Source organism: Scardinius erythrophthalmus, assembly GCF_964197995.2.
Source record: "Scardinius erythrophthalmus genome assembly, chromosome: 5".
In the NCBI taxonomy this organism is placed as follows: domain Eukaryota; kingdom Metazoa; phylum Chordata; class Actinopteri; order Cypriniformes; family Leuciscidae; genus Scardinius; species Scardinius erythrophthalmus.
Window position 1 is genome coordinate 45,220,904 of NC_138225.1, and position 144,179 is coordinate 45,365,082.

At 38.9% G+C, this 144,179-nt stretch overlaps 4 protein-coding genes across 4 annotated transcripts; 1 reads left to right on the forward strand and 3 right to left on the reverse strand.

Moving 5' to 3' along the window:
* Nucleotides 1-302: 302 nt before the first annotated feature.
* sik2a (salt-inducible kinase 2a) lies at nucleotides 303-37,849 on the reverse strand (the record flags this gene model as incomplete). The annotated part of the gene is made up of 15 exons (XM_081365788.1): nucleotides 303-732; nucleotides 910-1,004; nucleotides 5,554-5,673; nucleotides 5,860-5,987; nucleotides 7,251-7,499; nucleotides 9,757-9,973; nucleotides 13,195-13,353; nucleotides 13,707-13,859; nucleotides 14,697-14,923; nucleotides 15,162-15,285; nucleotides 16,475-16,599; nucleotides 28,769-28,930; nucleotides 34,417-34,480; nucleotides 35,940-36,056; nucleotides 37,712-37,849. 15 exons carry the CDS (start codon nucleotides 37,847-37,849, stop codon nucleotides 303-305), a joined length of 2,508 nt encoding a protein of 835 aa, XP_081221914.1.
* Nucleotides 37,850-50,933: 13,084 nt separating this feature from the next.
* Nucleotides 50,934-61,401, reverse strand: layna (layilin a; the record flags this gene model as incomplete). The annotated part of the gene is made up of 8 exons (XM_081365491.1): nucleotides 50,934-51,288; nucleotides 51,371-51,473; nucleotides 53,026-53,112; nucleotides 54,071-54,115; nucleotides 55,534-55,691; nucleotides 55,767-56,064; nucleotides 60,909-60,926; nucleotides 61,326-61,401. The coding sequence occupies 8 exons, from the start codon at nucleotides 61,399-61,401 to the stop codon at nucleotides 50,934-50,936; spliced, it is 1,140 nt and encodes a 379-aa protein (XP_081221617.1).
* A 451-nt stretch (nucleotides 61,402-61,852) lies between these two features.
* On the reverse strand, nucleotides 61,853-76,756 carry hoatz (HOATZ cilia and flagella associated protein; the record flags this gene model as incomplete). The annotated part of the gene is made up of 6 exons (XM_081365173.1): nucleotides 61,853-61,919; nucleotides 62,924-62,979; nucleotides 66,668-66,727; nucleotides 76,075-76,148; nucleotides 76,241-76,276; nucleotides 76,555-76,756. 6 exons carry the CDS (start codon nucleotides 76,754-76,756, stop codon nucleotides 61,853-61,855), a joined length of 495 nt encoding a protein of 164 aa, XP_081221299.1.
* A 3,561-nt stretch (nucleotides 76,757-80,317) lies between these two features.
* btg4 (B-cell translocation gene 4) lies at nucleotides 80,318-83,176 on the forward strand. The gene is made up of 4 exons (XM_081365756.1): nucleotides 80,318-80,747; nucleotides 80,830-80,967; nucleotides 81,073-81,343; nucleotides 81,449-83,176. Exons 1-4 carry the CDS (start codon nucleotides 80,575-80,577, stop codon nucleotides 81,650-81,652), a joined length of 786 nt encoding a protein of 261 aa, XP_081221882.1. The 5' UTR covers nucleotides 80,318-80,574; the 3' UTR covers nucleotides 81,653-83,176.
* Nucleotides 83,177-144,179: the final 61,003 nt, after the last annotated feature.

Sequence of the window (144,179 nt, forward strand, 5' to 3'; positions counted from 1 at the left end):
GAACTCTAGAGTATTATATAGGAAAAGGAATATTGCTTCAATACTGATTTTTAAACTCTATGGTAGCTGCACTACATTTCGTATGTGCTTACCGGAAAAAAAAAACATATCAGGACACTAGCGCATCTCACAAACATCTTTGAAAATGAAGGTCTGTAAGGGTCTACCAAAGGATCAAGTGCACATCTGTAGCATCTGTAAGATGTGACCCAAACCATGGCATTTTGTTCGTCCCTGAGGGAGCTTTTTTTTTTTACCACACTTGTGTCTGAGAGCCAGCCTCAGAGTGCTTTATTTCACATTTAGTTTACGAGTACACACCCTTGTGGGGCCTCTACGGTCTCCACCATCTCGCAGTCCAGGAAAGAAGCTTCAGGTGTGTGTTGTGCCGATGGGCTCTCTGCTTTGCCAGTGGAGAGAGGCGGCTGGGCAGGAATCCATGCGTACAGGGGCTCTGTAGGGAGGGACGGGGTGTAGTTTGTTTGATTGTCTGGTGGCGGAGGCCAGTCTGGAAAGCGGGCTGACTTGGGGCCGTAAGCCAGGGACGAGGCTCCAGGCTCCAGAAAAGGGGTCAGGGTTTGGGTCCATGTGAAGGGAGGGCTGGACAGGGGACTGTTCTGGGGGTCTCTGCAGTCCTGGGGAGGGGGGTAACCATCCTCTGCCAGCTGCATCTGGTGGAAGTAGGCCTGTACCTGAGACTGCTTCTGGAGATAGAGCCTCTTCTGCTGCAGTCTGCACATAGGATTACAATGGAAAAGGTGTCATAACTGAAAGTTATAGTGTCGCCCAGATCCGGCCCACATCTGGCACGCGTGGAATCCACACGTACCAGATGTGGCCCGGATCTGGAGCGACACTATGTTGCTGTCTGGGCAATTTCAGGACATTTTGAATGCAGTTGTTCCTCACCTGTGCTCTTGGAGTTGTTGCTCTAAAGTGCGTGGTGCAGCCTCTTTACAAAACATCTGCCCACTTCCAAGACCACTTGCCAACTGACTGGCCCTCTGAAATAACAAAAAACAAAACAAGCCATAATAAAAATCTTTTTCAAATAAATATATTTTTTATTCATGAAACTCTAGATGGCACAGGCTGATGGATCCTTTACATGCAATCACAAGATTTATTACAAGGCACAAGCGAATTGGCCTCCGCTGATTCTGCAGCCAGTGAGATTGCTTGCTCAACACTTAAAGGGGTCATGGACTGATAAATCAAATTTTCTTTGAGCTTTTGGCATATAAGAGGTCATCATACTATACAAATATCCAGTAAGTTTCAGAGCTGAAAACTTCCATGTTAGTCCAAAAAAAGCTTTTATTGTAACCAAACTGTGACGAGTTATTTCTGCTATGTAATGATTCATGTAGCTACAGTCAGATGTTCTTTGTCTATGTGTCAGTAAATCAAACCAGTGACTAAACGGTCAACTTCACATTGTTTCTCTTAGTAGGATGAAAATAATCAGTTAGAAATGAGGGAAATCTATTCTAGGGGCTCTATTTTTTAAGTCGACCATTATTTTAGAACATTATTTTAGAACGTATTACATCCTTGGCGCCTTGCCATGCAGCCACACATGACACATGTATCACGTTTATTTTTAAAATATTCACAAACGTGTTAACTACATTATGAATTATATGATATATTCCGATTATCAAATATGTGGAAGTGAATGTGTTGTGTCGTTTATAATGGTCATGTTAGTTGATATAACGCGCGATGAGTTTGCACTGAAATACAGAGGATCTGTCGGCTTTACATTAGTAAAATTCATCAATTTTTCCCAAAATACACAAAAGTGGCCGGTGAACTGGGAGAAGAATATAGTAAACTTTATTGTTTTATAAGCAATGTGTATCTGATATGAATATAGCACTTCGTCAAATTATAATTGAAATAATTATTGCAGCTTCCATACACTCTAAAAAATGCTGGGTTGTTTTAACCTAATTTTGGGTCAAATATGGACAAACCCAAACGTTTGACCCAAAGTTGGGTTGAAACAGCCCAGCATTTTTTAGAGTGTAGACATCAGTAAATGGAACTTGAATTTAGCAAACAATAAATGTATTTTTTTTTAACAAACTTGATTTAAATGTCCATTTAAATGTCGGAAACCTAAAATAAACATTATGTGGTTGAAAACATTGAATAGTTGTGATATATGAAAAGCACTGAGCGCGTCCGTCTCTGGCTCAGCACCAGCGAAAGCATATTAGAATTTAGCAGTGACGCACTGAACGTTTTAATCACACTGGTGTGTTTATACGCGTCAAAGGGTTAACATAAATCCCGTTTCGGGGGTGGAGGGGGGACAATTTGAAACTGAGGGGCACAAATCAGATCCCCCTGCGGCGCCGACCCTGGTGCAGAAATCGAGTTACAGTGACGAGATCTCTGCATTCATGCGCTCAACATGTCGGATTGGCTACAATGCTCATCACTGCAACCTTTCATACCATGATCTAAATATAATGCTATAATCAACACTTTTCACGATTAGTTAACAGCAGTAATAGTAAAAATGTGCTAAATTTTTTTTAGAGAGATCCACATGTAATACTTAGCTATTTCATATGCAAAGATGTTAGCCAATCAAGGTTAGGCAATTTTAACTATGACAATTTTAATTTGTAAAAATCATACTAACATTATAAGTTCACACCAGGAAACATTATAAAACAAAAAAAGCAATGCAGTTCATGACCAATTGAATCAGTGTTTTCTGTAATCTGGTCCTCTGAAACCCTCCACCTCCCCCAGCTCCACCTGTCTAGATCTGCTATGGGATTTATCTATGCCTATTAATGCAGCAGCAGCATATCTTACATGCTCACAGCAGCATGTCTGTAAAAACTGTAAACCGTAAAATACGATTAACTGGTTGACAGAAAGTTTCCGTACTATATACGTTGAATAGCCATAGTAGATCAAACCTGACATTTAATGTAATTTTACAGTAAAACAATTAAATTGACAGTTTTTGGAGCAAGTGCAAGTCATTGTATTATTTACAGTGAAAAACTGTAAATTGAAATTCCCAGAATTCCCTGCATGACACTTCACATTTGATGTATTTTTGTTGAAATAATGGTTTCTTCTTGGTTTTCTTAGTTTTTTTCTAATTAGTTATGTACATTAGGGTTTTATGTTACATCTGATGTTGTTCAATTAATGTTTATTACATTTTTATTTTTATGTCATGCGTGTTACCATGATGGTGGTTAGTATTTGTGTGAATGACACTGTGCACCTTCTATATATATTAGTATTTACCTTCTCAGCTTGTGGAAAAACTGCTTGTGATGAGCTTTGATTCATCATGTGACTTTTTCATCACCACCTGTTGGGTGGTTGTCAGTATATTACAAAGGTACAAAACAGATATTAGTACTTCAATAGGTTGGTTAATTAACATTATATCAGTTGTAATCAAATACTTTTTTCCCCCTGTAAATTTAAGTTAAATTTGAACAACCTAAAATGTTGCTACCGTATTTTTTACGGTAAATTTCTGGCAACCACAATTGCCATTTTTTACCGTAAATTTAATGATTTTTTTTTTTTTTTACAGTGTACCAAAAATCAAGTTTATATAAATAACCAGTTTTAACAGTTTACATGCCAACCAATAGGCCTGCAACATATTTACACATTCCACTTTATTAGCAGAAATACTGTTTTTGTACATTTGCACACTGTGATATCTGAATCAAAGATATGATGCTTACATTAGTCTGTATCTATTAGTTTATTCAATAAAGCATAAAAAAAGTTATTCATGCATACACCTCTTCTTTAATGAGCATTTTAATTTCTGAATTAAAATTCATAATTGAAAAAAAAAATCATAATAAAGAAAAAACCTCAAAAGAATTAAATTCTTGAAAAGAAAACCTCAAGTAATTTGACTATCTTATATTATCATTTCTCAGAAAAAAACTGCATCATTGCTTATTGATATTTGAAAAATGTTTGTCTGCATGGCCAAAGTCATGTGGTCTAACCAACACGTATAATCCAGCAAACGAAGCAGATCATTGGAGGTTTTTATGATTTAGGCAAGGTTAGTTCAGGTATTACAGTTTTTCTCAATCGATTTGACACATTTCTCCAAATTAATGCTGTTGCTTTCAAAACAGTTAAAACAGCAAACTAGCCACACTCTTATGCTGGTGAAACAGTTCAAAATTCACTGCATAATGAAGCACTGCATTTTATTCTAGTAATGCATTTATCAAAAATAAATACTAACATCAATACTACAAGTGGTGATTTGATAACATATTCAGCTATAGATACACAAATACAGGAATGAAGATATTTTTTTTTTGCGTTCTTTCATTGTGTTCTTCAAAGTTCTTAAATGACGAGTTTAGTTGCATAGCAATGAGTTTTAAAAATGAACAAATAAATGCACTGCAATCATTGAATCAGTGAACTTTATAGATCTTGCCTCTCATTTACATCTGGTCAAAGAATTATCAACATCACAGCATATATTTTCACGAGTCATGGATCGTGGGTAAAAAAAGCTGTGAATGCTGGATCCATCCTTGTGCCTTAACTTCTCCACAAGCCTCTTCCATCGTTTGAAGAAGACTTACTTGGTTGTGAGAAGCTCTTCTTGCTTCTCCTAAATCCTCCACTCTTCTTGCTCCATCTCCTCTTCCTGTACCATCTATTCCTTTCCCCTCTTCTCTTTCTACCTCTTTCAATGTTCTTCTCACTCTCAATATTACCCTTCCTCTCCAAAACCTCTCACTCTTACACCTCTTCCTTTCCCATTCTTCTTCCCATTCATAGTTTTTGTAATTGATAGCTGGGTAAACAATTAGGGAATTTGCATTTCCTGTGTTGTGTGTATTTCTAACTCAGCAGATATTTATTTGGGGCTAGTTGAGAACATTCCAAGAGCAACTGAGAATTTAACAAATAATGGAAAAATGGTGCACAAATGATTGTGATTTTTGTAAAACCAGTAAAAAGAGCTGCAATTGTTTTTTCCTGATATATTAAAGTTTTGGTTGGCTGTATGAACTACTGTGAAAACATTTGAGAATTTGATTCGGTTTTTAAAAAAATTATGCATGTGATTTGTAATTTGCATGAAATGAAGGAAAATGTACAACCTGTTTAGGACAACTACAAAGTGTTCAGGTTACTGTATTAACTGTTTTGAGAACAGTGACCTGAGTTTGGAGAAATGTGCCAAATCGATTGAGAAAAACTGGTGCAACTCCCCACAAACTTAATGAACACTTAAACAAACTCTTTATTTTGAAAAGTATTATATGATTTAGATATGAATGTTCACATAACTTCATAGTGCATGTAAAATAACCTATTATATTTTACTTGGTTACACCACATGACATTTTTAGAATAATTAAATTGAAACTTTTCTTGCAAATGATAAAAAAGTTTTTCAAAACCATAAGAAACCAACATTAACACAAAGATTACATTTCTAAAAGCTTGGCTCGTGTGATTTAAACCATTCCCCCCCCCCCCTTTTGTTTATTGTGGACACTCATATGCACCCACCTGCAGTCGCTGAGCAAGGTACTGCGTCTCCAAACTCTGTCTCCTGGATAGCAAATAAGGGTGCATTTTACCCGTGAATGTCAGCGTATCTTTTCCACTTAGACATTGGCGTCCTTCTCCCTGAAATGATTAAAGAATAGGTTTTTATATCAGCATAAATACCTTAGTCATCGGTCATCTTCCAAGAATCTTAGTCTTATCTATATTCTGCCACCTTTTTTATTTCAAGTTCAAAGGCACAAGACTTATGCTTAAAAATGTAAAAAATAGAAAACAAACTGAGACCAGCACAAATTGCTCTCTGACCTGGTGACTGAATGGATAGTCCTGTGGACTGACGGTGGGGAGTCCTAACACTATCTGGGCTTTGTTCAGCTCCAGGAAGCCCTTGGTCCTGGCCAGGTTCTGAAGGTGCTGTCTGAATGCCACTAAACCTGTTAAACCATAGGTTCAATAAAAAGAACAGATTTCGAGTCAGATGAACTGGTAGAGATATTCCTGTGACTGCTGCAGGGGTGGTCTGACTCATTGACTACTGCTATAATTAGTACAGAAGTGAATCACTGTGATTATATTCTGCTTTTAAAAGTAGCCATTATTCATAGAAGGTCAGATATCAGTCAGAATGAGGGTTATTTTATCCACTAACAATAAATATTCCAAAACACTGATTATGACATGCAAATACATGCCTGCAGACAGTAAAGTGGTGGGCATGCTAGATTTTGTGCTTCAATCACACACACAGAAGAACAGATGCAGTAGCAGATATTTTTGTCTTTTGCTGCAAACTATAGTTTAAGTTTGGTGAATTCTGACCTGTGCATTTCTATAGTGAAAAGACATTTAACCAATAAAGGATCTACATGTAACAGAATAACCTCTTGGCTTAACCTCTTGATCCCCAATCTATATACACTTGGAGTCATGATAGTGTGCTCTCTTTAAAGGGTTAGTTCACCCAAAAGTGAAAATTAGCCCATGATTTACTCACCCTCAAGTCATCCTAGGTGTAAATGACATTCTTCTTTCAGATGAATACAATCGTCTTGGTTTGTCCTGGTTCTTCCAAGCCTCATAATGGCAGAGAACAGTTGTTCATCTATCCATCATAAAAGTGCTCCACACATCTCCGAGGGGTTAATAAAGGCCTTCTGAAGTGAAGTGGTGCGTTTGTGTAAGAAAAATATCCATATTTAAAACTTTATAAAGTAAAAAAGCTAGATATTAAATTTAAATATTTACCAACGCTTCACTTCAGAAGGCCTTTATTAACCCCCCAGAGCCGCTTTTATGATGGATAGGTGCACTTGGAAAAAACAGAAACGGCCATAAAGCTTGGAAGAGCCAGGACATTTTTTAATATAACTCAGATTGTATTTGTCTGAAAGTAGATTGTCATATACACCTAGGATGACTTGAGGGCGAGTAAATCATGGGCTAATTTTCATTTTTGGGTGAACAACTATCCCTTTAAGAACACTGAATTGGCCCTTTATTTCATTAATATTATATAAGCTGTGAGTACAGTTATATACTATTAAGTTCACATCCTGTAGCCCATATATGTTGTTCAAAATAATTTCGCAAGCATAAATGTAGCATGTCCATTCCTTGCACAAAGTTTGAGAGAAAGGTGATGGATGAAAAAGCGAAATGAAAAATAATGTGCACAAGAGAACACAAATCATCCCGACCTTGAGTGAGAGAAGTGTCTGAAGCCCTTCGCCCCTCTCTGAAACTGACTAGTGAGTGATTATGAGCGTCCCGCCCCTCTGTGTTGAGCGGCTGCAGGGGTTCAGGAGGCTTCTTGCTGAGGAAGACTGGAGCTGTGGAGCTGGCAGGTGTAGTGCTTAGAGCTGGGTTCTCTTCAGGCAAGCTGAAGTCACTTTGTGTTGAACCCATGCTGTACTCTGAGTCCATGCTGCCGAGGGACGGGTTCAGACCTGTGGAGAGTAACTGAAGTTCACTCAAGTATATAGATGTAACAGTATTTATTCAGGGTCCAAAATGAATGGCAAGACTCAAATGCAAGTTAAAGCTGACTTTGGAGAGTACATAAACCTTACCAAGTTACAGTGAACTTTAAGAACTGCAACATAATGCATGGTTTACATTACAATGTAAAAACAATAATCCAAGCCTCACTGACCACATTCCAGTCCAGACATAAACATAAACACATCTGTTTATCTGTGAATTCTCTGAATATGCACTTCACCTTACTGACTAGACAGCATTTTTAGTTTGTCCTTTTGTTTATACTTTATCCTTTTTGTTTTAAGATTTAAATTAAGCTTTCATTTCATTTTCTCTAACTTTATTTTATTTATCTTATCTTATTTTTTCTCTTTATTATGTAAAGCACTTTGAATTCCCATTGTGTAGTAAATGTGCTTTATAAATAAACTAGTCTAACATTGATGTAAGTGACATGAGCAAAATCAAACTGTCAACTAAAAAAGGTTCACTGTGTGTTAATGTCAGTAGAAGTTTAGCTAGAATTCCAAGTTTCTCTCTAGTGGGCATAAATAAATGAATTTAAGTTTAATTCAACAATATAATATTAGAGATGCACCAATGTATCGGCCGATAAAAGCATTATTTTCACGAGCTGATGATCATGGCAGATTATATCCTGTCAATCAAAAGGGGACCGGAAAAACATGTCAGATTGAATCTCATACTGTGTGTGAAGAAAATCTCTGGTGTTGAATTTAGGGCAAGTTAACGCGCCAACAAATTAATAGTTAAAAAACAGCAACATTAAAGCAGGCTCTGTTTGACCCAATGAATCACCAGTAGTTCAAGCCAGGGTTGCCAGGTCCACGTTTTTTCCCAACACCAAACATTATTTGTAGTGCGCCTCCCTTCTAATAATCACAAAGAGGTTGTTACTTCTGATGAAAAACAAAGCCTATGCTTTCAAATTCTGGACATTTCATTATGAAACTCAAAACAATAAAACAATAAATAGATTAAATGTGACGTAACGGATCGATTTAGCGCCTCAGTTTAAGCGGCAGCATGGAGCGCGAGTCTTTTCTTCCACTTTAATACATAGCACAAAATAAACATGAATGAACATCAGAAGGTATATTGAAAGTACAGTACAAGTCGAGAAAAATGTCATGTAAGATCACATTTATCTCAGGAAAGTTATCCAGTGTTCACAGATCTTTAGTTGGCTATAAAAAATACTAGAGAGGAGCTTATTTACTGTTAATTATATATGTATATTTTGAATAAATTTGTCATGAAGAAGCGTTTATGAAAACTATCTTATGTGCAACTGAGTTGCATAAAATATTTCCTTTTTTCATTTGAGTGTGATTATTACATAATAAAATAAATACCAGTAGAAAATAATAGCTCTGTTGTTAATTCAAACCTCTAACACAGGGGTGCCCAACCCTTCTCCTGCCGATCGACTGTCCTGCACAGTTCATCTCCAACCCTAATCAAACACACCTGCCTTTAATTTTCATGTGATCCTAAAGACCTTAATTGGCTGCTTCAGGTGTGTTTGATTAGGGTTCGAGATAAACTCTGCAGGACAGTCGATCGGCAGGAGCAGGGTTGGGCACCCCTGCTCTAACATCATAGTAATGTACCAAATGAGAGAGTTCCCTGTATAGTTTGCAGCATTATTTGGGAGATGTTTGTCCTTTAGAAAATTAAAACTCTGTATCGGCAGATATCATTCTGAATAATCGACTATCGGTATAGGCAAAGACATTTAGTATCGGTGCATCTCTAGTATATATTATATGCATACTAATCTGCATGAAAGACTTTTACATTGTTACAAAAACGTATATTTCAAAAAAGAAAATTCTCTTTCTAATTGTCGTTGAATCCTAAAAAGAGATCCTAAGAGATGTTTCTTGAGCTCTAAATCAGCATATTTGAATGATTTCTGAAGGATCATGCGATTGCTGAAGACTGGAGTAAAGATGCTGAAAATTCATCTCTGTGTTCTCATGTATAATTACATTTTAATTTCACGATATTACTGTTTTTACTGTATTTTTTATCAAATAGTCTTGGTGAGCAGAAAATAAAAACATAAAAAAAATCTTAAAGACCGCAAACTTCTGATCGGTAATACAGTATGTATCTTTAAGACACGATATTTCAATATATATGTGTCTAGACTATAATTGTCTCGACTCAACATACAGTACAAAATGCAGAACTAACCTGTGATGGGCAGCACAGCAGGTTGGTTGGTGACCTCAGACAGAGTGTGCCGGCGCTGACTGAAGCGAGCTGTATGAAAGGCGGCTAGGGGCACAGTGTGCTCCTCCTCTGCCTCAATGCCCTCATCAATGGACGTCTCCATGACGTTGCTAGGCAGCGAGCCGCTGACCTTGCGGACAACGACCGGAGGGAGTGGGTCCAGTAAGCAGCCATCCACCTGAGATATAAATACACACACACACACACACACTGTTGGCAAAACTATTTTGGGCTGAAACAGCTCAGCACTCTTTGAACGTTTTCACTTTGCTGTTTTCAGATCTGACACCTGAAATCAACTGAAAAGCAATAGATGTGACTACTAGCTGTTCTCCAAGAGGCAAACAAGAACGCTTTGAAATTGATGTGAAGTGAAGATTATCAGGGAATAAAACATTTTATTCGACATGAAATGGAAATTCATCTATTTTCTTAATGTTACAGATCTTATTATTAACAATACATCCATTCATTGTTTTTTTTGACCTTGTAATTTTTTAGCCAAAATGTCAACTTAATCTTCTGGTGAAACGACAGACTTCTCTCTGATGTATGCAGGATTTCTCCAGTCATTTCGTCTGCATAAACCCCGTCCTTTTCTTACAATCGACTGCAAGCTAACAATCAGCATACACTTACGTCACTGGTAGTTGTTATTGTTGTGGGTTAGACCCTACTCTGAAGCAGGAGCTAGTTTAGTTTCCCCATAAGGCATTCCTATAGCTAAAATTAGTCCCAGTTCTTGCGGTGCGAACACGCCAAAAAGCAGTTACTTTCACCAATAATAATAGGAACTATGAAAAAACGTTCCTCCAGTGCGAAAGCCCCTAAAGTACTAGTAAAATGGACTACTTTTTGATACATTTGGTACTTTTTTGAGTTGGAAAACCATGGTCACTTTTATTCCATGAACTGTATAAGATTCAAAAGTCTACTTTCGTGTTCTATGGAATAAACAACAGAATATAGGTTTGGAACAACATTATTCATTTTCATCCAGTTTCAGTGAGTTAACAAACAACACATTTTTTTTTAAAACTTCTATCACTGGCCAGTATCGTTTAAAATCAGTATTTAATATTCATTTTCCTCTTTTCCTTAAATATCAACAATTATAATGTATTTGTAGAGCAGATAGATATCAGTTATTCTATCTCCTCTTTAGTGCGTAACATAAAAAAAAACTCTAATTCTAAAAATGAGTATAAAATATATGTCCTGTAAATAAAAAATGAATATTTGATCATTATAATAATTATTTTATTCTACACTGCAAGTTACAGTACTAATATTTATGTCTTATTCTTTGGCAGAATATTGGTGAAATCCAGTGAACAGAAATGTTGGGAATGCGTAAATAAAATGAACCTACTGCACAACGAATTACCAAAATGCATGATAAACCCCTTTTGTAAACTCTGCGTTAGACTATGTCTGCAACTCCATGTCCGTGTCATCGGTTTCATTTTTTCAGAGTTATGTAATGCTGCTCTGTCAAATGCCCACAGGCGACCAGCAGCTTTCCTGAATTACAATAAGCCAGTTGAAATAAGTTTGTGAGAGCGTGACCTCAACATGTTTGAAGAGATCCCCAGATTGCCATCTGTTCTGCTCCACAGGTGCTGAGGCTAAATGAATGACTTATCACGCTTCCCCTTCTTCATAAACAAACATTTACATTTTCATTTGGCATTCACTTTAAGTACCACTCACAGTCCATTCAATGGCTACTGTTAAAGTGTGTTTGTTCCCTGGAAATTAAACTCTTGACCTTGGCATTGCAAGCGTCGGTTGAGTTACAGGAGCAAACAGAAAAAGACCTTTTGGAGGCCAAATTGGTATGTATATGGCAGAGTCCCCACAGGATGAGTCAACGCTGCACGTCAATTAAAGGAACAGTAGCTGTGGAGATTGCCTTGCGAAAGCCAAGGTGACAAATGTTGTAGTCACGCTTCTCACGAGTGGACTGAGCACCCAGCACTGATCACATGGGTGGCCCATCACTGGCACATCAGGGGCATTTACAAAAACAGGGCCGTGGTGTTGTGTAACAGCAGGCAGCAAAACTGACAGGCTGGCGTTACTGTAACAACAGCCTGCAAATAAAGGGCTGAAATGCTGGCTTTGTGTTTCCCCATGATCATATTATATTGTTATATATTACAATGCTATCATATTTTGTGCAGGCAATTAACTTAGAAAAGCCTGACAATATCACTGCTAAACACCTTTAAGTATTGTGGTATTCCGCCATGTTTCTCACTGACACGCCTCCAATTCGTAAAAATCAGGGTTTAAAGAAAACCCACTCATATTAACGGCATTGTGGTGGCGTTAATGTGCATTCAACTCATAAATATGATCTTTCCGACATGATTTAAACGCACCATAAACTACAGTATGTAGGGCAGGATTTGAAGAACCCTAATCTACAGCAAGGAGACGCCGTTTTCGACACCTCTACCGGATTGTAATGTGCAACGTAGCACCTATGGCGTGAAAAAACAGGTATGCTTGAGCATTTTGTTCTTTTTAGTCACATCTTGTGACATCCCGTCCTGTTTTTGGTTCATTTAGATGTCTTTGGTGCATGTTGTGTTGTTTGTTTCTTGTTTGGTGCGCATCAGGGTTCGGATGGCAGCGTTCAGAGTGACTTATTCAATGAACCGCACTAACAGAGCAATCGCACCAAAGTTTGTTTTAATCAAACCAAACCTGTCAAGTGTGAACACAATCTAAAGTGTCAATAACTTTAAGTTGTACAATCTGTGCTACACAAATATATTTACATACCACAATATAAACGACATAGCAAAATCGCTGCCACAATGTACATCATCATATCGCCCAGCCCTGCAACCATGATATAAATGGTTCAGCAAAATCTCTGCCGGTTGACATATTCCAGGAGTCACGAAGCGCATACTGTCATATCGCCTCTTACCAGGTATCATATAAATACCCTTGCCTCTGTCTGAGTCATTCATATATGAATGATTAGCAATGAGTGCTTGAGATACCTACACTGACGCAAAGCCCCAGTGGTGACACCAGCCGCTGAAATCATAAAGAGCATTTTTTATTATTTAATATATATACGCAGTTGTTATTTTAAGAGGCTGAAATGCTGCGGAGATACTGCGGGTGAGTAATGAGGAAGAGATCAGGCTGACACGCAGGCAGAGGAACTTCACACGCTGCAGACAAAAGCTCTTATTGCCGTCATACAGCAGCGCCAATGAGTAACGCTGCTATTTAAAACATGCAGGCAGAGCTTACGAAATATAGCCTCAAGCCCGAAAGGAGGATGAGAGATTTCTCTCTGTGCAAAAAGAATCCATTTAATAACCTTTTTTCACTCTTTGTTTTGGTGCTCACTTCAGTTGAAACATAACTGACCTTGGGAGTTGCCACGTCTTCCTCTATGAGCGTCTGATCTGGGGAAGCAGGGGTTTGTGGGAAGGTAAATGTGTCTGTGGTGGACTGCAACAGAACAGGTGAACGCAGGTGACGTGCTGCCTGAGGAGGGACGCACGCTTGGGAGGGAACCGCCATGGTCTGTAAAATACCAATAAATATCATGATATTGTAACTATCATGGTTGTACCTTTGTTACATGGACAGGCACTTTTAAGTAGTCTTAGACTTTGTATATGTCAAAGTACCATCTGATACTGCATGAATGTGTAATGAATATGCTGATGAATCCATAAAAAGGATCCAAAAAGGTCTCAACTGTTACAAGCAACCCACCAAACCTTAAAAGCTTGTTTATGTGGTTTACGGTCACAGAGGTTAAACTGAAAGAAGGATGGCTGGAATACAGATTTTGTTTCTCATGATTCCAATATTTACATTTTTATACCAGCGCCATTTCAATATGTCTGGGAAGACTTCACAGATGGGGTTACCTTGACAACAGTCTGCTCAGCGACGGTGCTAGGGCGGCGCTGGCTGGCGTGCAAACGCTGTTCCACAGGGAAACTGCTGCGATGCGCTTTCAACCGCTCCACAAGCAGGTAGTAGATAGCAGCAAAGTGGTTATAGCTTTTGTTCTGGAGAGACTGTGACAGGAAAGGCAAGGAGAGCAAGACAGACAAGGAAAGAGAACAGTAGAAATGTCACATTTCTATCAGTACGGTTTGAAAAGATTCTGAAAGGCTATACTTTGGAGAAATCAGATTTGGAATTCAGAGGATAAATTATTTTTAGAAAGAAAAAAAAAACACTACTAGAGTTCAGAATTGAAGAATTGGCTCAGGATTGTCTATTGAATCAAACTGGGCTCACTCACAGGAATTTGAATTACAGAAATGTAGTAAAACACAAGTTTTGTGGAAAAACATAAATAATAATATCATTGTTTTTGACTAATTGTGGATGTTTATGTATAATTATTCCCCCCCCCAAAAATATGTAAATCCAGTAAAAATAATTTTTAAACAGATTTTAATTTTGACATGCAGCACAACAAAATGTCTTCATAAAATTAATAAAAATAAATACTGAAATTGAACTTATCAATACTTATCAAAGAATATATTGAGAATTTTGGTTCTCAATGAGTGATATTCCATAATAGTACATAAAAAGAGACATTTAGTTTATTAAATATAATGAAATGTATATAATTTAAATATAAATTCATATAGCTGGCTATGTCAAACATCATTTAAGGTTTTTCATAATAGTCCATATGTTTTGCGCATGAAAATCATTTCAGTTCAATTTGAAATTTATTTTAATTGAATTTTCAATTTCATTGTACTTTCTTAAAGTCAAATTTGAATTACAGTTCTACATCCTGTTTGCAACCTTAATTCAAATGCAGTTTGATCTCAGGAACTGCACTGGAATTAATCAATTCCAAACCCTGGCCAAGTAAAAGCTGATCAACTGACCTCAATAGTCTTCTGCTGGTCGATGCCCAGGCTGTGCATGAGTCGCAGCACCTGCTCACTGTGCTCACCCAAGCCTGATTTGCTCTCGCAGGGCAAACCCTGTCTGTAGAGCACAGGCCGCTGGGACGGGACCTCCTGCACCATCCAGCGATGTTCTTTGATCTGACTCAGGGACAAACGTCTGGCTGGATCTAGAACCAACATCTTCCTGATCAGGTGCTCACAGTCTGAAAAATTATACATTGAATACGATGAGCTCAAAAGAGATGCTGCCTCCTTCTGAAACTTTATCTTCTGGTGTAAGCAGCAATGTACTAATTATGTAGCATTTAACCCCCAACACTCTCTTTCAGTATTGATTCCAAATAATATAGATATTGAGGTGGTTGATAAATACCTACTGTATTCATGCCAACTCAAACATGCATGAACAGTCGTATAATTGTGTTATTGTGACTTCCTCACCCTCACTCATGAAGTAGGGGATGCGGAAACGACCCTCCAGGACCCTCTGTCTGAGAACAGGAAGGCTAGGGCCGTCAAATGGAAGAGCGCCACACACCAACACGTACAAAACCACCCCCATACTCTGCATGACACACACATTCACAGAAAATCAATAAATAAACATAAATCTCTGCCTAGGAACTAGCACAAAGGACCACCCACACACAATGCAGGAAATAATAATTATGTTTTCAATCAATTAAATTACCATTAGTTGTTGACGCAATTCTCCATACTGACTGAGATGACAAATCAACAACCGGGAAGAATTTCGTCAGCTGTCTAATACATACATATTAGTTTGATGCCCCCGAATATGGTATTACCATGCTTTTTTGAACATGGTACCAATACCATGGTTTTGTGGACATGATCATTCCATGCTATTTTTTGGAGAACTAGGTCAAGCCAAGTCAAATTTATTTATATACATGTAGCGTTTTTAACAATACACAATGTAAAGCAGCTTTACAGAAATTCATGATGTTGATGTTTATAATCGCATTTAGCAGATTAGAGCTGGGGATACATTTTGCGGCAATACAAGCAATAAAACAGTTGAGATTTGCTATATCAGCCCTAAACAAGTATACTGTATGTATGATAATAAAGTTGGACATACTTATATATACAACTTTATATAAAGAGCTGGGTGATAATATAGTTACATTTTATGACTAAATAAATAAGGTAGTTGAGATTTGCTACATAGTATATTTCGCTTTACATGATTGTACTGGATTTGTGTGGATAAATATATCCATCTTTATATAGAGCTGTGCGATAATAAAGTTTACCCTTTTATGACAATATAAACAATCACACAGCTGAGATTTGCTATAGAGCCAATATTGCTGCTAAAAAAAACAGCTAAAACCAGCCAAATCTGGTTGGCTGGTCTTCCAGCCTGGTCATAACTGGCTTAACAGGCTGGCTTTAGAGGGGTTTTGACCACTTTTTTAGATGATCAGGCTAGTCTCAGCTGGTCAGGCCAGCAGTTGACCAACCAGTTAAAACCAGCTGTACACCAGCTTGGCCGGGCTGGGAGACCAGCTTGACCAGCTTAAACCAGCTCCATTCATCTTCAACAGCTAAGACCAACCAACCAGATAAGGCTGATTTTTAGCTTTTTTTTCCACAGCAGGGGCTTTACGTGATTATGATGTAACCATGTAAATAACATGGTACATGAATATTGTACTCAGTTTTATATATATCAAATTACTATAGTATTTCCATCTGATATAGTCAGTGTACTGCCAAGCTCTTACCCAGATGTCCAGTTGCGGACCCTCATACTGTTGTCCTTCAAACACCTCTGGAGCTGCATATGGTGGGCTTCCACACCAAGTGGTCAGGGGTTCCCCGGGACGGAAGAAGTTTCCAAAGCCAAAATCTGTGGCAGATAAAAAGAAAAAGAAAAAGTCAATGTCAGCATTGACTTTCTATATAGTATACATTCATATATTCATTCTGCGTGGAAGACTTAAAGTACATACTGTAAGAAAAAAAATGTACAAGCATTTACAGGCAAAAAAGGTCCGTTGTCTATTGTCAATAGTGTAGCAATGTATGAAGCTCAGCTCACACAGAAGTCACTGAAACTGTTAGCCTGGGAAAGCCCAGACAACTTCCGGCAAATTTAGATTTGCTCGAGAAGTAGTCTGGCAAAGAGCTCATTCAAGCCCATTTCCATGGCCTAGAAATCGCAGCACCAATCAGAAACGTTGAGGCGGGCTTTACACGATGACGATCGCTCTGATTGGTTTTAAGTCTATCCAATTGCGCCCAGAGGCATTTGAGCAACGTCCGTTGGTGAAGCGCATCAACTTTTAAATGCATTATTATATTCAAATTGCAAACAAATGAGGACAGTCTCCATGAAAGACCCACTGGCAGATGAACGTGCTTCTACATTTCTCTCCGAAACGGTAGGAAATTAAATTAGATTTAATAGAGGATTTTAACTGTGACAAGATGATTGACAGGGCAGTTTACATGACAGGATGCACGCGACAGATCCATCCGATAAAGATGACGAAGTAGTATGTCCCAAAGCCTGCCTACTTTTTTTGCTACACATTCAAGAGTAAATACCTTTTCTTAACAAAAAGAGTACATACTTTTATGGCGTAGTGTAACTTAGGACGCAGCATATGGCTTTACACGATGACGATCGCTCTGATTGGTTTTAAAGTCTATGGTTTTAGGTCTATCCAATTGCGCCCAAAGGCATTTGAGCGATGTCCGTTGGTGACGCCCCTTTGGAAATGAGTTATTAATGCAGCTTTGCCAGACCATAACTCAGGTACTACTGAGAATGGTCTGGTTTTAACCAGGCTATGAAACTGTTGAAATTATTATGCAAGTCAATATTCTGCACATTTTACCAATTCCAAACCACATCAATCTAAATAACTATTGTTGATTTTGTATGCAATAATTTATAAGTGATATATAATAGATAACGGGGCTGGTAGTGAAAAACGTCTCGGATCACAACTGTAACCCTTGTTCCCCGAGAAGGGAATGAGACGATGTGTTGAAGATGACTCTTTGGGGAATGCCTCCAGCATGATAGTGTCTGAAGCACATGTGAAATTAGTCCAATCTCGAGTGGTGTTGCGTCATGACATAATGTGATGACATACACGGAAGCTACAAAGGGGAGCCGGCACACAACAGTAATAGCTTCTGATAGGTCGAAGCAAGTCATTCTCAGGCACTTCACATTCACAGGTTCTCTTCTCAGGGAACAAGGGTTAAAGTCGTACCTTTTAGAGGGAACTTGCGCTGCTTAGAAGACGACACAAAATACCCACTGTGCCACACTGACTAGTGCCTATCCTGGTGTGAAGCTTATCTAGGCACAGCTCAGGACGAGAGGACTTGAGAACCCGGCGTGGAGGGCAGATCCAAGCTATAATATCTAATGAAGGTGTGTGGGGAGGCCCAGCCAGCAACATCACAGACTTCTCGAAGGGAAGCCTTTGACAGCAAGGCTTTAGAGGATGCCATTCCTCTAGCTGAGTGGGCTCTTATCAGCAGAGGTGAGGGAAAACTGCGCGCCTCATATGCTGAGGAAATAGCCTGCTAATTGTCTGCTTTGAGACAGGAGAACCCTTCTTAAGTGACCCTAAACACACTAATAGCTGGTCCGACTTTTTCCAACTGGAGGACCTACATACATAGGCCTCCAGGGCATAATAAGTGTAGCCTTGATCAGCCGACACATGTGGTGAAGGATGAAAAGCCTGCACGATCACAGACGGTGCCACATTCCATTTCACCTTGGGCACATAGCCTGCACTAGGGTGGAGAAGGGCCTTTACCCTCCCAGGAGTGAACTCGAGGCAAGAGGGAGAAACAGAGAGAGCCTAAAGGTCCCCAACTCTTTTGAGGAACGTAATAGCTAGCAGGTAAGCCATTTTAAGAGTCATTAACTTCCCTTATACCTCGTCAATGGGTTTGAAGGGTACTAGGGATAATCCCTCTAGAATCATGGCCAGGTCCCAAACAAGAACCCTGGCCTGGATGACAGGCCTCAACCCCCCGAGCGCCACAAAGGAAACAAGCAATTAAATGGTGTTTCCCCAAAGGGCCAATACTTAAAGGTGGGTGGGAGGCAGCTATGGTAGCCATGTAAACCTTCAGTGTGAACAGCGAAATACCACCAGAGAAACATCCTTGGAGGAACTCCAGCACTGAAGCCACTGGGCAGTTAACTGGGTCCAACTGGCGTTCTCTGCACCATAAAACGAACACATTCCACTTTAAGGCATAAAGTTTCCTCGAATTATGTAGGAGAACACAGACATATTGTGTGTTCGCACTAGAACATGACGACCCCTGAGGTCCGGGAGGAAGCACAGCCATCATCCCCAGGCAATTTATGTGCCAAGAGAGATGATGCCCTCTCCACAGACCTCTGGTAAAGCGACCCTTCATAACTGCTCTCAAGCCTGTGAGGGATGCATCTGTAGTCACGATTTTTCACTGACAGAATGCTCCCAACACAGGACCCTGGGACAAGAACTGCAGTTTCTTCCACATAACCAGAGAACGAAGGCATCTACGCGTTACCCTGATCATGCGGAACGAGTTAACCCCTGGTCCTGAGCCATCACTGTAGGGGTCTCATGTACAGCAGGCCAAAAGGTATTATATTGGACGCTGCTGCCAAAAGCCCCAGCACTCTCTGAAAGTGTTTGAAAGTGATGGCTTGGCCTAGCTTGATGTTGGTGACTGTGGTCAAGATGGTCTCTATCCTAGCAGAAGACAGCTGTGCCTGCATCGTAGTAGAGTCCCACACTACCCCCAGGAACATAGTTCTCTGCTGGGGAGACAGTAAGCTTTTCTTGACATTAGCCGCTTTCCGACCAAGTAGTTCTAGGAACTTAGTTCTAGGAACTGTCCACTTCTAAACAGTTCTAAGAACTACTCTCCCCCAAACTCGGTTTTGCTGTTTGCGTTCGCACTGGCCAAGTGGCCATAGGAACTGGTAGGAGGGGTAAGGGAGTGACGCAAGCACGGTGACTTTTATTTTGACGGTGCGACGGACCTTTATTTTGGCGGCGCTGAGACACCAGAGCAAACAATGCTCACATTCTCTGTGTTCATTAGTTAGCGATCTGTCTAACAGTACTGTTTAACATGTTATTAGATAGAATTGTTATAGAAAGTACAGTATATGAAAAAAGGTTATTAGCCTACATAATCATGTTTGGCTTGGTCCCCTCAAAGTTGCGTTGGATTTTCTCTTCAGCATTTAAGGTTTAGAGACCCATCTATCACTGTTTTCCATGTTTGTATAGTTAGTTTATGGAGTAAATATATAGGCTATAATCTGTGTGTTTACATTCTAGCTGTTTTAAAAATGGCAGGTGCTGGTGTTCCGCGTGCGTTCGGTCAATCAGCGTACACTAACGTCAAGGGTAGTTCCTATAGTGCTGGTTTAGACCCTACTCTGAAGTAGGACCTAAATTAGTTCCTACAAATGGAGTTCCTAGAACTAAAATCGTTCCTAGTTCCTGCGGTGCGAACACGCCGACATCCGGGTACTATAGCCAATAGTTCTAGGAACTGTGAAAAGGTTCCTCCGGTCGGAAAGCGGCTATAGAGCCTCAACCCCAAGCACCTTATATGGCAAAGAACGACATCTCAATGCCGAACTGCCATCTCTTCCGATGGGGCTATGATGAGCCAGTTCTCTATATAATTTAGTATACTTATGCCCTGAAGTCTCAGCAGAGCCAGTGCTGCATCCATACATTTCGTGAAGGTGCGAGGGGATAACGCTAGGCGAACGGAAGAACCAGGTATTGGTATGCTTTTTTTCTCGAAAGCAAACCTCAGGAACTTCCAGCATTGAGGAAGGATGGAAATGTGGAAGTACTCGTCCTTGAGATCTATCGTGAGAAACCAGTCCTCTGACCTCATTTGACTCATGATAACAGGGATAGTTAACATTTTGAACCTGAATCTCCTCAGAGACCAATTCAACACCCTGAGATCTATAATGGGGTGCAACCCTCCATCCTTCTTGGGAACTATGAAGTACCGGCTGTAGATCTTGTAATCCCTTTTCACTGTACGCAGGACCCATTGACATATTTTGGGAAGATTCCTCCAAGCTTCCACATACTCTACTACAGGGGGATCAGTCTGTCGATTATGACTGCTTAAAGGGGTCATATAATGACATTTTTGTACAAGCTAATATGATTCTTTAGGGTCTAAATTAAAAGTTTGTAATATACTTAAAAAATTATCATTAGTATTGTAAGAAAACACTCATTTTACCTGGTCAAAAACAGCTCAGTTTTCAGCACGCCGTTTAAGTGCATGTGTCTTTAAATGATAATGAGCTTTGCTCACCCCGCCCCTCTGTTCTGTGCGTACACCGTTTGTAAGACAATAACACAATAACCATAACGCGTTGTTCATTATAATCGTGGGATTATGAATTATATTGAGAACGTCGTACATAGAAAACATGCCGTAATGTACCCTGAGTGTAAACCTTAGCCGCATTCATCGTGAAGCGTGCTAGAGATTTGCAAAAATTAATATAAATTATTAATATAAAGGTTAATAAAACGTTACACTCACTTCTTCTTCTGGAGGTTCAGCAGGAAGACAAATAGTTGGTACCGATCCTTTTTTCAGGAGCAGCTTCTTAGCAAAACCAGCATTATACTGACCCTCGTTTGTAAAGCAGTCTGATGTGTGAAATGATTCGCGCAAACATGAAAGCATTGACGTTGATCGTGGGAAATATTCCCTTCGAAAACAAAACTCTGCGCCACTGCGTCTTCAGCAGTTGAAAATGGGGTGCAAAATGACTGCTGTGTTCCTTATTGCACCCAAGAACAGAACACCACAATCGCTTAGACGCCATTCTGCTCATAGACAGTGCTCCAGCGTATCAACAATGACGCGCGGACTATGATGACAGACATCTCGCTCACGAGCAAGGGCGGGTCTGTGTTGAAGCACTGCTGTCAATCAACAATCGTGGGAGGGGCGTCCGATCTTGTGACGTCACAAAATCGAACGGCTTGATTTGAGAGAGGGGAAAACATATAAGAAGATTAAAAATGGATTTTTATCCTTTTATGATGGTTGTGTACAGGCACTGCCAACACACATTTCAGTACAATCAACTTGTAAAAGTGCATGTACCATTATATGACCTCTTTAATAATTATGCACAACTGAATATAAGACGTTTTTCACTTTCAGCCCTCGTTAACAATTATATATCACTTTTAAATGATTATTTACAAAATAATTTGTAGTTATTTAGATTGATGTGGTTTGGAATTGGTAAAATGTGCTTGGGAAAAAAATATGAACAGAATATCTACTTGCATAATAATTATTGGGGAAATGTTTCATCCTCATGTGAAATACCCAATTGCATGGATTTCTATTGAAATGACTGGATTTCACCAAGGAAAATTCACAGAACAGTAGTAAATGTGATCGCACCTTTACTTGCATATAAGTGAATGCATCCCTTTTTTTTAAATCATAGAAGCTGTCATTTAACTTGTTGAAAAGCACAAATAGTTTAAGAACCTAAGCCACAATGAAACTAAGTGTGTCTTTGTCAAGCTTCTTCAAATAATTTTTTACACTTGCTGTAGAATATCGGAGTGGTTCTTGCCCATTTTGGTATCATTAATGTGGGTGAATTAGCTCAAATCAATTGAAAGACCAAAGCTTAGGCAGCTGACTTGTTGCCTTGCTGCTGTATAAGCCATTGCCTTCTTAGGGAGCGTTTGCGTTCAAAGTTACCTCACAAAATTGATTTAGTTCAGGTTTCTGAGGCATAATATCGAGCTAATGATCTACAACAGAAAAGAGAGAGCTTTAGTGATAACCAAGCAAATATTTAATGATCAAAATACAAATTTAGTTTAGCCTGGTTGGTTTGGGATGAGCTATACAACAAAGTTTGACACTTGAGGTTAGTTTTTATTTTATTTTATTTTTTATCCCTAGTGCGAAGCAAACAGTTGTGTAATGTAGCCAATATGGAAACTAATTGCACTTTATTTGACAGATCTGGTCACTGGTGCAAACTAATATATAACACAAGTAATTGTAAATATAAACTGTCCAGATGGCTAAATAGATTCCTGGCTGTGTGTCAGCTCGGGGAGGGTCTGCGTCTACTAGACAACCAGTGGTGACGCATTTCCCCTGATCTTTACTCCCGGCATATAATGGACAGGTTCAATTGTGTAATGTAATCTATATAATTTAAAGATTAATTGATGCACGTCACCGCTGATTGACGTAGAGTAGCCTAATGATTGCATGGGGGCGGGAAGAAAAAACTCATATGCTGTAAGGGTGGACATAAAACAGGATATTGTGTTCTATGTCCACATAATACAGAAATCAAATTCTAAAAACACGTTAACATGTAATACAAAATACATAAGTAATGAAGATAAAAGCCTTGATTAGTCAGAGACTGATTTTTCTGAAAATAAGTTACACCTGACTGTCACCCCGGGTCAGAATTGCATTGCTGAGAGAAAATAAGCAACGCAATATACAAATAAACATGGGCTCACATATTACCTCTTTCATTCGGCACAAATCCAAATTAATCTGCTTTGTGCATTTTTTTGTGCTTAATGTTAAATGAAGTACCAAACGAAGGTTCGGGAGGAGCCTAAACATTCACATTTAATCATCATTACAAGTGTACTATATAAGCACCAGACACTGCGTCATGCCATTGACAAATTCTTCCGGCATCCCTCCTCCTCCCAGTCTCCTACTCTAATTCTCTCTTTCCTCCTATGCGCAGTACTGTTATAGGGGGTTTTAACTCTGAGCTCGAGCTGAGCCTCTGGATCAAGCCTCCTCCAAAGACAGCAAACCAAGTTAGTTTACCATTAACTTTTAAGGCTGAATGGGCAGGTGAACTTGTGAATTGCATTATATCACTTATATAATATTTATTTTATATATATAACTTATCACTTATTGAAATATGTCGCAGCACATTTGAGATGAAAAAAAATAAATAAAAAATTAGACTCATTTTCCAAAAAATACGATAGCAAAATTTCTGTCATGTTCATCCTGCCCATGTACCTTTATTTTGTAATGTGGACTTTAATTAAGTTCAACCCTATCTGCAAAATATTGAAATTTAAAAAAAAAAAACACTTAAGTACAGATATGACGCAATGAAGCCTCGTTTACTAAACTCACGTGACTTTATACATTTGATACATGGTTTGAACCACTGAATAAAACAAAATATTCACAAAGGTTTTAAAGCTTAAGTTTCGAAAGCAGCCACCACAAATTGTGAAATCTCCAAAACTATTTGTTGAGATTACATATCAATAACATTAGCACTAAAGTCAGATAATCATGGTAAAAATTGCATTTTATCTCAAATTGATCTAAAAACTGTATTTTCAAGCTGTCTCCATTGATTCACAGACGATTACTCTATAAGTAAGGTTTTAGAAGAGATACCAACAGTATCTAAAACTGTGCTCAGATTTGCCAAGATAATGTCTCCAATGAAAAGTTGAGTTTCAATATAATGAACTCAAACATTTCTTATTAACTTCTTCCCAGACCAAATGATCTGAGCTATGCTGTTCACATTCATTTTATATCTCTACTGTGTTAATGATTGTCTCAGTTTCTAAGGAGAGACATCAGAGAAAAAGTTGATACGCCAATGAAACATGACTGTGAACTCCAGCAACATCTAAAACAATAAAATTTCCCTTGAAAAAATAAATAAAAACCCTTTGAGAAATGACTCTGAAAGATGGAGGCATGTCTTAAAAAGCCTCTGCTGTGATGAGAAGCACTTCACTTCTGTTATTTAAGTGCATAGTGACACAATGGCAACGCCCTTTAATGCATTTTCTGTGTCTCTCTCTCAGCTTGGTATGACATAAATACAGACAAACGGTCTGGCACAAGGATCCATTCTCTGCAGTGACTGGTACTTATGGAGCACTGCATGTTAGACGCCTCTCTGTCATCCTCCACCCCACCAGCATCTAGTAACAGTCATTACTTTACATCTCAACACTACGACTGCATGCTTGAAAAGGACAAAACAAAAGTTGACTGTTTGCATTGCATACGTATGATGTCAGATTAGGCACAGGTATTTATTATTTTGTTGATTTGTTAATTGTTCTTAAAGGGGACATAACACACACAGTTTCTGCCAATCTCATGTTAGGCTAATCTTGAGTAGAGTAGTATTGCATCCTTCATATCTCTGAGGAGACTTTAGTTTGGTCAGATTTATAAAAGACAGATATGCTGTACTGAGTCTTTCCGAAAACAGCCGCACTCCTGGAGGCGTGTCGTGCAGTGCTGCCGACAGTTTCCGTAACCCAAACTTGCACGTTGATGGGCGAGCTCTTGGTCTCGCTCTGGTTAATGTGTGTGCAGGCTCTTCCGGGAGAAGTGCCCATACAAGGAATTCCGTCCTTTATGACGTCATACAGGGCCATACTCGAAAAAACTTTCCGAAACTTATACTAATCTTTATACAAATGTTTAGCATGAAAATCCAACTCTTTAAAAGTAGAAATAAGTCAGAATGCATGAAATAGCATTAGACATCCCCTTTACTGAATTTCATAATGTATGCATTTGTGGTGAACCAGTATGGGGTTTAACCAAGGGCGAACCAAACACAAATGAATCTTCCAGATGATTCGTTCAAAATTATTCTACGCAGAACTCAACACTCCAGACCCCAAATCAACAGTCTATTCTAGGGCCATAAATGGAGGGGGCTCCAGCCAGTCTGAGCTAACCAACTAAAAACCCCAGCTAAGAACTTTATGGCCATGCAAGCGTCAAAGAGATGTAAGATGTAAGTTTAGTCATGTGATGCATATTGTTGCAATAGATATTTGTTTATACTGGTATTGTGCCTGTTATGTGCTATTCACTTTCACACTTTTGCTAAAATGTGTTACTTTGCACACTCTTCATATCACAGTCCTGCAAAGATGATAGAAAATATACTCACATTTTCTGTCCTGCGGCAATACATGAGAGCAGTTGTGTTTTAGACCAAACATATGGTGACTGAGTGGAACCTGGACGCGTCAGTGAATGGTGAAGTATTTTGCTAAATAAAATTATCCTGTCATAAGAATTGCGCTATAACTTTGTTATTTATTTTTCCATCTGTATCATCTCATTGAGCTTTTATAAGGTTTTACGCATGCGCAGTAAGGTGAATTGAGCTTTTTCAGGCGTTTCAAAAGTTTCTCATCCACACTGAAACGTTGGGAAACACCTGAAAACGCTAGTGTGGATGGAGAGTGTTTTTAAATGAAAACTCATTTTTTTAAATGGATCTGGATTAAATGTAGACGTAGCCACAGTCAGCAGTGGTGAGAATTAACAGTGCTTTGAGGACGGACAAATCACAAACCACAGTGACAGGGTGTTGGGCACCCAAGGCTCATCGATGCACGAGGGATACAAAGGTTGTCTGGTCCAAGCCAAAAGAATTTCTACTGTGGCACAAGTCACACAAAATTTTCATGATGGTTATGGGAGAAATGTCACCCCACAGTGCTTCACACTCTGCTGCGTAGCTTCAGACCAGTCAGTGTGCCTATAATGACCCGTCAATTGTCGAAAATGCCTACAATATTGGGCACATGAGCATTGGAATTGGACAATGGAGAAGTAGAAGAAGGTCGCCTTGTCCTAGCCATTTAATCATCAGGTCAATATATCTCCCATTAGTACGAATCACACTTCCTCAGATACAAAACATCTAATAGTATTCAAAAAACTATTATATAACACAATAGATTTATTTCCCAAAGCAAGTTCACCATAGCTTTGCAGTATACAAACAGGGTTACGTGAAAAGTGTACTGGATGAAATGCATGAGTTGTGGTCATTCTAACTTAGGAGTACGTCTGTGTTTAAGGAATGAACTGTGCAACTAAATCCAGTTTGAACTGATGTCACTGAGTAAATATCCTCTCATAGACTTTGGCTGGCATTATGTGTGTGTGTGTGTGCCTGCGTACTGTGAGAAAAAGATCTGATTTGACTTGTGAAATGCATCAGAACCAGTGAGGATCGGGCAATTACACATTTTTATTCCAAGATAAAGCAGAAAATCTTCAGGAAGCTGTTTTCAGTTTCAAGAACAAATTAAATAAATAAAAAAGCATTAAAAAATGTAATGTCTAATTACTTACTTCTAAGTACTTAATGAATATGACAAAGGATTATTACATTTAACTAAAACCGTTCCTTAAAATAAACATTAACAGAAATAAAATAAAATATTGAAAAACCTTAAACTTATTTTATTTCAGCTAGCTGCCAAGGAAACATTTCTCATTTTCATTTAGTTTAACTTGATGCACTAAAATAATTATAACTGAAATAAAAAAAATAAAAACTATATTAAAAAGCAAAACAAAAATGGCACTTTACAATAAGGTCCCAGTTAACATTAGTTAATGCATTGACTAACTTTAACTGACAATGAGCAATGCATGTGTAACAGTATTTATTGATCTTTGTTAATGTTGATTAATACAAATACCAAATTGTTCATTTTTAGTTCATGCTAGCTAAGGTAAATTAAAAAATATTAACAGAAAACAGAACTTTTTGTTTTAATAATGTATTAATAAATGTTGAAATTAACACTAACAAAGACTAATAAATGCTTTAGAAGTATTTTGTAATGTGAGTTCATGTTAACTTATGCTAACAAATGAAACCTTGTAAAATGTAACCACAAAAAGTAATATAAATGAAAAAAAAAACACAACAATAATAGTAATACTAAAACTTAATATGAATACTGAAAGTATACAGATACATTTTTTTTCAAACTATTATGTTTCACTCATATAACAGGGTATAGTATATATGAACTCTTTGACATGAACAGTAGATTTAATTTTCATTCACATATCATTCTTTTTGCCCAATCTAACTTTCTCATCTTGCACTCCATGTGCTTAATCATTGCTAATGTTTGCCCTTGAAATTCAAGGTGAAACCTGAAAAGTGATATTTCTGCACCAGATTGCACTGAACGGATTTCCTATCCAAAACACTCCAACCGCCCCCACAGCCACTAAACAGCTTATTACAGATAGTCCCGCCCCAAACTCATGCTATTAGTTGAGCCAGAAGTTGACATTTCAGACTGCTCAAACAAGCAGAGCAATGTTTTGACAGAGACAGAGTTTACACTCTTCATAGAAGTCAACAAATGACTTGTAGTTGTTTCATCATATTAAACAGGGATAGAAGAAAACAATTTCGACATCAAGAAACGTTTAAAGGTGCAGTAAGCGATTTCTGAGAAACACTGTTAAAAGTGGATCGGACTGAGCACCACAACACACCTGTAGCCAATCAGCAGTAGGGGGCGTTTGCACTCAAAATATGGGAGGAGAGAGAGTGAGCAAGAGGGAGATTTGAAGAAAGACTGTAGAAAGAGAGATGTCTGAGAGACATTACAAAAGAGAAAAAGGTCAGAGGAATATCACTGGAAAGGAAGGAGTATGATCAGGCAAGAGCTTTAGGACCTGCATTAATATTAGAAAAGCTTTCCAGCGCTGGAGAGAGCCAAGCAGGAAACCCTGAAAACCGATGCCAAGGTTGTGTTGCTTCTGCTCCATAAGTGAGTAACACTGGTTTTGCTATGTTTCACAGAACCAAGATCTGCTGTTATTTGAATGTTAGCTATAGTAACAGGACAGTTTTCAGTGTCATTGTTTGTCTTGCTTGTACACATGCTTGTATATTTTTGTGTTCATTTTTGTTCTTCCTTGTCAATCATTCATCATCTTGGCATTATTTTGCTTTGATTCAGCTATGATAAAGAGACATCCTTTCTTGCATTGCGTGTTCGTGCATTTTGGAGATGGAGCAATGAAGGGAGAGACTGATTTCAAATATCAACAGTGTTCCTCAGAAATCGCTTACAAACCAGTTGGTGTCACTGACACCAATCACAACACCGTGTTTTCACAAGGAAAGGTACATCTCTTACCTGCTATCTTCATATTCATGTGAGCATCCAGTAACAAGTTCTCAGCCTTCAGGTCTCTGTGAACAATATTGCGTTCGTGGCAGTACTCCACCGCTGAGAGGATCTGCCAGAACTTCCTCCTCGCATCCATCTCGCTGAGCCGCCCGCGGCTGGCCAGGTAGTCTGTGTTGCCAGACAGGGATCAGGTGTTATTGGGTCGTCATCTGCACATCCAGGCAACATGTCACAGTCATGAATTTTTCATGAAAATGGTATGCAGATTCTGACAATGAGCAGGGAAAGGGCAGGGGAACATCTGTTTAACAGGACTGGTCATAGTAGTCCTGATTAAATACTGTATTGGGCTTGACAAAAATACAGCAGCGAACAAAATCTATTTGAAGCTGACCAGCTGGGGTTCATCACAGTCATTTGAAATAAATTGAAATGCAAGTCATTTACTTCAAATTAAATTATTTTTTATTTTGCCTTGAGATCTGCTAATAATGTTAGTAGTTTGTTGTGCCAAAATCAATTCATGTTCAGTTTCAGATATAAACTTGCAATTCTGACTTTTTTCTTTCAATTCTGACTTTTTTCTCAGAATTGTGGGATATAGAAAAAAAGTCCAATTCTAAAGAAAAAATACTTTTTTTCTCATAAATGCGAGGTTATATGTCACAATTTTGACCTTTTCTCTCGCAATCTCGCAATTACGGGTTATAAAGTCAGAATAGTAAGATATAAACTCGCAATTCTGACTTTTTTCTTTCAATTCTGACTTTTTTCTCAGAATTGTGGGATATAAACTCTCAATTGTGGGTTAAAAAGTCCAATTCTAAAGAAAAAATACTTTTTTTCTCATAAATGCGAGTTTATATCTCACAATTCTGACTTTTTCTCTCGCAATCTCGCGAGTTAACATCTTGCAATTCTAAATTTCTTCTCTCCGAATTTTGTGATATAAACTCGCAATTACGGGTTATAAAGTCAGAATAGTAAGATATAAACTCGTAATTCTGAATTTTGTTCTCAGAATTGCGAGTTTACATCTTGCAATTCTGAATTTATAACATGTAATTGAGCGTTAAAAAATATTTATATTATTTTATAATATTATATTTTTTTATTCTGTGGCATAGACAAGCTTCCATACTTTTGTCATTTTAATTATTTTTATTTTTATTTCTATTCAGCTTTCATTTATTTTTATTTCAGTTTTAGTAATTGTAGTACTTCAGCTTATTTTATTTTAGTCAAGGAAACATTTCTAATTATTGTTTAGGTTTTCCCGTATAGTATTTGTATCAATACTATATATTTTATTTCAGCTTTGTTTCATTGAATGCAAACCATTTTGAACAGTTAACAAAAATAACACTGGTTCAGATATGTTTCTGAAAGGTACTGTATGTTTTCATAGTATATTGAGCTCTTTTTTTCCTCAACTGATTAAAAGAAATTTATTTCCACAAACAAAGACCCCTTTAATAACACATTATTTTCTCATGTCCTTTTTCATGCATCACAGGTGTTTGTGTAATAATACCTTTCGCTATGTCAGAGTGACGTGAATATGCAACCACCAGCTTTTCATGAATTTCAAATCCAACAAAAACAACCTGTATATTCACTCCCTCCTAAAACAAAAAGCCTGCCTGTCATCCACAGCTGACCACACTTTCAAAACAGGACCTGATTGTCAGCCATGCCTGCTTGAAATGCGAGTCGAGCACTGATAAAACAGCAGTCCTCTGAGTTAATCAGTTGACAAGGGCATGGAGATGCCAGTTGCATGCGTATGCATGTGTGCGTCATACGGGCCATGTAGGAGACTTCAAAGGGTGCGCTGTGCATGCGAATGCGAGGCAGTGTGCAGCACGAGTAGGATGGTACGATATTGAGTTGACAGATGGCTTCACATCCCTATGGATTGACTATATGACAACATGTCATTTGCACCCAGCAGGTAGGATAAGGAAATTGAACATTAATCTATATCATACCACACATGATATTTTAACCCAACAAAAATAGGAACATCCAGAATGGAGGGAAATATGAAAGAAAATGACTGGGCAGATCAAACATTAAAAAATATAGATATGATTCAAGTCAAAAGGAGGTGAGCAAACAGCAGACAAAAGTAAAAAAAAAAAAAAAAAAAAAGACTGAACCACTTAATTGAATGAATCAGTTATGTTATTTACTACATTTCTGTAGAATTTTATGTACAGAGAATTGTGATAAAGAGCAACTTGAAGGTCATTAACCTCCTCTCAGGTATAAACCCTCAAAAGCAGCAGATATAAAAATATCTCTACAGTTATAGTGAGAATTTCAGATGAGCTGACCTAATCCAAACTAATACCTTTCAAAACCAAATAACATGCAGGTAAAGTTATTCTGGTAAAGTTTCAAGAGGTCCAGGCTCTAAATGTCCATTCAAGCAATGGCCCCACAAAAATCAAAGGTCCAACATATGAAATGAATAAATACATGTGCAATTCAAGATAATTCACTGTAAATGTTCAGGCTGGCAGCAATAAGACCTTGAAAGGAAAAAACAAACAAACAAACACCTGGCACAGTATATAATGCATGTTGCTTCAAATGCCCTGTTTCTCCACATGGAGAAAAAAAAAATGTTTGTAATTATATTAATTTATGATAAATGATTCGTGGTCTGGGTGGAACCAATCTTGAATGCAGTCCAAGTGACCTTTGATCTAAATCATAAATCAAATAATTGACTAAATATTTAGCATTTAAATCAACTTGCAGTAGACCTTTAATGGACAACACAATGTCTGACCACATCATTCATGCTCATTCATTTCTATGGGCAAATAGAACATTCCGAGCATGTTTAATTTAGCTGGTTCCATCAAGTTGTTTTTGTAGTCATTTTGTATTTTTGATCTAATTTTACATAAAATGATCTTGTGGAAGTCTGAAATAAAGAGTCAAGAAAGAGATGTTGCATCTCATATTGCTTCCGATTCATTAGAAGTACACTGGAAATGGAAGGTTCAGCTTAGTGCAACTTTAATGTTGTTAAACTGAATGTATGAAGCAAACTGTGAGCTGAAATATCCACAATGAAAAACAACACTGAAATAAGAGCGTGAGATTTATCTGTCAAAGTGATGCACGTGAAATTTGTGTTCGTTTCTTTATCAACTGGTCTCGTCTTCTTTCAGACTCATCATTGGTTCAATTCATTTTATATTCTAAAGTTAAAAGGATAGTTCACCCAAAAATGAACACAAAAGACGATATTTTGAAGAATATGGGTAACCAAACAGTTGATGGACCCCACTGATTTCCATGGTATGGAAAAACAAATACTGTATGTCAATGGGGCCCATCAACTGTTTGGTTATCAACATTCTTCAGAATGTCTTCTTTTGTGTTCAGCAGAAGAAATTAATTCAAACAGGCTTGGAACAACTTGAGGGTGAATTTTCATATTTGGGTGAACTGTCCTTTTAAGTCTTGGCCTCCTTGCTGTTATTACTTACCTTTAACTTATAACATTACAGAATTGAAGTCAATATAAGCTAAAAACCTTATTGTCAATCCATGAATAACGCTTTTTCAGTTATGAGCGTGCTTGTTTAGATGGGCCTTTTTTATCATAAAGTATAGAACGCTAAATTGTATATGCTAATCAAGATTATGGTATGTGTTATGAGTGAGTTCCAACCTATATCTATAAATGGTCACCATGATTTTCCCCCATATTTTGTTGACCCTGGAACAACATTCTTTGTCTAAAAATGTACTCCTAACCCTGTCCCTACCCCTAAACCTACCCAATAAGTTATCCCTAAAATCAGAGGGAAATAATATGTAGGCTAATTAAAGCACCTAACCCTGGTTGTAAGCCTAAACTTGACATAAACTCTAAACTTGTCCCTCAAATCTGATTGGCTGATTGGAATGTTGTTCCAGGATCAACAAAAATGTAGATAAAGAACATGTTTTATGTGGTGAATTATATTCACCATCTATAAATAAAGGCTTTAGATGACATGAAATTGCAATTCAAATTCTATAATACCTGCAAAATGCATAGATACTGCTCCTATGTCCCCCCCCCCCCCAATGTTAAAATCAAGCCTACGCCCTTGCTAATCTGTTACTGTTTGATTGGATGCACATCCTTTGATGTCAACAAAAGATTCTGGAAAAAAATTACTTATTTGACTTATTCTGACATGATGACCCATTGACATTTCCAGTATTCCAGTTTCTGCCGGTGGGTGCCCACAGTCCATACAATTAATTATACTTGTGTATTTTTCTCTGTGCGATGTTCGCTTGATGAATTCATTACACAAAAGTTATTTGTGTCTCGCAAAGAGGAACACACGGACAGCAAATAACGGTAGAATTGTGTGTATTGTGACCCGCCGGGACCCGATGCGAGATCCACCTATCAGAGATACCAACATTCAGGTCTTTTCAGAGATACCAAATGTTTGGAGGTTTCACCATGACAACAACTTCTCCTTGGTCTCTAAAAATGACTGACATTACTTTAGTGATCAAATTTAGCACTCTTTTGTAATTATCATTTAAATCTGACTATTTTTCAAATTGTTTATCATAAATCAACATCTTAGGAAAATGTCAGGGGTTTCTAATCAAAATATAACTCTCTGTTACAAAACAGGGCATTGATTTCATACATGGACTTAAATACCAGGACTTAAATCATGTTTATCAGGTATTTTGGGAGATACACAACAACAACAAATGAATAGGAAAATAAATGATTTATCAATATTTCTATGAAATATTGCCAATTATAACTCCCATTATTACACTTCTTTGGTTATAAATACATTGTATTGAATGGGTTTACCCATTTATAACCATTTTACCCACATATTGCATAACGTAAAATGGTATATTAATTCTTATGCTCTTATGCTCGGGTCTAAACAATGTAATGACATGAAAAAATACTACATTCAAAAAACGTATTTTTTTCCGGCTTCTCAGGAGAATATTCTAATTTAACCCAAATACATAGAAAATTCACATATTGTACACTGCAGGAAGAGTGCTATTGTAAACATAGCGTCACTGCATAGATTTAGTGCTGACTCTCTGGTACGTGCGCTAAGAACAAAGTACGCATGTTGTCAAATACGAGGAGTATATTAACACAACTGAAGACGTACTGACAAAATCACAAGGATGTCTCTGTAAATTATTATCTTATTCCTCTTCTTTGGCAGCAGCTGTCATATCAAATTCTCTCTCTTGCTTTGTCAAACGCAACCTTTTGCCCCTTAATGAGGCTATAAATCTCATTCACTGTCTTTCAAGTATGACTGTAGCTTTACTGCATGGGGCTGTTATGGGTGAGATGATTGTTTCTTTGGTCACGTAGCTCTCATCTAAAACACCAGGACCTTTTTCCATTACTGGTGCCATCACAGGACAAAAAATAGCTTCTGCTCAGCTCATCCATTAGTTTTAAGTGAGTGAATCAGTGTATAGATGGATGAAATATGCAGAAATGTGGTTTGACCATCTCAATCCACTGCAGGCATGCATTCACTGCACATGCAATACTTTACAGTGTGGGGTGAATATATGGATCACAATGAAATAGTGTTTGTCTGCACATATAATGAAACGGACGCACTCACCAAATATCTCTCCATTTCTGGCATATTCTGTGACTAGATAGAGCATGTTTTTGGTCTCCATGACCTAATGAAAGAGAAGAGACGTGATTCTTATCCATTGCATGAATGTGGAATGCTATGGCAATGCAATTCATATCACAAAAACCTCAAATCACAAGTGCACAGGAGACGGACAGCATTTTCACCTGTCACTATATTGTTCACACATTTTAGAGACATACATAGGTGTAATATTTCTGTAAGCTGTCTTTCTCTACACTGCTGTCCTATCTCTGAGAGCACTAGTACCATAGCATTAACATTTCTTCTGACGTACATTGGAGTAAAGTCAATGTAAATATTGTCATAAAATGTTTTAAACATTTCTGTTCCTAATGATGTTAAAAAGCTTTTGAGTTTGAGGCTTGAAAAAAAAAAATCTAGACAAATACAATCTATAAAATAAATAAATACAATAACGAAAATGTAAAAGTTGTGTAAAATAAATCATTTGTCTATTAATTATTTGATAGTAATGATTTCTATTTTATGTATTCATTAATTATATTAATGATAATAATAATAATAATAATGAGTATTATTATTACTCACTCGTTTTGTTTCATAGTTTTATTGACATTATTTATTTTATTGATTACTACTATTTTTTATTTTTATATTATTATTATTATTATTATTGATAAAATAAGCAAAAACAAACAAATAATACGCTATCAAATAAATAATAACATCAACAAAACTATGAAACAAAACCAGTGGATAATAATAATAATAAAAATGATTATTATTATTATTAAATAAAAATAATTACACTTTAAATGAATAAATGTCAACAACAATACGAAACAACACCAGTAGATAATAATAATAATAATAATAATTATATTTGCTATTATTATTATCATCATTATCCACAGGCATTAGAAATAACAAAGTAGTTGTGTCCAAAACGTTGACTAGTACTGTATATCAGTGTGCCATTGTATCTACTACTATACTTGGACCATGATATCACCACGTAATCTTATTTTTTTGTAAGGGGATGTTTCTTCATTTCATAGCACTATTTTTGCCTGGTTGTGATGTCTAGTGTTGAACTAATGACCATGTGGGCATTTGGTAGATTTCTTTAGGTTACTGATAGGTTACCCAGTTGACTCTGCCAAAGGAACAGTGAGCAGTTTTGTTTTTTAGAAAGCTGTATGTATAATACCAGACAGACAAATCACAATATGACCACTGTCATGATTGGACTGCTGCTGATGCTGTATTTGTGTTGTGTAACTGTTGATACTGCATCAGCATCCAGGCCCAGAGTGACCTAAAAATCTTACATAACATGACAAGACTAACCCTATAAAGCTCCCAGCCGAAACCACTGGATTCAACAGGCCTTATTCTCTAGAAAAATCTCATGGAACAAATGCTAATACAGGTAAGAAACAAAAATAGCTGAGCAGCTGATGGGTTATTATCAAAAATGTATTATACACACAATATGCACACGCATGGTCATGCAGTACCTGGTAAAGCTTGATGATGTGAGGATGGTCCAGCAGCTTCATGATCTCCACCTCCCTGTAGATCTTCTCTAGGTTCACCGCATCTAGCTGGGTCTTGTCTATGATCTTAATGGCCACCTGCAATTCAGCAAATGTAAATGTTATGTCCATTGGGCTTTTATTTTGAAGCCACTGATGCATGAATTATTTATAGTTTCCAGAAAAATGAAGGATTATTCACCGAGCTGCACCACAACAACACAATGAAACAGTCAGCTTTTAAAAAATTAAAAGACCACTAAGGTATGACATTTGAGTATATGACTTAACTGTAATAAAGTAGTTTTTTTTTTGTGTGGAAGATTTCAAACTAGCATAAAAGCATTGCTCACAGACTGCTTCCTGTCTTCATGTCTTTACAGCATCTTTTAAAAAATCATGCAACTGCAACTGGATATACACAAACATAGTTTGTGGTTACACCACTCGACATTGTAGAAGTAACATTTTTGTCTTGTACAATATGGTATAAACGTTGTTCAAAATTGTTTAAAACCAACATGAGTAGCTATACATTGCAAATATTAGAACTTGGCACATGTTTGACACAAACTGCAATTTTAAAATGATATATATTTTTCATCTCGCAGATCCCATTTGTCACATACCAAAATACAACTTACAAAATATTTAGGTTTAACATTGATGGGCTACACTCTTCCCCTTTCTTATATACAGCTGTTCCACTTTTGCTTCTAAGTGAGAAATGGTGGGAATCTGCACTTGTTTGGTTTTATCTGAATTGATCTTGACTGCAGTCACTCTAAAACTCAAGTTCAGAGTAAACTGACCATGGCACAGCAACAATGTAATACAAATCTAAACAGACGACGGGGGCATAGGGGCAGATCCGATTATTTACAGAAAATACACATCAAGCAATGAAAAATTTCATTTATTTAAAGTAAATAAATAAATGTATTTAAAACAGAGACCCGAACATGCAAAATATGTTTCTATACTTATGATTTGCCACTGTGCCCTAGATATCAAAGGTCACGGTTGTTGTTGTTGTTTTTTTGGATCTATTAAGCTATTAAAAAATATATTTTAAAACGTAGCCTAATGCATGAGACAAAAATCAGAGGACCCCTTTAGAGCCTGTTTTATTTCACAAATAACTTTTAATTTAAATAATTCTTAATTAAATGCACACACACACACACACACACACACACTCACACACACACACACACATATATATATATATATATAGACACACACACACACACACACACACACACATATATATATATATATATATATATATATATATATATATATATATATATATATATATATATATATATATATATATATATATATATATATGTGTACTCAAGATGTAAGTCAAATATTTTAGTTTGTGGTTACACCACTCGACATTGTAGAAGTAACATTTTTGTCTTGTACAATGTTATAAACGTTGTTCAAAATTGTTTAAAACCAACATGAGTAGCTATACATTGCAAATATTAGAACTTGGCACATGTTTGACAAAAACTGCATTTTTAAAATGATATATATTTTTCATCTCGCAGATCCCATTTGTCACATACCAAAATACAACTTACAAAATATTTAGGTTTAACAATTATGGGCTACACTCTTCCCCTTTCTTACAAAACAGATAAAAGTGTAAATGTAAGTTGTTTCCAATGCAAGTTAGCGCAGGCACACTGAAAACACTAGTGTGTGTGTGTGTGTGTGTGTGCGTATATTAGGCTACTCACCTCAGATTTTGTGATGCGATGTCTCGCCAGCTTCACAACTGCAAAATTGCCTTTTCCCAGCGTGCGCTCAATATCATAAAATCCCACGCGAACCGGTGCCCGCTGCGACGGCTTTTGGTCCTGGGCGGCCATGACCATAGTTTTCTAGTGAACTACTGGATAAAGATGTGTGTGTGTGTGTGTGTGTGTGTGTGTGTGTGTGTGTGGATGGTTTGGCCAGCTTCACCTGCTCTTACAAAGCAATTGAAGTGGCGGGTATGATTTCTAATGCCAAAGCTAAAATGCAAATGGGGCATATGGGTGGCAAGGGCTCCTGCACATTTCTTCGTTGCCAGATCAGGGCTTTACATGACTGAAATGAGACTGAAATGAGAGCGCATTCCGCTCTGATGCGCGGAATGATGTTCTGGCGCTCGACATGCATTGACGTCAGTGCAGAAGGGATTTTATAAAGGGGCGGATCTCACAAAGCGGCTTCAACGTCCGTCGCGGCATGTCACCAAGACAACCTTATCCACTGTGTACGTCAATCTCAAATCAAATTGCGGTCTCTACAAACACTTCAACTCGGTTGCGTGCATTTGACCTTCAACAAATTAAATGCATTTTATTGTTTACATTTATGAAAACCATCATCTTCTTCAACATAAACAGTTGCGCCGACAAGTACGCATTTTAATTCATTTGTGCTGCATACGTTTTTCATAGAGGTCTGGTTTTGCTCAATGTGTGCAAAAAAAAAAACTGTCATAGTCATAGATAAAAATAAATAAATGAATAAATGAATCACTGCTCTCTCTGTGCTTGAAATGCAGCTGACATCATTATATTGCTTCATATTTAGAATTTGTGTTTAACACCGCAGTGTAGACAAATGAACCCTAATCTATTATGTATAGCAAATGGCTTTGCGATTTTTGCAATATAACAACTTTGAATCTACATGTGGGTATCTTAGAATAATGTTGATTTTTTTTTTCATTTAAAAATATTATTGTTTAAAATATATTTGGTCTATATATGATTTAAAATATAATTTAATTTAAATAAAAATATTTGTAAATGTATTTAAACATCTGTAAATATGCGCTCACCTGACTCTTTAGCATGTTGTCAGATAGCGACCCCTGCTGTAAAAAACGGTTTCTGCTGTTATGCTCTCTTTTTTTTTTTTTTTTTGTTAAACCAACCAAGTAACAAAAATAGTAATTTCTGAACACTTACATACAACAATGAAATACAACAATAGATGACAGCATAAATAAAAATAAAGGTACACTGTAAAAAAATCTTTTGTTGACTTAACTCATTTTTTGTTATCTTTTTGCATGGGTTTTTTTGAGTTAAACTAACTTATTTGGAAAAGTGTACCTGACAAATTTGGAAAAGTTTACCTTTAGTTAAGTTAACTTCGAATTTAAGTTCAGTCAACTAAAGTTAAGTTTTCTAAACTACATCCAATAAGTTCAGCCAACTAAAGTGGTGTTTTTAAACCTGCAGCAGTACCAAATAATTAATTACTACTAGAACATTAATTTGTAAAATACATTTGATTTAAAAAAAAAATATGGAAAATTAACGATCACTGATACAATTTACAATAGTTAAGTCACCTTTATTTATATAGCACTTTTTAAAATACAGATTGTATCAAAGCAGCTTCGCAGTGAAAACATGAAAATAATACAACAAAGTTTGTTTCTAGAAGAAAATTGCGTCATCGTCCACCTTAAGTAGGGCAGATCAATAATATTGTTGAATATTAAATGTCCCCAACTAAGCAAGCCAAAAGCCAAGGCAACAGTGGCAAGGAACCAAAACTCCATCAGGTGACAGAATGGAGAAAAAAACCTTGGGAGAACACAGGCTCAGTCGGGGGCCAGTTCTCCTCTGGCCAACGGGCAAACAGTGTATTATTATGAATCAAGCTGCATTACAGGTCAGAAGTCAGCTTGGATCAGAACATCTAGAATATTATCCAGTTCCATCTGGTTGGAAGTCGGAGTCATCAGACGAGTTTGATGAGGATCAGTGCTGATGGCTGTCGTGTCGATGAGGCCTTCACTGGGCTGATGAGGCTGGCACTTCAGGGATGGGTCGTGGATGGGTCCAGGCGCAGGCCCACCATCTGATCTGGATACGGCCCGGATCCGGCTGACTTCAGTAAAGCACGGAATAAACAGAAAGACTAACGTAGCGTAGATTCCATTCTTCTTATGATGTAACGAGTACATCAGGTGTTATAGGAAGTGCCCCTGGCTCCGGCTGGCCTAGTTTATGCAGCCTAATAATCATTTAACTGATTTGAATAATAGAAATGTAATGTTCTATATGAATTCCAGGTAAAAGTGATGCGTTTTTAGTATAGATTTAAACTGACAGAATGTGTCTGCTTCCCGGACAATGTTAGGAAGACTGTTTCAAAGTTTAGGTGCTAAATAGGAAAAGGATCTACCGCCAGCAGTCGATTTTTGTATTCTAGGTATTATCAACTGGCCAGAATTTTGGGATCGCAGTAGACGTGAAGGACTATAATGCGTTAAGAGCTCGCTCAAGTACTGGGGAGCTAAACAATTTAGTGCTTTGTAAGTAATCAGCAATATTTTAAAATGTATACAATGTTTAATAGGGAGCCAGTGCAGTGTTGACAGAACCGGGCTAATATGGTCATACATCCTGGTTCTAGTAAGAACTTTAGATCTTTGTTTATTATGCATGCAGGGCACCACCCATTACAGCATTACAATAATCTAGCCTTGAGGTCATGAACGCATGAACTGACTGTTAAACATTGAAAGCATATGTTGTAATTTAGATTTATTTTTAAGATGGAAGAATGCGGTTTTACAGATGCTAGAAACGTGGCTTTCAAATGAAAGATTGGTATCAAAGAGCACACCCAGGTTCCTAACCAACGACGAAGACTTGACAGATCAGCCATTAATTGTTAGACAGTTTTCTGGGTTAATACGTGCAGAGGTTTTTTGCCCAATAATTAGAAACTCTGTTTTTTCAGAATTAAGTAGTAGGAAATTACTAGTCATCCAAATTTTTATATCAGCTATGCATTCCGTTTATTTTGTGAATTGGTGAATTGATGATTGGAGCGCGAAGAAATATAGAGCTGAGTAGTAGTAGTAGTAGTAGCCTGTTATGCTGAGTATCATCAGCATAACAGTGAAAACTAATTCCTAATGATATCTCCCAAGGGTAGCATGTACAGAGTGAACAGCAGCGGTCCTAGTACTGAGCCTTGTGGTATGCCATACTGAACTTTTGATCGATAAGACATCTCTTCATTTACTGCTACAAACTGATAACGGTCAGATAAGTATGATTTAAACCATGCTAGTGCAATTCCACTATTGCCAACATAATTTTTGAGTCTATTCAAAAGAATGTTGCAGTCAATAGTGTCAAATGCAGCACTAATATGGAGTAACACTAATAGAGAGATACAACCACGATCGGATGATAAGAGCAAATCATTTGTGACTCTAATGAGAGCTGTCTCAGTACTATGATACGGTTTAAATCCTGACTGGAAATCCTCGCAGATACCATTTCTTTTTTGGTGATTTTTGCCTTTTATTGTGACAGGACAGTATAGAGTGGACAGGAAGCGAGGTGGGAGAGAGACGGGGGACAGGATCGGGAAAGGTCCACGAGCCAGGACTCAAACTTTGGCCGCCCGAGCGCAACGGCGCTACATGTCGCACTGACCATGAGCCATCGGCGCCGACGCAGATTTCATTTCTTTCTAAAAAGGAACATAGTTGTGAGGATACTGCCTTTTCTATTAATTTTGACAGAAAAGTTCAATTCGAGATCGGCCTGTAATTGACTAATTCTGTAGGATCAAGTTGCGTTTTTTTAATAAGAGGTTTAATAATAGCCAGCTTAAAAGTTTTCGGTTCATATCCTAGTTACAAAGATGAATTAATGATATTAAGAAGAGGATCTATGACCTCTGGAAGCATCTCTTTCAATAGCTTAGTCGGTAGAGGGTCTAACATACATGTTGTGGATTAAAGGGATGGTTCGGAGTAATTCAACCTAGGGTCCTTTGTACCATGACTTCGAGCCAAACACCCTCCCAGAAGCTTTTTTTCCCTTGGTCGAACATTATTAAAGTTAGATCTTATTTAGAGATATCAGCCGAATGGTATAGTGCTTAGCACTAATGAATCCAAGGTTGTATCTTGTAAATTACCCCACTAATAATGCCCGGAATGGTACCAAACTTATACAGTAGAACAAATAGGTTCTGTACTAAAACGAGGCATTGGAAAGTTTGTAAGTACATCAGGAGTTTATTTAAATAGCACTTGCCTGATGGCTTATGCTACCGCTAACCCGGATGTCAAGGTCACTTCCGTGATTTGTGAAAAGCCCATAAAAATCCTGGCAGAAAGCGATGCATGATGTAGTGTACATCCGAACCATCTCTTTTTAGATGATTTAACGAGTTTAGACAATTCCTCCTCTCCTATAGCAATGAATGAATTAAATTTTTGATGCTATACTGTAGTAGACGGCTGCATAGTTATAATTTTCTCTCTAATATTATCAATCTTGTAAGTAAAGAAGTTCATAAAGTGTTGAAGCTTTATTTTTTGTTAATTTAGCTACTGTTTCGAATAAATAACTAGGGTAGTGTTTTCTTCTAAAAGTGTTGAAAATAAGCAGATCTAGCAGTTTTTAAGGCCTTTCTGTACGCAATCGTGCTCTCTTTCCACGAAATGCGAAAAACTTCTAATTTTGTTTTCTTCCAGCTACGCTCCATTTTTCTGGCTGCTCTCTTAAGAGCCTGAATGTGCTCGTTGTACCACGGTGTTGGACTATTTCCTTCAATCTTCTTTAAGCACAATGGAGCAACTGTGTCAAAAGTGCTGGAAAAGACAGAGCCAATAATTTCTGTTGCAACATCGAGTTCTTCTAGGCTATCTGGGATTCTGACGAGATGAAACTGATTAGGAAGATTATTTATAAAGCAATCTTTAGTGGCAGAAGCATTCTACCATATAGTTCTACCATATTTATAACACAGAGTCGGCTTTGCATCCTTGACTAAATTAAGTATACATGAGATTAAATAATGATCTGAGATGTCATTGCTCTGCTGCAGAATTTCAACGGCATCAACATTGATTCCATGTGACAATATTAGATCTAAAGTATGATTACGACAATGGATGTCGTACAATACGAACAATTTAGAATGTCTGTAAATGCTAATCCCAATGCATCTTTTTCATTATCTACATGGATATTAAAATCACCAACAATTAGGACTTTATTTGCAGCCAGTACTAACTCTGATAGAAAATCAGCAAATTCTTTGATAAAATCTGTATGGTGCCCTGGTGGCCTGTATACAGTAGTCAGCACAAATGTCAAACGGGATTTATCACTTACGCAAGATAATGTTACAGAAAGCACCATCACTTCAAAATAATTATATTTGAAACTAGACTTCTGAGTAATACTATGCTATAAATTACAGCAATACCTCCCCTCTTTTCCTTTTAAACGAGCCTCGTGTTTATAGCAGTAATCTTGCGGGGTGGACTCATTGAAAGTAATGTAATTGTCTGGTTTTACCCAAGTTTCTGTCAAACACAGAACATCTAGATCATGGTGCTTTTGAAGAAAGGGATTGGATATTCAGCAACCCAAGCTTTTTCATTTGTTCATCTGCATTATATTTGTTTTTTATTTGTTGAACATCAATCAAATTTGTACCCTTAAATGGGTTTGGGAGTTTTTTGTATTTCCTAGTTCAGGGAACAGACACAGTCTCTATGTGATGATATCTAGGTGAAATAGTCCATGTGATGTGATTTATCTGACCTTAGTGACGTGAGACAGCTAGCAGACAGTCGGTTTAGCCAGTGAAGGATGGAGCCATTCGCGGTAGGCTGGATGAGCGGTTCCTTTCTGGCCATAACTCCCCAGCTCCTGTGACCCTTCCATTACTTCCTGATCTGCATATTGAGATCAAGAAGGCATGGAAGAACCCATATTCTGCATGAATCCATTGTCAGCAGCCAGTAAACTATGCTGATGTTGAGGGGATGAGTCGATGAACCCAATCGACGAGACGTTGGCAAATTATCTCGTTGCTGGAGAGGCATTGGCACTAAAAGCTCCGGCCCTGCCTTCTAAGCCACTCAAGATTACATCTTGCTTGAATGGCAGTGCATATGCGGCAGCAGGACAGGCTGGGGCTGCCTTACACACTATGTCAGTGTTACAGGCATACCAAGCTGACCTGCTGAAGGATTTGGATCAGGGGCAGGGTCTCTCCCCTGACGCAGTGGACGAACTGCGCCGCACCACAGATCTGGCTCTTCGGGCCACCAGACAAACTGATGCCTTGATTGGAAGGTTGATGGCAGCGATGGTGGCCATGGAGAGACATCTGTGACTGAACCTGGCTGACATCGGGGAGAAAGAAAAGGCCTTTCTCCTCGATGCCCCAGTTTCGCTATCTGAACCTTTCGGCACCCCCGTTGAGACGGTGGTAGAAAAGTTCAGAGAGGCGAAGGCGCGCTCGGCTGCATTTAAATCATGCATTCCACAGCCAGGGGGGCCTGGCCTATCCTGGTTCGAGGATTGGAGACAGGGCCAAAGGTTCAGCGTCACCTCTTGCACTCCTCCTCCTACAAGGAGTAGGTCGCAATGAAGGCGCAAAGAGGAAGAAGAGGGATCTGAGGGAGGTGATCCAACACAGGTGCTCCCAGCATCAGGGTGAATAACAACCATCCTTTCCTCCTCTCTTCTTCCTTTCCCCCAGGTGTTTCTCACAGCAGGCCTGAGGCCTAGACCGATGATGATATTTTCCCATTAAATGGAATGCTTCGGAAGGTCTGGAGTCGGGCTTGGTAGTGAGCACGCCCCTTCTAGCTTTTGGGTGGTAGGCCTTCATTTTAAGAATGTAATTAAGGCCGCTGCTCTATGAGCAGCAGGATGATCTTTTTAGGTCATTATTATAAGGTTGCTTAACTTTAGACCTTGGTTCCCTGTTTAGAAAGTATTAAGGGGTATGTTTGATAGGTATTAAATTAGGAATTTAGGGCCCTGAAGTTTCTGTATTTATCATAGACTGTAAAAAAATATGGACGTAGTGTCCGTGACATCACCCGTAGGTTTCTGAAGACTGTTTTTGAAGCCTAAAGTGGGCGTGGCTGACCGTCGCCATCTTGGTAGCGCGTCACTCCTGAATTAATTTATTTTTACAGTCAGACAATTAGCTGAGGGAACGTGACGGCTAACAAACAGCAGTCAAACAGCTAATGATGACTTATGACCACTGCAGCGGGAATCCACCTGTCACTCAAAAGTGGACTCCCTTAATTATGCAAAAATGTAAGGCTTAATATAATTTAAACGGATGAGTTATAAAAAAATTCTCCCCCCTCACAGTTGTCATGAAGGGCAAAATTTGCTGTATAGACCAAAGCCACTTCTTGCTCCAGGCAGTAAACATGTTTTTTTTTTTCTGCTGTAAAGTTGGGCATTTTAACATGGGGGAGATGCAGATTTGACTCACTTTTGCAGCCAGCCTCAAGCGGCCAGTTGATGAATTGCCGTTTAATTCACTTCCGTGCTGGTTTCAAGAGAAAGACAGGGAGGTTGCCGCTTGGTTTTTATAGGAAGGCTTGCATACCTTATCATAGGCCTCCTCTTGTGTTAGGTTTATGTAGTAGGTGGTGCCAATGTGTGTGCATGTGAGCTTCAAACAGGTTTTGTTCAGCGTGAGATGGCTTCCTCCCATTTGGGTTTGTCTCCTGAGGCCACTGCTTTTTATAAGCACCAACCAAGCGTTGGCCCTCATTGGGCCACCTTGTATTTGTATAGCTGGTCTCCTCTCACTTCTGAGAGTTGTTAAGACTATACTGTAGCTTTGAATTCCAGACATAGGATATTCAAGTGCCATCCCCACGAGGGCTGCCTTAATATCTGGCTTAGGCATGTGTATTAGGAGTTTGTTAGAAATGATCTGCTAGAAGCTTTTTCGTACCGAGTCCCTCAGTATCCGAGCGTAAGCTCTTTAGATTTAGATCATCTAGGCTACAGCTTATCTCTGGAAGGTCTAGTTTTTTCTAGCCTCCTCTTTCTACAAGAGTTGTATAGCCTAGGCCTGCCTCTGCATTAGGCGATTATGCTAGTAGATGTTAAGGGTAGAATAAATAGCAGCATAGGTAGCAGGCTATTCCTAAGCATCCCATGCAGACATATTCTGGGTGTTGTCAGACCTGTCTCTCTCTAGAAAGAGAGAGTTGGAAGCAGAAATGCTGAGGTCTCCGTTTTGAGAGGTGTATATTGTAGCTAATTTCCAAGCTAGTCTTTAGGTTGGATATCTAGGCCCCTTGAATTGGTTTCAAGCCATAACGTGGGATTTTCCCTACATAACATTTCATAACATTTCCCTTGGGATCAATGTCTTTTTGGCTACCCACAACTCTAGTCTATTCACCCTGCACCACTGGAGCTCTTTTTAGGACACTTTTTAGGAAGTTTGAGTACACTCCCTTAAAGCCTAAACATGCCATGGGCTGATGCTTTTGATAATTGATGTTGTAGGCCTTTCTATAGGCCTCCTCGATAGTCAGGTAATGTAAGATTGTACTCTGCTTGTTTAAAGCATCGATAACGCTACATCGATAGAGCATCGATGTAAAGTAGGAAAAACCGGGCCTATAGTATTTATATGAGTACATGATATCTGAGGCTAGTTCTGCTAACAAGTATCGCTATCAAGTAGTGGGCTTTCACAGGCCTCCTTGAAGGTGGTTCTACTATCTTGTGGGTTTTAAGCTAATAAATAAGATCATCACGTTGTAGGCTCCCTATGAGCCTCCCTGATTCTAGCCCAGAGCCTGGTCAAATATATGTATATATATATATATATATATATATATATATATATATATATGTATATATATATATAATTTTCCTAGCTACCCTAATGCTGGTTAGAAGATTGAAGGACTCTCACAAGGCCTCCCTGCTAGATTAGCCCTTGAGCTGGAGGCGCTCCCCTTATCTAGGGTCCCTTTAGAGTGCCCAGCCTCCACAATGTTCTAAAGCACTGTGTAGACCCAGGATTGAGTTGAGTTACTCCCCTCATTTGGATGCATGTCTCTATGTTCCGGTTTCACTATTGGTTTTGTGAGAGACTCTGTTTGGGAAAACAGACAGGTTGTTGGCAACACTAGGTAAGTAGATTTGATCAGGTCAGCCTCCCTGGTGATATGTGGGGTTGACTCTTATGTCCCCCTCAGAAAGTGACTGGACGGGACTCCTTTCGGACCCCCTGGCCATATTCCTTTAAAGGAACCCCTTCCTTGGAATCTGTTGGTTCCAAGCCTTTGAGCAGCCTTGGTAGGCCTTCCATTGTTCGGAGGCCTCTTTGAGGCTTATAACTTGGGCAGTGACCGTAGGGACCAGAAGTTTTCTTTGGCGTTTCAGGCTGAAACTGCCAGTTCAGACGTTTTGTCCTGAGCCATAAGTGGCATGCACTCCCCTCATCGATGCAGTGCGAGTTCCCTTTCGAAAGGGAACGTCTAGGTTACGACTGTAACCTCTGTTCCCTGAGAACATGCCTTGGGGCTGCCTGCTGAATAGTCCCTTCAGACGAAAGTGGATGACATGTTCTCTAGGCGCCCCTTTTATACTTCCGGGTCGCACTAGTAGTGACGTCATAGGCTGTTGCTGGTCAAATTCGATTGCAGTGATTGGATAGCTTTTCAGACACCAGTTCACGTGGAGGGCGTTCCCCAATCATCGACGCAGTGTTTCATTCCCTGTTCTCAGGGAACAGAGGTTACAGTCGTAACCTAGATGTTATGTGACATATTGTTCTCCAGCTGTTTTATTTACCACTTTCCGCAGTTGGAAACACTGATTGATCGATTACATGAGACATAATACATTTTGGTAAGTTTACTGTATCTTTCAACATACCTTATAATGTTAATTTGTGTTTATTTACTAGTATTAATGAGGAAGAGATGATCAGTGCCGCTTGAACTGAGGCGCTACAGCGATCTGTCTCGTCACAAGAGCGCAAAAACGGTATTGTTTGAATTTCATAATTAAATTGACAGAATTTGAAAGCTGAGACTTTAGCCCTATTCGCACGGTATAAGTATTACCTGGTGACCTCTAGTAATTTGTAATAATTGCGGAGATTGTCTGTGATCTTAATCCCGTCCGAATCGGCCATTTCTGTAATTTGTAAAGTAAAAATTCCTAGCCTGGGTGCCAGCCCGAACCCCGCCCACAACATTTTTTGGTCGGGAAGTTCGGTCTGGACTCGATCCGTTGAGGAGTAATTATGCCCGGCTCCCAAAAGGCAGAGCCAATCAAATTGCCAGGGCGGGCTTTAATCGATGATGGACAGATGATCTGCGGTTACGTAGTCACCCATGTCACCAAAGAGCGCTTGATTTGAATTAGTTTACAACAAAGACGACTGCAGCTGGAGAATTGAGATTTCACGAGTTCACACTTACAAATAAGTCAGATAGAATAAATGCGTATATGAGATTTAACGAGTTCACACAAATAAGTCAGATATGCGTATATGACGTGCTGTCCGAGGAGAGGGCTGTGGGCTCGGTAGCCATACTTGCCCCGTATTCCTGGTTGTGAGAGAACAAGAGTGAGGATTCGGGGTGGTGGAGGGATGCTGAAAAACTGTCAAGGAGTGTTAGGTAACTTGATAGAGTGAATATGCTTGCTGATATAGGGTAACGTTAGACATGTATTGTTTGATGACAAGTTGATATTGGATTGATTATTTGTACGTGCTCCTCCCGAACTTTGTTTATGAAACATCATGTGTAGATTCCGCCATCGCGTCTGTTATAGAAGATATCCACAGCGCATTCATTTTAAAAGAGGAACAGAGAGCCGCAACATTTTGTTGGTTGAAAATATGAATGAAGAACATGCGTCATTTACTCCGTTGCTCTGATTGGTTGTAGGTCTATCCAATTGAGTGCAGAGATTTTTTTTTTCCTGGTTCGGTTGAGACACGCCCCATAATCAAATCTCTGTGGAGCAGTATCAGACTCACATTCTGACTAGAATATGAGTATGACGAAGTCAGGCTAAAAAATTCCCATATTTCGCCGAACACCGAAGTCCTGTGATAATAATATTAGTCCCGTGCGAATCGGCATCTCTGTGATTTGGCGGGGTCGTTTATAATTTTTTCAAGGTTTTTGTTTCCTGTGCGCTTTTTTATCCATCTTTCGCCAAGAATGGAGGCTGCGTTGGAGTGTTTTGATAGTATTTTGGGTGCTATATCGTTATACACCATGATACGATACAACTACACCATTTGCAGAGAGAGAAAGCTGAAAACCATCAGAAGAGGTACTACACATGCATGTACAGTAACTGACTGGTGATATATTTGCCCAAATATGAAAGTAAATATATTTAGTTTCAATTTCATTCATTTGTTTTTGTTTATTAAGGCTTCATTAACATCACTGCATACACATTACAATATTTGCATAAGAAACTTGAAGCCTGTTTGACCATTCATTATTTCACTGAAAAAGACAGTCTGCGAGAGATTGTCACAGTGTAATTAAGTACTGAGGCCGATACAGCACATCCAGTAAAAGCAGCATAACATGGTCATGCAAACCAATCAGGTTTGTGTTCATCCTTCAGAGTTTGGCTTTAAAGATGCATTAAAAACTGGTAAGTATTACTGTTCTTTTCGCAATGGTCATAGGAGCCTATGAAAACTAGGATAGTATAGGCTTAAATAAAAAAGGTAAACAAGCGAATGTCAGATAATCATTACCCGTAAACTTAAGATGTTGTTGCATTGAAACTAAATCTGTAGAATTCTAGGAATTAGTTTTTCTCATTCATTTAATACATTTTGGAAATCTAAAACATTCACACATTCCACACATATTAAGGTTCCTTGAGCTCTAGCGCAAACCTGATTTAGTAACCTATCCACTTTTTTTGCAACGCTGAAGAAAGCTATTTTCTTTAAATGTGCGAGACTTCCGTTTCGGTTCATTTATCCGCAATAAACAAATAACTAGAAGAATAACAAAGTACAGTAAATGGTGAGTAACAAACCAGTGTGTGTTTATGATTACGATAACTATCAAACATTTTCCATATAAAGTACTATGCTTATATTGTTACCATTATGACCAAGTTAAAGGTAGGGTAGGCAATTTGTTTTATAAACACTTTTTGATATACTGCTTGAAACTCTTTTCACATCCTGATAGCAATCAATAATACAAGTGATCTAAATATTAAAACATTTAGGCTAACATATATATATTCTGTGGAATATATATGTGGACCAAAAAATGTTTGTCCAATCACTGCATTCGGTCCTAACGCCACAAAGAAACAGCAGTCACGTTTTACAGTTCCTCCAGAACCAAAACAACAAGCTTATGCTGCGTTCACACCATGTCATAACCGCAATTACAAAATGGCAACCCTGTGAAGTTCTACCCGGACCTGTTCACAGCCTGACTCAGATTTATGCGTTTCTATGTCAACACTATCAACGCCGAAATTTATCTGAAGCAGTCAGGAGGTACAACTAGAGCACAAGTTGTTTATGTTCATTATTATTGTAATGTTATGCGCTTTAATACATGAGGTAATTTGACACCGTCTCTCTTTTCACGCTGCTTTCAAATGCTGCTTTGTGTTTTCATGTATTTTGAAGGAGGGTGGGATCTCATGCTTTCAAAGCTAGCTTGCTATTGCTAGCCTGTTCAAAATTGCCTACCCTACCTTTAATTGGACATGACGTTAACTAACAATGTACGATACTATAGCTGTATACTTTGATACACTCATCACTGGCTGATAACAGAAAACGATCCAAATTTGAGCTTGGAAACAAGCATTTTCTGCAAAGCTGTTTTGAAACAAAATGTGTTGTGAAAAGCAAACTTGAATTGAACATTAAAATACAGGTAAGATACAAGTTTTTGTACAGGTACAATAACTGGAAGTGAATGACACTTGAAGCCTTACACATTCAAGTTACAAATGACCACACTCATTCTTATGTTAAAAATAAAGTGGATACTTGAATTAATATTGGATATCTGGCACCAAGGAAATACTTGGGCAAGACATCGACAGGTAAGCTATTATCATTCTTAACAAGAGAATACAGTGTTAAATGCTAATGTCATCTTTTATATCAGTAGCCATATAACTCATCCATCCATCCTTGGTCTCTGTAGTATCTCCCGCTTCCACGGCCTTGCAGCGTGTCATACATATCGTTGGTCACAAAGCCGCTCTCAGTGCTGGCCAGTGTCACAAAACCACTTTCAGTGTCCCGGCCTGCCAGGTTGTCATAATCTCCGGTTGGAGTGTCTGGAGAAGAACCCAGGAAGGAAGTGTTTTTGATGTCAGGCCGTGTGCCGGCCAGGTCTGATTCATGCTGCCTTCGGATGACCTTGTAGACGTCAGGGCTCGGGCTGTTGCATCTATCTCCAGCAGCCCAGTATCCTGGATCCTTTGGAGGGGGGGTCTCAGTCTGTTCTTTCTTCCTGCATACATAGATTATGTTTTTTACAATCAAATTTAAAATGGCAGGCTTTCTTTAGGTAAAAGATCAGTGAAACAATGCACCTCTTTGTGAACAGCTTAAAGCAGAAAACTCCCGTCGCCACAATCAGCAGCAGTAGAAGTGGTATGGTTGGCAGCACAATGTAAGCGACATTGAGAGCATTGTCTGAAAGAAATGCAGGATATTGGTTCATGTGAAAAGTATACAGCCTTTAAACACCATTCAAAAGTTTGGATTAATGTTTCTGAAAGAAGTCTCTTATGTAATGGCAAAGCTGAATTTTCAGCATCATTACTCCAGTCTTCAGTGCCACATTAAGTTCAAAAGAACATAATTTATTAAAAATAGAAATCGTTATTAGAATTTAAAAAGTCACTTTTGATCAATTTAATGCATCCTCACTGAATAAAAGTATCCATAAAAAAAAATAAAAAAAAAATTCTTACTGACCCCAAAGTTGTGAACAGTGGTGTATACTTTTTTATATTTTACATACTTTTGCTTTTAAAAAAAATAGGTATTCAGTTTTCCAGTGTTGATTCAACATAGTTTAGTGGGGTTCAAACGTCTAAGACCACGACAAAATATGTCTACAATTCTAACTCAAAAGATTTTATAACATTATATTATCAGCATACCCATTTAAACGAAAACTTAAAATTCTTAGTATGGGTTATGTCAATGTGTTTAAAACCTGATGATCATAATATGCAGCATGATTTAAAATGATCCAAAAATCATCTTGTGCTTCAGTTGAAGCAACAACGTCTGCTCATCTGTACAAAGAGTCACAGGATCAATGACACAAATTTACTTATTGATTAGTGACCTATAAATAGTGCAGAAATATTTGTCTCCAATCAATAACTCATAACAACTCAAACCTGTATGACTTTCATTCATCTTCAAAACGAACAAAGATATAACATTCTCTCTTTTTTTTTGGTCTATCAATTGAAATTTGAAACGGACCATATTTGATTCTCTGTGTCACGAACTGCTCCGAGACACGAAGGTTGAAGATCCAAATGCAGTTTTATTGAAAGGGTAATCCACAATCGTAGTCGAAAGCAAAGGTCATCAACACCGGGTAATCAGTCCAAACAATAACAGGGTCATAGAGGCTAAGGGGAACAGGCAAAAACAGAGGAAACCAAGAAAACTGGACAGAAGATCAAAAACCAAGATAAAGAAAACCAGGAGAATGCTTGGCATTGCAGTGTGACACTAAACAAGACATGCAGATGCATGAGTTATGGGAAATGTAGTATGTGATGGAATGACAATAGTCTAATATGGAGTGCCCTCTGGTGGCTCTCAAGGGCACTCCAGCTGGTGACCGTTACACTCTGGTTGTGGTCTGAAATTGCCCCCTTCACTCTTATATTGCACATTTTATGTTTATGTGTTTTAATGACCATTTTGAAGTGTCAAAGTTTTGATAACATGGACATCTATTGAGGGACAAAATATCTCAGTTTTCATTAAAATATCTTTATTTGTGGTTTGAAGATGAACGACCGGTTTGGAACGACATGAGGGTGAGTACAAGACAGAAATTTAAAATTATTTTAATTTGAAACCATACAACTACTATATGTTTATACCGTGTTTAACTGAAGAAGAAAAGATGCCAGTCTTTTGGACCTACTCTATTTAGTTAATAGGTATCCATGACATGAGAGTCTTTAACCATGTCTGAGAGAAAAAGATTCACCTGGAGTTTCAGATACGACCACCCTCATGCCATCATCCTTTTCTGTGACGGAGGGGTATCTGGGTATTCTGGGTGTCGGAAAAGTATCTGTAATATACGAGAATTAGGTTTTTGTGTATTATCTGGTGTAAGACATCAATAAAACAGCACATTAAACAAATTAAAAGTATTAAACAAAGAAACAAGCAGATACAAATAAACCAATAAATGCAGACTTTCCCATAATTCACAAATGGTGGATTAAAATGAGTCCATCCAACATTAGGCCAGTGGTTCTCAAACTTTTTGACTCCAAGGCCCCCCTTTGTCCAAAACAATATTTGAAAGTCCTGCTATGTAAGCTGATATGTACGTTTGATACTTTTGTTGTAATAAAAATTAATAAAATCAAAAATATCAGTTTAATGATGTACATGTTTATTTGTAGTATTTTGTTTTGCATTGTAATTCATATTACCCTTGTGAAAAATAAGTACACTTTAGCATACTTTAAAAAATAATACTTATTACGAAAATATGCTTAAAGGGATAGTTCACCCGAAAATTTAAATTCTGTCATCATTTACTCCCTCCTCAAGTTGTTCCAAACCTGTATGAGTGTTTTTTTGTTCTGGTGAACACAAAGGAAGATATTTTGAAGAATATGGAAGTCAATGTTGCCTCACAACTTTTTGGTTACCCATATTCTTAAAAATTCCTTTTTTTGTGAACAACTTAGTGGTGTGTTGGGTGAACTATGCCTTTAAGTGCGAATTGCATGTAATGTAAATCTAAAATTAGTTTTGTTTTAAAATATACTCTTAAATTTGAAGTACAATACAAGTGCACTTCTTTTTCACAAGGTTATGTTAATATAACTACATTTAAATAATTTTAAGACTTATTGAGGCCCTCCTGGAAGTTTCCTGAAGCCTCCTACTGGTTGAGAACCACTACATCAGCCGTCTTTATTTTTATAAAAAAAAACAAAATAATTTTTACAAATTTTTCAGAGGCACTATATTAATATACACATTAATAATAAAAAAATATATATCAAGCTTACCTTTAAATGTTTCATTTTCTGCAGGGATTGGTGCTGGAGGTTTATCTGAAATATCACATGATGAACATGGTATATCACACACTAAACAGGGGTACATTTCCCAAAGCCAACTGATCGCAAGTTCCGTCACTACCAACAGAGCAAAACTTGCGACCAGGGTTGGCTAACAATGCTTTTGGGAAACGCACCCCAGTTCTTGTTGCTCTTGGAAGCTCTAATCAAAAATTGAAAATGTGAATGGTAAATGAGAACTTCCCCAAGTCAGGATATTGTGCTCTCCAGATATGTGGACTCTTCTTCAATGTAAGCGAATGGGATTTATATGCTTTTTTATTGTTTATTAGATCGAATTCATAAGCCTGTTTGCTTTAAAAAATAATAGCACGGCTCTCTTTATAAAGCTGCACTGTTTTCAGTGCAGGATGAGTAACATGTAAGGGATAATGTACATCCAGTCAGTTGTTATCGCAGAAGAAACCCCAACAGGGTGATCAGGTCTTAATTCACCCTGAAGGGGTTTATTCTGTGATAACATCTGGCTGGATGTACATTATCCCGCTTATCATATGGCTACTTGCCACATAAGTAAATAATTAGATATGAAATAGACCATTGATCTGAGTTGAAATATTTGATTAGCTCTTTAAACGCAAAGCTTCCGCAGAGAGAGCAGTCACTAGCAAGTGGCAAGTTCAAACTAGACAGACATTTAAGGGATATGGTACTGAAATAATAAATAAAATAAAATAATAATAGCTAATAAAATATTAAAAACTCAAATCAATATTTTGTGTACAGTTATTTAATTATGTCATCCGGTACCGCGGACTCGCTCTCTTGTTTCATACAAATGCAGCTGCTGCCAATTTGCGACGATTGTTTTGTACACTGTAATGGATTATAAGATAACAAAAAGGTGTCGATTTTAAAACAGTTTAATCTCAAATTAATATTTCTTATCCCCATAATTATTTATGTGGCAAAATACTGTGTAATAAGTGGTATGACTGTACCATATACCTTAAATGACCATAGAGTTTGAACTTTGAACTTGCCCCTTGCTAGCAACTGCCTTCTCCGTGGAAGCGTTTAAAGAGCTAATAAAGTATATGACTCGATCAATGTCTAATTATTTACAGTAAGTGGCCGCATAATAAGCAGGATAATGTACATCCAGTCGTTTTTTATCGTAGAATAAACCCCTTCAGGATGATGCAAGACGTCCTGATCACCCCACCAGGGTTTATTTTGCGATAACAACCGGCTGAGTCCATTATACCTAGCATAACATACCGCTGGATGGCACAATTGACCTATCAGAATCAAGTATTCCACAGAGCCGTGTAATTAACAAGTTTAATGCTTAGGTTTGTTCAAATCACCAAACTAAGAACTGTATGAGCAATATCATAAGTAAAATGAATTGACTGAGAAATCATCTGAATAAAATATGCCATCCCAACCTTTGGTGTACTTGCAGATAAAGTTGTTTTTGGTTTCACAATTGTCGTCATTCCACTGGAACATGTAAGGACCACCCTGACCCGGAGGAGCAGAGGGCTGATGATACATCACTACACACACCTCATACCCACAAGAAGGCTCATCCAGGTGCCAGTTCCTGTCACACACACAAAACAATAAGCAAAAGGACCTACATAGGGAATGTGTCCATCAAATGCAGCTCTCGTCACACCTGAAGGTTGCTTGGCTTCCATCCAGCCAGTAGTATTGAGATGGGCAGTCTCCGTTTTTCTCCTCATAGTCTTGATCCCTACGAAGCCCAATCCAAAAGTCACCATCTGATGCTTTTAGTTCATGGATGAAATTTTCTATCAGTCTCTGCTCAGTCTTAGACTCAATACTGAGAAGGTCTCCGCCATCACTCCTGCAGGCTCGACTCGCATCTTCAAAGTTGAGTTTACGTCGGCTGTCCTGAAAGTAGGCAATTTTATAGCAGGGCTTCTCAGTGCCACGCTTGCATATCTGTTGACCTTAAGAGACACATTATAGATGTTAGAAAAGACAACGGGATGTAACTATATTGAAATATATTGATTCATCCCATGGACTTTTATTTAGAACACTTAAAGGTGCTCTAAGCTAAGCGATGTCATGCGTTTTTTAGGCCAAAACATTTTTTGTCACATACAGCTCACATCTCATCTCACCTCACTATCCGCTAGCTGCCTTTCCCCTGAACACACTTTAAAAAAACGTGGTCTCTGTAGACACCCCAGGCTCCACAAACGACAAGGAAAACAAACTGGGCTAACCCACACCACAAAACACAACAAACTGTTCCAGCCAATAACCGACAGGAAGGATTTGGGGGGTTAGTGCGCGGATAAGGAGGAGGGAGGGTCTAGCTAGCCTCCGTTTTGTTTGATACTTTAAATGTCAACAAGAAATGACATCACCCAACATCACTTAGACTAGAGCACCTTTAAAAGGATGGTTCACCCAAAATTTTTAATTCTGTCTTCATTTAATCACCCTCAAGTTGTTGAACACAAAAGAAGATATTTTGAAGAATATAGGCCAAACAGTTGATGGGCCCCATTGACTTCCATAGTATGAAAAAAAAAATACTATGGAAGTCGGCCCATCAATTGTTTAGTTACCGGCATTCTTCCAAATATCTTCTTTTGTGTTCAGCAGAAGAAATTCATACAGGTTTGGAACAACTTAATGGTGAGTAAATGATGACAGAATTTTCATTTTTAGGTGAACTATCACTTCAATAATTTTGTATTTAGAAAATGAAACAAAAACAAATGTGTTGTGATGTGGAGTGGAATGTGTCTCAATCAGCTCCCTAGTTCAGGGCACTGATCAGGGAGTCAGCCATTTTAAAGGCTGTCTCAAATGAAAAATCCTACCAGTGCACTGAAACGTTCGCTCCCTAAAGAAAATACCAAAAATGCAAGATGAAAACCAGGGAGCTCACTATGTTCCCCTAATGGAAGTTCTGAAGCGCGAAACATAAATCATGTGAGCCAATTTACCACACACAATGCATGTGATAGATGTTTTTTTTTAAACTATTATTTAATTATATTCCAGCATAATCATACATCACTAGGCAGGTAATGAACATAATCTAGCTAAAATTTATCATTTATTTATGGCTGAAATGATGCATGTACATGTAACAAGCAAAGTATTTTATCATTATGTGTTTTAAATAACATTAAAAAATAATGCTGAAAAGATATCAGTTCTGTTTTTTTTTGTTCATAAATACCAATAGTGATGTTTTACGAGGACATTGTCATGTAGTCATAAATAGTGTCAAAGTGTCCCAATGTGTAGTAAACCAGGGTCCTTACTGTCCTTAATTTGTGTACACGATATACTGATTCATGGCCTAGGAAGCTGGGATTGAGACGCACCCCATATCTCAAAAAGTTAATGCTATACTTTTAATGCTTATCTAAACCTTAAGAGATGTATTTTTACTATGTATGGATTTACTGTACATGAAGTCAAAGGGGAAAACATCTCCAGTTACTATCGTAACCTAGGTTCCCTGAGAGGCGGAAACGAGACATTGTGTAGCAATGCTGTGGGAACTCCTCCCATCTCCACTTTTGCTGAAATCTTATGGGCTAACGTCAGCTTGGAACAGGCTCGCGGGCAGTATAAAATGCATGGATGCGACAATTGTGTTAGAATCACGACTGAACTGAACAGCTGATCTAACAGCGAACACGCCGGCTAATGCAATGTCCCGTTCCCGCCTCTCAGGAAACCGAGGTTACAATAGTAAACGGAGATGTTCCCTTTCGAGAGCGGTAACTCTACATTGCGTAGCAACGCTGCGGGAACTGTATTAAATCCCACTGTGAGAGTAGTGAAGATAAGCCCTGGGAAACTGGGTCAAGCTACACCAGCCACGGAAGAGCCAATAGCCGCGCCACTAGGAGTGCTCGCATCTGATAGGTGGAACTAGACCAATGAGACATCAGCTCCAACCCTATCCAAATTTGCATATCCCTGAAAGGGCAAACAGCGCTCTGAGCCTCGCCACGCGAGGATGACGGCTCAGCAGATAAAGCGGGCAGGGAAACAACCTGTGCTTTGAAAGGTCTAGAAAGTGACTACGGCACGTAGCCCTGTCTCGGCCGGAGAGTGACGGTGCAGTCGCCGGATCCAAAACAGATACAATGCGCCTCCGCGAGTTTGCCCTGCACTCGTGAATGCAGAGTGTCTCTGAAGCAGCCACACATGAAGGTTCCACAGCTCGGACCTGGGGTGCCTTATCGTGCCGTTTGCCTGAGACAGCAGGTCTTTCCTGAGGGGGATTTGCCATGGGGGAGCCACCATTATCTCTCTCAGGTCCGCAAACCAGGGCTGGTTCGGCCAGTTTGGGGCCACGAGGATCACTGACGCTGTCTCCTCCCTGATTTTGCATAACACCATAGGCAGAATCTTCACCGGAGGGAACGCGTAAAGCCTGGCTTTCAGCCAACGTGATGTCAGAGCATCTCCCGTCAGCAGGGAGTGAGATAGCAAAAAGAACATCTGACAGTGAGGGTTCTCGCTTGTGGCAGACAGATCCACGTCCGCCCTCCCGAATCGATCCCAAATCATTCGCACCGATCCGGAGTGAAGCCTCCACTCTCCAAGAGGAATCCCGTTCCTCGAAAGCATGTCCGCTCCACGGTTTAAGAGACTGGAGATATGCACCGCTCTGTTGGAGAGAAAGTGTCGATCCTCCCACAACAGGAGACTCACCGCCTGTTTGAAAAGAGCTCTGGAGCGCACGCCACCCTGCCGATTTATGGAAACCACAGACATGTTGTCGGTTCGAATCAGTACATGCATGTTTATGTACCACTCTCTCTATGACTCCGACCACAGACCTGAGTCAGGCACGCCCAAGCACACTGCTCCCGATGAGGTCGATGCATCCATCGAGACCATGGTGCGTTGCGTCACTATTCCCAAAGGCACTCCTGGGCTGAACATATCCGGGTTGCGCCACGGTCTCAGAGTGCTGACGCAAGTGTGAGTGACCGGAATGTGCGTGTGACCTGAAGACCACGCCCTCGGAGGGACTTGAGTTTTCAGCAAAAACTGCAGCGGCCGCATATGGAACAGGCCCACACACTTGGAAAATGTGCGGGGGGCTAGGGCCAGTCCGAATGGAAGCACTGAATACTGGTATGCCGTGCTTTTGAAAGCAAATCTCAGGAAGCGGCAGTGGCATGTCGCTATTTGAACATATTCGAACGCGAAGTACGCATCCTTTAAATCCACTGAAGCGAACCAGTCTCTGAGACGGATCTGTGCTAGGATCTGCTTCAGTGTTGTCATCCTGAATGCACGCTTGTGTAGTGCTCGGTTGATGGGTCTCAGGTCCCGAATCGGACGGAGTCCTCCATTCTTCTTTGGCGCCATGAAATAGCGCTCAGAGGGACACGCTCTATTGCTCCTTTCTCAAACAGACTGAGAACTTCTTGTCTCAGAACAGGGACGTTTTGGGGCAATGTCAGTGACGGGACCATGCCATTGAAGCAGGGTGGTCTGCTTCTGAACTGAAGAGAATATCAGAGTTGAATTATTCCCAGTAGCCACGGTGAAACGCCCGGAATAGCCCTCCACGCATCTAGGGAGCATGACACAGTGGTCGCGATGTAGTTATGGGCTGCGACTCCGTGCTGCTCTGGGGCAGGGCGAGTGACACAGTGTTGGATGTAAGAGGAGGGAAAAGCTCTTTTTGTGAAGGGATACATGTTTTTATTGTGGAACTCACACAAACAGACACAGCATTTACACAAACATTGCATTTGTCACCTACAGGAACAGAGGGGACACGATGCAGAACATGGCGCTTAGGGGCGGGGCCTCCAGCGAACTGACTCTCTCGCGGCACGGGCTTCTCCTCTGACCCTGACACTTCCTCACAGGTCCCGTCCACTGCTTGCGGCGAACATCTGGTTTGGCGCGCAGTGTGCGCACATGGAGTCCGTGAAGGCCGCCTCGCCGTGGGCGAGGCCCAGGCAGGCAACACAGAACTCATGGTCGTCGGGCGGGTCTATGGGACCCGCACAAATTTGGCAAGTTGACACTATCGAATGCTTAGAGAAAAAGGTCACTAGTCCTCCTGGTGCAGCTTCCATGATGGCAGCGTGAAGAAAGAGATTCTGACGCAATTGTCGCGTCCGTGCATTTTATACTGCCCGCGAGCCTGTCAGTATTTGCATACTTCGTGACAATTGGCCAGCTGTTCCAAGCTGGCGTTAGCCCATAAGATTTCAAGTGGAGAAGGGAGGAGTTCCCGCAGCGTTGCTATGCAATGTAGAGTTACTGCTCTTGAAAGGGAACCCATGTTGCAATGCTTTAGCAGTCTTAAAGTTACAACAGCAATGACAACACTGAAATGTGAGGCTGAACTCAAGTGCATTGCCAGTACAAAATGTCGGCCAAATGGCAAAATGGCAATCTTTTTTTCTCCAGAACACAAATTTCAGTTACATGTTTAATTATTTTTCTAAAAAGCAATGGTTTTTCAGACAGCAAATCCAGGGACTCCCAATTTAAAATAAATAAATGAATAAATAAATCCCTTTCACTAAGAACATTAACAACATCGTATAGCAGATCATTACTCAATTGAAAAAAGTGCTACGGGTTTGTGAAATAGACTACAAGTAGGCTAGCCTACCTTTCCATGAGAGTGTAAATTTAAATATTAAAAATGGAACAATTAAACGTAATTATGTTTCTGTTATGATTACTTTTTGCTCTATGGATACCACATAAATATATAGAAATGAGATGGACTATTACTTAATTTAGAGAAAGCCATTAGTGTCTGAGGCACACATACCTCTGGGCTCGTAAATGTCTGCACCGCAGGGAGGATGGACAGCACATCGGGTTTACAAGTGGTGAAGAGAGAAAACAGCCACTGTTAAAGCATCATCTAAAGAAGTCACTCACTCCCTGTATTCAAACATCTAATTCAAATTACTTGAACAGGAAAACGAACGAGTCTGATAGTTACGTGAGCGAAAACGACAACTACAAAGTCAATGAAAAACCTAGGAATAGAAAACGGTTTCTAGCATATTATAAAGAACCTTAGGTTGTCAAAAGGGCAGTAGCCTATAGATTAAAGTAATATCTAAAATCTGACTTGTTCAATTTAGCAAGCTTTTCCTCCAAATATTACTATACATAGCCTAGATTTTAATATTTTTTAAAAGTCGAATGCAAAATTTTCTTTCTTAAATGTGCAACTCACCGCCCAGAATCTTTGATGCGCACGCGGAGATGTTGAATAAAACCAAAACGCAGGCACATTTTCTCATCAGTTCCATTTTATCACCTTTGATCAAACTTCCATGGGTCTTAAAAGTAATTTCACGAAGACAATGGGATTCCGAGAAAATAAAAAAGGAACATCCAACACCAAGAGGGCTTCATCCAGTAGAAAACTAATCATCTGTCCCGTTATCCGCTGAAATCTTTGTGAACATCCAGAGAGGCAGCTCAGAGTGAGACGAGGGCGCGTGATTGAACGAACACACAGACGAACATAACACGTCACCAACTGACAGTAACTAACACGCCATGGGCTTTTATTAGTAGATATGAACAAATTCCGTAACAGTTTACAAGTAGCCTATACTGTGCTTAATGATCTTCTTCAGATATAATTGTAAAATATAAAAATATGATATAGCCTACACATTTAAGTAAACTTCTTTAACATTTGTCTACAATGGTAAAAATACATGTTCTTCATGGACTAGTCTTTCATCAATTTGTTTACTGGAGCTTCAGAACTTCTTTCTGGTCTTCATCCACAGGTGATGAAAGTCTCTCTGGAGCCAATCTAATAATAATAAAAAAACAACAACACATAAAGGATTTCAAGGTTTTCAAAATTGAAATTAGTTTAGTTAACACTTTTTTGTGTTATATGCACTTACTATAACATTAAATTATGCATTGCATGCATTAAATGTAATTAATCCTAATCACAACACAATCTAAATGTTAATTAATATTAATCAGTAATTAAATGTATAATTACACTGTAACAATGACACATTGAAATAAAGTGTAACTATATAAAACAATATTTTATATTATTTTAGACAAAATACTTAATGCATTTTCTGTTTTGGTTGTATTTAGATGCAGCAAACAAGTTAATCTCAGCATTATCATAATATGTTTCATGCTTGCACATTTAACTTAATGTTGCTAGAAACCAATCTGCTGCACCGGCTAATTAAAGTCTTCCTACATGACATTAAGTAAAGGATTTTGCAATGATGCATTTATCAGAAAGGGAATTGTTTTGTATAATAGGGCAGGTAATCAATGCTCGTTTGAGATGTCTGTACAGAGCACAAGAGCAGAGCAGAAAAGATCAGACAGATTTCAGATCAATAACTAAGACTCAATATAGGCTTAAGTTGGTTTTCCAATAACCCTTCATCACTCGGTCTGGAGATCAATTTTACAGGCTAAGAATCCAGTTATTTCCCCTCTCTCTCAAGCTGACATACAATTCCCCCCTTACCTGTTTACATGTTTAAATAATACTTGGGGGTGAGGCCTGATGTGGTTTTCCTTTTTATAATTGGATGTGATTTATGCTGTCCGCAGCAGTAAATTACTATTAAGCACACAATTACTATTTCTTTATTAAATGCAGTAATACAGTGCACTGCACAATCACCTTTAATTAGGCTATATAAAATTTATTGCGCTAGTATCCCTAAGTTGTAGTGATAGATACAGTGAAAAATAATTTTCTAGATGAAATTATAATCAGGTACAGTATGTTAATCTCTGACAGAGAAAAGAAATAACATTTTGTCGAGGCACCTTTTTTCTGCTGGGTTGCCTTTTCTTGGTTTGTGTTGGTAAGAAATCATCTCCTTCTGTTGAATATACATATTAATTCTGCATGATATTAAATACAAGGGACTTGTGACACACACACACACACACACACACTGTTTTTCTGTTTTATGATGACTCCACAAAAAACATTCAATATAACGTTTTTATATGTAAAAAAAAAAAATCATAATTTAGTATGTTTTTTCTTCTCATGGGGAACGAAATTTTGTCCCCACAACACCCATGTTTGTTTGATCAAAAATACAGTAAAACAATAATATAATGTAATATATATATTTTTTTACAAATTAAAACATGGTTTTCTATTTTAATATATGTTTTTAATAATATTTTTTCATTGTCACATGATCCTTCAGAAGTCATTCTTATATGCTGATTTGGTGCTCAATAAATATCAATAAATATGTATTATCACCATTATTTGTTTACTTTTTTACTATTATTTCTTCTTATTAATATATATATATTTTAACAGCATAAATACTTTTGATCGATTTAATGCATCCTTGCTGAATAAAAGTCTTAAAATCTTTAAGACCTAAAACTTTTTAACAGTACTGGTAGCAATCATTTTTGGGGGGCTGGGATGGGTTGTTATCCATCTCAGTTTTGGCTGTAAAATGTACAGTTTTCAAGTTTAAAGTTAATACATACAGGGGTTGGACAATGAAACTGAAACACCTGGTTTTAGACCACAATAATTTATTTGTATGGTGTAGCGCCTCCTTTTGCAGCCAATACAGCAGGGATCAGCAACTCCGGTCCTGGAGGGCCACTGTCCTGCAGAGTTTAGCTTCAGCCCTGATAAAAACTCACCTGCCTGTATCTATCTAGTAATCCTGAAAACACTGATTGCCTTGTTCAGGTGTGTTTAATTAGGGTTGGAGCTAAACTCTGCAGGACAGTGGCCCTCCAGGACCGGAGTTGCTGATCCCTGCAATACAGCATCAGTTTGCCTTGGAAATGACAAATACAAGTCACTCACAGTGGCAGAGGGATATTGAGCCATTCTTCTTCCAGAACAGTGTCCAGTTCATTTATGGCACTTTTCCATTACCAGTACCAGCTCAATTCGACTCGACTCGCCTCGTCTCGGCTCGCTTTTCGCTCCATTTTCCATTGCAGATAGTACCTCCACAATAGTACCTGGTCGTCATAGCGACGCCGCAGGAAACTGCCGTGACTTAATCTTCTAAGTTACGCGACACACACCCGCTACCCACACACACAGGACAATGGAGGAAATCGAGTGTATGCTGTTTTTGGATGTTTTTTTTTTTTGCTGTTTTTTTTTTCAGGATACTCCATCTGGCGCATGCAATGATGAAGCAGTGAATAGTGACTATTCTCTCTGACCAATCAGCAGTCTGCCGTTTTTTCAGGTCACATTTTAGTATCGCCTCAGCTCGCTCAGAACCTCGCTGGAGGTGATACGAAAAAAAGTACCTGGAAGCAGGTACAGGTACAACTTTTACACAGTGGAAAACCAAACAAAGGCGAGTTGAGTCAAGCCGAGGCGAGCTGGTACTGTGTAGTGGAAAAGCGCCATTATACCTGGTGGGGGAAAACGTTTTCTGAGTTGCTCCTCCAAAATACCCAAAAGTGGTGACAGTGCAGGTCATGGGAGATGTTCAACTTCACTTTCATGTTCATCAAACCATTCTGTCACATGTTTTGCTGTTTGTATTGGTGGAGTATATGCTGATTCACTGCATCCTCTTCAGGATACAACTTTTGAACCAACAGGTGCACATGGTCCTCCAGAATGGTTCGGTAGTCCTTGGAAGTGATGCGCCCATCAAGCACAGTAGAGAATGCCATGACATTGCAGCCCAAACCATCACTGATCCACCCCGTGCTTCACTATGGGCACGCAACAGTCCAGGTGTTAAGCCTTTTTTTGGGCTTCAACACACCGTAACTCCTACAGATGTGGGAAAGACAGAAGGCGGACTCATTGGAGAACAATACATGTTTCACATTGTTTATAGCCCAAGATTTGCACTGTTGGCACCAATGCAAGCGACATTTGGCATTGGCATGAGTGACCAAAAGTGGCTAGAGCAGCCTGACCATGAATATTGACTCTGTGGAGCTCCCGACAAACAGTTTTGGTGGAAATAGGAGAGTCAAGGTGTGCATTTAATTCTGCAGTGAGTTGGGGAGCTGTATTTTTTTTTTTTTGGGATATAATCTGGGTTAGTACCTGGACATCTCTTTCAGACAGCTTCCTCTTGCATTGACAGTTACTCTTGTTGGATGTGGTTCATTCTACGTGGTGGTATGCCATCATTACCCTGGATACCATAGCTCTCCATACACCACAAAGACTTGCTGTCCAGGGGGCGTATTACAGAAACTCTCTATCTTAAGTCTTCAGTTAAGATCTGACAAGTTAATTTAGGATTTTTTACAAATTCGTATTACAGAAGCAAATCTTCAGTTGATTTAGGATTCTTATCCTATCTTACAAAATATAGTTAGGAAATCTTAAACCCCTCCTTCGAGTTCGGTAACCAGCTCTCAGGTCTGTTACCAAGCAACCAATGACACGCAAACAGCTGCTATGAAGTAAAATGGAAAAACTGAAGAATGGAGAAACAAGATAAGTGGTGCTGTTCATTAAGTGAAGTTTTGATACACTTGGTAGAAAAGGCAAAGCCTAATCCTTTTATTTCATGGGAGTCTGTAACTATTTGTCAGAGTTTTGTCGTCAAAATGCAGCACATCATTTGGGTGTTCACAGTCTTTCCGCCATCAAACATCGCTGTTCTTCATCTTGTATCATTAATAAATGTGACACCATTCTCAGACAGGGCTATTATGGTGTGATTTTTACAGGCTTTCAAATAATTTTTAAGTTAGGACACCATTGGGGTTGTCTTAAAGTTAAGACAGTTTTTAGGATTTTTTGTGGAGTTAGGATGCTTCTGTAATACCCTTTTCCTATCTGTAGTTAAGATAAGATAATGCATTTAAGAAATATCACTTTGTAATAGTTTTTGTCCTAAATTAGGTCCTAACTGAAATTGCCATGGTTACCAAACAGATAAGATTCAGGATTCTAAAGTTAGGATCTTTCTGTAATGCGCCCCCTGGTCACAGATGAGCCAGTCAGACACGCAGCAACAATTTGTATTCTTTTGAACTCTGATACTGTATGTCTCCCATTATTTTGTGTGGAATATGATCCGCTTATATAGGCGTGAAAACTCCAAAACTATTGCCCATTGTTTCAGTTTCATTGTCCAACCCCATGTACATACATGCATTTATACACTATGGCCTTTCTAAAGAAAAAAATACTTCAGTTCAACTTGTATTAGCAAACTAGGTTTGTAAGGAACTCAGCAGGGGCTGGATAAAGCACCACTACCCCATAATCATCAGGCTGCTCCCGAGAGAGACATCAAAGTCTTGAGGAAACCCACCCCCTCCTATACTTTCCTCATCTATAGGGGAGGATGCCCTAAGAAATGCTGAGGCTCTAGGGAAAAAGTGCTGAGGAAGAAAGAGGGAGCACTCTAATGAATGAGAGAGAAATAAAACACTTGGCTGTCTGAGGAACCCTGTCCTGCAGCATCCAAATATGCAACGGCTGTGTTAGCAGAAGACCCAAGATGAGGTTAAGGCTGATCCAAACTGAACTGAGAGACCTGAGCAGATGTTTTAACCGAATGGGGCAGAGTACTTTATTATTCTTACCTTAATTCGCTCATCCCTCTGCTTTTTCAGAAGTGCAATAATCTGGTCACGCTTCTTGGCCTAACACAAATATGAAATATGAATCAGAATCAGAATGAGATTTATTGCTAAGAATGTTTATACACACAAGGAATTTATCTTGATGGCAAAAGCTTCCAGTGTACATTGCATAATAGTTACTGAAGTTATGTATCAGCACCTACATTGATGCCCATCCGTAAAAGATGGTTCACCATGATACATATAATTGTGTTGAGTATAACAGCACTGCTGAAGTATATTCCAGCCGACAGCTGCACTTACTAAACAAGCCTCATAATTTTGGTTTCTGGCTGCACTTAATGTCATTTCATTAAATCCATTACATTCTTGTATTATAACTATTTTTCAAGCCAATGTCACTTTATGGCAGGTTAATCAGTTATAGTAATGTAATGTAATGTCGTTGTTGATTACAACCACCCAATGTAAACATCTGTCATATTGCAATCTGCTAAAACTTAATTTTCCACATTGACGTAAACACTACAATCACCATGATGATTGCAGTATTAATATACAGTGAGGAAAATAAGTATTTGAACACTCTGCTATTTTGCAAGTTCTCCCACTTGGAAATCATGGAGGGGTCTGAAATTGTCATCGTAGGTGCATGTCCACTGTGAGAGACATAATCTAAAAAAAAAAATCCAGAAATCACAATATATGATTTTGTAACTATTTATTTGTATGATACAGCTTCAAATAAGTATTTGAACACCTGTCTATCAGCTAGAATTCTGACCCTCAAAGACCTGTTAGTCTGCCTTTAAAACGTCCACCTCCACTCCATTTATTATCCTAAATTAGATGCACCTGTTTGAGGTTGTTATCTGCATAAAGACACCTGTCCACCCCATACAATCAGTAAGAATCCAACTACTAACATGTCCAAAGACACTAGAGACAAAATTGTACACCTCCACAAGGCTGGAAAGGGCTACGGGGAAATTGCCAAGCAGCTTGGTGAAAAAAGGACCACTGTTGGAGCAATCATTAGAAAATGGAAGAAGCTAAACATGACTGTCAATCTCCCTCGGACTGGGGCTCCATGCAAGATCTCACCTCGTGGGGTCTCAATGATCCTAAGAAAGGTGAGAAATCAGCCCAGAACTACACGGGAGGAGCTGGTCAATGACATGAAAAGAGCTGGGACCACCGTTTCCAAGGTTACTGTTGGTAATACACTAAGACGTCATGGTTTGAAATCATGCATGGCACGGAAGGTTCCCCTGCTTAAACCAGCACATGTCAAGGCCCGTCTTAAGTTTGCCAATGACCATTTGGATGATCCAGAGGAGTCATGGGAGAAAGTCATGTGGTCAGATGAGACCAAAATAGAACTTTTTGGTCATAATTCCACTAAACGTGTTTGGAGGAAGAAGAATGATGAGTACCATCCCAAGAACACCATCCCTACTGTGAAGCATGGGGGTGGTAGCATCATGCTTTGGGGGTGTTTTTCTGCACATGGGACAGGGCGACTGCACTGTATTAAGGAGAGGATGACCGGGGCCATGTATTACGAGATTTTGGGGAACAACCTCCTTCCCTCAGTTAGAGCATTGAAGATGGGTCGAGGCTGGGTCTAAATGACCCGAAGCACACAGCCAGGATAACCAAGGAGTGGCTCTGTAAGAAGCATATCAAGGTTCTGGCATGGCCTAGCCAGTCTCCAGACCTAAACCCAATAGAGAATCTTTGGAGGGAGCTCAAACTCTGTGTTTCTCAGCGACAGCCCAGAAACCTGACTGATCTAGAGAAGATCTGTGTGGAGGAGTGGGCCAAAATCCCTCCTTCAGTGTGTGCAAACCTGGTGAAAAACTACAGGAAACGTTTGACCTCTGTAATTGCAAACAAAGGCTACTGTACCAAATATTAACATTGATTTTCTCAGGTGTTCAAATACTTATTTGCAGCTGTATCACACAAATAAATAGTTAAAAAATCATACATTGTGATTTCTAGATTTTTTTTTTAGATTATGCCTCTCACAGTGGACATGCACCTACGATGACAATTTCAGACCCCTCCATGATTTCTAAGTGGGAGAACTTGCAAAATAGCAGGGTGTTCAAATACTTATTTTCCTCACTGTATATATATATAAATTATTTTACATTTTTTAACAATAAAAGTTCTTTGACAGTGCAGACTGCAGAGCCAGATTTTATGAAAACCTCCAATGTATAATCCTCTGATGAGGGATGGGAATGAGGTTAATTTGCTAAGAGTAATCTCATAAAATGGATCTGTCCTCCAGAGGGCCATCCATCTTGGGGATTCCAGGTTGGTTACTCACAGTATGAATACAGACATTACAGAGAGGGTACTGCCCACTGAACTGCTTGACACACTATCTTCAGATAGAAGAAGATGAATGACGGACAAAATTGTGACGAACACATTAAACACCAGTTTATATAGAATATGGAAGGCTAGATTATACAGCACATGGTAGAGATGGTAAACATTATTAAATTGAACAGATGGTCACATTACATTGAAGCTTAAGATCATCTAGAACACAAATAAATAAAATAATGAAAAATAATTGGACCTGACTCTATGTACATTTTACCCTAAAATTGTGATAAAACAAAATTCACAGACATACCTTCATTAGCCTATATGTCAACTACCATTGAAGAACTGAGAATGTTTCATCTCTAATTTCAGCTTTGTGACGTAATAATCTACGTCTATGAATGAAACTCATATTTGGACATTTTGCATAACCGCATTGTCATGTTTTGAGTTCTGTTCATGTTTGAGGGTATGTTCACATGACAACGATATGTTTCTACAGACAACACCATTGTCAAAACGATCCCCATTCACACGGATCCGTGAAAAATACTAAAAACGCTGTATTCTGCTGCCAGGCCAGTAGGTGGCGATGAAAGAATATAGACTAAACACGTAATACGCATGTGTATGACATGAACGAAAGACTCAGAAGATAAAGTAATTATTTATGTTCCCTGTAAATTATTTTTGGCTGCATTATAATGATTTCTTAATTCTGAATATGATCAAGATTGCGTAGGTGGATGTGTTCGGGGAATGTGCTTGTTAAAAGTTTAACATTTAAAGCCCCTTAACATTTAAAGCCCCTTAAATGAACGAAATGACTCGAAAAAAGATTTGTTCATTTTGATAAACGAGATCGAACAAGAGTCAGTAAAATGATCCGAACTTCCCATCACTATCGTCTTCAGAGATTAGCGTTTTTTTTTTGTTTACATGGAGACCATTTAAAAAAACTTTCATCATCAAACCCGTTTTTAAAAGTTTGCACTTTCAGGCACCCAAAATGCCGTAGTCGTGTAAACGAACAGTCAAAGTGCATAAAAAGTTTTAACGAAAAATGGTGTTGTGTAAACAGCCCCTAAGGCTTAAATACACAGGCAAACAAGAGGAACTAATGAGAATGATTAACAAGACACACCTGAACTCAACTAACACAATCAGTTACCATAGAAACAAACGGGGAACGAAGGAGAACTAAATTAATTAACAGATTAGAAGATTAACTGAGAAACTCAAACAGAATTTTTCTCAAGCCAGAAGAGCTGAACACGCAGCGCTGGCTGAAACAGATTTTTATTGAGCGGGGGAGGATGGGAAGTGGGTAAGTGGTTAGAGTCTCTGGATCGAGTTCACAGTAGGTAGGGGTGGGAGATATTGACAAAAATGGATATCTCGATATTTTTTTCCAATATCTCGATATCGATATTCAGACGATATTTTTGCCATCCTTCAAAGAAATGTGTGCAAACTGGCAAAGAAGGTCCAATTGGTCTTTTGACTTGCTGCATTTGACCTATGTAGGCTATAGAAGAAACAATAAAGGAGCTAACTAAACAGAATCTGAGGAAGCCCCTATCTTTTTCCACTTACAAAAAAAAAAAAAAACGGAATAGGCACCTTTTGCAACAGTGATTATTAAATCAAACAACAATATTGTTGATGATAAATTCAAAGTAAAAAAAAATATTTTCAAAACGCTATAAATCCATCCATTTTTTCCCCAAAACGCTATAAATCCATCCACCCCCCCCCCCCCCCCCCCCCCCAAATAAAAATTGATGGTTTGTCTATTAAAAAAAAATCCTTTTGTCTTTTATTTTTCGTGTTTGCATTTGAGGAAAAAACAATATTACATGTCAGTTCTCCATTATGGACGCGAGTGCTCTGAAAGCGGCAAAAAGACTAAAGACTTTCAAACTTTCACAGAGACCTCAAAAAAAGCCAGAACAAAAGCCTAAACAACCAAACAAAAACCAAAACAAAAAGCACAAAGCCTTTAAGACGAATTTCGTTTTGTATTAATTGTATCTTAATTTTAATAATTTTTTCATTAACCAATTTCCTGGATTAATACATTAAAATTAAATATAAATATAGGCTAGCAATCACAACATAAGGCGCCGTGCTTGAACTGGAGATTATATAATCATGAACCGAACCGTAGCCTACTCGCCTCACAGGCCTAAAAAATGTGAAATATATTTACAGAAAGCTGGTTCTAAACAAAACCATCCAAAACAAAATAAAACTATGTAGCCTAATAAATGTGCATTTCTCCGTTGCGTTCACAGCCTACTGCGAAGATCGCGAGTCATAGCCTATCGTCAACTTCATCTTTGCAGCCGACACAGAAATTAATAAACAATTAAAATGTCTTATTGCAATATTTTACATATTCATAATCATTACTTTTGGTGGATCTTTGAGGCAGCTTTTTAGGTTTATGGCGTTTTGGAAAAGAGCTCTTCACGTTTCACCAAGGCACAGCGGCCCTTCAGCACATAAGAACAAAAGAAGAGAAAAAGCACGGACTTACTAATTACGAAACTTTGATGTGGTTGAACAGGTGAAACAGTCACAAATTCCTCTGCAACTCAAACCTTCTCAGTACGAGTTATGAAGGAAGAGAACAGCATTAGGCTACAGTTTTCAGCGCGTCCTCCTCTGATTGCTGTGTTCTGACTGAAAAAGTGCGTGCAGGAGCACATGCGCAAACGGTTTGTAAAATGTCTTTTTGTAAAATGACATGATAAAATAAAAATAAATCATATATCATTTTAAAAACGGTTTTGCGCATGTGCTTCTGCGCGCACTATTTCGAATTTACGTATGAGTTTTTGACGACACGGGACGGGACCATGGGCTGGGCCACTCGGAGGTTGCTTCCGCAAATAGTACTGCCCTACTGTACATTATTAAAAATCGCTACATATAATTGTTTAGAAGGTTATTGTGTGCGTTATTTGTTTTCTCTTTAACTTCTTTCAGCTCGTTTCATGTTTGGGGGGTCGGATTGTACAAATTATGAAATATTCGATATCCCAATTTTGCATATCGTCCAGACAACAATTTGGATATTATCGTCTAAACGATATATCGCCCACCTCTAACAGTAGGTGGCGGTAATGCGCGAAATTGATGCGAACCACCAAAATAACGGGAAGTAAAAGAAGAACTCAAACAGAACTCAAAACATGACACGCATAATATGACCACAGTTTTAAAAAATCTTTATGCTCATCAGGTTCTGTGGCAAGTGCGGTTTCTTTAGTCTGTAAAGCAAAACAAGTTTCTTGTCCCAGCAGTGCTGCCTAAAAGGGACAAATCAATGCTTCCTTATTATTGTACGCAGATGAATTGATCTGCAAGACCAATGATTTCCTGCTAATCCGATTAGTAGATGTGGTTAGTGCAGTGTTGGGAGAGAAAGTAGCTATGTAGAGAGATTCATCACTGCACAAATGTAGGGCTCAAGAGCATCTAAGCAGGCTCTTAAGGATTCTGCCAGCTAGATAGCATTACAACTGACTCCTCTGCGAGAAAATTTACACGAGTCAGACAGCGATGGAAACCTTTAAATTAAATCTGCAAATTTATTGGATACCTCTGTTTGAAAGCACTGAAAGTGCACAATCAATCAATCAGTATAATAACCGCTTGGTAATATGAAGCACAACATATCAGGTGCTTCAACAGCATAAATGATGCAAAGGATGCATTACTGTACACATCAACATTTAGGGTATGGGGTGTGTTCAAATTCCTAGCATCAAAGTATCAGCAAAAGTTATAGTGCTTGCTGTAGCACCATTAAAATATCTACTTTATACCAGTTCTATTTTATGTTGTTATCTTAAATTATCTGTGTTGCTCCTCAGATATAGGCTACTCATTGTGCTAATGCGGTGTGCTGAGCACTACTGGCGAACCCAGCCTGCCAGATCCACACTTAGAAACCCTGCTGATCTAAAATCATCTTTCATCAAAGATCTATAACTGTCCCCCACAGGCTGGCTCATTAGCTTTTTATGCAGCAATGCACTGTCTAGAATTAAAGATCACAGCAAAAGGAGAATCAAGACAAACTCGTGGCATCTAGTCCACAATCATGATTACATGTGTATTTTCAGGAAACTGAAGTATGCCACATGCAGTGGATATTAAAAGCCTACACCCCTTATAAACAGTTTTTGTAATGTAAACAAACAAAAAAAAAACAACATAAATCATATGAAACATATCATAACAGACCATAAACATCACAATCACAGCTCTTACGGGTGCTTGTGAAGACATATCTCAACAGGTAAATGTAGGAGTTTAAATAAAAGGTCCAACATATTTGGAATACGTATAGCTGTGTATGTGTCATGAGAGTAAGCAACTGAGTTTATATATACCAGATATATACTGCTTGGCCAAAAAAGTTGTTTGGATTTAAATAGGCAAATGCTTAAGAGTCTTGAAATGAATGAATTGAATCATCATTATTGCAGTTAATTTTTATGTTTCTAGCATCTTATATGTTTGGCAACAGTTATTCTAACCCTAATTGATGTGTGTAGCTTTTCATTTCTTAACCATGTAGGAAGGAATATACTGGAGTAGACTTTACAGTGTGCTTGACTCTTGCATTGTCAACCATCTACTCCAGCACATCCCAAAGACTTTCAATGAATTTACAGTTTTTTACAATCACTTTGCTACTATTTTCAGAACCTTGATGTCATTTTTCACAACTCTAGACACAAAACTCACAACCAATGATCAAAATGCACATTTTTCAAAACTCTAACCCTTTTCTCAATTGCTTGGATACAATACACATAAAACTTAGATCATTTGTTCATTCAACAAAAATCACCTGTTCAATATGACACAACTTAACATCAAAGTACTACTATTTCAAAAGGCAATTCACACATTACATTTCAAAAGAGTGTCTATTCATTTCCTTACAATGATCTAACTATCAATTGATACAACTGCTCAAAATGATAAGTTACTGTTGCATTACTCTTAATGCATAGTTGTATGGAAACAGACAAACAATCTTCCATGTTTACAGTAAATCATGAAAGTTTCAAGATAACGATCCATGGATATTGTAGTCTAATTGGTCCTTGCTCCACGCTAATTGAGCATGAACCAATTAGACTACAATATCCATGGATGTAGCCTACTGTAATATTTGTATCATAATGCTTCATCAGTCTATGGTCCCAAATACTGTACCACCTTTTCAGACTATTTACAGTATTGACAGCACTGCACTGTATAGATAATCACTCTTTTGTTTCTTACAGTACAAGCAAGCAAGTTGAGGAACACTGCATTTGATGTTTTACAGTACTGTCTTTTCTTTTCTATTTCATAGCTAATTATTTTTGCTTTGATTCAAATAACCCTATGTTGTGATTGTACTGTAGTGTTTTGCATCAATATATTACAAACTTTGTTCAATGATTCCACTGTCTGTCGTATTCTCTCTACTACTGCAGTACTTTTACAGAGATGTATTTACTGTACATGTAGTACCATAATGGAACCTGTATCACCTATTTTGTTCTACAATATTTAATGATTGTACGAACAATGACACAGTGAAACTATCGGTTGCTTGTGTGTGGGTGATCTATAGTTATGTTTCAATGGTATTTCACAGTAAATTTGTTTTTTGAACCAATGATTGTGCAAGTGCAAGATTTCCTTAAAGATGTGAATGCACAATGCAGTGTTTTGAACATTAGACAGCCTGTGTTACAAGTGATAACCGTTTTGAGTTTTGTGTCTAGAGTTTTGAAAAATGAGATCAAGGTTCTGAAAATAGTAGCAAAGTGATTGTAAAAAACTGTAAGTCAGAGGAGCCCATTCATGTGTGAAAATGATTCTTCATGCTCCAAACCATTCTTTAACAATTTGAGCCTGATGAATATTGACATTAGCCGCGTTTCCACTGCAGGAACTTTCCCCAGGAACTAGGGACTTTGGGGTGGTTCTCTGTGTATTTCGACTGCAGGAACCAGGGTCTAAATGAAGTTCCGGGTAAAAAGTTCGCCCTCAGACAGTCCATGCTCACAAAATAGTACTTTTTCAAAGTTCAGGAACTAGGCGCTGAATATGCTGATTGGTTGAGTTCATGCAGAAGTTTGATTGGTTGACTCCAGCATTTTATTTCAACCACCACTTTTGTTTGCAATCAATTCGAATCAACAATGGAGTTTAAAAAATTCGACCGATGGACTCACATAGAGGTTCAGGCTTTATTAAGCTTATATGCAGAGAACAAAATCCAGCGGGAACTGGAAAGTCACGCGCAGTCCTACGTCACCGGACTAATTAGCCTAATCTTCATGGCACTTTAGACCAGTGTGCAACCCTGCTCCTGGAGGCACACCAACAGTGCACATTTTGGATGTCTCCTTTATCTGATCCATATATTTCTGGTCTTAGAATCTCTACTAACGAGCTGATGAGTTGATTAGGAATTAGGATTAGGAAGAGTTGGAAAATGTGTAGTGTTGGTTTGCCTAGGAGCAGGGTTGTGAAACACTGCTTTAGACCGTGATGAAAACACAGACACCAACAGGTCTGGGGGGAAAAAGTTCCTGGGACAAAATGTTTCGGTGGAAACGCAGCTATTTTCATCCTGGAAAATGGCCATGATGTGTCTTCCTACATGGTTGTTTAAGAAATGAAAAGCTACACACTCCATCAAATACGGTTAGAAGATCAGTTGCCAAACATATAACATGCTAGAAACATAATAATCACTGCAATAATGATCCAATCATAGACACAGTATGCAATATATACTGTATATACACAATACAGTTAGAAAAAAAAAATTATATATATATGCCTATAACATTGTGGTGTATCTATTTAAGCCCTACATAATGAAAAAACAGAATACTTTATAGACAGAGTATTTCTGCAGAGGGTAAAAAGGTTTGTTTGGTAGAATTCAGCAGAATAAAACAGCATTTTTCTTAAGTACTCAAAACAGTTTGATGAAGCTGGTTTGTTAACATGCAGTGCCACTGAGACCTCACCATCTCCATGTATTTCTGTCTCTCTTCTTGTTTTTGCTTCAAATAAACATCCTGCTGGATTTCATCATCCCTCTCTACCAAGAAAACAAACAGGCCAAAGCAGATTACATTTAATAATAATACAATACAATACACTCATACAATCATTACAGCCTACTGTACTTACTTGACCATGACGCTTGCTTTGCGGCAGTATTTGTGGCTAAAAATAAAATAACAGGTAACGTTAGATCATTCTTCTTTATCTTATCTCTTCATGTGCCACCACAACGTTGGAACAGCAAGTTATTTAGAAACTACAATTTCTACTTTACACGACAAAATATAGGTAAAATTACTTTTAAGCCCATAAACAGCATTTTCTCTAATGGTGCGATTAGAAAAAGCACTGTAAGCACAACATTAAATGTGTTTAAGCGTTTCACAGCTCATTCAGACAATTTGCACGTACAAAATACATTGAATGAACGTCACACTTACAGTGTGGGGTATTCGCAACTTTTAACCGCTGTCTGATGTCAGCAGAAACGAGGCGAGACTCTATTGGAGGCTGTAGGGAAAGGGAGTTCCAGAAAACCTTTGCATATGCCACATCTTCTTGTGATGCTCCATCAAATACCGTATAAAGTTTTTCGATTTCTGAAAGACTGTCTAAAACCTCTTCGTTTAGTTCTTCAGTCATAATAGTTAGCGAGCTTTCTGTTCTAGCCATAGGTAACAGCCACGTGACGATGTGTTACGGTTGCCACGGTGACTAGACGTTCAGACTAGTAAACGGAAGTGCGGGGATTGGCAACTCTACAAAATATTCATAGTAAAAAAAAAAAAAATTAAAAAAAAGAAAGAAAATGTAACAGTAAGTTTAAGTTAGGCTAGACAATTTAACAGATACTAATGTTTTCATGTACATTACTTAATGTAGAATGTAGAACTTCGTATAGAATGTGTTTTGAAATAAAAATCTGTTTTATACCCAACAAGAAGAGCTCGTATTAATTTTAGAGTAAAATATTTTAGCCTACGTGTTTGTAAGAATTAGCTTATTGGAAATTATTAAATTATATATAATTTAAGATGAACAAAAGTAAAATGGCGTTTCCAGAAATCCCTGTTGCATGTTTAATTCTATTTTACTTAAATGATTGTTTCTTCTCCACTGTAATCAGTTAACGTATGTTTGTTATCTTGATAACGTGACACTGCACTACCACACGTCTTATAGCACGTTTATAAATTACAAATCATATTTAATAATATTTATATTAAATCAATATAAAAATATAGGCCTACAGCCTGTGTAAATGCAAGCACACACACACACACACGCACGCACGCACGCACGCACGCACACACACACACACACACACACACAACATTTTTATAGCAAATTTATGCCCACCACTGCATTTTTCTAATGTAAATTTAAAATAATACAATCTTAACTAGCTATTTTTTTATTTTGCAGAGGCTGACTTTTTCTGACCTCATGTTATCAGTTGACAAATTCAAATGTTATTGAACAAAAATGCAAATTATACAAAAATGCATAATTGACATTTATAATTTACAATTATACAAAAATGCAATTTATACAAATACCACCAAATCTAATCAATTGAAAAATCAGAAAGATGTGTGATGTTTCACTTTATTTTCGGATGCATTTCATTACAAAGATCATATTATAAAAACACAGCAAAAACAAATTGTTGTTTTAAAACTGGTCTTCACCTGGTAGTGAGGTTAGTGATTACTATAATGATTGTAATCAACTAACTGCACTGCCTGATGACCACACAGTAGCCTCTGGCAGAGTCCATTTCCATCATTGTTTTATTCTCATGTCTCCTGCAGAACCTGCACAAATCCACCAGAGTCATGTCAGACCTGCATCTCACAAAAGCTGTTCTTAAAATGACAAATAGACCAATATGATAAATTAACACCGTCACATAATTGTATCAGCTCTGTGTTTCCTTGTAGGTCGTTGTGTTGGCAGTATGGTTAGTGATTGTAGATTATATAAAACAATCAGCTAACAACACTGCCTACAAACCAACCCCAACAGGTTAATATATCAACACATTAATCTGTTTGTACCATGTAAACCTAAAGGAAGAAAAGACAAAAGACAAAGTCACTTGGCAAACAAACAATAGCCTTAATTGATATAGGCCTATAGGCTAAATCTATAATATAGGCTACATACCAAAATCGAAGATAGAAGTAGCCTAATGCCCACTGAATGCTAAAACATAACAAATGTGAATAATTTTAGTCTTTCAGTGAGAAGTCATCTGACTGAATTCTTCTGCACTCTCAGGTTTGTGTTCATCTGTTGTTGTTACCACCCTGCTTGCGTCACATCTCCAGGTGGGGTTAAATGTGAATATAGCTACCTCTTTTTAATTATAGGCAACTTTACCTGTCGAATAAAACAATTCATAACTGGAAAACGAAGGTCCTCATAACGATCATTTAAAGTGAGCCAGTCTTACGTGAAGAAACTCATCGTGAGCTCCCTGTCCTGTCGTCTTTCAAAGTCCCTCTGCTTTGGATTCCAACACAAGCTGTCTGTATTTATAGCCAGGGCTGATATTGTATGGTCAAATTCAGCGCCGTCTGAGGCGGGAGCCGCTTGAGCGCGAACTACGGCGCTCACCGCTGCTGATACTGGCGCTATTTCTCCTATATAATACAGAGATGCGCGCCATACAAAGAGCGAAACTATAAAACCGTAAAATCAGTGGAATGTAGGCCTACTTAATTGGCTCAAACCAATAAACTCTTAATAAAATTACTTTCACTAAATATAAACAATACAACGTCATCTTTACAATTGTGCACTCCCCCAAACACTGAACTAAATAATCTTTTGATTAATCTAACTTATTCTGAGCACACTAAATAATAGTAGGCTGAGCCAAAGATTTACGCAATTAATAGTAAACTTCCATCAAATTGAATTGAATAATTCTTACATATTGTTCACATTATGAATTAAGAATGTTAAATGAGTAAAAAAAAACAAAAAAAAACTAGAGCTTAATAAAACATTTTGTATAAATTTTGTATGAAAAAAGGCTAAAATTTTTAAAAATGGTTAAAAATGGATAGACAACATATAGGCCTAGACTTTGTAATTTTCCGTGAATGAAAAAAATAGTTTGACATAGACTAGACATACCATTCATTAGGGTGTAAAATATTAAGGTCCAATATTTACTGAGTCTTTAAGAACTTTTTTTTTTTTTTTTTTAAGATGTAGCCTACATCTTGTAGAAAATTTAACAAGATGTAGCCTAGGCTACCTATTTTCAGTGATCGACACCAAAACTGGCCGACTATTCCTCACAGCATTGTTCTAATAAATTATTAATAATAATAATAATAATAATAATAATAATAGGCCTAATAATAATATTAATAAATACTTATATATAGTTCGATTGCCTGTTTGCTTGTTTCCAGGTACCCTAAGAGCGACTTTGAATGTGCGTTCATCTGTATTTCCCAACAGCTTCTAAAGCTAATCCAGTCATATTGTAGAGTCAGAATGATCAGTTTATAATCCACAGTAATATCAAAGGATTAAAGTATGCATTGCTCAGCAGTTACCTGTTATCATTCCTTTCGGTTGAAAGAAACAAAAGTCAAGCGTAACGAGGCTTGGAAACAACAAACTGCCTCTGAGGCCCATATCTATGTCAACACTGAAAAGTTATGTTGTTAGCGGTTGGGAGGCAATGCTATACAGTGTTTAGTGGACAATGGCTCTCAGGACAACGTTACCAGAGAGACCATTCAGTCCACGTGAGGACAGGTCTAGGCTTGCCCACAGGGACTAGGTAAAAAAAATAAAAAATAAAATCACCACGTCCTTGCAGACCCAACCTGTTCTAAGGGAACAAGTTTGCTCAGCTGTTCTGTGAAGCTAATCAAATCTCTGTATGTTCTCTATATTGTTTTGGTTATCAACCTGGCCTACTAAATTAGGGATGGGTCTGTCCAAAAACAACGCAATATCATGGTAATAAATGGGAGTCTAAAAATAAATATATAAAAATAAATCTCCACTCATTTACAATAGGCTACCTATTTGTGTATCAACATGGGTGGCTTTTAATTTCATTGGTAATTCACACAACGATTGGGAAAAGAAATTCCTCTATGTTGAACCTGAGACTAATGATTAGTAAATACTTAATTTTGAACATTATCAGTTCCTCCCACAATTTGAAACACCTGTTCAATCTAATTACAGATCAGCACATCCTGAGGCATTAAATAGCTGACTGATGTTCAAGAGATTGAAATTCTTAGTTGTGGAGTCTGATTTTACATAGCTGAAGCAAAACACTAGCGTGATAGGCTTACTTATCAAGTAGCTGTAATACACAGCAAGTTTGTTAGTTGTATTTTTTAATTGCCTACTTTTAAGTTGTTGTTTTTAAAAGAAAATCCATTAATTAGCTTGTCTGATTGACTCCCCACTTGAAAATGAAGGAAGAGATTGCAGCAACAGTGTTTTTTATTGCAAGACTAGCAAAGAAACATGGTAAACTGGATCGTGTTCGGAGGGAGAAATTTGCTGTGGCACTAACTTCAGTCCTCTTTGAAACTTACAAAAGTCATTGGTACCCAGAAAAACCAACCAAAGGACAAGCTTTTAGGTGAGTAGTCTAATGCTAACTTAACTTCTGAATTGTGTGAATTTAAGTAATCTGAGTAATCAAGGGCTTTTTCTTTTCTTAGGTGTCTAAGGATGAACAAAGCTCAAACAAGAGACCCAGTTATTGAATGTGCTTGTTGCCAGAGTGACACTGTTTATGAAAATCTTGGATTACCAAAGGAAATGACCATTTGGGTTGATCCGGGAGAGGTGTCCTGCCGGTAGTGCTAAATTTGCTGGCCTATCAATGAAGTGCATAATAGCTCTTATGATTTGAATTTACTACTGTAGCACTTCCAAAACTGAATGTTGTTTGTTCTCAAAAGGTATGGTGAGAAGTCAACACCATTTTGTGTTACCCAGTTGGAGGGTCAAAAGAGAGATGGGGAGTTCTCTCGTAGGATAAATAATGCGGTGGAAAGGGCTTCATCGGACTACCACTCTGGAACCTCTTCTGATGAGGAGGGAGGAAACACCAGCATGAGCAGCACTGTGAGCAGCACCGTGAGTAGCAGCAATAGCAGCAATAGCAGCAGTCTTTCAGTTCCAGAGCCCAAATGCATCCCGACGGTCTCCAACCCAAACAGTGTATACCAGGTAACAAAGTCCTTATAACCACTTTTTTCAGTCCCTTAGCTTGTCTTTAACACTACTTGTTGCTTTCTTAAAATTGCACTGGTTTAATTGCTGTTTTCAATCTAGTTCAGTGAGTTTGGGCAGCCCCCTCCCATGCAAAACTGGGGGACATACCCTAAAAGAAAACCATATGCTGCTGAGGGCTACCAGCAGCATTCTTCAGGTGGACCATACCCATCTCATAAGAGTTTTAAGGGCTACAGGCCCTCCTACGGCTTCTCTGGTCCAAGGGTGGACCGATTTCACTGGGTCAGCAAGAACCGCTCTTAGAATTTAATTTTAATATCTCAGCGTGTCATTGTTTTGCTGAGCAGCTATGCAGGCATACGTGAGTTACTGAATATACTGTAACTTGATTTAAATGTAATGATTAAATTATTTATGGAGTCATGTGGCAATGCAATTTTAAAGTTAATTTTATTAAATGGTTTTTGTGGAAAATACTTTCTAAATAAAATCTGTTTTAATAGAACTTGCTTGTGTGGAAGTATTTCAAGTTTATGCTTATGCCACTAGATGGTGACAAATATATACAAAATCCATACCTTTTGGCTAAGCAGAGAATTTCTTCTCGCTTGTAGTGTCAGTTAAGCTTTTACGTTCACGACTGATACAAAATTGATTTGTATGTAGGCTAAAGCTCAATCTACAGTAGTAACTCGGGAGCACTTCTGAGTTTTCCTTCACTTATGCTCTAACTTTTGTGCTAATTTAACTTAATTTCACATTGTGTACTTAAAGTAGTCTTTCTCTACTTTGTTTTTGGCAAATCAGAGCTATGCAAGTTGGGAGATTTTTTTTTTCTTCCTAGGTGTATGTTTCTGAACTTGACTAGCAGTATAGTATTTCTGTTGAAAAGGAAAATGGAGTGTGGTTTGAGATTCAATCACACTAATGAATTGCAGATGCCTGTGAGGTTAAATATTTAGACTTGTCTACAATCCAAATCCTGTGACGTGTTTTGACTGGAACTGACATTGAAGTCATGTAGTGTGAGTACAGCAACCTATTAAACCTCTCTCAGATTGCATCTTCGTTATTCATGTGAATAAGCACTGATTTACCTCTGCTTTTGTCTGTGATCTCCATTAACTGCCACTGAGTGGATAACCTGCTAAAAATAGTGCAGTGTGTGGGCATTACTTATTGCATATAAACATGGTTTATGCTAGAGACTCTAGAGACTAAACTTTTAACTGCATTTCATAATTGTTGCTGTGGGCCCTCAGTTAATCACGGCGCAATGCATATTTATCAAATGTATTATCTTAATGGATACAAGGAGACATCTAAAAGAAATGCAGTACAAAAAATACACAAGATTTTCAAATATTTTTCCTTCAAACCATAATTATGTAATTTTAGGTCTACTTTTAAGCTGAATATATATGAAGCAAGTGACCATTAAATTTTTCATATCAAAATAATTGCTGAAGCTTTTATCATGGTATTGAATTAAGTTACAAAACTATAGGCCCCCCGTGCTGATGTTTACACTGAAAAATGTGCATATGCCTTGTTACTCTAATGAACTGTTTATACTTGATCTGAGTCAATAAATGTACTTTTCTGTCATTGGTCAAAAGTAAATTAATTTAGTTGACTGGAAAATAAAACTTTTGATGGTGTTATTTAAATTTAACTTTGTTTTTCAGGGATATAACAGCATACTCGGGGTATCCAAAGACTTTAAAATATGTAAATGATTTTAGTCAATAAATGTACTTTTCTGTCATTGGTCAAATGTAAATTAATTTAGTTGACTGGAAAATAAAACTTTTGATGGTGTTATTTAAATTTAACTTTGTTTTTCAGGGATATAACAGCATACTCGGGGTATCCAAAGACTTTAAAATATGTAAATGGTTTCCCCTTTATTTTAAGCTACTGTGTTCATCAATAGCAACTGTTAAAGGGATACTACTTGTCCCAAAAATGAAAAATCTCTCATCAATTATAAATCAAAAATCATCAAAAATAAAACTCTTGCGCCTGGATTCTAATATAGGCTACTCCTGTGAGTCTAATATATCATTACAGGCCAGACCATCCAAACATGGACCCAGCAGGAGTCAGTGAGAAGGATAAATTGTGCTCCATTTATCAAAATGGCTGCAGTAGACATTCAGATTGATCTGAACGTATGGAATTTGTCCAGAATTACTATTTAACAACTTGGGATGACCAATATCTGATTAACTTGTTTTGGAGTGGATTGGACAACCACATTTCTCCCTGAATACCAGTTGGCAGCCTGACCATTTCACTGCAACAGTATTTGGACATGGTGCTGTGGATGTGTGGCTCTCCCTACACAGAAGGTGAGGTTAGTGATGAAGACACCACACTTCAGCAACCCCCTTCGTCTCATATGTCAGTGCCCATGGGATTTTCAGAGAATAAAAGGTTGTCTTCCCCAGCATCCAATATGTTCAGCTCCAGGCCTAGCATGTTGCCCCCAGGTATGGTCACGTCAAGGCCGCAGTTCCCCAATCCAAGAAACCAGTGTTTGGAAGCAGTGACCAGGTGGCCAAAATAACTGATCTTCCAATTGTGTCATGTTAATTGCATGGGTGGCAATTAAAACAGGCTTAGTGTTTCTAAAGCATGCTATTCAGAAAATCTCAGCACACAAGTCTTTCATAACCACTCCAAATGGCCCGTCCTAGAGTCCGCTCCAGGCCAAGAGTTTTGGCCAGAGTCTGTTTTGACTCCAGAATACAGTCCAGTGTAGAGCACAGAGTTTGCTCTAGCCCAGGAATCAGCTCCTGCTCCAGAATTTCAATCAGAGGTTGCTCCTGTCCCTGAGCTCAGTCTAGAATCTGCTCCAGTTTCAGTGTTCTCTCGGAGCTCGGTTACGAATTCCCTATATCCTCTAATTTGGACACTACTGTGTACGCAGCACAAAGGAGGAGGGAAAAAGTCCTCCCTCGAACATCCTGAGAGAATCTCAAATCCAGTTGTCGTCCAGAACTCTCTTACCTCAACTAGGGACAACCTCAATTTCCCTCCTCCCTGATTGTAAAGCCAATCCAAATTCCCTCACCAGAGGCTGATTCTGAAGTTCCTGCTTGTTTAGTTGTGACCCAAGGAGGTTGTTCCAGTGTATAATGCCTGTCTCGTTTCGACCAGGGAGGCCATTCCCGTGTTCCCTATAAGCCCAGTCAAGGCAAAAAAAGGAAGTTTTAGAGTTTCCTACCTGTCCGGTTATGACCAGAATGGTCGTGCCTGAATCCCCTGCCTGATCAGTGTCGACAAAGGAGGCCGTTTCAGTGATAGCTACCTGTCCTGTGTCGGCAATAGATGTCAGTCCCGAATCTAATGCCTGTCCCGGTTTAGGCCAGGTAGGCCGTTTCTGAGTTCCCTTACCTGCCCTGTCACAGCCGATTATGCATATTCTGTTTGCCCTGTATCAACCAAAGAGATTGTCCTGGAGTCTTTTGTCGGCCCCGTCTCGCAGACAAAGACCGTTCCTAGTTCCCTTGTCTCAACCACGGAGGCAGTACCTAGCACCCTCTTCCCGATCATAATATCTTCTTTTATGTTCTCTATGCATGTTCTCTCTGTTTTAAGATATTTTGCCAGATGTGCCATGGGGTCCTCACTACTGAGGTATTTGCCGTATTTGAAGGCTGATTGCGTCACAGCGGCACGACGAAGGATGTCCCAATTCAAAGACTGCATCCTTGGAGGGTCGCATTTGAAGGCCAACTGCGTCACCACGGCACGATGAAGGCTGTCCCAATTAAATTCTGCATCCTTCGAAGGCCGGTTGCGTCGTCGCGGGCCGACGAAGGCTACCCTGATTCAAAAGCGATGCCAAATGCACCCTTCTTTTCCCCGTGAAAGGAAGGATATAAAAGGATCCTTAGTGGCCTATCCTACCCTATAAGTCATTGCACACCAGTGACGACAGCATTTTTTTTTTTTTTTTTTTTTAAAGGCGGCCGAGACTAGAGTTCGGTGGTGGACAGCAAATTCACATTTAAATGTAAGTATTATGTTTTCATTTACTCAAATAGTTAGCGAAACCAGAGTTAAAAGCCACAAGTTTTGCCTCAAACCACCTGACAAATGTAGTCACACAATGGTGACGAAGGAGTTAAGATGGAGTTTGGGGTTTCACTTTTATGTGTTTTTGTTGTGCTGTCATGCAAGCTATGTCTACAAAGGTTTTTTTGAGTATTCAGAAATATGTTTTCTGAAGTATTTTGTGTGCATGTCCTGATGTGTCATATTTTGCAGTGTTAACAATGCACTAATGTTAAGATTGCACCCTTCTCTGCTTTTTTAGAGTAATTATAGAGAAAATGGGTCTGCTGGGGAATGTAACTCCCATACAGCCAAAAAAATAAATAAAAATATAATAATAATAATAATAATAATGGGACAATAAAAAAACAAAAAAAAACAAAACAAAGAAAGTTAATACACACATCTTTGCTAAAATTTATTGTGCTGTTGTTATTAACAAGCCATGGTTTATTTGCTCTGCTTTTAGGACTGCAAGTGTCCTGGGACAGGTGAGGGTGTGAGTGGGAAACCCAATGCTGAAACTTGGCCCTGGTTTGTCCTCATGGATGAGGTGTTGGGACAGAAGCATTGCACCAACCCCCCTGTCCTCATTGCCTCAATCCATGAGGACATACCAGGGCCGAGTTCAGCAGTGGGTGCCCACGGTGAGGAAGAGCCAGGGGCAGCAGCACCAGCACCAGCACCACCAGCAGCACGAAGGCGGCAAGACAGAGAGGATGAGTTTTTGGACATGATCAGAGAACATGCAACTAGAGAGGGAGGCAGAGGCGAGGAGAGCACAGGAGAGTAGGGAGAGGATGAATAGGCTTGTTTTCTCTTCTTGAGAGAATGATTAAAAAATATATTTTTTTTTCTACATATTCTTGTTTAACTTTTTTTCACTTTTATTTTTTAAAAGGAAAGAAAAATTCTGTACATTATTTATTTTTATGCAACTTTAAATGTGTAAAAAGAGAATGAATTATTCTGGACATTGTTGATTTTTGTAATGACAGTCATAATTTCTACATGAAACAAATTCTTCTATACTTTTTTTTTTTTTTAAATAAAATTGGTAAATGAAAATTATTTGTTTTTAGGCTACATAAAGGTACCTTTTCCAACATACGTTAAACATATCAAAATCAACATAAACATTTAAATTTACAGTACATAAAATAAGAAAAAAATATGTAGATTTTTATTCAGCTGCTGGACCGGGATGGGCTGCCACAATAGAGACCCTGGTAAGGCCTCCTGCTGGTGGGACATCATCTAGGATGGTCTCTCCAGAGTGTTTGAGTGCATATTTACACTATCCACTAAGTTGTCTACCAACAGGTTTGCAGGGGTGACCCAATCGACGGCTGCCATGTCACTGAGATTTTTTTCAGAAAAAGTATATTTCTGAAAAAAGTACTTTTCATAACTACTAATACTGCATTGGGGAAAAACTACTAGTCATATATTTCAAACCTTAGTTAGGCAAAACTATCTTGCATACTCTAATGTACTTAAGGTATCAAGAGTAAAACTAAAGGTATGTATTCTGCAGGAAAAAAAACTTTTTTTATGATGGTTTTGCATTTATATTTGGGCTACAACTGCATTACTGCGTATGTCGCAATACTTAACGAAGTAGGCCTATGTAGTTCCGAAAATTAAAGTAACAAAATGTAGGCCTATTGTCACAATATTGACAAATTGTTGCTAACTACAGCTGCGTCCCATATCAAATGGCGCATCTGAAGCGCTCGGACCGGTCTAGCCTACGGAGGAATTATTCTTGTCGCCTGGCAACTGAAAGCTGCCGATGACGAGCAGGAGTAACGTTTGCACTGGACTTTTTTTATATTCAACTGGGTTTTATATTCAAACAGGGATGAAAACCTGTGTAAATATGTTCACCATGGTCCATTTGTGTACATAATAAAAATAATACACAAGCCTAAGATATAAGTGAACATTTGAACCTTTGAAAGGCCTATGTAAGTTTTCTTTTCATATATCATTACATTATTTACGTAAGTTAACACCCAATACTTGAACAGTTTAAAGTGTAATCCGGCCCAAACCAGCTTAATTTAGCTGGTCATGGCCTTGGCTAAGCTGAAAATACATGTCCTCCAGTAAAAATGTAAATATAAAAATGACAATAGCTAATTCTGCCTCCATAGCTGTTTACTCAATTATATCAAATGAATTATCAGGATGGCAGCTGTCCTCTCGGACCGTTGCTTGGCGCTAGAAGCGGTGATCAGGAACACCTGGTTTCGCAATTAGGAAATCCTACGAAGGCTACATGGTGCGTCCTTCGAAAGACCTTCACATTGGGACACAGCTTGTAACAATTCCAATCTGTCCAACCAGGAACTAGTTACAAATCACCTGATTCACTTCACACATGCTCAGTTTAGTCCTTATTCCACATGTGATAAAGTACAGTCCTGTGGCAAACACAGCAGATGTTGAAAAACAATTTTGAAGTAAGAAAGTAACTTTTTTTAACTTTGTTTATTTTTGTTATGGGAATTTCTGCTTTGTAGTTAAACTCATCAAATTTAAATTATGTTTATTGTATGTCTGTGTAGATTTTTTTTTCATGCAAGTTGTTAGTGCTAATGTTTTGCCTGTTAGTTCTACCAAAAAGATTCGGGAGAATAAATACTGTGACAATTAAACATTTATTAACAGCCCAGCAAGCAATCAAGTTCTTTGGCGTAGGCCCCGTCCGTAGCTTGCAATCCGAGGGTCCGGACTCTGCATATGAAGACGAAGGCAGGGGCGCAGCCGACCCCCTGCGAGGTATAGGAAGGGACCATCCTGGTGGTGTTGGGGAGGATGGAGGGAAAGACCCGTCTTGGTGGTGGTGGGGAGGATGAAGGTGAATGGAAGCATCAGCATCTGCAAACTCAGACGTGTGTAAGTACCAGTCTTTTATACCACAAGTATAGGAATATGATTGGATAGATGAGAAGGTAATAAGTGACGTACCAATTGAGTCTTCCCGGCAGAACTTATGCTAGAGCTTCATTTCTAAGGTAAGCTAGTTCATGGCTACATGACTCTGGGTTAGTTGTAACAACAATGAAATGTTACAACCTATCCCTAACACCTTACACACACACACACACACACACACACACACACACACACACACACACACACACACACACACACACACACACGCATGCACACACGCACACACACACACAATTTAAATTTTATTATGGCCAATACTATAACGGACAGTAACAGACGTGCTTACACAAACACAAAATTTTCAAGTGTTCAAGTTCAATTTATTATGATCAATTACTATGCCTGAGGCCCTGTTTACACGAGAACGCTCGCGGGTGAAAACGTAAAAATATTTTATCAGATGTGCCTTTTGTTTAGACGGCGACGGCGTTTTTGGGGCTTAAAAACGCAAAAAAGTGAAACCACCCTCCAGAGTGGAAATCTTAAAGAATCTCCACTGTCTTAATCTTAATCTTAATCTTAATCTCTCCACTGTCGCATTCCCGTCTAAAGGGTAAAAACGCAAAAGTCTACTAGGGAGAGAAGTAGAAGGAAGGTTGTACGCATGCACGCGGACTTGGTGTTGTTGTGTGGCAGTGCTTCACATTGCCACCTAGCCGCCTGGAGTGCATACTACATTGAATTTCACACACTTCTGCGTCACTATATGCACACAGATCCCCCCCCCATAACGCTCGTCTAAACGCAGAATAAAAAGTGATGATGCAACGCCATTTTTGCGTTTTCTCTTCAGATCGTTTCCGTGTAAACATCGCCTGAGAGTACACACACACACACACACACACACACACACACACACACACACACACACACACACACACACACACACACACACACACACACACACACACACACACACACACAGACACAATGTTCAATTTTATAATGGCAAATTTACTATGACTGACAGTAACAAACATGCTTGCACACAAACAATGTTCAATTTGTAATGTTCAATTACTATGACTGAGAGTGACATACACACAGACACACACATCAGTTATATTGAAAAGTCAGTGTTGAATAAAAAGCTTGCAAAATAATTTTTTTGTCTTAATCCTTATTTCATTATCCTTATATCACCCCGGTGGATATCATAATGTTACATCTCACCCCAAGGTATGTTATAACTAACCCAGACTGGGGTGAATTGTAACATTTCACTCCTCGTGTTTAAAACTAAACCATGCATTTTCTGTTTGTGTGGCAAAGATAATAGCTATGTCATTTGATAGCATACATTTGTAACTAGTTTGAATCACATTTTGAGCACACTGGCTTAAAAGTACTCCAGGATATAGACAGAAAGGTCAAACATTTTACAACCATCCCCGGTCTCACCTATGAACTTTTAACTGGAACGCGTTTCAGTTTGGAGTTCCTACTCAGAGACTCGGAGGCACTGCAATAACACAGACTTCAAAATCCAAAGTAGCTGTTCAGTTCATCAACAATAATTGAAACTGGTAATATATTGTTTATTAGCAATATTGTTTATTTGCAATTTTTCAAACTCAATGTTACACATGCTACTGTCCAACCTCTATCTTTGAACATGATAGTTCACCATTATCTTTTTTTAAAACACTTTTTTATGCACATTTTTAGAATTCATGTGCATCTTGGCATTTCCATCCAGCATTTTTTAATGTATTATCCCTAAATTTGTTCAACAATAGGTGGATGGAATCATGGTATGACCCATTTCAGATGTGGCCAAAATTACAACAACATCAGTGGTTACATATAAATATATTTAAATACGAGTAGTTTGATCAAAATTAATGCTAGGGACAATTCAGTTGTCACTGGATATTTGCAGGGACATGTCCCTAGCATTCCTACTAAATTATGTCCTTGGACGGACTGCATCATTACGAGAGAGTGTTATGACTAAGAGAGTGTTTCTCTTTGAATCACGGAAAGGCCAAACATAGCGAGGGAAAAGTCTCCCACAGTTTTCATAATTTTTTTTTTTCCATAAAATACATGGATGTGTTTGAATGGCTGTAAGTGAGGAAAGATCCTTTTCGAATGGTCTTTTGGCATCTACTTGCTGGGAATATAAACACTACTCAGACAAATTTTGACCCCTTCGTGTGGCCCAGCACTGCAACATCGGCTCAACCAATGGTGTGGTTTGGGGCGGGAGTAGCTAGAAAGAGTTTTATGAGAGTTATATCCTAAGCAGGGCAAACAGAATTTTTTTTTTTTTTTTTTTTTTTTTCTCTTCTTCAGATTTGTCAGGCATGTTTGCAATATGTGGTCTTGATTTCTGCACTTAAATGTAGGTGGAGACTACAGATTTAGCCTGGTGAAAAGTACATGTGCTCCATTGCATGCAAATCCGCTGGAGTAATTTCCCAATTCTACATACTTCTCACCCTCCACCTCCTCCCATCACTTCCTGTTTACTCTCTCGCTATCTTTGCCAATTAGAAAGAGGCCAAAAAATCAAGTAGTGTATGGTCCTAAATCTAAAGATTATGTAACACATCCAGCATGGTTTTATATTAACTCTCTGTATCAATGTCATAGTATAACAAACAAGTGCTTTCCAGCTTTACAATTGTTATGCCAGTGCGAGTACTGTGTCTGGTTCACATCAGCTCATAAGTGAAATTTTTCTAATTAAAAACACCCAAGTTCTGTGATAACCTTAAAAACTAGTTAAAGGGGATGTGTGTAATTAACTTTCTTGCATAGTTTTTTGTTTCGATTTTTAAAGAGACCCAATCAAACACCCCAATCTTCATTAATGTTATCATACATTTAAATGAAACAAGCAAAAAAAATAAATAATTATAATTCACAATGCCTGTGAAAAAGCAGAGAAAAAAATAAGTCATATAAAAGAAGTATGACTCCCTTTTCCTTGAAGAACTATGAACACGAATCCACACATATATCCAAACTTCAATAAAGCAAAAGTACACAAGTTTCATTCATTCTGATTCACACAAAAAACAGCACACAAAATCCATCCAATGCATTGAAGCACCTATACATGAATTATTTAAAACAATAGAGTCAGGTTGAGCTGAATTGAAAGCTGCAACATTTATCAAACATTCTCTGACACATTGAGCTGTGGTACATGTGGAATTGACTTCAAATAAAAAAAATTAAGTACATTCAATTTAAAATGAAAAGCAAATTAAATTGAAAAGAACAAATCAAATTAAACAAAAGAATAATATAATTGGAACTTCATTCGACTAAATTAGTTGAACATGGACCTTGGGCCTTGGCCTTGGCCTTGGTTTACTGAGCAGAAAAAAACAATACGAATAAATGTACTCAGGGCCGGATTAACAATTTCCTGTGCCCTGGGCAACAAGACTCAAGGCCCCCCGTCGGGGGGTTGGGGGGCATGCTCCCCCGAGAAAATTTGGATTTCTCTGACCTACATATGTGCAATTTAGGACTTTTGAAGGCCAAAAATTATAAGAAATTGGCTAGCTTTAAAACTTGTCATTAGATTATTTGTCAATACCTGCTCTCTCCTCATCATATTTCTTATTCTCTCAGTTTTCTTATACTGGCCTATTTCTACCTCTCCTAAAGCTGAACTTTGACTGATAGTCTTTTCATTTTCGTCTGTGTCAGTGACGAAAATAAACATAGGCTCAACTGATATTTATACGTTTTATGAATCATTTTCTTAGACATGTTAATTTACTCAAGGCTACCAGGAAAGCTGTAGCCTAAATCAGTATTGCCATTGGGAACCTTCTGCAAGCTTTGGAATTTGAAAACGTCTGTTTTTAAATTTTAAAAGTAATTTTAAATACAAATTATAGACTACGTTTAACGCAGTTGGTGTAATTGGCAGACGTTCCCTTAAGCATCGTGCGCTGTGGAAACGCGTCAAAGCATTCTCAGGTAGCCTATAATTATGCAGCATTAATGCATGAATGATTTTGAACGAATATTTCATCATGTCGATATACAATGGTCACATAATGTTAAAACTAATGTTGCTATTGATATCTTTGTTAGACTACCTACCCTATAGAACAAATGTCCGGCTAATATCGAGCCTGAAAGGAACTTTACCGCGCTCAACCAGCGGGAGTGCATTTCACGAATTAGTAATCGCTGGTGTTCAGCGGGGAGGGAGGAAAGTCTGCGTGAACCCGCGTAGATGCACTTTATGCAGTGAAGACTGAAAAGAGTTTGATAACTTTATTAAATTTCTGTGAATTTCCTACCTGTCAGGGCCCCCTAGATCTCATGGGCCCCTGGGCAAGTGCCCAGTTGCCCTAATGGTTAATCCGGCTCTGAATGTACTTATTTATCATTTTACCTGTAATGAATTTTGTAAAACAAGGTCTATTTCAGACAAAAATGTTTACATATGGGATTGTAAGCCTGGAACTTTGGTAACCAGTATTTGTTTTCTCCCATGCTTAATATTAGACAATTACATACAGTAATAGTACAAGTATACCTTAAGTAATAAGAAATTATATTAAAGTCATAAAAATGGATAAACAAAGAGTATGGTAAAATAGTATATGTGCTGATGCGAAACACTCCGAGAGCAAACGCCATTCTCTGAGGTACAAGTTTGAATAGCAGAGGTGTGAAAATAAGCATTGTAGAACAGTGCAGACTACATTGTGCAACAGTGAAAATATTATACTACTGTACAATTGGAGAAGAAACGTTGCTTTGTCTTCAGTTTAAGAATCTGACTGTCTTTTGAGGGCTGATATGATAAGTAGGCACTCATTCAGAAGAAAGGAGTGTTCAGAAGAACTACAGTTTACTGGCTATAATCAGAGCCGCTGTAACAGGGCTTTAGCAACGATTCCAAGGATACCGAAAGAGGGAGGGATCCGGGCAGGAATAGCAAATAAGGGGGCCCCAAAACAGAAGGCTGCCAGCAACCTTTCTTGTAATTAATTTACAGAACATTCCATGTTGTAGTGCCCTATAGTTTAAGCGCCAGCCATTCTATTGCTCTCACATTATTATCAATGGTTGCACACAGAATGTTTTATTATGAATGGTTGCACAGTAAACGTGAATTTTGTAATTAAAAACAATGTACTGTAGAAATAATTTCCAAATGTGGTGCTTAAATGTATTTTCCTCAAAATCAAAAATGTTAAGCTATAACATACAATGTTATAACATCTAATGTTAAGCCCCAATAAAAAAACAAAGGGGGGAAAATATATATGGATTATTTATGCTATAACAGAGTAAAAGTAAATGTTATGAACTAACAGATGTCTCAGCATAACACTTGATGACCCATCAGATGTTAAGTACAATATAATAAATTATGTCTCAAGGACCTCTGGCACACAAACACATTAGCAGTATATCTACTTGTTCTATAAGGTCATAACCACTGATACACTGTTTGGTTTAACAGACGCCATGATGTGCTTTCCAGCCAACATCTAATGAGAAATTACTATTTAGAAAGATAGTTTGTATTTTTGACAGACAATTTGGTGTCCAATAAGGAAAAACACATGCCTACCAAAACATTTTTAAAGGGGGAAGGGAGGGATGGGGGGTGGATATATATATATATATATATATATATATATATATATATATATATATATATATATATATATATATATATATATATAGTATATATATATATATATATATATATATATATATATATATATATATATATATATACACTACTATTCAAGAGTTTGGCTTCATTAACACTTTTTTTGTTCTTAGAATTTTTTTTCAGTGTTCTGTCCAAGACGTAGTAATATTTTTGTTGTTGTTGCTATTCATGTGAGGAGTGGAATACTGGAATCTGTCTGCCTCTGCTTTCTTTTCTTGTGCTTGCTTCCAGGATAGACTAACAGGATAACATGTTTCCAATTGTCTATACGGGCTTGCATGCGTAAAGGACCTCAATATAATGGTGCAGAGAACGTTGGGGGAGGTGAGAGACAACATGGCATTTGAGGTTTTCTGCACTCCAATCCCAGACAATTTAGTGATCCTTGTTGTTGGGTGCAATGTGTGTGGCATAATGTACATTTTGTTAATGAAATACAGTATGTGATAAAGTTTAAAGTTTATGGGTAATGTAGGGATACCTATATCTTTTCTCCTGTTTAGTGGATAGTCAGGGAGTGAGGGAAGTTGTTGGTTTTTCATTCTTTTAACGACAGGCAAGTTGATCTTTATTCCCCTCCAGGTAGAGGTGTTTTTGTTTCTTTGTCCTCCTCCCGAGGTAATGTTTAATTTTATAAAAAAACATAATTTTTATTTTATTTTATTTGTTATATAAGAAAATAAAAGGCAGACATGCCACTTTGAACTCAAACCTCAATGTTTGGTTTTGTGACTCTGGGGCTGGAAAGCTGGAGATCCTCAAAGTTTCTCCACATGTTTATGTTGTTTTTTCATTCCAATTTACCCCTAGACTATAGGGGACGACGTCTGTGTGCAGCGAAAATACACAGAGAACTCAGTTACGAAACAAAATAATAATATTTATTCTCAACTCGTGTGTCTTACACACGTTGCTATGTACACTTCAAGGACCAGATTTACTAAACAGGGCAAATTCCAAAAAAGCGCAGATGGGAGTGGAAAGTTCTGCGTATAATCTACTCATGACTTCCATAATGACCAACGCAATCTACCATGTGCAGCGCAAATTAGCGTCTGGTTTAAGACATGCTTTTTGGGTGGTAAATAACGGCACAAATACCAGTAAATTGACTAGCGCAAACCTCAGTAAATCACCATGCATGATTCCTTTAAGTACTCACCCATACATACAGTACCTCCCATACATTCTGCATCTAAAAGAGAAACTCCTACAAATGCGTATGCAATAAGGTCAGCCACAAAGATAACTGTGTCCACGCCTTTTCAGCGCTAATATTTCAGTGCGTGTCTTTAGTAAATCCTGACAGTAGTTCCCTTTTGAGAAGGGAACTTTTGTATTGCGTAGCTAATACGCTGTGGGGGAAACTCCTTTCCTCGAGAATATTGAAGCCTATAATTTAAAACGCAGTGCAGCTGCACAGCAAATACCAGCGGAGCTACTAGCTCGCCCTTTGGCTGTGCTGAGGCAACTGCACAACCTATGGCGAGGCGGCTCAGACGCACGAACCAATCAAGAAGCTCGGCGCGTCAGAGCCCGCCAAGATTGGGCGTGGCTTATAGCTATAAAAGCCCATCTATTTTGCCATAAAACTGATTTTTATCTCCTTCAGAGACCTTCACGTCACTGCCTCTTGCGAAGCCTTCGCCATCGAAACAATCCTCTCAGCTAGAACGAGCCTTTCACAGCAGAAAGCGCCTTCTTCACTCTGCTAGAAGCCGCTCCTCTTCTGTCGCTGTTCTCTTGTGGCCATCCAGCGATCAAACGCTATATCCTTTCACTGCAAAACTGCGTGTTCGCCATTGCAACACACAGTCTAAAAGAGAAATTTCCGGAGAATATGAGCGTTGTTGCAAATGCCTTGTTCTCTCTGCACCTCGTGCGGATACCATCTGCACGAGTCGGACGGGCACACGGAGTGCGCCAGATGCCTGGGACTCACTCACGCTGAAACTGCACTTTCTGCCGGAAGCTGCTCTTTCTGCGAGAGCATGCCCATCTCCATGCTGCGGACGTGGCTAGTCCTCTTCAAGGAAGATGGTGACACAACTCCTCACGCTCTTCCCTTTTCCCGCCCTCCCCGGGCCGCAGAAGAAGTGCCGCAGCCAACGGCAGCCCGAGCACACAGAGATAAGCGAACCCACGCCGGCCTCCTCACCGCGTGCTTCACTTTCTCCATCACAATCACCCTCGCCGGTCCTGTTCACTCAGTCTGACCAGCGCCCCTCTCAGCGAGCGGTGGGTCTTGTCTCCTTTGGCGGATCGAACGAGTAAGTGCACGATGACAGCCTCTCCATTGCGGCATCCGAAGAGGAATTGTCGGGCTCGGATGATCCCTCCCTCCTTTCCCAGTCAAGCGCTGGTGTCGCCAGAACTAATTCGGAGATGCTTCGTATCCTCACCGCGGCCGTGGCGGACCTCGGGCTCGAGTGGGCCTCGAGAACTAGAGCAGTTTACCCATCCAAGTCCTGCCGAAACACTTCAGGCCTCGCTGGATGCACCAATTCCGATTCCGGCCAGGCTGCTTCGGCCCTGCACACCATGGCGATGCTGCAAGTTTTCCAGGCTAAGCTTCTCCAGGCTATGGACGAGTCTGGCCCAGTCGTTTAAAGACCTACGCAGCGCCACTGACTTAGAACTGCACGCGATAAAGTCCATTGCTCAGGCTATGGGCAGAGGTATGGCTAACCTGATCGTGCTCGAGCGGCATCTTTGGTTAAACCTCACGGACATCAAAGAAGCGGACAGGATGGCGTTTCTCGACGCACCAGTCTACTGCAGCGGTCTCTTCGGCCCAGCTGTTAAGGGATTCTCGGAGCGCTTCACCGAAGCACAGAAGTCATCACAAGCTATGATGGCACTTCCTGCATTAACGCTCCAGCGAGGCCTCGAGCCGCCCCAAGAGAACGTCGCCTCCTCAGCTAACAAAGCCAGCACCTTGGGTTTATCAACCCCGCCCTGCGGCTGACACCCATCGCCGCTCATGGCCAACTAAGCTCTATCCGCACCCGTAGCCTCAGGGCCCCTGACCCAGGATTGTGTTGGACATTGAGCCTCTGAAAACCTCCTAGCAACAGGGGAGAAGAGAGAGGGTCTGAGTCTCGCCACGGCCGGACTACCCTCGAAAAGAGCTCCCTTAAATCTTCCAGCTCCCTGTTTAGTTCAGGCGGCTGGAGATTTTTCTATTGTAGACAGTTGCGCTGCACGCACCCCTACAAACAAACGCTGTTTTCACAGCGACTCAAATAAAGCACAAAAAGAGTCTGTTTCAAACACACAACACCCGGGTAACTGGTCCTTCTTCACTAGGCGGCCCATCCCCAGTTGTCTCTCTATCTCTATTCAATTCTGACATCAGGAAGTATGTTGAACTCGTGCCTCCTTTCAGAGAAGCTGAAGTGGACAGTTATTTTGTAGCCTTTGAGCGCATAGCTGGTAAGCTCAACATTTTGAAAAATGGTGCCTTTCTAGTAAAACTGACACCTTTGATCAACTTCGCAAATTAGTTTTGCTATAAGATTTTAAAAAGTGCATCCCTGAAAAAGTTGTGCAGCACTTAAATGAGCAGAAAGTAACAATGCTTGTGGAGGCTGCTGTATTAGCTGATAATGTTTTTTTTTTTTTTTTTTTTTTTGCAAGAGTTGCAAAAGTTTTTCTTCATTAGCTGATAAGTTTGTGGGGAAGTGTCCCCTTCCCAAGTTTTTTCGCACTGGAGGAAAAGTGGAGCTTGACCCAAAACGAATGGTAGAAATTCTGTAGCCTACATCAAGGAGACAGGCGAGCTTGTTTTTACCGCCTGGATCCTGGATATTTAATTTCCGAGTGTTAGGTCCTGTCTCGTGTTCCTTCTTCTTCTCCTTTTTCTTCTTTTGTGTTTTTTGGTGGTTGGCAAACCAGCTTGAGGTGCATTTCCACCACCTCCTGGGATGGAGTGTGAAGCCTAGATGAACGAAAGGAACAATTAAATTAGAGAGGACAAAACAACAACTATCTCGTATTCCTTGTTCCTATTTGCCACCACTCATCTGTTGGAATCATCACAGCTGTTCCTTGTTTAGTTAATCATCTCTGTGTATTTAAGTTCCTGCCTGTGTTCTGGTCAGTGTCCGGTGATGTCTATGTTAAGTGTGTGTTGCTTCAAGTTCGCCTATCTGCTGGTTTATTGTTATCAAACTTTGTGTTGGAATGTCTTCGTCTTCTTCGTCTGTTTGTCAGCAACCACCTGTGTGACCCTAACGTTTCTTTCCCATATGCGTAATGCCAAACAATATTTTATGCACTGGCTGTTAATTGTACAGGAATACAACCTGGACATCAAGCATCAGAAAGGCACTACATTTTATGTAACGGATGCATTGTCCAGGGCGGTGCATGCTGAAACTTAAGAGAGAATGGTAGCCTACAATTTTATTTTCCCTAAAAAGATTTTTTTTGTTTGTTTGTCTTTTCAATTGGGGATTAAAAAAAAATACTAGTGTTACTTCCAAGGAGAAGAAGTTTTTTTTTGTTGTTATTCATGTGAGTAATGTTACTCAGAATCTGTGCGCCTCTTTTTTTCTTTCCCTTTGCTTGCTTCCTGGATAGACTAGCAGGACCACCTGTTTCCAATCATCTACGCGGGCGCTGTCTGCACTCTGATTGGTGCGTGCCCAAAGAACCTCAATAAAATGCTGCAGAAAGCTCTGGGGGAGGTGAGAGACAACACAACATGCCACTTTGAATTCAAACCTAAACGTTTGGTTTCCCCTCATGAAAGCTGTTTCAGTTTTGTCGCACTGCTATTTTGCTTCAGAGTGGGTTTATTTTTAAAAGTTAATTTCTGGATAGGCATTTACTTAAAACATTTTCTTTTTTTTAATAAAGTTAATTGATTTTGAGAATAAAGTTTTTTAAACCCACATTAACATTTTGTAGACCTTATAAAAAATAAAATAAAATGAGTTACTTAACACAAAATTAAGTCACAATTAAATGCATTTAGTGCACAAAATATATTATCATTTAGTTATAATGTAATAATTTAGTGCTTTATGTATTTCTGTGTAAGAAATGCATAATTGTAACTGCACTTTGTCATAACAATGCATTTTGTTTCACATACGTCATTAATTCCACAAACTTTGACAGGTTACACTTGAAGTAAAGACTAAAAGTACTTTTTTTTTTTTTTTAAAGGAACATTAGTATTTTTGAATGCAGTCACATGGTTCAGAGTTGAATATTTTTTATCATGAACCTGCTAAAGAAGAAAGAGATCTACATGATGCTAAACCTGAAAAGACTTCACAGGTAAAATAAATGCAGTGTCTCATGTTAAATACATAAAATTAGTTTTAAATTGTTTTTGACTATTCTATTAAATACTATTGACTATTAAATTGTTTTTGATTCCTTATTCCTTAAGCGGTTTGGAATCGCTGATCGATTGTTCCTGTCTGCCTCGCTGCCGGCTGTGAGTTTCTTTGCTTCGGTGCTGTAAGCTCCGTCTTAGCCTCGTATTTCTTTCTGTTTTGAACCATCATTTACTATCATAGTTGTTTATACTACTAAATACAGCTTACCCAACATCTCAGATTAACCTGACATCGCTAGCTTCCGTTATTATTAGCACAATACGCTAGTAATTCGCTAGCCTGTTAACGAGCCACCCGTGCACTCAGTTATTTTTTATTTATTTTTCTCTCACGCACCCGCGCCTTTGAGTTCATAAAAAGCCCAGGTGAGTAAGAATCAGTCAACAAACACGGTGAGTAATGTCTTGTCCTGTTATTGTCACCTGCACTTCATGTCACATGTTTAGCATGTCACATGCATATTCATGTCACTCTGTCGGCAATATAGGATTTATATGTGATAAATGCAAGGAGACAGTCAGGCTGACAAAGAAGATTTCAGAACTAGAGACACGCATCCAAACTTTAATTGAGGATAGTAAGAGTGCTAGAGCTTTAGATACTATTTTGGATGCGCCTAGCTTAGTGAACTCTTTACATGATTCGGTTCCGGCTGAATTAGTGCCTGTGCAGCAAGGCAAATGGGTGACAGTGAGGGATTGCTCTAGTCGCGGATCAAAAAAACACTCTTCCGTTCCGATTACCATAACAAATCGATTTGCCCCGCTCAGTGAAACACCCACTGAGAATTCTGTTGATTGTGCCCTAGTAATTGGTGATTCGATCACACGGAATGTGAAAATAGAGACACCAGCCACCATAGTCACATGTTTGCCGGGAGCCAGAGCGCCTGACATCAAAGCAAATTTAAAAGTGCTGGCTAATGCTAATCGTAAATTCTCTAAGATCATTATTCACGTCGGCACTAATGATGTTCGACTCCGCCAGTCGGAGATCACCAAAATAATATTAATAATATTAAAGAGGTGTGTGAACTCGCAAGTACGATGTCAAGCACTGTAATTTGCTCTGGCCCCCTTCCTGTTCGCAGGAGTGATGAGATAGTTAGTTGATTATCCTCACTCAATTGCTGGCTGTCGAGGTGGTGTCCGCTTAATAATATAGAATTCATAGACAATTGGAAAAGTTTTTGGGACAAACCTGACCTGTTGAAAAGAGATGGTATTCATCCGTCCTGGGATGGTGCTGCTCTTCTCTCTAGTAATTTGGCTCATAGTCTTAGAGATAAAAAATGACAAAAAATGGGCACCAGGTCAGGAAGCAGACAGATTGGGTTAACCGACTGTCTGCTAGAGGCCTCCCGTCACCAAGGTCAGATAAATCCCACCACATAGAGCCTCTTTCACCTAGATATCATCATATAGAGAATGTGTCTGTTCCCCGAATTTGGAAATCCAAAAAATGTCCAAACCCCTCTAAGGTAAAAAATGTAACTGATGTTCAACAAAAAAAAAACAGATATAATACAGATGAGCAAATGCTAAAGCTTGGGTTGCTGAATATTCGATCCCTTACTCCAAAAGCACTCATTGTTAATGATATGATTTCAGATAATAACCTAGATGTGCTGTGTTTGACAGAAACCTGGCTAAAACCAAACGATTACATTACTTTAAATGAGTCAACCCCACAAGATTACAGTTATAAACATGAGCCTCGTCTGAAACGCAAAGAGGTAGAGGTAAAGAGGGAGGTGTTGCTGTAATTTATTGTAATATTTTCAAAAACTCTAAGAAATCAAGTTTTAAATATACTTCTTTTGAAGTGTTGGTGCTTAATGTAAAGATATATAGTGTAAACGATAAATCATGTTTGAGATTTGTGCTGGCTACTGTATACAGGCCACCAGGGCACCATAAAGATTTTATCAAAGAATTTGTGGACTTTCTATCAGAATTAATATTGACTGCAGATAAAGTACTAATTGTTGGTGATTTTAATATACACATAGATAATGAAAAAGATGCATTGGGATTGGCATTTAAAGACATTGTAAACTCTATTGGAGTTAGACAACATGTGTCAGGACCTACTCATTGTCGTAATCATACTCTAGATCTTATATTATCACATGGAATAGATGTTGATGCCGTTGAAATTCTGCAGCAGAGCGATGACATTTCAGATCATTATCTAGTCTCATGTAAATTACATTTAGCCAAGGCTGCAAAGCCGACTCCGTGTTATAAATATGTTAGACCTATCACTTCTGCCACTAAAGATTGCTTTATCAATAATCTTCCTAATCAGTTTCATCATCTCAGCATCCCGGATAGCTTAGAAGAACTTGATATTGCAACAGAAACTTTTAACTCTCTCTTTTCCAGCACTTTAGACACAGTTGCTCCGTTGCGCTTAAAGAAGATTAAAGAATATAGTCCAACGCCGTGGTACAACAAGCACACTCGGGCCCTTAAGAGAGCAGCCAGAAAAATGGAGCGCAACTGGAAGAAAAAAAAAAAACTAGAGGTATTTTGGATTTGATGGAAGGAGAGCTTGATTACTTACAGAGAGGCTTTAAAAGCTGCTAGATCTGCTTATTTTTCAACCCTATTAGAAGAAAATAAACGTAATCCTAGGTATTTATTTGAAACAGTGGCGAAACTAATGAAAAAGAAAGCTTCAAGCCCAGAAGGTTCCAAACAACACAGCAGTAATGACTTTATGAACTTCTTCACTTATAAAATTGATAATATCAGGGACAAAATTATAACTATGCAACCATCTAGTACAGTATCGCATCAGGGAGTGCATTTTAGTCTCCCTGAGGAAAAATTTGATTCATTTATTGCTATAGAGCTGGTAAGTCCCGCCCCTTCCGTAAAACCCCGCTGGACCTCTAGGTTGAAAAAACGTCAATGCAAGTGAATGGGAGAAAATAATTATTTTCTGGTCCCGTTTGAATTGTGCCATGAATGTGAACATATGTTGTCTGTGAATTTTTTTTTTAACTTTTCGTGTAAAGAATGCTAGAATTTAGCGGGTAGAAGTTTGATACGGTTAGACTTTGTGTGTGAGCACTTTGTGGACTACAACTCCTCGCTGCTTTCGACGCGTTTGAAACGTCAACACCACTAGCACACGGACACTAGCTCACGGATCCCGCTAAACATGGCTGTGTCTTTGGTGCACTTCACCGCCTTCTTTCAGGGAGAGGACAAAATCGTTGAGGTTGGCGAAAACCACGGGTAAGTCAACTTTATGGGGTGACGTCACATAGGCGACATGTAGTCTTTCTCGTTATGTCTTTTCCACAACTGCTAGCCGAAGAATCATACCATATACTGTCAAACTCGTAAAATGAAAAGTTATATAAAAAATTCACAGACAACTTATGTTCAATTCATGGCACAATTCAAACGGGATCAGAAAATAATTATTTTCTCCCATTCACTTGCATTGACGGTTTTTCAACTTTGAGGTCCAGCGGGGTTTTACGGAAGAGACGGGACTTACCAGCTCTATAGGAGAGGAATAATTTTGCAAACTCGTTAATTCATCTAAATCAACAACATGTATGTTAGACCCTATACCGACTAAGCTACTGAAAGAGATGCTCCCAGAGGTCATATATCCTTTTCTTAATATCATTAATTCGTCTTTGTCTCTAGGATACGTACCAAAAACCTTTAAGCTGGCTATGATTAAACCAGTTGTTAAAAAAAACGCAACTTGATCCTACAGAATTAGTCAATTACAGGCTGATCTCGAATCTGCCTTTTAGACCGTACCGTAGTACAGACAGCTCTCGTTAGAGTCACAAATGATTTGCTCTTATCATCCGATCGTGGTTGTATCTCTCTATTAGTGTTACTTGATCTTAGTGCTGCATTTTACACCATTGACCACAACATTCTTTTAAATAGACTAGAAAACTATGTTGGCATTAGTGGAATTGCACTAGCATGGTTTAAATCATACTTATCTGACCGGTATCAGTTTGTAGCAGTAAATGAAGGGATGTCTTATCGATCACAAGTTCAGTATGGAGTACCACAAGGCTCAGTACTAGGACCGCTGCTGTTCACTCTGTACATGCTACCATTAGGAGATATCATTAGGAAACATGTAATTAGCTTTCACTGTTATGCTGACGATACTCAGCTGTATATTTCTTCAAAACCTAACGAAACTTACCAATTCACAAAATTAACGGAATGCATAGCTGATATAAAAAATTGGATGACTAGTAATTTCCTACTTCTAAATTCTGAAAAAACAGATTCTAATTATTGGACAAAAAACTCCCACACGTAATAATCTAGAATACTGTCTAACACTTGATGGCTGCTCTGTTAAGTCTTCGTCGTTGGTTAGGAACCTGGGTGTGCTCTTTGATACCAATCTTTCATTTGAAAGTCACGTGTCTAGTATCTGTAAAACCAAATTTTTATATCTTTAAAATATATCTAAATTACGCCATATGCTCTCATTGACAAATGCGGAACAATTAGTTCATGCGTATAGTATAGCAGTTCCTATGTTCTGCTTCACTCATGTACTGTTGGTGGGGAAGGGGTTATGTAATGATTAAGAAAATAATTAAATGTACTCAAGGGATATGCATGAATGGTCCTCAAATGTAGTGTGTGGGGAATGCAGTAATGCAATGTTGACAATATAAATCAGGAACAGATTTAGGATAATAAGGAATTCAGTTAGAATCCTAAAGGAGGAGACACTCCCCAATCCCATTAAAATTCATTCATATTACAGAATGTGCGTGGTGATTTTGCAAATTGAAGTTATGTAACTTTAACTTAATGATCTCTGATAAACTAACATCAAGAGTGTTAAGGGACTGACTTTTAGATTATGACTGGGGTGTATCAATAATATTTTATATATGAAGCTCTGCTTTGACACTGTGGCCTATTATTAAATTATTAGTAAAAACTTACCAGAGAATACAATTTATCATGCTTGGTCTCTAGCAGAGTCAAAACAAATATGGAATACCCATTCAAATATAGAAATACATTCCCACTGCTTTCACAACTCTGGATGTCCAAGTACTGAGTCTGTTACAAGAAACTAATTTGTTGCTCACCAGAAAACACAAATATCTGACCTGTGATCTCATATTACAGAAATGTCTATGACCTCACTTCTGCAGACTGTGATGGAAAATTTTAGACAAAACAGATGGATGAAATTATATTCAATAAAAGTTGATGTAGTGATTTAAAAAAAAAGTACTTTAATATCATGGCAACATTTTACGTATACAATAGAGAAGTTACTTGACAAAAGTATAAAATATAAGAACCAAGTTGGTACATTATACCAACTAGAGTATTTACGTACACAATACTCAAAAAGACAGAACATAAATGGAGAAAACCATTAATGCATAAATGCAGAAACCCAATACATGTGCCATGCCAGTTACATTTTTCATGTAAATTTTTAACATATTTATGTGATTAGAATACTTTGAATACATCGCAAGGTACATCATCGTAAAAGTAGGCTACTTCTTTGTAAATAGACTAGACTAATTCAAATGGAGATTTCATTACATTTTGTCATAAAACATTATTCACATGCATGAACAATGGACTTGAGTGCAAAATAAAATGAAAAGGAATAAAAAAAAAAGGATATTATAAAACAATACGATGTTAAAAATTTGATTTAAAAGTTTTAAACTTGTGATTTTTCAAAGACATTTTTTTTTGTACTTATCAAATGTATATTTCTGTAGCTCTTCATTTTCTGAACATTGCATATAATATAAGCAATATTGTGTGGCTACCATTGGTCAATTGATTTTGAAACCACAGCTGGTCTTCATCATCTCTGGAGTTGAGTATTGTAGCTCAGTGCTGTTTGAATAGCAAGGATCAAAAAACAAAACAAAAAAAAACAAAAAAAAAAAGGAATCCCTTCACAAGCATATGGTTATGATGCTTACATTTTTTGAATCACCAGTATTACAATCACCATGATTAAACCAATGAGCCCCAACACCAGTGAAGCAATATTCAGGTTTTTTGCTTTCCTGGAGGAGTCTTGAGCTTTTCCAGCATCTCCAAGGGTATTAGCATTATCTGCCTACAATAACACAAATATTAATAAAAAAAAAATGCAGATTACAAATGTGTGAATTTCAGTTATTGATAGCTGTTTTTTAAACAAATTGTAAGTGACTTACTCTGCATGAGTAGATGATTGCTGCAACTCCAAGTGGCAAACAGCAACAAAAAGTGTTGAAGATGGACCAGGCAAGATAAGTGGGCTCATTCCTGCGGGATTTATCCATTTTTCCAAGCTCCATTGATTTTGTTTCCATATATGCCAAGCTTTAGGTACAGAGTCAGTGCAGGGTGGGTCGAGGAACTGGTTTAAATAGGGTGGGATACTGTCAGAGAAAGAGAAGAAAAAAGCCAGGAGAAGGGAGGGGTACATAAAAGGGGGTACATTTTTCTCATGGAGGTTACAGACCATCAGTTTACTCATTAAGTTGTTGCATACCCTTACGAAAAAGAAGTATACTTCAAGTTAATTTTATGAAGTATACTTAAGTAATGTTCAAGTATATTTTTAAGTATACTTTATGTAGTAAGTATACTAATATCAATGTGTAGCCTACTTGTAGTAAACTTGTAAGTGTACTATTTCAGTACTGCTTGGGACTAAATTGGCTGAAATCGCCAACAGAGACCCTCTGTTTCTTTAACTGGGGAATATGAAGGTCAGAAGAGATGCCTGGCGGTGCTGCATGGACTCAAAGCCCCCGTGGCCGTGCATCAGGCTGGCCACTTGCGTTTGTTTCTGATTAACAGTTTTATTGATTCTCAGAAACTTTCCAGAATACAACACAATATCTGTACAGAATCAATATTTTTACTTTTTTACTCCGATAACACCCACCCACCCACGGCATGGTCACACTTGACTATATACTTAAGTACAATGAAGATAACTTCCAGCATATAATGGTGAGGAAAAAGAAAATAATTACATACCATCACAATTACACTTTTGGCTGTGAACATGTTTCTTACACATAATTATCACTGCCCCTTTTCCAAATAAGTTAAATATCTGGACCATTTCTTATAGTATAGATTTAGTTTATCAGTCTGTTTATAAGACATATTTTCGATTGCGGACACTCTACCTAGTTCTGTTACCCATTCCTGAAAAGAAGGGGCCTCCTCCGACTTCCAACTCCTAAGAATTATTCCTTCCAACTCCTAAGAATTATGTCTGACAATCATTAAACTGGTTTGTACCCAGTACATTGTGTTTGTCTCTTATTTCATTATCTGTCCACCCACCTAATATAAACAATTGAGGACATAGTGAAATATGAGTATCCAAAAGTGTGCAAATGTGTTCATGAACTTTTTTCCAGAAATCCTGAATTTTTGTACAAGACCACAGAGCATGAGTTAAAACTCCATCCTCAGTCTTACACCTCCAGCAATATGGTGTATCTTTTAACCCAAGTCTATACAGTCTGGAGGGAGTCCAGTAGAAATGGTGCACAATCTTAAACTGTATAAGGCGTATCTTTGCATCCCTAAATGCTGTTTTGACATTCTTTAACACTCTATTCCATTCCTCATCGTCGAGTAGGCTATTAGGTTCAGATATCTTTCTCATATTTTCTTGAGAGCTAAGAAAGCTCCATCCCCAAGACTTTGAATCAACCAGGAATAGTACACTGATGCTTCATGACCCTTCCCATATGCCGAAATTACCATGCAGTGTACGTCTGCTGACTCAGGAAGCTGTGTACTAGAACCAAAAGTAGTACAAAGTAAATGTCGTAACTGTAAATACCGGAAAAACTGAGGTCTAGATACGCCATACTGCTGTTGTATGATTTCAAATGACTTCAGACTACCATTTTCATAAAAGTCGCTTAATCTAATGACACCCTTCTTAATCCATTCTTTCCATAGAAAGGGGGGGGGGGGGGGTTATTAATACGCAATTTAGGGTTCAACCAGATGCTTGAACAAGCATTTAGGTAAGGTTCAAAGCCTCGCAGACGGGAAATTTTTAACCATACCGCATGCAAGTGTGAAATAATAGGATGTTTTTTCAGCTCTCCTTCCAGTTTAATGGACAGACTCTGTAACAGTGAGATCGAAGGCAAGATAGATTGTTCGATCATATACCATGGCGGGGCTCGCTCAGGAGGAAGTGGCCAATGAGCCAGGTGTCTAAGACTAAAAGCATAATAATAAAACAAAATATTAGGCAGTCCTAGACCACCTTTCTCAACAGGTCTCTGTAACTTTTTATAATGCATTCGGGGTCGCTTACCATTCCAAATAAAAGCCTTACATATTCTGTCAAACTGTTTAAAGTAGGAAAGTGGTATTTGTATTGGGAGAGACTGTAATAGATCATTTAGTTTTGGCGTACAACTCATTTTAACTTGGCCACTTGCGTTTGTGATCTGAGGGAGTGGCACTAGAGGGTTTCTTGGCCGCGGGCGCGGTGAAGGATGTTTTCCCCCACGGTTTAGCAGGCGGGGGATTACCATGCTACGCTGGCAATTTGCCTCTAAGTTTTGGCTCGGAAATTACAACTCGCTGCGGACGGGTTAGATGGCCGTGGAGGGGGAATCTGGCCACTTCTTGCTATCGGGGCTACCTGGCGCTCCCTGGGAATTCGACAATCTCGCCGCCATTTTCCCCGTCAGAATTTGACTGTTCGAAATCTACACTCTGAGTAGCAGCCACCTTATGCCTGCGGCGCCGGAGCTTCTTGCGAAGCACCAGGCAGTGGCTACGATTTTCGGGGAGTTCCAGTGCCTCCTCCGCATGTTTAAGGTCCATGCAGACCACGCAGAAAGGGTGAGAATCCCTGGTGGCGATGAGTGCGCCACACACGGCCGGGCAGGCACGCGATAGGCTGTCGCCAGAGGAAGCCACAGATTTTGAGAGCGCAATCGAAATGGGCAGTAAAATCCCAACGCTTTGCAGCCGTGACAGAGGGAACAAGCAAGAAAAAAAGGCGGACAGCCTAATGTGAAGTGCAGCGTGGGCGGCTTGCAGGATGACACAGCTGAAATGGAGAGCGAGACAATCACGTTCGGTGGAGGCCGAACTGAGTGATATGTCCTCCTGAAGACAAATGTGAACGTCCAAACAAAACCACGAGCTGTGAGAAAGAAGTCCAGAGGTCTTGAGAAGCAAATGTCAACTGGAGAACAGCAGCGCATGCAGGCCTTATATGCTCTCAGGTAAGGGGGTTGGCTGCGCACTTCTGTCTGTCTAGCCAGACTTGGTGCAATTGGATGCTTCTGCAGAGTTCAGTTATGGATGCCCTTTCCATAGGTGGATCTCGAACACAAGATAATGAAAGAGAACACATCTTTCAATTCAACCATTAATGGTTGGCCTATAGGTCTATAATTACTCAACAATTGACATTTCTATTACAAATATATACAGTATATTGTTATGTCCGACTGGGAATCGAACCAGGGTCACCTGCATAGCAGGCGGGAGCTCTACCTCGATGCCACAAGGTGGTGTGTTTTGACTCAGAATGCAGAGACAGAGACAATAACTCAGTTCAAGGGTTTTACTTGAAAAGTGGGGCAAAAGTATCCAACAAGGAACAGGCAAAATCAAAAGTAAAAATCCAGGCAAAGGTCAAAGTCCACTATAACAGTCAGAATGAGTGAATAATCCAGAAGCAGGAGGCAAACTCGTAATCCAAGAAACAGGCTGGTACAGGTCGGTAACAAGCAACAAACACAGGGAAAAAAAACTCTGAGAATAACTCACGGACAGGTTTAATCAACAGGACTGCACCAATGTCAACTCAAGACTGAGCAAAGAACTCAAGACAACAAGGGTTTTAAATAGGCAGCTTAACAAGGTTCAGGTGAAACTAACAAATCAATAATGAGAACATGTGACAGGCATAAAACAAAAAACACTGAAGACCTCACATGACCAAAAAAGGAACAACAGTCACATAATTCATGACAGTATATAGTGAGAGACTGTCCGTGAATTGATTTTTTTGAGGGTAGGTCACCAAATCTTTCCCCAACTCTCCCAATTACATGGCTTGGGACTCACACACACGCACATTCACACCTATGGACAATTTAGCATATTCAATTTACCTATAATGCACGTTTTTGGATTGTGGGGGAAACCAGAGTACCCGAATGAAACCCACACAGATTATATAAATTATATATAATTTTGGTCTTTGGTCTTTACAATGTTTCAAATTCTAGTTCTTGTATTGAACTTTCTCATTCACTCTATGCTTTAATAGTTCAGGGAGTTGTATTGGCTTTATCCTCAATATCTTCATTATCTTGAAGATTAAGATTGCTCATCATGTGAAAGATAGTATTGTTGGAAGATGAATTATGGGGGGTGAGTGTGGGCGGAGGCGGGGGCGGGGGTGGGGTAGGGGGCAAGCTTTCCACAGTTCCCCATTGTGTGATGTACTGGCAGTGTTGTATTACATGCTTTAGCCATGATGAAATGACAAGAGTAGATCTGTTTTGCAATGACAGAACTGTAGAAAATGTCTAAGTTTTAACACTGCTTGTTGTTTGCCTCAAAACAGGCAGTAGAATGTAGTAAAATGGCAAATATTTTACATCTTGCACCAAAGAAGAGGGCTTAATTTTTCACTAAACTACAACTATAATAAACACTTATAAATGAAAATAAGAACATAGATCAGGCTTTTGATATGTTTTTAATTAATGCAGCATGTTCAGATTTCAGTCAATCTGGCAAACCCTCAGACTATCAGGATAGATCTGTGCTGGCCACATAGGAAACTGGCAAAAGGGACCCACATAGCATAGTGGAGGGGCCTCAGTGTGTTGTTTTTGTTTCATAAACTATAATAGATAGAGATTGAGAGCAAAAGGTTTCAAACATGAGGGAAAAGAAAATACAAGAGGAATGTAAATACACTGAAAAAAAATGGTGTAGGATTTATTTTGAATTTTCACTCAGAAATCGCTAGTAAATTTCACGATTTACAAAGAAGCAACAGATAACGAGGACTAAACAAGGGATAGGTGAACATAAATCAAAACCCATTGCAACCAAGGAAAACAGGAAATAAACCTAGGATATATGAAGACAGATTCAACAAGATGAAAAAAAAATCAAATAAATCAAAATAAAAGTCTCTGGGTGACACAAAGGAAACATGATATTACACCTCACCCGGTAGGGGCCTCTTGGTGAACATGTAGGGAACCAACTGGGTCTGACTCACAGCGGCAAATGGCCTTGACATTCCCATTATAGGATGTCTGGAAGCAGACTTTGAGTGTATGGGGAAGACGTTGCATGGAAAGTGTGTGTTTGTGATCATATATATATAACCTTTATTTAAACAGGAAAAGTCCCATTGAGACACAGTCTCTTTTACAAGGGAGTCCTGTATAGCACGTTCAATCATACTGTAGGTTGCAAGACAATAAATTACAATATAAAATACAAAGCAGATTTACACAAAATATACAAAATATTTGCATGTAAAGATGCAATGAGGTTATAATATATAAACAAACAAAATAAGGGCTAGAAGTCAATATCCACCCACCATTAATCAAAACAATTGCACATGTCCGTCCGCATATCAGATATTCTTTTTTTAAAAGCAGCTAAGGAAATTAGCGCACCAATCTTAAGTCTAGACTCGAGTTCATTCCAGGACGAAGGACCATAGTAAGACAGACCCCTCTTTCCTGCTTCTGTCCTCATTCTTGGTACCTTAAAAAGTAGTACATCACTAGATCTTAATTGATATGTACTTTGAGTACGAACAAATTTTAAACAAATATAAGACGGCAAGATACCTAAAATCGCTTTATAAATAAAAATGTGCCAATGCCGCATCCTACGCGATTTAAGTGACGGCCAATTTACCATATTGTATAAGATGCAGTGATGTGTCTGATAGCCAGAATTTGTAATGAACCTAAGAGCCGCATGATAAAGAGGGTCTAGTATTGACAGAGTAGATGGACAAGCAAATTGATAGATGATATCTTCATAATCTATCTGAGACAGGAATAGTCCTGCAACCAGTCTTTTTCTTATAGTCCAAAAAAAGCAAGATTTTAATCTATATAAGAATGCCAGAGTGAATTTAAGTTTCATAGCAAGAGTTTCAATGTGTTTTTTAAAGATAAAACCTTTATCAAGCCAGATACCCAAATACTTGTAAGTATCAACAAGTTCAATAGCTTCATCTTGGAGTGTCTTAATAGCAAGAACTGGGACTTTAGTACCTATGGGGGCAAATATCATTGCCTTCGTCTTTTTTGCATTTAAAAGTAGCTTCAAATCAAACAAGGCGGATTGTAATGAGGCGAAATCTGACTGCAAATTCGCACAGGCAGTCTCAGGTGTACAGGTGCACAAGAATACATAATTGTGTCATCGGCATACAAATGATACTGTGAGTATTTAAAGTCACTACAAACATTATTTATATAGATGATAAAAAGCAAAGGACCTAAAACTGATCCTTGTGGGACACCCTTTTTTAGGATGACAGAGTCAGATATTACATTCCCATATTGTCTTATAATTTGCATCTGTTCAGAGAGATAGCTGTGAAACCAATTTACAGCTCTATGACCAACACCAATATTCAACAGGGTTTTGATTAACATGAAGTGGTCCACTGTGTCAAATGCCTTTGTAAGGTCAATGAACACAGCCATACAGAATAACTTTTTATCAATTGCTGCTTTTATATCATCGATAACTTTTAAGCAGGCAGAAACTGTGCTGTGGCCAGATCTAAAACCAGATTGCATGTTAAGAATATTTTGTGAAACCAGAAAAGTTTTTAATTGATCAGACACTAAAATCTCCAAAACTTTAGCTAAAACCGAAAGATTTGAGATAGGTCTATAATTATTTGCATCACATGGGTCCCCAGATTTTAGTAATGGTGTGACGTAAGCCTGCTTCCATGAAATAGGCACTGTATCTGTGCAAATGGACAGGTTAAAGATATAAGTGAGTTTCCCTATAATTTCTGCTGCCATTTTTAACAAACCAGGATCAAGTCCATCTGGCCCAGCTACCTTCCTGGAATCAATGCTCTGCAAAACATGTAAAACTTTTGATTCCAAGAATGGCGTAAACTCAAGGATCGAAGAAGAAACAATATCAGCAACCACTTCCCCTGGTAGTGACTGGGATCTAGGTTCCGCCAGGAATAGATTTTTCCAAGATTCCTGCATGTTGGTTTCGCCATGGGGAATTTCACCTGTTTCTACCTGGGAACTATGTTGAACAATAGAGGTTTCACCCAATGCAGACATCCCAAGTCTCCCGGAAGTTCCGGGAGTCTCCCGCATATTGATAGCGGCTCACTGATACCCGCAAATGAGTTAAAATCTCCCGGAATCTAGAGCGAGCGAGCCAGAGCGCGCGTGCACAGCAGAGAGGGAGAGGGAGCGAGAGACCTTGCGTGTGTGCGCAGTGGGTGCATCAAAAAACACAATTCTTGAATTTTGATATGGCTGGGTGCTAAAAATGTTCCAATATATGTAGAAACAACACATGCAAAATATTTTTCCAGTACATGATGATTTAGGGGTGCCACCGCACATCTGGTTTTGTTGGATAAAGTGCTTAACAGTGCTCAATGGTCACAATGGAGATCTGAGGTCAACAATACTATAGCTCTAGAAAACTGAGATTATCTTTCTGTTTGAGGTGATCTTTCTGTGTTGGGTATGTATTATTACATAATTACTATCATATCTGTAATTTTGTCTTTGTATACTTATTTATCATAAGTCATTTAAGTCATATTTATAGGTATTTGGTGCTCATTACATCTAGCTAACGTTAGCTAGCAACAGTTTATGTTAGCTAAGCTATTAAGCTTAACATCAACAGTATTCTAGAGTGGACAATGTCATATTCAGAGTATACAGTGGGGAGAACAAGTATTTGATATACACTGGCAATTTTGCAGGTTTTCCCACTTACAAAGCATGTAGAGGTCTGTAATTTTTATCATAGGTACACTTCAACTGTGAGAGACGGAATCTAAAACAAAAATTGTGAACCTGTATAAAAGACACCCATCCACACACTCAATCAAACAGACTCCAACCTCTCCACAATGGCCAAGATCAGAGAGCTGTGTAAGGACATCAGGGATAAAATTGTAGACCTGCACAAGGCTGGGATGCTAGGCTGGGCGCAATTATTAGAAAATGGAACAAGTTCTAGGTGACGGTCAATCTCCCTCGGTCTTGGGCACCATGTAAGATCTCACCTCGTGGGGCATCAATGATCATGAGGAAGGTGAGGGATCAGCCCAGAACTACACGGCAGGTCCTGGTCAATGACCTGAAGAGAGCTGGGACCACAGTCTCAAAGAAAACCATTAGTAACACACTACACCGTCATGGATTAAAATCCTGCAGTGCACTCAAGGTCCCCCTGCTCAAGCCAGCGCATGTCCAGGCCCATCTGAAGTTTGCAAATGACCATCTGGATGATCCAGAGGAGGAATGGGAGAAGGTCATGTGGTCTGATGAGACAGAAATAGAGCTTTTTGGTCTAAACTCCACTCGCTGTGTTTGGAGGAAGAAGAAGGATGAGTACAACCTCAAGAAAACCATCCCAGCCGTGAAGCATGGAGGTGGAAACATCATTCTTTGGGGATGCTTTTCTGCAAAGGGGACAGGACAACTGCACCGTATTGAGGGGAGGATGGATGGGGCCATGTATCGCGAGATCTTGACCAACTACCTCCTTCCCTCAGTAAAAGCATTGAAGATGGGCCGAAACACACAGCCAGGGCAACTGAGAAGTGGCTCCGTAAGAAGCATCTCAAGGTCCTGGAGTGGCCTAGCCAGCCTCCAGACCTGAACCCAATACAAAATGTTTGGAGGGAGCTGAAAGTCTGTATTTCCCAGCGACAGCCCCGAAACCTGAAGGATCTGGAGAAGGTCTGTATGGAGGAGTGGGACAAAATTCCAGCAGTGTGTGCAAACCTGGTCAAGAACTACAGGAAACGAATGATCTCTGTAATTGCAAACAAAGGTTTCTGTACCAAAGTTCTGCTTTTCTGATGTATCAAATACTTATGTCATGCAATAAAATGCAAATTAATTACTTAAAAATCATACAATGTGATTTTCTGGATGTCTGTTTTAGATTCCGTCACTCACAGTTGAAGAGTACCTATGATAAAAATTACAGACTTCTACATGCTTTGTAAGTGGGAAAACCTGATAAATCTGCAGTGTATCAAATATTTGTTCTCCCCACTGTAGATGTCTCATGTGTATTGAGAGTAGCATTGTAATTGTTACAGTAAATTAACAGGGTAAGGCCATGTGAACATGTCCCATTGACCTCCATTCATTTTGTCTATAGGACAAATGAATGGAGAATCTTGAAAGTTGAATTCTGAGAAATGCCCAAGTTGCCCAAAGGGTTCAAACAAACAACTTTTACTTTGATAACCCTATAGAACATGTTACTGTATAAAAGTTCACTGTACTCAACATTTCCAGGTCAACCTTTTGGCAATTAGACTAAAAATTGCACATTTTTCGAAATTTCGCCAAAGTTCATGTGTTAGGTGGCACCCCTAAATCCCAATGGAATTCCTCAAAACTTTGCAAAAGTAATTTTTATGTTAATTGGAACAAAATGCAATGCCAGCCAAATTGATATTTTGAAATTGAAATTTCCCATTCAAATTTGATGCACCCTCTGCGCACGTAAGATAGAGAGCATCTGATTGGCCTGTTTCGGTAAATCAACCAATCAATTGTCAGTGTGGGCGGGTTTTATCGCTTCTCCCGAACCGAATTAATCAGTTCAGTGTATCTAGAAACAGGAGCGCCATGGCAACGGGAGAGTGCCACATAAAAACATGCAAAAAACGAAAGTATAAGATACATTTTACGGCAGACTACATGAAAGTGTACCCCTGTCTTATAAGAGTAAAACATAATGATAGTCTTGCACGCTGTAAAGTTTGTAACAGTGACTTCAGCATTGCCCATGGCGAGTTAAATGATTGTAAAAGACATGTTGAGGTGAGTTCAACAAGTTTCATTTCATTCATGTGCATATTAGCCTATTCTTTAGACCTGTTTAAAGCTGCAATGGAATATAAATAAAAGCAGTTTACATGAATAGTATAAGCAGCTTATAAATAGTAAAAGTAATCTACAAATTGTAACATTATGAACAAATAAATGCATAGGCCTATAGCCTATAGACATTATGTATTATGCTTTTATATATTTTAGGGACAACAACTCTGTGGTGAAATGTCATATCCTTGTCCTCCTTCCATTTTTTTTTGGGGGGGGGGGGGGGGGGGGTACCTCCCTGAAATGAACTTTTGCAGGTTGGGATGTCTGCCAATGTTTTCTCAAAGATATGTCCTGCCTTTTCAAAGTGCTCATTAAAAGCATTTAGCATATCCCTCTGCTCTGTTATCACAGCATTTCCTATTTTCAACTGGTGAGGGAAGCCGTTAACTTTCTTATTTTGTAATGCTCTAATAGTTTTCCAGAATTTAGAATGGTCATGCAAACTAATTGACGTTTGTGCCAAATGGTATTCAGCTTTAGATTGTCTAATGAGCGCTGTACACTGATTTCTAAGAGCTCTAAAAAGACGCCAATCGTTAGCACTCTGTGTTTTTCTAGCTGTTGACCATTGATTATTTCTGGAATGGATTAGGTCAGCTATATCTTTAGAAAACCAAGGGTTATCTCTGTTTTTTATCCTAAACTTCCTAATAGGGGCATGTTTATTTGCAAGCTTTAAGAAATGTTGCTGAAAAAAAGCTACAGCATCCTCAATAGTAGGAATCAATTCTATTTGAAGCCATTTCACTCTGGATGAATCTTGAAGGAAAGCTTGCTCCGAGAAATGCCTGAAACAACGTCTGAGAACAGTCCGACCTTCGGATTTGGGTAACTTTGTACTCCTAACACATGCAATAGCACAATGATCACTCATATCGTTTGGAAAAACACCAACAGCAACATATTTATGTGCTGCATTTGTTAAAGGTGGTATCAGCGATTTCAGGCCCAAACATAAATGATCACATTCATCTAATATTTCGCTAGCTGCACGCCCCATAAGCATGCTGTCAAAAAAACGCATCTCTCTAGGTAGCCTAGGCTCTGAGATCTGCACACAAAAACAGTTGGTATCAACATCACTCAAAACCAAAATAAATAGTGTTCCAACCAATCATCGACAGGGGTGGGTGTTGTGAGGTTTTGCGCTTGTGCACGGCTGCCTATGACGGCTGCACGCGAAAACCTCACAACACCCGCCCCTGTCGGTGATTGGTTGGAACACTATTTGTTTGAGTTTTGATTGTTTGGCCAAACAGACTGAAAACAGCTGTTTTTGTGTGCAGATCTCAGAGCCTAGGCTACCTAGAGAGACGCGGTTTTTTGACAGCATGCTTATGGGGCGTGCAGCTAGCGAAATATTAGATGAATGTGATCATTTATGTTTGGGCCTGAAATCGCTGATACCACCTTTAAAATAACATCAATGAGTGTATCTTTACCTGGCTGTAAAGGATTTATCCTGGTAGCACAATTTATAAGTTGTTTTAGATTTAAAGAATCACAAACCCGCTTTATTGTTCTCAGACTTCTCGGTCATCCAATCCCAGTTGAAGTCACCTAACAAGATTAATTCAGATGAATGAAAATTTGATATCACCTCTGACAGACCAGTGATACTATCATTAATGGCAGTGGGGGGCCTATAACAACCGATGACAATAAGTGGAATATTCGCAATTTTTATTTCCACAGCTATAAGTTCAAATTGCTTAGGAATTGATTTAGAAAACCGCAAGGGGCACTGAAATTTGTCCGAAATATAAACTGCAACACCTCCAGCCCTACCTTTACAATCAAATCTAAAAATTCTATAACCGTCAATAAATAAAACATTATCAGAGACAGAAGGTTTTAACCAAGTTTCAGACACTACTACAACATCAGGTTTAGAGATCATGAACCAAGTTTTAAATATATCCAATTTGGGTACAAGACTTATAGCATTTATATGAAGAAAGCCAAGCCCATGTCTGTTACTAAATTCTAAGGGGGTTGGAAGCTGATGTAGACTTTCAGGAAGCAAATCTGGACCTGGATTGGTGCTCACATTTCCAGAAACCAGAAGGAGTAATAGGATTAAAATTTTAGAGAAAGATTTCGAAGCACTAGATACCTTGCTATGATGTACAGCGGGCCAATAAGTGCCCCTACAGGCAAACGCATCCAGAAGCAATAATTCAAAAGCAACAGTACATTTTATACCATCTAAAATGAGCACATTATAAAGTGAAGCAGTGGTCAGATCAGCATTTAACTGCCCATTTGACACAGTAAAGAAATCATTGCGACTAAAAACACATACATCTTCAACTTGTGGCCCACTCAGGAAAGTATAAAAAAGAGCAAACAACAAGGTGTACTTTAACAACATCGTTACAAGTTTTTTGCTTTTCTCCTATTTCTCTAAATCTTTCCCTTAAAGTAAACTTTAGTATATCAGTTTGTATGCTTATAAGACAGTTAAAACAGTCACCTTGGCAGATGCTTACTCCGAAACATCAACAACACGGGAGAAAACAATGCACCTTAACCAGCGAACCTTCACCAACAGGCAGTCAAATGTAGCTTAGCAACAGCAGTGCCTGACAAGTGATCCCCCGAGCCGGCTTACCTCAACAACGAGGGGAGATAACGTTCGGCCTGTCAAACGATCCCTCAGCCCGGTAACACCACTCAGGGCTGTCCAGCGATCCTCCGACCCGGCTCACCTCAGCAACGAGAGAAGGCAACGTTAGCGCCAACCATGCCGGCCCAGTGAACACTTGGCCCAGCAGCTAGCCCAGCAACGGCAAGAGGTAACGTTAGCGACACCCACGCCGATTCATCGATGCTCGGCCCAGCTTAGCTCAGCAACGACAGGAGGTAACGCCCCTCACGCCGATTCAGTGATCCCTCGGCCAGCCTAGACCAGCAGCAGCAGGAGGTATAGCGACACCCACGCCGATTCAGCGATCCCTCGGCCCAGCTTACCTCAGCAACGGCAGGAGGTAACGCCACTCACACCGATTCAGCGATCCCTCGGCCAGCCTAGACCAGCAGCAGCAGGAGGTATAGCGACACCCACGCCGATTCACATTCCTCGGCCCAGCTTAGCTCAGCAACGGCAGGAGGTAACGCCACTCATGCCGATTCAAATGTTTACATAATATCCAGCGAGCATTCACATCTTTGGGCAGTGCTCAAGCTTAGTGAAAACGATCGTGATAGTCAGCTTGTCATTTCAGAGAGAACAACTCCAATGGAACAGAATTGAAAAGATTACCCGGCATTGTTGGGATGAATGTGTTAAGTGACCTCAAAGATCTATTCATGGCCACTGGAGGTATGAGAAAGATGGACCAGTATAGCCATGGTGTCGGGGAGGAAAAAGTCCAGCGAATGTTGGCTAACATTCAGATGCAGTCTGAGGCTATGAGCTGTGGAGACCAGATTGGTTTTATGAAAGTTGCTGGGAAGAAAGCAATCACTATCCCTCCAGTCAGGGAGCATGTTTTGGAAGGTCGCTGTAGAATACCACCGAAAGTAAGCTGCCAAGTGTTGGTTGAGGCTTTATCATAAGTTAACTTAACCATGAGTGTTTTGATTGCTAATGTGCTCGCCAAGGCGGCTAATGGTAAAGTCCCAGTCAGAGTGTTGAATTCTAGTGAGAGAGCTGTAAAACTCATGCCGCGATATAAGATAGCAGCACTGTGGAAGCCACAGGAGGTTGTCCCAAAAGTGCTTGTCGAGTTTGAGGAGAAAGAGGGTGCTCTGCATGTCAAGGTTGTTCAACAACATCAGGTAAAAGTGGAGAAAAGCACCACAGAGCAGTTGCCTGTTGCAGTTCAAACAAATCTTGAAGATCTCACAGAAACTCCGGGACATACTGGCAAAGCACAGTGACGTGTTTTCTAAAAATAAATGTGACCTCGGATATACGACAGCTGTCACACATAACATCCCTACAGGAGATGCTCCTCCCATTAAGCAAAGACATCACAGAATCCTACCCCAGGTATTTCAGAAAGTGAAAACACACGTTCGAGATTTAGTATCTCAAGGTATACTCCGAGAAAGCTGCAGTCTATGGGCTTCTCCAGCTGTAATTGTGATCAAGAAGGATGGCAGCGTGAGGTTTTGCTGTGATTACAGAAGACAGAATAAAGTGACCTGCAAGGACGCTTGTACCCTTCCACGTGTCGAGGAGTCACTTGATGCCTTGGGAAATGCGCAGCTGTTCTCCACTCTTGACTTAACTTCAGACTATTTCCAGGTGGCCATGAGTAAGGAAGACAGAGTAAAGACTGCTGTCACCATCCTTTTGGTCTATTTGAATGGACCAGGACACCGTTCGGACTTTGCAACGGTCCTGCAACTTTTCAGTGTCTGATAGGAGTGGTGCTTGGTGATCTGACGTTTGACATATTACTTATCTATCTCAATGACATTATTGTCTTTTCTAAGAACTTTGATAGCCACTGTCAAAAACTGGAAATTGTGTTCAACCGATTGAGACAACATGGATTGAAGCTAAAACCCAGCAAGTGCTTCCAGTTGAAACCCGAAGTGAAATTCCTGGGTCACTTAATTTCCTCCAAGGGAAAAAAGGTGGACGGAGAGAAAACTCGGGCATTGGAAACATGGCCTGTACCCAAGAATGTCAGGGAGTTGAGGCAAGTCCTGGGATTCATGAGTTATTACAGGAGGTTTGTTCCTGGTTACTACTCAGTTGGCCCGGCCACTTCATGCTCTGGTTGGTAAGGGAGTAAAAGGGAAAATGATGGAACCTTTTAACTGGACAACTGAGTGCCAGACTGCACTCGACAAACTCAAGCAGTGCTTAATGTGTCCCCCAGTCCTCGCATACCCGGATTTCAGGCAGCCTTTCGTACTCACAACTGACGGGAGCCTACATGGTCTTGGGGCCGTATTGAGTCAACAACAAGGAGAAGTTGAGCGTGTGATTGCATATGCGAGTCGAGGCCTTCGTGGGTCAGAAAAGAACGTTCAAAATTACAGTGCTTTCAAGCTAGAGATACTCGCCCTAAAATGGGCAGTGACTGAAAAGTTTAAAGAATATTTGATCCACTCAAAGTGGTCACCGACCATAACCCTTTGCGCTATCTGGAGACGGCGAATGTAGGTGCTGTCGAACAACGGTGGATGGCTCAGTTAGCCGAGTTTGATTTTGAAGTCTGCTACAAGCCAGGACAACAAAACACAAACGCTGATGTGTTGTCAAGGATCCCATCAGTTGAGGAGCCAGAACAGGAGGACTCTGCTAAAGACTTCATTAAGATGAACCCAGAGGAAGTGCGCACATGCTTATGGCCAGTCTCCAAAAAGCAGCAGAAAGTACAAGCATCGGTACAGGTGTCGGTGACAAGAAAAGTTCCTGGACATAGCTGGAGTGAGATAGAAGAGCAACAAAAGGTTGACCTTAGTACAGGACCTATCTACCGCGCTGTACTGACCAACAATAATCTCCGAGTCCGGTTGAGCAGCGAGACATGAATGTGGAATCAAAAAAACTTGCTAGACAGTTCATACGACTCAAGCTTAAGAAAGGATTGCTGTTCCAAACCATCCTTGATCCAAGAGATGTAGAAGAAATTTGTTAATTGGAATCCCTGCGTTTCAAGGTGTACGAGAGTCAGCATGATCATTGTGGCCATTCTGGAGAAAGAAGCACGCTGTAGCGCATGAGGAGAATTAGGAGGCTATTACTACAATGGTTAAGGATGTTCAAAGTTGGATTCATGAGTGGAAGAGATGCACTCTCGCAAAGGAAGTTTTCCCTAAAATTCGAGCCCCAATGACATGCACTAATGTTTCTGCCCTACTAGAAGTCCTCGCTATGGATTATTCTCTCTTGAAGGAATCTGTGGGAGGATATGAGAATGCCCTTGTCTTAACTGACATGTTCACTCGTTTCACGGTGGCAACCAAAAATCAGACTGCTCACACCATGGCAAAAGCACTGGTACAGCATTGGTTTTTCCACGACGGCTGCCCTGCACGACTGCATTCCGACCAAGGTCGATGTTTCGAAGCCTATGCCATCAAAGAGCTGTGTAAAGTCTATGGAATCGGAAAGAGTCACACAACTCCTTATCACCCACAGGGTAATTACCAGTATGAACGATTTAATAGAACTATGCACGACATGCTAAGGACATTACCTCCAGAAAAGAAAAGGAACTGGAAGCAGTATCTCCCTGAGTTGGTCATGGCTTACAGTGTTGGGCAAGCTACTTGGAAAATGTAGTGAGCTAAGCTAGCAGTTACTCTACATTAAATGAAGCTTCAATACACTGAAGCTACCACCCTGGAAAATGTAGCAAGCTAAGCTACAGGAACATGGCAAAAGTAGTTCACTACATCTAAGCTATTTTTTAAAATTACATTTTTTATATTGAACCAACTTCATTCCAAACCACAGTAGCAAAATAATTAAGACCTGCTCCAAACAGTACCAACATGGTAAAAAATAAATAAATATCATGTCCTCTAAATAACAATTGGTGCGTGTGTGTGTGTGTGTTTGTTTGTTTGTTTGTTTGTTTGTTTGTTTGTTTGTGTGTGTGTGTGTGTGTCTCTGCTATCTCAGTCAGTATCATGACCTTCTCGAGGTACAGCAACGGCAGCTCCTCCCTCGGGATCAATTCCTCTCTGTCCTCACCCTCTGCCATCTTTCCATCAAGTAAATTTCTTGCGTGTCAGCCCAAGTAGAGTATGTGATGTCACCTTCCAGAACAGAAGGTGGCGGTAATGCACCAAAAATCTGGTTGCCAACAGCCGTAAAACACAAAGAAGAAGAAGTCACCGGCAGGTCCGTGTAGGGCGGTGGGTGGTGTCACTTAATGATCCAGGATCAGTGATCCTTTAGCAGTTGTATTAGCATCAGATTTGAGCTTGTGCTTCAGAAAATGTAGCTTCAGCTTGTGTGGATGCTACCGCACTACTTGATCAACAAAAGAGCTTCGCTACTGAAAAGCTATTTGATTCAGAAAACAGCGATGCTACCACCACGCTATTGAGAAATGTAATTAAGCTAGTAACGTCACTACTTGTAGCGACGCTACTGCCCAACACTGATGGCTTATAATAGCCGAACCCACACTTCAACTGGCTATTCGCCATTCTACTTGATGTTCGGGAGGGATGCTCGAATGCCGCTGGACATTCTGGGTTGGAGAGACTTGGAGGACAGTGGAGTTGACAATCTTGATGACTGGGTGAAAGACCATCACAACAGATTAAAGACTGCTGTTTAAGTGGCCAACCATGCAGCACAAGATGCTTCAAGAAAAAGAAAAGGAGCCTAGGATCGCAGATCGCATGGAGCACTCATGAGACCTGGTGACTGTGTTGTGTTGCGGAACCATTCACATAGGGGAAGGAAGAAGATACAAAATCACAGAGAATCCCTACCTTACATTGTGGTGAAACAGAATCACGCAGATACTTCGGTCTACACAATTCGTCCAGAGAAAGGGGGCCCATGTAAAGTTGTACACAGGGATCAACTCAAGCATTGCACTTTTCAGTCATCACCACTACCCTGCACATCTAGACGTAAATCTAGAGAACATACAGAACAGGAGCACACTGACTCAGAATATCCTTATGTTCTTGAAGTCCCTATTGTTACATTTGCACCTGACACGCACACAAACACAGGGTGTCAAGGGAAAGATGGGGATGGATTAGACACTGGTATTAGGGACCATGACAAAGAGGTGTGAGCTGATGGTTCAGTAGGTCAAGTCAGTACTTGGGTCAATAAATTCAGGTAAATCTGACGCAGAAAGTGAAAATGAAAGTATTCCTGAACCTAGACATTCTCAACGTCAGAACAGAGGTACATTACCTGTTAGGTATAGGACTGACTATGTCTTCAAATAATTCCATGCGAAACCGGAATGATTCAGAAGTTTCTTTTAATGTGAATGTATATAAAACTTCCTAGTTGAGTAAATTTGAACCTTTTCATTGTTGTACTGATGTTTTGCGCTGTCAAGAATTTTAACCTTCTATTCTCTGTTATATATTTTTCAGGGACTGAGTTGCTGAATGGAAGTCCGATGGTATGGCATGGTTTGGCAGGGGGGAATGTAGGGGATCTACAAATTCTATTGTGAAGACTTTTATTTAGATTTTTGACACGGGCGCCGCCATTTTGGTATGATGGGTTGCACGTAGAGAGAGTGGAGAAGAGCAGTGGCGAGCTGAAGATGAATGTTGATCTCGGGTATTTAAAGCTGCAGTCCGTAGCTTTTTTGGGTTAAAAATGATCCAAAATAATTTTTTGAGCAAGTACTTAACCAGCCGGTGTTCAAAACTATCTGCTTGCCGTAGCTCGATTCAAAATGGTAAGCTTGTAATAATGTATTTAATTCCAGTTATACTGGTGGATTTCCGCTGGAAATTCGAGCATGTCTTTGCAACATTACGTCACATCTGTGTACATAAAGAAGGAGTCTCGGCTAGTAGGCTATATTGCGTGTGAGGATGTTGGTGGTGGAGATTTATAGCCTTTTCTCACAGCACTTGATATAATTAAACTTATCAATTTGATAGCGGATCCAGAAAGGTTCAAATGACAATCACCAGTGACAACTGGAGATTCACCCATTGTAAAACGCGAAAGACTTCGGACTTCGGAGACAAAAAGAGACTGCAACCGCGGGCCCATGCGAAAACAAGGACATTAAAGGGACAGTAAGTGGGATTTTCTCCCATCTAGTGGTGAAATTGTATTTTGCAATCAAATGAATAGTGCTCTCTAGCGCCTCGCATTTTCAAATGTGTGTTGCATCTACGGTAGCCATTATGTACCAAAAAGCTATGACAGGATGTCCTCTAATAGCACTTCATCGAGTTTTCCTTCGGGTGAACTGGTTTGTTATTTCAAACAAATTACAACTTGACACAACGAACAAACGGATGTTACAGTTTTGAACAAACAAAACTTACAACCTTGTTTATAGGGCCTTCTGTACTTTACTCAATAGTAGAGATACTACTTTGATACTATACCTTGAAATGTGCTGGGTTTTTTTTTTATTTAATTTTTGATGTGCACAAATAAATGACAGGTACCATAAGATTTTCTTCTTCCTGTTCCTTTTTTTTCTTCGTTCATGCATGTTACGAATGCATGAATGAATGAATGAATGAAACATTTATGTATGACTTGAGCAATAAATAAATAAATAAATAAATGTATCAATTTTCAATACCACAGGGAAGAACTTATAGGCCTACTGTCATATAGATATTTGTATCTATTATTTTCTTTTTCTTTCTTGTCCATCCATTTAAAATCTAGGAAATCATTACTTTCTTCTGAAGAGATCACTTTACATAATGACATATTCAATTAAGGCGTTTTATTCATATATAAACATTGCTCAATTACCATTGCAAATCTCACCTAAATGTTTGCTCACTCAGTGTATGGGATAATTATTGGGAAAATAATTGGGATAATGTGATAATTATTGGGATCATTTTGTTATAATTGCACAAGATAGCTTGTTTTTACTATATTTTATGTAGCCTAATAATTTCACAGTAAATCTCCAAATTAATGTAGAAACATCATAAAGACAGTATATTTCAAATAATTGTTTAATGGCATATTTTTATGAATGAAGTGTTATTTGATTCTGATGTCACTGCTGCACTGTCACATGTGGATCCCACACGCGTCCCATTTTCTCACAACTCTTAACGTTCATTTAAGACTTTATTTAACTAATTTAAGACTGCTCTCATGAGGATACTCAAAGCGAAAGCGCGAAAGAGAAGTCGAGTCTGGCGCGCGTCCTGTCAGCATCACAGACAGCACATTATCTTTTGTATTTTCTCGCTTGCATGGTTAGAAGCATTTGCATGAAGAAGAACGTGATTATATAATGTAACGCTAGCCAAAGGATAACAGAAAAAAAATGCTGCTTTAATTGCGTTAAATATTTTTAACGTGTTAAACTGAAAAACATTAATCGCACGCGTTGCGTTGACAGCAGCACGGACATAACCGATGTGTTTATGTGAATAGGCGGCAAGACGGACGTTGTGACAATGTTTTCGTGTGTATTTGACTGTAAGCGCATCAATGAAAAATAGGCAGCTTTATGTGGACGCACTGGGAATAAGGCACGGGAATAAAATCACACGCAAGCGCAACCTCCGCAATTCAACGCCGAAAACTTATGATTTGCATTTTTATTATAAATTTGTGCGCATTATTTGTTGTTATTAGAGACTTACGACGATCCGAGATTGATGGTAAAAATTGTTTTTTTACACAGCACCCCTGCTCTCGCCAGAAGCACCCCAGGGTGCCGCGTCACCCCGCTGGGAAACACTGGTCTATATAGGCTAATAAAAAAATAAAAATAAAAAGCCTGTAATTAAGACCTTAACATTGACTTACCTGTCGAGAAGAAAGCAGGCAACTTCAGCGTCTCTTTTGAAAGCTTTCTCCTGCATTAGCTATCCCGACATTATAATAACCCTTGTTTTTGTAATCTCCGATCACGTTTCCTTTTACGGTCTTATTGTGGACTTTTTCGACGAAGAGGACTCGTTATCCTGTGACTTAACCGTGCAATGCAGCCTTTTAAACTTGCCGGGGCAGTGACAAAAGCCCCTCTCACTGCTCTGCTCCGTTTCTGCTGGTTTCAGTCACGTGACGCGGGCTCTGAACGAAAACGCGTTGTGGAAACGCGTTGGCCTAGTACTTTTTGTCCCTCTCTGCTATTATAGTTTTTCAAGATGGCGGAACTACATGGAAGCCTCCGTGGACTTACCCGTCCTATGTATATAAAGATAATAAATTCTTCGTTTACGAGGATAAGTCAGATCATTGGCAGAGGTATTTGTACACCATTGAGGACATATTTATGAATAAAAATATTGATTTTAGATAATAAAATACCTAAAAAGTTACTTATTGTCCCTTTAAATAGAGTCACGCAATGCTGATGTTGTTAACATTAACAATTTGAGAACAAAGTATAATTTGCACGGTTTGACGTGATATGATAAGTGATCGTTAGATTTAATCGGCACGATTTAATGCAATGCTTCTTTCCCCTTAGTTGGTCATCGGAACAAAAGTGGATGTTACTTACTTGTTCAGATGACATTTTCTGGTGAAAATTCTTATGTTGGTCATACTTCCATAAAGTAGAATCTGTGATTGCAAATGACTACGGTGGCCGAGAAAACACATGCAAATAGAAAAAAACACATGCAAATAGAAAAAAACACCCGCAAATTAAGAAAACATCTTCATCAGTTTCACAACACACGTATGCTCTAAATAACCAAATACAGAAACGCGCTGCAAAAGTTCACAACACAACCAAATACAGAAACGCGCTGCAAATAGCATAGACCACAACGGAAATGTTTCCAGGGGAACCAAATAAGTGACAAACCCGGCTGGGATGTGCTTATTGCTCGTGAGCATCCCTATGCACTGCTCCCTTCGAAGGGCAGACGGTAGAGCTCTTGAAGTGGGACTTTGGAGTGAGCAGGGCACTAGTGTGCCATTATGCAACTATTGGAACGCACTTAATGAAGGGAGCAACGAAAGACAACGTAATTTCCTCATTATTTTCACCTGGGATTTTCCCATGACAACGAAGCACGGTATCCATCAGCTGAATAAGTATAATGCTGTTAACATAACGGTTGCAAATAAATACATTATTTTTTACAAAAAAAAAAAGCTTTTAAAATGCGTTTTATATCTGTGTGTGAGTGTCTCAACTTTAAAACTTTGGACCCTACATTACCTAACATTTCTTATGAAACTTTTCTTTATGAAAATTTAAACATAATATGAATTTTTTTTTTACAGTGTAACTGTATAGATTAATATCTTTCCCTCATGTTCTTTTTCTCTATCTTTTTTTATTTATTTATTTTAGTTTTCAGCTCATTGAATTCTTTTCTCATTTGTATTCTGATGACATTGAACATATTGTTAATACATTTTGTATATTGTATACAAGTTGTATGTCATAAAAATGTAATCTCTGTATGTTTTGCTACAACAACAACAACAACAACAACAACAACAACAACAAAAGTTAAAAGAAATAAAATAAAATAAAGTAGACTTCTGAGCTGTAAGCACGTCCCAGCCGGGTTCGTCACTTATTTGGTTCCCCTGGAAACATTTCCGTTGTGGTCTGTGTTATTTGCAGCGCATTTCTGTACTTGGTTGTGTTGTGAACTTTTGCAGCGCGTTTCTGTATTTGGTTGTGTTGTGAACTTTTGCAGCACGTTTCTGTATTTGGTTCTGTTGTGAGTATTTGGAGCACACGTGTGTTGTGAAACTGATGAAGATGTTTTCTTAATTTGTGGGTGCTTAAAATGTGTTTTTTTTTTTCTATTTGCATGTGCTTTTTCAGTTGCAGCGCGTTGAGCTCTCTCGGCCACCGTAAATGACCGTAAAAGTATCCACACCACCAGCGCGATGATTGACAGCTGCACATTCTCCTCAAAACATTGGATTCATCTGCGCTGTGCCATGCCAAGGTAGCCTGGCAAGACAGACCTACATCAAGATGTTAGGTCTGGCAACTCACCATAGACACGGCTCAATCCGAGGGGCTGGATAAATGGCTGTCTTTCAAATTCACTCTGCACGCAATAGGACAGCGCTTCAACCAACCAGAGCGTTTTCCCAACAGCAGAGCTAACGTTAGTTGATAGATTCAACTTTTGAATCTGGCCGGCAAAACTACGAACACATCTTCCTTTTGTAAGAATGACTTAAAGGGATACTTCACCTCTGGGAAGATGAATGTGTATTTAAAATAGGTCATTTAAGTAGAAGAAATGTGAAGAAATTTTTGAATTTGGAGCTTTCTAGACTGAGAAAAGCCAGAAAATGTATTTTTGGCTTATGTGGATAAAAGACAACAACTCCCAGAATGCACTTGCTTCGCTGCCTTAGGAGGCCACGCCTACCGGTAAGGGAGCGCAGTTGAAAACAAAAAGGCTAGCCTACGTGATGAGTTTGCCAGGGATTTAGAGTTCGCCCAAAATGTCCGGGATTCGGCTTTTGCGTTCTACAGTCGCCATTCACTCATCATGTTTACTGTGGCGAGCAGGACGAGGCTGACGGCCGCGGGAGAACGGCGCGAGGCCGGTGGCGTCATTACATACTGAGACGTGCCGGGTCTCGCATCGCTCACGGAGGAGCAGGAATTTTCTTCTGTTAAAACGCACATCAACCGATCACTTGTTTAGCGTTCGTGTAAACACTACATTCAGATTCACCAATCGGAATAAATTCAGTTAGATTGAAACAAGAGTTGTGCATGTAAACAATGAATGGCGACCGCAGAAAGCAAAAGCCGAATCCCGGACATTTTGAACGATCTCGCCCGCCGGACAAGTCCGGGAAAAGGAGGATGTAACCCCTACTTACTCAGCTTTCTCCTACTATTCAGCTTTCTCCACAGAACAAGAGCCTGCTAGCTTAGCTTCCAAAGAAAGACGGCTGACACTGTGTACATTCTGTGAGAGATCCCACCCTCTATGGGCGGGCTGAACACATGCGGAACAGCTCCTCCTACTGGCTATAGTCTTTAGCCTCTGGCCAGAAAATCCTCCGATGACGCAAAATGACGTTTTTTGCGTCATCGGAGGATTTTTTCCAGACAAAAAATGCATAAATCTCTTGTCTCAGGGGGATATGAGGGTGGAAAGCATGGTAATTCGAAAATACTACAGGTTTTCTACTTATACAAAGCTTAATGCTAAATCCTGAAGTAACCCTTTAAGTGCCGTTCTTTGCTCTTTTCTCAAAGAAAAACTTAACTGCAAGTCCTCCAGAGTCGAGGCCAAAGCCGATTCGAAAGACTGTTCTCCAGCAGCAGCAGCCATTCTTTGTTTTCAAGTAGCAGGGAACCGTCGCAACTCTGTCGTCATTATGTTAAGCCCGCCCCACCTACTCTATACATGATGTGATTGGCCTGACCCAATTTAGGTTTTTACAGCTCCGAAAGTCAACGGAGAGTTGCTAGACTACCCAAGATTTCTAGGCTAATGCCAAGGCACAACGCACGTAAAGTTGATAATTCTGCGAATAACCGCAATTGCAGTTTTCGAACAGAGATGGCGACTGTGAGTGCGCATCGCAGGATTTTCAGTCAACTCGCTCCGTGTCCAATAATAACAATTCACATACACCGTTTTCTTCATGTAAAATCTTCCTTTAATCCACACTCGTTAGAAAATCAAACAAAATAAAAGAAAATAAACAAAATATAATTTTAAATCCTAAATATCACGGATGCGGTAAAGAAAACTCCCCTCTATTTCCTAAAGGACGAACAACCGCATCTCTTACAGTCGCAATTCAGGGCCAGTGCAAAATTTTAACTTATAGGCTAACATATTTCAATGTAAATATAGAGAATTATGTATCTAAATAGTACACACAAATAAAGAAAGTTTACAATCAAACACAAATATTCAAATTCTGAAATGCAACACCTAATATTCAATAATTGTCACTGAACATAAGCAAATTAGGCTCCTACAGCGACAAAGAGGTAAAACTGCGGACTGCAGCTTTAATCACGTTAAAAAGTTACGATTAGAGCTGCATGACGTTGCCTCTGTCTCCGTTTCTGTGAACAAGTCTGTTGTAGTAAGCTTTAAAACGAGTTTTCTGCCATGTTCGTGCGTGAAGCTGGGCAAAAGGCCTGTTAGTTTTCAGTAAGTTAGTCGCGTAGGAGTTGAATACTCTCGTGTTTTCTTTCTGTTTATATTCAGTTTTTGTTTAATTTGTTCAAAAGAACTTGAAACAGTGAATGCTGCTACTGATCATGTAAAAAAAAAGGTTTGGTGAGTTGTCGGATAGGGTCGTTCGTCTTCTCATTGCGCCTTCCTTTATTGCGGCCTCGTTGAATCAAGCTGCCGTCATCATGATCGAGAGGACAATCGCTGAGGGTTATTGAGAGAAGAGACATTACCCTGCCATCCGCTGGACATCATTCAGCGCCTCATCCACAAACTAAGAGTGGTGATGTAGGCCTACACTATTTTCTTCTTTTTCTACTGAACACTGATATGCAAACTACCATTTTCTGTCAATGAGTGATCAGAACTGAACTGTTCAATCGTGCAGTTATCTTTCATGGAACTGTGATTAGTGAATTTTCCTGCAAAGGGATTCATAGACTTTCTTTTGTGCACATACCCAAACTTTTTGGACCAGTGAACTCATAAATGGACAGAGTATAACTTTTTCCTTTTTTTTTTTTTCTGGATTTTTTAATTGGATCTTGGATTTTTCAGCTGAATTAAATTGAACTTCCAAGTGAACTTTATTTGAAAAGTTGAGTTAACTGAATGTATCTGTGAAACGTTTCAGTCTACTTAAAAAGTGGCACTGATTGTTATTTTATTGATATTTAACTGAAACCGACACAAATTTGAATTTCTCTCTTTATTGTTTCCTACATTTTTATTTCACTTTGATTTGACTGCACTTGAAATAGTTTTTATGCTTCCTGTGTATAATTTCAATTCATGCAGTATAAATAAATGTTTTTGTTAGTTAGTTAAACTAAAATGGTTTATGCTTATTTTGAGTCACTTATACTAAGGAGTGGGGGCATCTTACCTATCCTGTTAGATTCGGGGAGGGCGGGTTTTGCAGTCAACTAGGTTTAACTCCTGAGTTTTCTACACACACACACTTCAGGTGGCTGCCATGTATTGAGTCAATCCTGAAGGCCACCTCACCGCCTCTTGAGCATTCACACGTTGCAACACGAATGCCTCTGAAATCGCTGTTTCTAGTCTTTAATGCTACTTTTGACACTATATAGGTCAGCGGTTTCTAACCTTTTGTCCTTCTGAGCAATTGTCAAAGCAATGTAGATGGGCACTTCAAAAATTATTTATGTAGTAACAAACTGTGCTATCCAAGTCACTCCAGGAGGGGGCACAACAACCTTTTAAATACCCTAAAAGGTCACCCTCATTGAAAGAGTGAAACAAAGAGGGCTGTTGTATTGTAAATAACATGCAGCATTCTTACATCCATCCAACCATTAATCAGCCGTTTCTGTTTGTTGTTAAGTTTGACATGTTGATGTCTTAGCTTCCTGCACGTTCACTTACATTTGGGGAAAATTAATGAAAAGGGTCAGTTTAACCATGGGAAAAAGACTTTTATAACAGAGGGATAGGATGAAGCAATGCCAGTAGTAAAAAAAAACTATTTTACTATATTGTAGAAAGACATTGGTGGAAAGACAAAATCCTTGCATTTTCCCCAATGCTGACCTATTTCAAAGTAATTCAAAAATTAAATTATGCAACAGATAACACATCACCATTTACTTTACAGCAATAATTTGTTATCCTTTGATGAAGTTAAACATGGTTACTCATTTTAATACACAATGTACAACCTTTAATTAAACTTAAATTTTACTTTGAGAAGGTGAAAGTTCAAAATCAGAGTAGAAAACCTGAGCTGATTATACATGTATTATTCAACTCTGCAGTTCAATAGAATGTTCTTGAAGAATGGCACTGCAGGAATCTGATACATGCCTTTATAGATATATGTGCTTTTCCATATTGTTTTGAGTCAGTCTGACAGTGAATCTATTATTTATGTAGCAAATTCTTTTTGCTACATAAAGTCTTTATTGAAAGAAACCATGGTCTGTAAATAACTAATGTTCAGATAACTGGGTTCAAAGTTGTGTAACAGGATGAAAGTTGTTTTGAGGCCAGTTTTGCCTTAAGGCACACATTCTCAGTGATTGTTCAAGTTGAGCAGCATTGGCATAGCATGTCTTTTCTACCAAATAAACTGAAGCGTAAAGATTACAGACTGCACCTAAAAGCAATGTCTTTCTACCCACCATATCCAGCTGTTTCATATGTACAGCAGCATTAGAGAAATGCAGGAGGAACAGTTCAATCCTTCTGAAACCTTGCCCTTGTCTAAGTGAACACCTTTAATTTCCTTCTCCAGGTGACATTATCCTTTATTGAGGATGTGCTTTGTGTATTGGCCAAAGGGCGTATTACCTTGACTCACTGAATGCTTCTATTGCATTGTGTTAGAAGTCTCACTTCTTAAACTGTTGCAAACTGTAATCCATTGATTTGCGACATAAAAAAAAAAAAAAATATATATATATTATATTATTTTAAAAGATTGTTTTGGCATACTGCAAAATACATTTTACTTGGTTTCTAATGCTTTGAACTTAGTAGGATTAGAATTTAGTGATGTAAAGCCTATACCTATAAAGGCACAAATTACAATATATTAAGTGTAGGAGTGTTTATGTGTAGGGGAGAGATTGAAACGTGGGACGGATGAACCATTGAGATTTCCTTAACCACACACGCAATGTACGTCAAATTTCGTCAGCACATACAGCACGCAATGCCTATCAGACCCGCGAAAACATTTCTTCTTTATGTCATGCCATTTTGGAGTTAAAGCCGGAAAGCTGTTTTTGAGTGCGGTAAGTGAATTCTTTCTTTTGACAGAAAAGTTGTATTTATTGTTTCATGTGCATGATAATAATAATACGGCAGGTGTATTAGTACTGCAACACACCCTTATGTGCAATATCGGAGTTTTTTAGTTTAAGGGCAAAACAGGTTTAACTGGCAGCAGGCGTTGTCGGGACTGCCCGTTAAACCTGGTCATAGGAAAACCGCTGTTAATGTGGTCACACCATGTGCTTAAGCATTGAATAAAAAAGTGTTTTGCAATAAATAATGAAAACATTTATAATACATAAGATGTGTTTTCGATGTTTAATAGTTATTTAACCATATGAACCTACAGAAAATGCCAAGAATAAGAAAGAAACTACAACTGTTCATAGATTCATATACTGTTCCTAGTAATGTTTCTTTTAATGCAAATTCATTTTCAATTACGCAACACATGTAATCTCTTTAATAATCATCAATTGTCCAATCTTCAATCTTCAATAAATTGAACAAAGCACAACTACCGTTCAAAGTAAATTTTTACTTATATCATTCTATATTTGTACCAAATAACACATGATACTAAGAGAACACATATGCGAGTTGTTGATCACAAAATTTTAATAAAATAAACTATCTGTAACCTTATCTTAGAAAACGACGTTTATCTGAAAAGTGTTTCAAAAGTGTCCCGGCTCTCCCCTACTGTATTAACAATATATGCACTGTAACAATGTTTTACAGAAAAAAAAACAAAAAACTGTTAAAGGAGAACTCGGCAACTCTAGCGAACTTTAGTCACTTCTTCGCTGATTTTCCCTTTTGTTGTCGCATGTTTTCCCCACGAGCTCCCCCTACAGCTGTGGGGGGGCGTATATGTCACAACACGGTCGTAAAAAAACTCACTTGCGGCGGCCTCCTCCCCCTCTCTACCGCTGCTCATGTGCGTTTGTTTTGATCGGAGCAAGCCAACTGAATCGTGTGGAGCTTTGTCTACCGAGGTGGGTAATCTGGTAATACATCATACATGCGTGTGTGTTTATGTTGAATTGCCATAAAGCGATTCGTGTTTCGCGCTCGTTCTCGTTCTCGTTCTCGCTTCTCACGAGACTTCCAATTTCTATTTTGCCGGGACGGTAGTCCCCAGGTTGCAAGGTTGGTTTTCCGCCTGGGAACGCTGGGGGGAGCGGGGAAAGTCACCAATATCACCAGAACAGGTTGTTTAACCATCCAAATGATTTCTAGACAGTTTTATTAAGTTAAAAAAGTTACCAAGTTCTCCTTTAACTGTAAGTTAAAAACTAGTTTTACCATAAGTTTGACAGGATATTTAGAGGATATTTCCGAGACTGCTGTTGGTCATTGCACTGCAATACATAGCACTGACTACATAGTCATGTAAACCGGAACAATGGGTTCACATGGCTTTTATGGTCTTATGGCTCGTTTCCACTGAGCGGTATGGTACGGTTCGGGACGGTAAACCCTGATCCGGCTTGGATTTCCACCGCCAATAGTACCCTTACTTGATAGGTCTGGTGTAGCCTCTGCCAGAAAGAAACGATCTACATCATTTTCGGGTGAAGAAGAAAGCGACATAGTAAACAACAATGGATGACATACAGCAGATCTTGTTCTTGCTTCTCGACATGTGGCTGTTTGTCACAAGAAGACAAGTGCCTACATTAGCCTACATTCTCAATTCCAAGTACGCAAAGTTCGGACTAGCCAAGTCTGACTCAGGAGAAGGACTCCCGAGGACGCAAGTCCGATAATTCTTAAACGTTATAGCCACACAAATGTGGTTCAGGCAACACGTATTTTATTCACTGCATGCATAATGTTAGCCTATTTATAGTAAAACAAAATTATTTATAACTCAACCCTGCCTCTTTTCGTTTAAATAATATAAACATTTTAATATGCAAGGCAATGCATTTGTACTAAACAACAGATGTTGCATTAAACATTACAGTGATCATCTTCACTGTAATAAAATTAAAAATGACAACTCAACCCAGTCTCTTTTTGTTAAATTTCAGTTTTATCAATATTATCCATTATAAAAGTATAAGTAAAAGGTACAAGAAGCTATACAATAAGAAATAAAGCAAACAATTCAGTCAAACATACAAAGTCAGCGCTCTAGTCTAACCTTACAACTGTAAATTTAAATATTTTAAAGGGCACCTATTATGCAAAATTCACTTTTACATGGTGTTTGAACATAAATGTGTGTTGGCAGTTTGTGAGCAAAACTACCCTAGAATGGTAAAAATCCACCCAGTGTTTTTTTTACAATCTCAATAAATTATAAGCACCGTCTCAGAATGAGCTGTTCTCAGATTCGGCGCAATGTGACGTAGAATTGAGCAGGCCCCTCCCACGACTGTTGAGTGACACTTCAGTTTGAGCCCAGACCCGCCCTGAGTGAGCTGGACACAGAGTCCGCCATTGTTCAACGCTTGAGCCGCTGTAGACAAGAATGTCTCCTAAGCGATTGAGGTGTTTTGTTGTTGGATGTAAGAATGAACATAGCAGTATTCATTTACTCTTGTTGTTACTCGAGGATGGATCTGTACTGTTTGTGATCCAGCTTATAGTCTCCGGAGCAACAGGCCTAACGTGACTGGACAAGGAAAAAATGAAAGTGAAAGCGCGCACTTTATGACAGCTCATCGAGTCATTTTACGGATATACACGGTTTACCAGTTTATTAAGCACCCACTGAAAAGGTGTGTATATATTTGTTTACTGTTAGTTCTAACGAGTGTTTTGTGTACTTCGCTGTGTATGTTGATGATAATGAAAGGTAGAGAGAGAGAGTTTATGGATAAGACTTTAATGCGCACTTCTTATACTGTGTTTATTCAGCTCTTACAGTGATTCTCTGGTGTAAAACTAAGGCTTCATCTTTTGTGTGATGTACAATAAACTTCACTGAACTCATCAGTATATTTTGGTCATCATTCGGACAGGGTCTGCCACAGCAGGCTTGTATTAATAGTGGATAAAAGCAGATGACAAATAAGTTATAACCGTAATTAAACTAAACTATACCTGTTCTGTCTCAGTACAGCATATATTCTCTGGCCCTGTGGGCATTATTGTGCGACTCCGAGTCGAAATGAACACCGCAACTGAGAGTTTCTGTTCTGATATTATCAGATGAGATTGTCTGGCTCTGAGCGCGAGCTCGTGATGCTCCGCCCCCTGTGCGTGGAACCGCATCTCATTATCATTTAAAGGAGACACACTAAAACAGCGCGTTTTTCTGAGCCCCAAAAAATGACAATTTAAAGGTCCCATTCCATGGATAATTTTATTATTTTATAATGTTTCCTGGGGTGCCCTTATAATGTTAGTATGTTTTTTAGATCAATATTTTTTATAATTTAGAAATAAAAGACATTTTTCCTAGCCTGATTTCATCACCTGATTTGAACGCTCTGTTTGAAGGGGCGTGTCTGCTGTGAGACTTCAATGTAAACGCCCTCTGCTGTGATTGGCTGACATGCTTGGATATGAAATATCTGGCATTACATGTGGAACTATCTGGAAACCTTTTACTATTACAGCTATTATACGTTTTTACTATTACAGCTATCGGGATTAACGAATCCTGAGAAGTTTAAGTATTTAGATCTATTTCAGTCACATAAAAGGTTGCAGTGATGAGTATTGAGCAGATGACAGTCCGTTGATCGCGTGAAAAAAGATCTTTTCATTGCAACGCAGTTTCTGCACTCACTAATGATTTCACCATTGCAAACATGAGGTATATAAATACAGTAAGAGATTCGTTGTGCAGTGTAACAGCGTCATTGATTTCATAACGAGTTTTGGAAAGTGTCCAGATAAACTCGCGCTGTGTGATTGACTGCTTGGGCGATTGGAAAGGGATTGTTCTTTGATCGCTTTCTGTATATTAATCACATTTTAAGTAAGATTATTTTCATCCTACTAAGAGAAACGATGTGAAGTTGATCGCTACTTCCATAGTAAATCACTACTTACTGCTTGCTGGAATATAGTTGAAATTGTCCTCTTCGTCAGTATGAAACGCTGAGAGAAGCCTGCTTGATATTATCCCAGGTTAGAAAAACAGTCCGTGGTGAAATGGACAGAGCAAACTAACAACTTCGAATTAAACTTTTGCGGTATCCGATTATAGATAAACATCAACCACGTCTGTCGTTCGCCATCAATACGCCTGTGTTCCTGTGGTCGGAGGTTAGTAAAAACACGGTTCTAGTGACGTCATTAAAGAAGGAAGTAGAGGGATGTAGTCCAATCCAGCCGTTTTTTGTAGCCGACTTCTGTTAAATAAAATATCTCGCTTGGCATTGAACTTTGAGCTTTATAATTTTACAGATATTATTTATACTCTAACAACAACATTACACACTAACTAAAGTTTGAAACATGGGATCACGAAGAACGGGACCTTTAAATATGCTGTAAAAAATGATCTGTTGGGTATTTTGAGCTAAAACTTCACATACACACTCTGGGGACATCAGAGACTTATTTTACATCTTGTGAAAAGAGTCATAATAGGTGCCCTTTAAATATATACAGTTATGAAATTTTCATCTTTATAAATAAACCACAGATTTGAGCTTTAAACAACTACATTCTCGCTTGAAAAACTCTTAAAACTACATTTCGTGACACAATAACAGTAGTATTATTATATTTCAACTGTATATTAAAAAAATGGCACTTCTGTCATTCCCCTTGAAGCACACGCAAGTGTCGATACTCTGTCAACCAATCAGCGTTCTGCAGTGAGTCTAGCTCCACCCTTTAGTACCGTACCACTGTGCAAGGTACCCCAGCGGAACAGTACCTAAAAAGTGGTACGGTACGGTTCGGCATTTTGGTACCATTCACAACTTTTGACAGTGGAAACGGAAATAATTTCGTACTGTACTGTACCGTACTGTACTGTAGCCTACCGTACTGCTCAATGGGAATGGGCCATAAGGCAGTGGTTCTCAGTTTCGGTCCTGGCGACTCACCAGTCTGTATTTTGTATATCTCTCTTATGTCACATTGTCACAGTTCTCTCATGAGTTAATGATCTGAATATAAGAGAGGCATACAAAATGTGCAGTGGTGGGTCACCAGGACCGCAATTGAAAACCACTTTAACACCGTGTCCTAACCAGACGTGATGCGATAAGATTCCAGCGACAAATAATTTGTCTGTCCTCACTAGACGCGACGCAACTGCGAGATGCGTCAAAATCAGTCAAAACCCACAGCCAGTCAGAACAGCGTGTGGGCGGAATCTCACGGCAAGTGCACAGCACCAGAGAGTAATCTTGATGGCACTCGCAAGAAAATGGATAAGTAGACTACATAATCAAATTCACAAATATTACACCATTTAAACATTATAAAAATACATAGGCTACTGAGTTACTAAAACAATCTTTGTCAAATAATAGGTGTTTGTTCACAATTTGAATGTGTTTCCATTTGTTTAATTTCAAGATCTGAGGTGAATTATGCATTGTTGCTTTTACAGCTACAAAGCTGGGAGCACTAAATGATATTCAAAGTCACATTGCATGCTTTTAACATTAAATGAAGAAGCACATAAATCGTACCTGAGATTATCATTGCCACACTTTGTGTTTGTTGTTCCAGTCGCGACGTCGCAGACAAATAGAAACCTCTGTCGTGGATAAAATGTCGCGGCTCTGATCTTTTTCATAACATGTTATATGGAAAAGATACCTTTTATTGCGCGTCACGGCATGTAGTTAGGACACGGTGTAATTATCCTCAAAAGTGCTTGTTGCAGCAGCCTGACCGTAAACACAACTTTGTTCCTTTTTATCTGGTAGAAACCTGGCACCCTGACTTAACAAGATTGTTCACCCTAAAATAAAAATGTATTTACTCAGTCTTGCATCGTTCCAAACCTAGGCTATATGTACTAAAATAAACATTGTCACGTGTGGACCTTTCTTCTCAACGTTAGTTCCTGATGGTTAAAGGAACATGCCGACTTTTTGGGACTTTAGCTTATTCACCGTATCACCCAGAGTTAGATAAGTCCATACATACCCTTTTCATCTCCGTGCGTGCTGTAACTCTGTCTGACGCACCCACCGCTAGCCTAGCTTAGCACAGAGACTGGAGGTAAACAGCTACACAAGGCTTTAGGCGCAGCGAGATGAAAAAATCTCAACTTTTCAGAATGCCGCAAGCGCACTGCAGATCATGTGACAAGAACCAACCAAACAGCTTCGCCCTTTCCATAACAACATTGAAAGCTCAGTCAACTTGAAGGATGGGGGTGCACCCAAACACTACAGGTGTTTTTCTCTTCTCCGTAAATAAATCTTGTAGCAGAGCTACAGCAAGCATTTTTCAGTGGTGGAAATCCAATTAGCTACTAAAATTTCTTTGTCATTGTGGAGATCGCAGTGCATGGTTGCATAGCAACGACAGACCGAAAACCAGTCAGTATCTGGTGTGACCACCATTTGCCTCACGCAGTGCAACACATATCCTTTGCATAGAGTTGATCAGGTTGTTGATTCTGGCCTGTGGAATGTTCGTCCACTCTTGAATCCCATCATGCTCAATGTCAACATATCCGGTGAGTATGCTGGCCATGCAAGAACTGGGATATTTTCAGCTTCCAGGAATTGTGTACAGATCCTTGCAATATGGGGCCGTGCATTATCATGCTGCAAGGTGATGGTCGTGGATGAATGGCACAAGAATGGGCCTCAGGTATCTCTGTGCATTCAAAATGCCATCAATAAAATGCACCTGTGTTTGTTGTCCGTAACATAGGCCTGCCCATACCATAACCTCACCACCACCATGGGCCACTCGATCCACATCATTGACAACAGCAAACTGCTCACCCGCACAACGCCATACATGCTGTCTGCCATCTGCCCTGCACAGTGAAAACCGGGATTCATCCGTGAAGAGAACACCTCTCCAAAGTCGAATGTGAGCATTTGCCCACTCAAGTCGGTTACAAGGACATTCAATTCACGGGCAATAGCTCTGGTTGACATTCCTGCAGTCAGCATGCCAATTGCACGCTCCCTCAAAACTTGCGACATCTGTGCATTGTGCTGTGTGATAAAACTGCACATTTTAGAGTGGCCTTTTATTGTGGCCAGCCTAAGGAACACCCAAGCGGCAACATTCTGATCTAAAAAATGAAGCCTACACGGAAGTGCGAAAAACTGCAATACATCGAAAATCCGCTAGAGGGAGGTCCCAAAAGGGAGCAAATGTCCATAGCCCCCATGTTAAAATGTCCGTTTTACAGGTTGGTCCCATGGACTTTTATTGTATTTTTCGATAGCTTCCGAGTGCCTGACAACTGTGAGGGGGGTGAATTTTTTTTCTAACTCGTTAGTTTAGATCGTATTTAGATATAAAATGTATGACAATAAGGGTGTGGTTAACTTTGATTGACAGCTTGATTGACAGCTGACAAGGCAGCGCCACGGATAATGACAACATAAGAAGCGCCATTTTTTAATACAGTTGACATATAATACTACTGTTTCTGTATCATGAAATGTAGTTTTAAGAGTTTTTCAGGCGAGAATGTAGTTGTTTAAAGCTCAAATCTGTGGTTTATTTAAAGATTTATGAAAATTTTATCCAGTTGATCCAGCAATGACCGGGCGCTCGGCGTTCATGTACCCCGCCTGGAGCAACCTTTCCTCGGCTAGACGTTCTGAGGTTTGCCGCCAATGCCGCGGACTCTGGCGTCTCTGTAGTGGTTAAACATGAGATATAATTCGTCTTGTGTATATCTAACGGGCGATTTTTGGTCTCATGAATCTATAATTTTTTCCCTGGGCAATCGTTTTGGCTGAGGGGAAGTTTCATAACTTTATAAGCTATTTAACTTTACCGATGTATGTTTAGACTAGAGCGCTGACTTTGTATGTTTGACTGAATTGTTTGCTTTATTTGTATAGCTTCTTATACCTTTTACTTATACTTTTATAATGGCTAATATTGATAAAACTGAAATTTAACAAAAAGAGACTGGGTTGAGTTTTGTCATTTTAAATTTTAATACAACGAAGATGATCTGTAATGTTGTTTACTGCAAAATCTGTTGTTTAGTACAAATGCACATATTGCCTGGACCATAAAATGTTTAATATTTTTTAGATTATATTTAAAATGAAAAGAGGCAGGTTTGTGTTTTATATTTAGTTTTTTCATAAATAGGCAAACGTTATGTGCAGTTGAATATAATCAATATGCGTTGCCTGAACCACATTTGTGTGGCTATAATGTTTAAGATTTCTTTAAATGAAAACGAAAAGAGTCAGTATGGTGTTTTATAACATATTTCGTTGCCTAAAATATACACAGAGATAACCGGAGTAGCAGAGCAAGCTGAGTGACGCGCACTGCGTCAGAAGGTGGGCGGGGTTAGGATTTCCCAAGATTTTCCAAGATGGCGCCGCCCATACCCCCCATAAACGGCTTCAAACCCGTTCTTCAGAAAGTCTATGGGTGACGTCACAGACGCTTTGTCCATATTTTTTACAGTCTATGGCAGTGGTTTTCAAACTTTTTCAAGAGCGACCCTTTTTTTTTTTTTTTTATTGACGCGACCCATAGGCCTATATAGGCCTATTCTTAAGCCTTTTGTTAACAACCGCTTTTGATGATGCACGTGCAGTGGCTTATCCGTGACGCGATCGTAACCAAAGTTGATTCTGCACTCTTTTGATCTAGCTAAAGCTACAGGGATGCTAATGAACCGGTAAACCATTAACCATTGTAAGAATTTTAACCAATTAATAGCCTACTATCGTTTGCTGTATGCTTAAAAAATTCACTAAAAATATTCCACAACAAATCCTTTAAATTTAATGATATTCAGAACAGAACAAGAATGAAAATATATATATATCTATAAACAAGCCAAAGCGAAATAATTTAAAGCGAAAGTGAAAGTTAGCGGCGTTGGGCACACGTAACTCTCTCATTCGAATACATTTTTTTCCATATTCGCGATTTATTTGGATGCTAAACTATTATTTATTATAGGCTTATAAGAAAAAATGAAAATGATTATCCCCCCAAATTTTAAATATTTATTAGGCTTCAAAAAATATAAAAACTTTTAATTTAAGTGAACTTAAAACAAACCTTACATAAACCCATTATAAATGTCATATTTACCTGTGCCTTTCCTGTCTAACAAGTATGAAATATACAAAAAATTGAATATGATTATCAAAACATTCTGCACTGCATAAATTATAAACTAAATATAGATAAATCCTTATTAAAGCTACAAGCATTCTTTAGTCAAGAGCAGTTAGTAATTTTCTCCGAGAATTAGCTGCTGCCACTTTAGGACCAGCCACAGCTGACGATCTCACGCATCCCATTCTCTCACTACTCTTTACTTTAATTTAAGATTTTATTTAACTCATTTAAGACTGTTATTGTGAGGATACTCGACAAAACGGACATGGCATACATGTGTGTTGTTCGTTCTAGCGCGAAAGAGAACTTGATACTGGCGCGCGTCTATCTGTGGGTCGTGTGTGTGTGTGTGTGTGTGTCAGGAGGACATTCACTGACAGCGTGTTCTCTTTTGTCTTGTCGCGCATGAAAAAGCATTTGCACGAATAAGAGCGGGATCATATAACGATAGCTTAGTTACTGTTGTTGTTTCTGGCGTTTCATCGCCTGTGCCGCAAACGCGATACCACGGAGGAGCAGGACCGAGCCTATGTCGATGCGTCCACGTCCGGGAACATCGCGTGCACACTATATAAACAAATTATAGCAAACGGGATTTTGGATTTTGAAAAGTGGGGAGGACATGTCCCCCCTGTCCCCATTGGAAATTACGCTCGTGGGCTTCTTTGTACTTCACTCATGTTCCAATATCGATCCCTCTTCAGAAAATCACCCTCTTCACATGCGCAAAAATGTGCTTGGAAACATCACAGTGGAGCGGTGCTTACGCTGAATGGCACGAACTGTAGGCTATTGACTATTTAAACAGAGCAGTGTAATTTTTATGTGAGGTTGACTATTTTATTTTGATAATGAACCGGCTGCGATGTCAAGATTGCAATGCTGGAATGCGTGTGAGGCGCCACCGGCACGATGGAATCATTTAAATATACTCCGTTATTTTGTTCAGGACATCATTCGAAACTGCAACGTATTTATTTATATTTGTGTACACTCGCAATAAAACACAACATTGTGCTTTTGTAAAATAAAGAAAATAAACAAACTGCGGTCTCGGTTTCCTTTCCGTCAACTTGTTTGTGAGGCACCGCGCCAAACGAACCAAACTCAGCAGCATGCTGTCAGTTTTTTCTTTCGTTTTATTAATCTATTAATTGTTTAAATAGCCATATTGTGTGTGTTTCTTTTATATAGACTATGGTTTTATGAAAACAAATTTTGTTTTTTAATTTAATTATATTTTCCTTAAATCGTCCTGGCGACCCATATTTTAAGTCTCGCGACCCACCCGAGGGTCGCGACCCAGGGTTTGAAAACCACTGGTCTATGGGAACACCACGGCAATAATCATGCCATCTAATCAGCATCTTGATATGCCACACCTGTGAGGTGGATGGATTATATCGGCAAAGGAGAAGTGCTCACTAACACAGATTTAGACAGATTTGTGAACAATATTTGAGAGAAATGGGCCTGTTGTGTACATAGAAAAAGTTTTAGATCTTTGAGTTCAGCTCATGAAAAATGGGGGCAAAAACAAAAGTGTTACATTTATAATTTTGTTCAGTGTACTTGAGCATTATCAGGACTACTGGAAGCTTTATCACAGAGAATTTGAGATAATCATGCAGTAATGTTTAACCAATTGTTTTTAAGCTCTTTTTGCAGAATTTTTAAAGCTTTTATTCTCAGATATATTATGAAATAGTATCAACTGTGATTATTTGGTTAAAATCTGATATTTTCTTTAAAAAAAAATAACTCTTAAAACAATGGATTATATTGTAATGATTAGGAAGAAAATATTAGGGAAGCTTGTACAGATAAGACCAAAGGGGCAATAAGGACACAAGATCAACACTCTGCCTTAATTTTATGTGA

Coding starts and splice junctions, on each gene's coding strand:
- btg4 (XM_081365756.1), top strand. CDS start 80,575: ATGAAGGAAGAGATTGCAGCAACAGTGTTTTTTATTGCAAGACTAGCA. Junction 80,748..80,829: donor ACCAAAGGACAAGCTTTTAG/GTGAGTAGTCTA, acceptor TTCTTTTCTTAG/GTGTCTAAGGATGAACAAAG. Junction 81,344..81,448: donor ACCCAAACAGTGTATACCAG/GTAACAAAGTCC, acceptor TTTTCAATCTAG/TTCAGTGAGTTTGGGCAGCC.